The 122,484-nt window shown below is 40.5% G+C and overlaps 1 protein-coding gene across 1 annotated transcript; it reads left to right on the forward strand.

The window, feature by feature from the left end:
• The first annotated feature begins 6,690 nt into the window (after window positions 1-6,690).
• Window positions 6,691-105,523, forward strand: LOC139460612 (aromatic-L-amino-acid decarboxylase-like). The gene is made up of 14 exons (XM_071242078.1): window positions 6,691-6,756; window positions 77,596-77,768; window positions 81,967-82,080; window positions 86,047-86,169; window positions 87,489-87,617; window positions 89,248-89,391; window positions 91,523-91,589; window positions 95,129-95,291; window positions 96,182-96,252; window positions 98,716-98,735; window positions 99,430-99,528; window positions 100,010-100,111; window positions 103,446-103,643; window positions 104,432-105,523. The coding sequence occupies exons 1-14, from the start codon at window positions 6,729-6,731 to the stop codon at window positions 104,990-104,992; spliced, it is 1,992 nt and encodes a 663-aa protein (XP_071098179.1). The 5' UTR covers window positions 6,691-6,728; the 3' UTR covers window positions 104,993-105,523.
• The last annotated feature ends 16,961 nt before the right edge of the window (window positions 105,524-122,484 follow it).

Genomic DNA, 122,484 nt, shown 5'->3' on the forward strand with positions numbered 1-122,484 from the left:
CGTTTTTTGGTATGACGCGGCCGGGGATCGAACCCCGGACCTTCCGCTCTCCGGGCGGACGCTCTACCACTAGACCACGGAGGCGGTCGCGCATCGAAGAATTTCCCAACCAAGACGTAGAGGAACAAGAATGAATCTGCCCCATGCTGCAGCAAATGTGGGAAAACAAAATGCAAATATCATAATTACAACCTACCAAGTGTATGTGTATAATTTTAGGCAGCTTCCTTGTTCGAGGAATGTATCCGTGAATATCCACACAAAGGGAAAATATCCCACACGTCTGCAGCTGTACAAAGAAACTTATTCGATGTCACTTGTCTCTGTAACAATCAAATATTCTAAAATATATATCGTTTAGGGATATTATAACCCGTGTTCGTTTCTCAACTGATCGCTGATTTTTTTTCAGGTGTTTCACATAGGTGTCAAGTCTCAAAGGTCGGCTGAGGAAGCCCACGTGACAACTATTTTCGTAACGTCCACGGTTCCTGAAACAATCCACCGAGTTGGATAAAAATAAGCAATCAATCAACGTTTTATCGAATAACCCTTATAACAAGGTATGTTGTTTTTACATCGGCACTTCGCGCCATGATTTGAGTGTATTCCCTTTGTTTAAAAAACCGAGACATGTAAACACTCACTTTTGACATATCCACTGTGCAAGACAAAAGTTATTAATCAATCAATGTATTTTCTGTTAATCCTTGGATGACTAGGAATGATACGTTGATATACAAAGTAAATCAACTGATCATTCAATGATTCATCTCTTGCTGGGCTGCCACGTGCATATTACATAACACACGTCACCTCACTTCAAACCTGGATTTAGATTGAATACTTACCCCAGACACAATAAATGCCAAATGGGAACCTTTGTCAGGTAATCTAAGTGGTGCTACCTCTAATTATACCTGTAATAAATTCATTAACTGAGCATCAAGTGAATGACGACAAATACACAAGTGTAGGTTATACCAGAAAACGTGGATGACAACAAGGGAGTAGTAATCGTATTATCGACGCAATCCGAAATCCGAAAATACTTTCACTGCATTGATACTCTTTTTTATCATTAAACTATAACAATCAAGGGTATTTCCAAATGACATCCGATGATCCCCGCCGTTCTTTTTGTCTGTTTGTTTAGGCTGAAGAAATTATATTAGCATGCGCCCTTTCTAGAAATCTTTATAGATCGCGGTTAACCAATCAGTGTTCAAAAATGATTAAAATAAATATTGCCTCCAAGTTTATTCAGCTGTCCTTGCAGACGGTAGCTGTCTCTTGTCACGCTCAGTTGCGTTGCGTATCATCCGGGTACTCACGGGAAAAAAAACAATAACAAAGGCAACAACCAATCCCGGGTACTTGCTTTAGATCAGCGCCCCTTTAAGTCAACAAACCTACAGACGTGATTGAACATTATACGTTTTGTTTGTTGTTTAACGCCGCACTCAGCAATATTCCAGCTGTATGACGGCGGTCTGTAAAGAATCGAGTCTGGACCAGACAATCCAGTGATTGACACGCAATTGTGATCAATGACCTGCATCAAACAAGTCAGCGAGCCTGACCATCCGGTCCCGTTAGTCGCTGAAGACCTATTCTACCCCGGAACTTCACGGGTCCAAAATATATGAATATTAATACATAAAGCCCTGCGGGTGAAGATAAATTTGTATACATTTGACAAGGGGAAAGATTTCAACACCTTCCTACACGGTAACATTTAGATTCATTCAAACGATAGTAGCATAACACACTTTGAATGAAAGCATTACACTTAAATGTTGCTTCACCACTATATATACCGACATAAATAATTCTTATAACGTCACTCTATTGTTCCAACCCTCTATTATTTTCGACGAACAAATTTTGCCAAACACATGGTGGCCGAAACCCCATATCAACATGACGTAAATGCCGGTACGATCCCACACAAATACTTTATTATTTCATTATGTTGCTGCCTGTTTGTTACTCCGTGAAATGAACTAACGTATCTTTTTATTTCAATGCCTTTATCATTCATAGTGTATCATGGAGTCGAACACTTCCCCACACAGACATGTTCCCACAATCAACAGAGGGACAATTACCCACATCCATTAATATTTTAACGAATGGAGGTTAACACTTATTGTATGGATGGATTACATACCCGTGAAGATTCCGGGGTAGAATAGGTCTTCAGCGACCCATGCTTGCCAACTATGTTTGTCGTAAGAGGCGACCAACGGGATCGGGTGGTCATGCTTGCTGACTTGGTTGATACATGTCATCGATCCGAATTGCGTGGATCGATGCTCATGATATCAATCACTGGATTATTTACAGACCGCCGTCATATAGCTGAGTGCGCCGTTAAACAACAAACCAACCAATGTATGGATTACATGCAGATCTAACAAAGTATATGTACATTTTGCATGCAGGAAGGATGGGATTGAAGGAAAATGTAAATGTATTTCTGTTTCGAATAACTTGGGGAGGGTATTTGATAAGACTGAACATGGAGAAAGGATCGAACTAGTGATAGATATGACAGATCTCACAGGGTAGCATTCAACAGACTCATTATTTTGTAATCACGTTTACGTTTGTCTAAACAGTTTCGAAGAACTGTAAAAATGAATTAAATTGGAAAATAAGAGAAGAAATTAGTAGTCAATGTTTTTCAAAATAACACTCTCAGTTGTCATGATAGTACTTGTCTAGAGGAATCCCATTTCCAAAACCTTCTATTACTCTATATAATGTAACAATGGAAACAAAACAATGAACGTGCAACAAAGCATTATCCATGGGCGTATTAATTATAAATCTGTTGAAATTAATTACAACATTGTGTATTATTATATGTCAGGAGGGCATTGTTTTGTAACTTACACTACACTTCGATTCCCGACATGGGTACAATGTGTGAAGCCCATTTCTGGTGTCCCCCGCAGTGATATCGCTGGAATATTGCTAACAGTCGCATAAAACCATACTCACTCACTCACTAATTACTTTCAGCATTAAGTTTCCTATTTCTGAGTGCGGCGTAAAACAACAGACAAACCGTGTGTGAATGCAAGTAACACTTGGCTTCTCTGTTCTCAGCTTTGTAATGCTTTAGGCAGGTAGTATATATAAACTTGTACGTATACATGGAAGGATGTGCATAGGATGAAGAGCACTTCTTATTCGTCAGTCAACAACTGAAATAGTCAAACAACTTTGTGTCCATGCAATATCGTATTCTTGTACGCAGCATTTGCACACGAAAGCTGTTGAGTACAAACAGTCCCGAATGTTTCATCTTCACCTTCTATACACTTATTTATGCATTATTATGTCACTTAATTAACCTAATTTCTCATGTCAGTGACTGATTTCATACGGCATGTTTTGGTGCAACCAAGTCAGTGTCCCAACTCTCGTGTATCATAAAACACTTTAACGTTTTGCCCTCGTGATGTAAAGTGTTGCCCTCGTGATGTAACATTTTAACATTCCAGGGCCCAACCATCAAGTACAACACGACATGTTTACATAAGACATTTCACATGTGAAGATCCCGGGTAGAATAGATCTTGTCGTAAAAGGCAACTTTGCTTGTCGTAAGCGGCGACTAACGGGATCTGGCGACTGTTTTTTTTTTTTTTTACCTTTTTGAGGTAAAAAACCTCCAAATATCTAACTTCATCCCCTTGTTCGCAACTTTCTTGAACTCGTCTGCCTTTTTGTTTCCAATGAGACGGCGCAAAGGGAAGTAATCATGCACTGCTCTAACGCTTCCGGAGCATGGCCCGACGTTTTTTTTTTTTTTGTTGTTGTATATTACGATATCGTCTTGATCGTTCATTTTATAATTCGATGTCTATTGAAAGTTTTATTTCACTAACCAAACAATATGCACAAAATACCGATACATGAAAACCATATCGCGATACGTATCATTTGTAGACCCGTGAAGATCCGGGGAAGCATAGGTCTTCAGCAACCCATGCTTACTGTAAAAGGCGACTATGCTTGTCGTAAAAAACGGGATCGGTTGGTCAGGCTCGCCAATGGCGTTGATCGATGCATATGATGGCAATCACTGGATTGTCTGGTCCACATGCACTCGATTATTTACAGACCGCCGTCATATTGCTGGAATATTGCTGAGTGCGGCGTTAAACAACGAACAACAACAACAACATCATATCTTGTTTGTTTGTTGTTTAACGCCGCACTCAGCAATATTCCAGCTATATGACGGCGGTCTGTGTAAATAATCGAGTTTGGACCAGACAATCCAGTGACTGACAGCATGAACATCGACCCACGCAATTGGGATCGATGACATCAACCAAGTCAACCAAGTCAGCGAGCCTGACCACCCGATCCCGTTAGTCGCCTTTTACGGCAAGTATGGGTTGGTGAAGACCTATTCTAACCCGGAATCTTCACGGGTACAACATATCTGACGGAGGCCGACATTGCAGGTGAAATCATCAGAAAGGCCACCTTCATTCGCACACATCGTGATACGTTCGAGTACGTTGATGCTAGTGATCGTAGAAAGTTCACATTTATTAGCACTCGGGTTAAGCTTTTCCAAGTAATTGTTTGGTTTACTCTGGCGAAAGCCTTCGAAAAGTCAATAAAGTTGCAGTAAAATCTACCCTTGGTCCTTGAGATGTTTTTTTTTTCTGTACAGCTGCTTGAAGAGTACAGTTTTGGTCTGTGGTGGAATATCCTGGTCTATAACCTGCTTGTGCTTCACTTAAGATGTTGTTATTGTATGAGTCAATACCTTACATAAAGTATCCGTGAGAGATATTCCCCTGTAATTATCTGGTTCATTCTTATTACCTCCCTTGAATATGAGACAAATAAGCTCTTTCCCCACACCGCTGGAAAAATGTAGTGTGAAGTATTCCGTTGAGTAGTATTTTTTAAACATAGGTGCAATATAATGTTTTTGTTGATTTCATAAACTCATTTACAATACCGTTAGGCCCGGAAGATTTATTATTTGTTTAAATTGTGCAAATTCATAAGGACTTCCTCCTCAGTGAAAGGCATGGTGAGATCATCACATATGTCTGCGTGAGACTAATCTGGATCATCATCATGAGTATCTGTTATCAGAGAGTTATAATCACAATCAACGTGTTTCTCAATACTAAGAGGACTTTGACACTGCTCAAGCTACTGGTCTGGGGTAACAACATTCGATATTCTTGAGGCTCATCAAAATTTCTTTTATAGTTTGCAAAACTAACTTTGGGTTGTTCCCAGCAATAACCAGCTTATTGCTTTGTTACTCATAAAAAAATTCTCCTTTGGTAGTGTGCGGCGTTCTACAACAAACAAACACATCAACACAGTTGTTTTCTTAAATGTGATTTTTTTTTATCCAAGCTTAAAGCCAAATACACGAGAACATAATAATTCAGTCTTTGATTGGCATTTAGAAGTGATACACATAAGGAAGAGAATTCATGGATGTCAACGCCTTTTTTAGGACGAAACACAACGTTTCGCAGTATATGCTTACTCCTTCATAAATTTTCAGGCCAACTGAATCTTGAACGCAACACATAGAATATGTCTTCAGCAACCCATACTTGTCGTAAAAGGTGACTATGCTTTTCGTAAAAGGCGACTAACGGGATCGGATGGTCAGGCTCGCTGACCTGGTTGATGCATGTCAGCGATCCAAATTACGAGGATCGATGCTCATGATATTAATCACTGGATTGTCTGGTCCAGACTAGATTATTTACAGACCGCCGTCATACAGCTGGAATATTGCTGAGTGCAGCGTTAAACAACAAACCAACCAACCAACCAACATAGTTAATTGCTTTGGGCGACGAGATTGGCAACTGTGCTGTAAGATATCTATAGCATGAAAAGCTCTGTATTTAATAATGTAGTAGAATATCTCCACTTTAGTGTCGTCCCATTGGGATTCGTGGTAGAGTAGGTTACCAACAACCCATGCTTTGCGGGAGATTACATTTAACAGGGCATATATACCACATCACTCACTGTCTTGTAGTCATAGACATTGCTCTCCGAATTGTATGCAACACATCGCACATCCATCTCTATCGATCCCCTCCAATTAAAAAAAAGACGTTAAAGAACCTTTTTTATAAATAAACGTCCACATTTCCGGGAGTGGTGAACCGAGTGGCCACAGCCAATGAGTTGGGCTAAATTGACTGTTACTTATTTATATGGCCACCCCCATGACTACTGACCAATGAAAACGCTCGAAATAGCTGACGCTAGGCTCTGAAGGTATAAAACTGTCCGACTTTTGTAACAATTCCTGCCGTTTGTAAATCCACTGCCAGGCATTAGTACTGGCGAATACCTGACAATATCAATCCATATATGTGTGTGTAGAAAGAGAACTATATAGATCACGGACAGCGAAGCTCATCTGCAGTATTTATCGATTAGTCCTCGCTAGCGGTGTTAGCCTCTCCATCTCCTGGCTGTATAAGACCACGAGACGAAGTGCTCCAGGAACTTGGAAACTTAGAACAACGTAAATACAACGCATCATCGCCCTGGTCCATCTCCCATCGCGGTGTAGATTGTCTTGAGTTTGTAAAACAGCGCCATACCAAGATTATAGATATTTTCAAATTGAAAAGTCTAACTGAGAAATCTGAGGAGGTTTACAAGTTTTATCCGACAATCTATTAGGATTTCCTAGGATCGCCATGGACTTCGAGGAGTATAGAAAGAGAGGTAAGTGTATTTTGTAGATAGTTTCAGCCAAGTTTAGTGTCGTTCACAGACACGTGAAAGCGCATGACATTGATCGTGCGTCACATGTTATTTGACGGCGTATACTTATCAAAAGACGTTAAAGAACAACCGATGCATGTTGCTATGATTAATCTATCGTGAAAAATTAACTACTATAGTAGTATGAAATATTACGGTGTTCTATAACTTCTTTTGAGTACTATATCGGGATCGGGTACGGGATCGGGTGGTCAGGCTCGCTGACTTGGTTGATGCATGTCATCGATCCCAATTGTGTGGATCGATGCTCATGATGTCAATAACTGGATTGTCTGGTGCAGACTCGATTATTTACAGACCGCCGTCATATAGCTGTAATATTGCTGAGTGCGGCGTTAAACAACAAACCAACCAACCAACCAACTATATATGAGTTGTGTTGTGTTAAGTTTTTGCACGAGACCTGATAGTGTTTTTCGTTTTCAGATTGGTCATTGACAAATTGTCTTTCTTGCAATGAATGTTGTTTAATGCAAAATAATAACAATCAAAAAGTGGAAATGGTACTGTACGTTATCATACACGGAACCGGGAAAGGGATCTATATTAGAAAAGTCATAATATTCGTTTATATAATATATTCGTCAATATTGCGATTGAACTCCGTTAATCCAGGCATTTTGTTTCAAATTCAAATTCAACTAAGAAAACGTTGATTTGTCGAATATGGCCATTGAGCGAAATTTCGTTGAAAATACATTAAAGTTGATTAGTTGGTGAGCGTTAAGAAAGCGTCGACAACGTGACGTCATTTTTCAGCTTAAAGTCAATGTTTTAGGGGACGCCTTAGCTCCTCCCAAATTCTAGTATTACTGAACATCCAATCACAAAGCGACTGGCCTCCAAATCACGTGATACGCATAATTTCCCTGTTGGTGCGGTGAAGCTGTGGTCGGGGGTGTACAGATTCTAATACCGGCGCCCCTTTGTCTCCACACTGTCCTTGTCATTCAGGGGATGCGGCGTGTAATGGTATACCAACTGATCAGCTTACGTAAACAAACCTTGAAGTCACGAGCACCTGCCATGGTCCTAAATCCCGTGCAGCTGCACTGATCAAAGGTGTCCTTAAAAAAGTTAACCCATGCTGCTTTGATATTTCTTTGATTTCTTGTAAAAACAATGAAGAACTACAAGATAGAAACGGCACTTAGAGCACAGAATTAATCTGAACATAGAGGTCATCACAGATTTTGAGAAATGTTTTTATATCGTCTGTGTCACTTACGCTTATCATTCATACGGCCATATGTTGGAAGATTATGTTAATAATAACAAGAAAACGTATTCAATTGTAATTTCAATTAAACACAATTTACTACCCAAATAAATAAACAGTATCATAATAATATATGATTTAACAAGTGTCGCGTATGTATATAAAAGGCGATTAGGATATTTCGTTACTTTCATATGCAATGAAGATACCATATATTTAAGGTTGATGAAAATACGGACATCTTTTTTCGCGAACATCTGGTGTCATCACTGCCAGTGATAGTGATTTATGTGTGTATGCCTGTCGGTCGGCAACGTACGAGGTGCCAGAGATGTTTCTCTTAATTATTGAAAGGGTTTTGTCGCTTTTATTTCACGACCAGAACCAAATGTAAAGGGAATCTTGGACACGGGGGGTTGATGTCATTGCTCAAGGATGGTGCCGGCAGTGGGTAGCATAAGTCGTTGCTGTAGGTTTTGACGTCATACTATCACAATCGGCACTGGTTACTTTTGGTACTGGTATATAACAGGACATGACAAGGCGTACCCTGCACTCAACATCTAACGGTAGAATAGGTCTTCAGCAACCCATGCTTGCCGTAAAAGGTGACTATGATGGTCGTAAAAGGCGACTAACGGGATCGGGTGGTCAGGCTCGCTGACTTGGTTGATGCATGTCATCGATCCCAATTGTGTGGATCGATGCTCATGATATTAATCACTGGACTATGTGGTCCAGACTCGATTATTTACAGACCGCCGTCATATAGCTGGAATCTTGCTGAGTGCGGCGTTAAACAACAAACAAATTACAAATAAATCAACATTTAACGGCCATTGGTGGTAAAACAGTAATACATATAAGATGAAAATCAAAATATATTAGACATTTTAATTAATATCAATGCATAACTTAATAAGCCGCTGTATAAGATTCAATATTCAAATACATATTTGAACCTTAGTACAGTTCAATTCACTATGTAGAGTTACGTCCCATAGGCGTAACAGGATCCAAGTTTCACCGATGTGACTTGCCTCATTTCTTTCTCTATACCCCACGGTAGCTGACACCCCTTGATATATCAGAAGTGCTGTTCCATGAGGCGTTAAACCCATGTCACTCTGTCACTGATTTAGCGTGGGGCGAACTTTGTGGCTTTTATTTAGTTTTGAAGGGTGGTGAAAACGCTGGCCAAAAGGAGGAGGTAAATGAATTAGGGACCGCATAGCCAGAACGCAAACAATACTGTAGTATTAGAGCCATAACCCATGACGTCATTACCGTACGTGTGCGAGTGAGTGAGTATTGTACACTTTGAAATTTGCTTTGAACACCTTCTCAGTTTATATCATGGCAATTAACGGAGATATGAGTGATGCCCAAGGAGACGCATCTTTAATACACACGGGTTTGTAAGCTCCACGTCTCTCCATCATGTCTGAATGCACACGGGCGCTTTTCTGTACGTTCGCTATTTATAACGTGATTGTCTAAAAGTAGGGCTGGGACGGGCCAATGTTATTTTTGGCTAATTACTTCATTATCGACGACCATACCTACATATTATTGATGCAACATACACACATAACATCAATGAACATTCACAAACCAAAAACGTGCAGCACAATTAAGTTGTTGCGATTAAATCGTTTGAAAATCATGAAGTCGAGCTGTCTGTGAGCGTGGCTGGGTTAGGTTACATGTTAAGCTGGAATCGTTAAACGAAATAGGATTTGAAACGTATCGAATACTTCCAACTATCGTGATACAAATTTCCATCTGTCGGCATAGCATTTCCATCTATAGAATAGTACTATATCTAAATTAATACCACTTTGTTATGTCACTGTCCATGTATTTAAAGCAGACACGTTGGTTAGAGTGAAGCTCTTCTCCCCACAGACTCAACAGTCTCACTGTCCATGTATTTAAAGCAGACACGTTGGTTAGAGTGAAGCTCTTCTCCCTATAGACTCAACAGTCTCACTGTCCATGTATTTAAAGCAGACACGTTGGTTAGAGTGAAGCTCTTCTCCTTAAACTCTCAATAGTCTCACGCGTGTTCGGTCCGACTTGGCACGAGTTGTCAAAATCAACGTAAACCTCACATGTATATCATCAAATGTCTTTACATCTATAGAATAATATTATGTCCATCTATATACCACTTTATAATGTCACAGTACATCGCATTTAAAGAAAACTGGTCCGTTGCAGTGAAGCCCATTTCCCTCTACATACTCAACATAGTCTCTGTCAGAAGTGTCAGGTCTGTATTCGGTCCGACTTGGCCGGGCTGACCAAAAACTTCACTTTAACGGACCAGTTTTCTTTACTCTACACACTGCTTCAATGTCAAGCAATGGTAGGGTTCGCACAAAGTACATGCACGGAGTCGGCGCTCATTTGACTTCCGGGAGTCATGTACGACGCCAGTTCATTGTCTGACTAAAACTAACCTCGATTCACTGATTGCGTGTTATTTCAAAACCCTGGACGACCTTGGTGTCATGTGTTGACTAAGGTAAAAATGAAAAACCAAGTTAGCCTCAGTTGAGCGATTTGCGTCGTACTTCGTTGAAATCAGCTTGTCGTAAGAGGCGACTAACGGGATCGGGTGGTGAGGCTCGCTGGCTTGGTTGATGTATGTCATCATATCCCAGTTGCGTAGATCGATGCTCATGATGTCAGTCACTGGATTGTCTGGCCCAGACTCGATTATTTACAGACCACCGTCATATAGCTGGAATATTGCTGAGTGCAGCGTCAGACAATAAAGTGACGTCATCGTTAAAGCTAACTAGTTTTATTCAATGATTCAATCATGAATAAAAACATTTTGATGAATAATTAATTTAATTAACAAGGTGTTTCTAGTTTACCTGTATTCTGATATGCGGGGCAGGCACATTTTAACTGTCGATTGTTGATATATTTACTTTAGAATCAATAATGCAACTTTGATGATTATCTTACATCTGTTTGATGTTCGCTTTTGTTTTAACTTTCTTGCAGTTTTACATGCATTAAATAGAACAAGATACAATGGCAGCTTTGTCAAGCAATGAAACACTTGACAAATGCAACCTCTCATAGTTGTATTTGTAGCAATACACATGGCTGTTGTGTTTCTCCGCCTCCTGGCCGACATTTTGTATTATAGTCGAGGTTGCATTTTATAGTTATATGTCGATACTTCTCTGAGTTATGCTTGATTAACACTGGGTAACTCAGGCCTAATCTTGTCAACCCTGGTTGCCAGAAAAGTAACCTCTGTTTTAATAACTAGGCTTCCCCCACGTGACAGATGGTTGCATGGGTATCATAATAATGATAATTTCTCTTTATACCATGTTAGTTTCAGTGAATGTGAAATGGATGATTATTGTATGAATAATGGAAGCATAGATTTTATTACTCGCGATGTATAGGAAAGTTGGCCTCCTTTAGTCAATGCATACCATCGTGCTTCTCATAGATTTCAATTGGACAGTACTTGACAGAACAGTACATCAGATAAAACGAGTTCTTGAGTACAATAGTGTTTGGTACTAATGAAAATGTGACATATCTCTATCTCATTGTGCTCAGCTAACCTTACTCATTCGTCAGTGAGTCCATATGTGTATGTACATCTACACTCTTCAAAAAAAGAAACGCACAGGTATATTGTTAGTAAATTTATCGTACGTAATGAAATCGATATATTTAATTCAATATCATAGATACAAATATCAAATTTTGGAACTCGATAGTCCCATGTTGTCGTACAAAGATATTGAAAACTGTTCATCGTCATGTCACATTAGGCCAAAAGGTTGTGCAGAACTCAGTATCTCGTGTGACCGCCCCCGACAGCAATCACGGCTCTGCATCTCCTCGGCACTGACTGGATAAATGTACAAATTCTGTCCTGCGGAATACTGCACCTTTCTTGTAACGCGTTGACCAATTGTTGGAGTGTCTGCGGCGTGCTCTGACGTTGACGTACACGTCGATCGAGTTTATCCCAGAGGTGTTCGATTGGGTTGAGATCTGGAGATCTCGACGGCCAGGGCAAGTCGTTGATGTTGGCATAATGACGGTAGTCTACCGTGACACGAACTGTTTGCGCTGGAGCGTTGTCCTGTTGAAAGAGCTCCCTCTGGCGGTCAATAATTGGAAGATGGTCGGGATGAAGAATTTGATTCATGTAGCGATTTGCTGTCGAAATTTCCTCGAACCACAACCAAGTCAGATCTCGTGGTGCAGGATATGGCCCCCCCACACCATGACACTACCGCCACCGAAATTGTCGAATTCGCGTACACAATGTGGGGCTAAACGCTCATTTTGACGACGATAAACACGTCTTCCATCTCGCCGGTGAAGAAGAAGTCGGGATCATCGCTAAACCACACTGGTCTCCAGTTTCTCAAATTCCAAGCCTGTAAGGTATGGCACCAACGCAAGCGTCGCTGTCGATGTATCTGTTGCAAAACAGGGACGATAAGCTCTTCTGGGTCGGAGTCTAGCCTCGCAAAGATGGTTCCTTAGAGTCTGGTCAGATATCCTCCCCAAACCAGGGATGCGTCCTGCAGTCTCCGAAGCTGTGGCATTGCAATGACGTAGGTGGAACAGTCGAATGTAGCGATCCTGTGCAGGGGTGGTAACTCTTGGTCGGTCGGTTCTCGGACGGTCTGCAGTGGAATTGAACTGTCTGTATCGGTCACAAAGGCGGCAAATGATGCTGTGGTTGACGTTGAAGTGCCGTGCAACAAAAGACTGCGATTCCCCTCTTTGGATACGTCCTGTAGCGCTGAGTCTCGGCATTTACGAACTTGAAAAATGTTGACAATTGAATGACAAATTATTGGCTTATGCTTGCCTTTTTATAGCCACTACCACGAGTTACGAATGCCATAACTTGCACGTACAGTTTACTTTACTGTTTTTACTGTTTGACATTTTTGAACAAGTGTGAAAACAATGCCGTTTAAGACTTTGCAAATCGACAATGGCTGCGTTTTGATGCACCGTTTGTTGAATATCAGGCCACTACCATTTTCCAATTACATATATCCAATTTATATAGCGGATTTTTTGTATAGCGTTTCTAGCTGCAGCTGTGGCCAATGTTTATATGCTATTGTTATATGTGCTGATGTATGTTTGAATATGTGGTGTATTCTTTTATAGGTTGATCAGAATAATAGGTGCAATCAGACTTGACTTGAAGTAAGGTGCTTTCAGTTGAGTGAATTGTTTCAAGCGAGTAGCTTTTGTATGTTTAGTGAAAGTAGTTATCGGCAAAGCATTTAAACCACCTGGGGTTGTTGTAGAAGTTCAGTGGTGTTTGTGACTAATTCCTTGTCTCCTCCGGTTTTATCTGTAATGAGGACTCGGTGTGTAACATTGTACACATGTCGGGGCTGAGAAAACTGACGTCATGACGATGCGCCTTCAACCATGATCCACTGTGCAACAACGACGTCTGATGCAAACTGGGAGAATCCTACCCCAGGTGACTCTGACTTTGTGTACTAATAATGTCATGTTGCTTTGCCGACATTATTGCTAGTTGTTATAATGTCAGCCAGTATTGTGTGTAACGAATTATTCTTAGTGTAGTATTAATACATTCTTCTTGACTGTAGTTAAATTGTTGTGTCGTCCATTTTAATTGTGCGAGTGGTTTTGAGGTATACACCTTTACTTCTCCGTCACTTGTAACTCTATATAGATCTTTTACCTAACCATAACATATACTCTCAAAGTCGGCCGTCGTGTTGTACAAACTTAAAGCGTGGGATCTTTGTTGACACGGCTAACGGTGATACCATACACTAGCTTGATTCCAATGGACACTCGGCAAGTCTTTGTTTGTCCTCTTAATGCCGAGCGCAAGGCAGGGTTACAACAAGTACTATTTTTTAACGTCTTTTGGTGTGACGCGGCCAGGAGATCGATCCACCGACCTCCCGCAGGCAGACGTTCTATCCACTGGGCCATTGAGGCGGTCCATGTTAATTTTAACCATAGGTTATTGCATTTAGGCACACAAATAAGTCTTTAATATATAAGACATTGAAGACCTAGTGTCAACACACCAGTTTCCAGTTTCACCGCCATTTTGTTTTGTCTCTTGTGCCCAGTGGAATCTGTTTGGGCGTTTAATCGAGACTGGTTATCTTCTGTCCTTGACGTTTTAGGTTTACATGGAACGATATCTGAAATGAAAGGAATTTGATTTGGTATCATGTGGGTAGCGCAGTAAGCTCAGATAACCAGAGTATCGAATGGTTAACGCTATTGGATCATCTCGGCTGTTTCCGCTGCCTTCGTAAATACCACGAGTAGCACCCGTCACTCACTCACTCAGCCCCCCAAACTCCATGAAGGTACAGCCCCGAGCAGTGTCTGGTAAAACACTGGCATCCTCGAGCATCACCCAACACTCACTCACTCCGCCCCACACACTCCATGAAGGTACAGCCCCGAGCAGTGTCTAGTGAAACACTGGCATCCTCGAGCATCACCCAACACTCACTCACTCAGCCCGAAACACTCCATGAAGGTACAGCCCCGAGCAGTGTCTAGTGAAACACTGTCATCCCCGAGCATCACCCAACACTCACTCACTCAGCAGCCCCCACACTCCATGAAGGTACAGCCCCGAGTAGTGTCTAGTGAAACACTGGCATCCTCGAGCATCACCCAACACTCACTCACTCGGCCCCATGCACTCCATGAAGGTACAGCCTCGAGCAGTGTCTAGTGAAACTGGGGCATCCTCGAGCATCACCCAACACTCACTCACTCAGCCCCACACACTCCACGAAGGTAAAGCCTCGAGCAGTGTCTGGTTGAACACTAGCCTCCTGGGCTTGTTTCCTTGTAATGGAACACCAACGAGGTCTCTCGGTTTCGATGAGGTTTAAAGAAGTGAATATCAATCTGTACCAAACTCTGAGAGGTCGTCTGTCAGGCAAGCGAGGACAGACAAAACAGCTAGAAGATGCCCTGGCACAAACAGAAGGGGCATTGAGCGTATATAATGATGATGCATCGGTTAATGTGTGGGGATTGACGTCGTGCTGAAATGCAGCATTTTTGCAATTGGCCATCCGACTGAAGAGTTTCGCGATGGAGATACGAAGATTGATACCAAATCCTCCGTGAAGATCTGGGTATAGAATTGGTCTTCAGCAACCCATGCCTGTCGTAAGAGGCTACTAACGGGATCGCATCCCAATTGCCTAGATCGATGCTCATGATGTCAATCACTGGACTGCAGAATTATACATCTTAGATATTATTCTTCCAGGAAACACATCGAAATTAGTTTTTTCAAGGCTGTACTACGTGATATTCTGGTGTGTGTTACTGTGTGTGTTGGGGTGGGGTGGGGTTGGTGGGATTTTACCCACGTTCATAGATCAAGAGGGAAACATGGATCTGTACAATCTGCGACAAGAGGCGACTAACAGATCGGGTGGTCAGGCTAGCGGGCTTGGTTGATGCATGTCATCGTATCCCAACTGCTTGGATTGATGCTCATGATGTCAATCACTGGATTGTCTTGTCCAGACTCGATTATTTACAGACCGGCGTCATATAGCTGGAACATTGCTGAGTGCGGCGTTAAACAAAAAACATAACATCCCACCATTATCTGAACACGTTTACCACAAAGAGCACATAATTGGGCATTAAGTCAAATATCGATAAAATATTCTGATCGAAACGAATAAGGGAACAATGAAAAATATAGGGAAATAAGCATTACTGTCAGTTCATTTGAAATAGTGCACATGCAAATTCAACACGTCAGAATGAAATGTTGAGTTCTGTTTGTGTGCATTGTTTCCAAAGCGTATTTGGTAGACAAGGCTGGCAAGCCATGCTAGCATATCATTTTACTGTCTCCAAAACTAGTTCGCTTGTTCATTTCCATCAGTATTATATTCAAATTAAGTTTTACAATGAATAGACCAAAGTACAGTTCAAACATATTCATAATTACAATTTTCTCTATTACCAATGATTTTATTTTTTTAATGTGTTTCCATAACAACAAATATTCTGATGTTAATGTGGTGTTAATGTCGTATTGGCGTTCAATTGAATATACAAGTATTGAAATAACTTCATATCTTGTATAGTCACACGGGTATTATTCATATGATTAACAAACAAATTCTAATGCATACAAATACAATAACACAATTATAGAGTAGGGACAAACAATGTCCGAGGTTTGCTTCAGAAATTCAATTTAGATATCATTTAGATATTAAAGTTATTTACAAATTATAATGCATTCAATCAATTGAAATACAGCAAAAACACAAGTATGTACTTGAATACCCCTTCCCTTCCCTGATACTATAAGGCATTCATGCAATGTCTTCGATCAATGAAGATCCGGGGTAGAATAGGTGCTTTCCGTAAAAGACGACTATGCTTGTCGTAAGAGGCGACTAACGGGATAGGGGTGTCAGGCTCGCTGACTTGGTTGATGCATGTCATCGTATCTCAATTGCGTGGCACGAAGCTCATGATATCAATCACTGGTATTGTCTGGTCCTGACTCGATTATTTACAGACCGCCGTCGTAGAGCTTGAATAGTGTTTAGTGTGGCGTTAAACAACAAACAAACAAACAAGTAGTCATCATTTTATACCCGTAAAGATTCAGACTAGAATTGGTCTTTAGCATTACTTGCTTGTCGAAAGAGGTCAATGGTCAAATGCTAGATCCCCGGCCTCGTCATACCAAAAGACGTTAAATATGGTACTTGTTGTTTCCCTGCCTGGCGCTCGGCATAAAGGGGTTAAAGCGAGGAGGCGGTATATTGTGTGTGAGTAGGGTATGCGTGTTAAATTGCGGCGTGGTATCTCAGTGGGCTACACTATAAAGTCGGCATTAGTCCGGACTCGTATGCGATGCTCATGATATCAATCACTGGCTTGTCTGGTTCAAACTCGATTATTTACAGACCTCCGCCATATAGCTGGAATATGGCTGAGTGCGGCGTTAAACAACAAACAAACCAAACATTCTTCTTTTTAAAACATATCAGCAATGTGGCAGAAGAGAAAAGGGATTTAGCTTAAACGAACATTCGTTTAGAGAGAGAAACATTTATTTTAGAAATTTTGACAAATACGATTCAATAACGAAACTTTGTGCAGCAAATTGATAAAAGTATATACCGTGTAATTGATGTATCATGTTCAGTATTCAGATGGTGATGGTGACGATGAATATATAACGAACACTCCAGGAGGAATCAATTTCGTACTCTTACTTATTTTGATGGTAGGGTTTGATACTGAAGATTATGTATATGCAGATCCCACTGAAAAAGTAGACACAATTTATGAATAACTTCATTATTATACAGTACTAGCGGACGTCTCGGTATAATTTCTTGTACTGTTGTCAAGCAGGACAGGATCATCAAGATACAAAATTATACTTAGTAGTTGAAGAATAAACAGTAACAACAGTTTGCATACATGAGACAGATGAGTAGGCATTTTTCACATGGAATACATGCGTATTATGATGTGTCTCATAGGCCTAAAAAGGCTTAAAAGCTTATATTTTGAACACTTTTGATGTCAAATGTTTTTGTTTCTCGCCGTTATCTCTGTTGATTGGTGGCTTTGGGCGGCGAATTGGACTGCTTCTGGTAGTTATCATCTAGTGAAGTCATGGAGGTGTTCGGAGAGGTGATGGACGTTTACCAAATTTATGTTGTGATGGGGACAGTTGGGTGGAACTGTCCAAAGCACACAAAAGGTGGCGTTAAAACTAAATCACATGCATAACATTAAGGCCAAACAGTGTATTTCATTTGTGATATATGTTTTATTACGATTATCCCTAATTGTATCAATTCGGCTGTCCCGATGTCCTGGTGTAGCTATTATCGTCGAGGTGACTGTGTCATGTGACATCGCATCAATTAGTCTACATTGATACCAGAAGACACATTGCTGTCCTGATGTTACTATTATCGTCAAGGTGACTGTGTACTGTGACATCGTATCAATTAGTCTACATTGATACCAGAAGACAGATGACTGTCCCGATGTAACTATTATCGTCTAGGTGACTGTGTCATGTGACATCGCATCAATTAGTCTACATTGATACCAGAAGACACATTGCTGTCCTGATGTTACTATTATCGTCAAGGAGACTGTGTCCTGTGACATCGTATCAATTAGTCTACATTGATACCAGAAGACAGGTGCCTGTCCTGGTGTAACTATTATCGTCTAGGTGACTGTGTCCTGTGACATCGTATCAATTAGTCTATATTGATACCAGAAGTCCTGATGTAACTATTATCGTTTAGGTGACTGTGTCCTGTGACAGCGTATCAATTAGTCTATATTGATACCAGAAGTCGGGTGCCTCTCTTGGTGTAACTATTATCGTCTAGGTGACATCGAATCAATTAGTCTACATTTACACCAGAAGAAAGATGGTTGTCCATTTGTTACCATGTTGTTAACCGTGCTCTAGATGACTGTCCCACTGTATCGTGTCCCAAGCTACCCCACGTCACACATACATACATACATACATACATACATACATACATACATACATACATACATACATACAATCCGGAGAGCAGCTCTGTCCACTGGTTTATGTATGGCTCATACTTTGTTGTGTATATAATATGGATACATTTGTAGGTCGTAATGCACTTGTTCTTTATTAATATTTATTACCTACGAGGGCAAACATATCGGGATTACATATGTGCCCTAGGGTCATATCACGTCACGAGACACAAGTGTATTGTTTCCGTCATCCGGGCGGCATTGTTGACGTCATTCGAATCTTATTTTGACATGAGGTCGGAATGACGTCACGCTAGAATATTCGTGTTCATGTCATACGATGTTTACGACACTCGTGTATTGTTATGATTAGTGATATTGTTTTATGGTTATATGGTTTTAAACAAAATTTGTGATCAGTCTAGTTAGTTTACTCTCCTTTGTTGGTAACGTTTTCTTTGTCTCAATGTATACGTTTTTATATTCACGATATGGTTGAAATACTGACGATGTGACTTTAAAGTAGAACTCACTCACTCACCCTGGAAGAAATCTGCCAAAACCACGTATCAGTACTATCAACTTTTGTCTTGACTTTAAAACCCGAAGACAATTCGTCTTTTGTACTGGATTCCAAATCTCAATAAAAATTTATTGCAGATCGCTGCCTCAGATTAAACCATATTCCTTTAATTCCATTCCTTGAGAACTAGATGACATTTATCATTAAACAACGTGGTGACAATCGACACTGTTACATCGTCGAAGTGTTGTGTGTGAGTATGTGTGTTTGTGTATGTGTGTGTTTGTGTGCGTCTATGTGTTTGTGTGTGTGCTTGTGTGTGTTTGTGTGTGTTTGTGTATGGGTGTTTGTGTGTGTGTGTGTGTGTGTGTTTTGTTGTTGTTGTTGTTGTTGTGTGTGTGTGTGTGAGTGTGTTAAGATATTGTGAATAACGCATCAAATTATGTGCCAAAGGCTTGCATTTATTTGTGTATTTGGCATTTACCTCGACAGGGAGCAATATTCTAGTATATGACGGCGGCCTATAAATATCCGAGTAAACAATCCACGGGTTGATATTATGAGCAAAAAGCCATGTCTTGGAGAACGATGACACATGACCAACCGCGCCACCGACTCTGACCACCCAATCCATTAAGTGTATATGTTTATTCATGTATAGGAGGCCATAGGCCCATGTACATTTCAGTTATATATACTAACACACAACTGAGGCATTGAAAACAATACTAAGGGTACAATATTAGGTCTTTGTACGTAATGATTGAGCTTCTTTCACATACCTAGCTACATTTCTGAGTATACAGTCATTTTGGCTATTTACGAGATAGCTAAAAGTATTAATACATGGATTGTTATAGAATCTTATAGGAATATACTTTTGTCTTAATGATGCGTGAAACGGGCAGACAAACACAAGATGGGATTCGTCCTCAATACAACCATTGTTACATAGCCGACAAAAGCGTTGTGAATAAACATTATCCTCTCTTCTGCCCAGATTACACCGTATAGGCAATTCACTTAATCTCAACAGGCGCAGCATACGTCTTTGGTCTCTATTTCTGAGGGGCGGTCGGGTAGCCTAGTGTTTACAGCGTTCGCTCGTCACGCCGAAGACCCGGGTTCGATTACCGACATAGGTACAATGCGTGAAGCCCATTTCTGGTGTCCCCCGCCGTGAAAATTGCTGGAATATTGTTAAAAGCGGCGTAAAACCATACTCACTCACTCACTCTATTTCTGAAAGCTGTAACATAATATTCCATATGCAATAATATCTTGACGTGTGAATAATACCTTAATTTACAAGACTCATATTTTTTCATCGGTACACACTGTTTGTTACAATCCAACAAACGCTGTCTAAACAGCTGCAAGAAACAATGAACATCACCAATATTCTGTTCGTGCCACGCATAACCAAATCCATAAATGTCGAGTAAATATTTAACATGAGTTGCCCAAGTAATTCTACCACAATCGTCCAGCTACTTTATTAACAAATAACACAATCCATTATTCGACCTGTACGACAGGTGTGAGCCGCTGGTGCTGGTATCTTAATCTCTACCCAGTACTCTTCTCTCTGACAGGAAGATGCTGCTCAGCATCACTTTGGACACAGATCGTTCCAGTACAATATTATGGTGCCAAACTATGGAATCAACTGCCGCTCGAACTAAGTCAGCACCCTCTAAAATATCATTCAAGTCAAGGCTAAAGACAAATTTGTTCGCAATATTCTATTCGGTTACATGTTGATAACAGTTGTGGAAGTATAGACATTGTATATGGTTTTAACATATTTATATTTCGACTTGAAATTGGGATTGGTAAACCAGATGACTCTTACTTTAAAACCCTTCCCTATATAACAATCAAGTAAAAAAAAACCAAGGTGTATATCATACACAATATATTCTTTGGTGGCAATTTATCAAGTACAACATTGTCCGTCTTTCATTGTCAGAATGATGGGATTATACGTAATATTAGTAGTACTGTATTAATATCATATCATTTTGTGAATACATTGCTTCTCGTATATACATTGTATATAGCTGCTTTCCTCTTGTAACGCAATAAGCATTCACTGAGTGTATGGACTTTGGCGCTATAGAAATGTACTACTTTATTAAATTAGGAATAATTTTACGTGTTGATTTCCAAATTGAAACGCGAAGGTTAACCCAGAAATTGATAGTACAGAACGAAGTTGTGAAATCAATAAATAACCAGACATGATCAACGAATAGGTAACAAATTATATTGAAACACACATGTTGAGATTCATATAATTCATGCATATTCATGTGGCAGCAGAGATACGAGCTAAACACAGCTGAGACGAAACTGACAATTTACATACTGACACTGAATTTGATTCATGTATCGAGATCCTGTCGAAATTTCCCTGAACCACAACCAAGTCAGATCTCGTGGTGTAGGATATGGCCCCCCGCAACCATGACACTACCGCCACCGAAATTGTCGAATTCACGTACACAATGTGGGACAAAACGTTCATTTCGACGGCGATAAACACGTTGTCTTCCATCTCGCCGGTGAAGAAGAAATCGGGATTGGTCGCTGAACCATACTCGTCTCCAGTTTCTCAAATCCCAAGGCAAGCATTGCTGCCGATGTATCTGTTGCAAAATAGGGACGATAAGGTCTTTTGGGTCGGATTCCAGCCTCGCGAAGATGGTTCCTGACAGTCTAGTCAGATATCCTCCCCAAACCAGGGATGCGTCCTGCAGTCTCCGTAGCTGTGGCATTGCGATGACGTAGGTGGAACAGTTGAATGTAGAACTCGGTCGGTTCTCGGACGGTCTGCAGTGGAACTGAACTGTGTGTGTCGGTCATAAAGACGGCAAATGGTGCTGTGGTGGACGTTGAAGTGGTGTGCAACAGAAGACTGCGATTCCCTTTTTTGGATACGTCCTGTGACGATGTTCCGATCGGCAGCGCTGAGTCTCGGCATTTTCGAACTTGAAAAATGTTGACAATTGAATGACAAATTATTGGCTTATGCTTGCCTTTTTATAGCCACTACCACGAGTTACGAATGCCATAACTTGCACGTACACTTTTCTTCACTGTTTTCCTCCATGACATGTTTTAACAAGTGTGAAAACAACGCCGTTTAAGACATTGCAAATCGACAATGGCTGCGTTTTGACGCACCGTTTGTTGAATATCAGGAAACCAACATTTTCCAGTTACATATATCCAATTTATATAGCGGATTTTGTCTAAGTAGTTTGTTCGGCAAGGACCGGTGGAAACTGGAATTTTATAGACAGTTAACTTTGTTTGAATTTGGTAATGTGTAGCTGTGTAAAAAAATATATTATGCTTGAGAAATAGAGCTGACTTGTTGGGAGATTTGACGTTAGCCACCTGAGACTGTCTGGACTGACGGTTTAACCCTACTGTGCCCTCACCATGGGTGTTGTTGTTCTACGGGATTAAGAGCTACGGCTCATTGCATTTTGGGGTTTTAGTCTGTCTGACTAAAGTGGACATGTGCAGGTGAACTCTGCTCAATTAGTGCCTGAAATGCACACAAATGTGAAGTCCAGACATAAATAACCCCTCGTTAACCTTCGTAATCCTTGATCATGCCAGAGAGTTCTGAAATTCAGTGACAATGTTGCTGAACAGGGGAATCCGATGAACGTATTGTGTAGAACCTGTTTGACACCATGGGTTCCAGGGCTACTAACACTGGGAAGAGTGGCAGTCTAAGCTGAAAAAGTTTGGTCCTGACCGCCCCAACATCTACACGTTTGTAAGCTTGTAAACATCATTAAGAAGAAATTAACAGTCCCATGCTCAGTCAAACAATGAACTTACGACCGGCAGAAAAAAACTCCAGTTGCGTATGCCGATGCTGTATCTCAACCGTGTTGGCCTGTAAACTTGTTTGAAGATGTATATAGACCGTTATCATTGTCATAGCGACTGATTTACGACTACGTATACCATTGTCTGAAGTACATTTGACTCCAAAGGCGAACTATCCTGTAGCCATGTCTCCATAACTTAATTGTCATTACGTTTTAGGCTCTAATCCTCGTTGTTAATCCTCACCACCATTTCATTGAATATTGACTGTCAGACAACGTGGGCTACTATATCACTTCTTACTTACTTACTTACTTACTTACTTACTTACTTACTTACTTACTTACTTACTTACTTACTAACTTACTTACTTACTTACTTACTTACTTACTTACTTTGGAGATTTAACGTGCACTTTCTGACTGATGCGTATTTCGCACACGGGCCCGGCCAGGCCATTTAATGTGTTTCCGAAAGGGGCGAAAGTGGTGTGAGCATCCCAAGAGGGGGCTTTAGGGGTCGCTTATATAGAATTTGGGAATTTTGAGATTTGGAATAGATGCCGATGGAGTTGGGGAGGAGAACTGAGGGAGCTGGGTATGGTGGATGTTTGTTTATTTATGCGATTTTGATTTGGTAGATTATTTTGTTTTTAGATGCGTTTTATTAGTTCCGTTTTGATTAAGAATACGCCTAAGGCCTTGAAGTTTTCTAGTTTATTTTGTGGGTTTAGTATTGCTTCTAGATTGAGAGCCTTGTTAAGATTGAGGTTGTTTTGTAATGCGGTGTTAGGTAGATTGTGCAGTGGATGAGTGCGTGTTCTGGGGTTTCTAGTTGTTTGCAGTGTCGGCAGTTACCTGTAGTGTGTTTTTAAAAAAATAATTAGGTGGTTATTTAGGTTAGTTAGTGTGTCCTGTTTGGAGTTTAGTGATTACTCTGTCGATTTCTTTTGATGGATGGAGAATTTTTGGTTTGGTTAGTGGTTTGGTGAGTACTTTTTTGATTTGGCTATTTGAGCTTAGATATAGGATAGGTTATGCCATTTTTTGTTGATTTTTTGCTTGTTTATACTTTTCATTTCTGATTTTGAGATGGGTAAGTTTAAGCTTTTTTCTTGGATATCACTTCTCGTTAATTACTTTTATTTATAGTATGACATTTATTGCCTTAGTTTTTCATCTCCTGAGCAATGTCGGTTCATCACCCCCAGAAGTTCCATGTCCAGAGCAACGTCATTGTCTGTCTATTGTTGTTCATTACTATATATGTGTTATCATTACACGGTGTTAGTCAAGCTTGGTATTCCGAGTGCTGTTGTAGGGACGACCTCGAGCAGGATGTGCCGCTCGTAGGAAACGTCCTGAGGTGAGCTGGAACTCCGCCCACCTAATGTATGCCTGAGCTGGAAGGTCCGCTTATCGCTGTGTTTGTCTTGTCAGAGCAGGTATTCCGCTCATTGGGCATTTGTTGTTTACATGCTGTGCATAAAGCGTTCCGGGACAGTGATGTAGATTTTGTCCTTTATTCCCCCAAGAGCTAATTTCCCGTCAACATGCGCGCTGACATCATTAAAAATGTTAGAATAAATCCATAATCATATTAACATAATTATTTTTAATTTGTTCGTGCACTGTATCTTATCGTGTATTTCATTTGTATATGTGCCATGTGTATATATATAAATGACTACACTTATACCGCATATTCTGCAACAGATTACACCAATTACATTATTATTGTCTCTCCATTTACCATGGCTGACTGCACTTTTACCCTTTTAACAGTTGACACCGATTACAGTATACATGTAGGCTTTTCATTCAAAAAGGGATATCCGGTACAGTGTCCACATTACATAATCCGTATCAATCAAAGGTGTAAAAAAACTGAAAATCATATCTGTCGGAGACACACAAAATTACCACGTTTGATTAATTACTATATTTATTTCAATGCAAATACTTTAGTGATACATTTTTCAGAGGACAGTGCATACACACAAAAATTATATTGCTTCCGTGTATGAATGCAGGTTATTATACTTGGCATCTCAGTTCGATTTCTCAGCTTCATACCGGTGGTACATCTGAATGTGTATATGGAACCATGCGTATAGCATGACAATTACTAACTAGTCGTCAGTCTAAAACAACCAAATTACGGTCAAACAAGTCTGGGCACCGCTTTTGCAAGTTGTTCAGTACAATAATGTTTCATTAAAATCTATTTCAATTTGTTTTCACCATTTTCCCTATACCATTCCATGCATGTTTATTTTGCTACATCTTATTGCTCATGTTCCCAAGTATTATAAAACACTTTCATGTTTCAGGTCAATGCCATTATCTAATACACAAGAGATGATACCAAGACATATTTAATTCGGTTTTATGGTCTATGCGGTCTTAAAACTGATTTTCCTAGTCTTATGTCTAGTTCATATTTTCACAAACAGGGCCGTTACCTGATATAAGGAATGTAACATCCAGTTGATTTTCCAGTTGACGCACTTACTGTTTTTTTTTTATCAAATAAGAGGACTGAATACGACATACGTTAGTCTGTTAACGAACTTTTCATAATTAATATTTTGAAAAAGCCTTTTCTACGCCAGTTGTGACAGGGATGATGGTATGGTAGTTGTAGCAGACAGATTGACAGCCGTTGTTACGTGCGTCACAAGGTTATAAGTACGGCATATGGCCTTGTTGATTGTTACTATTCTTTGAGGATTTCTGCGGCCAATGACGGACGTAAGTCAAACTCCTTCCACGCTGACACCGCATCAAAAATATGTGTGTACCGATCACATACCTCTTCTTTGACAGGCATTTCCAAGTTGGAGTACTAAGTAAAGATAAGAATTTATGAATAAACAACTTCTGTATTACAAGTGCTTGATAACGGTGTTAGAACCTACACCGAAACGTCGCTCTTAATTGTAATATAAAGAAGTTGTTTATCCATAAATTCTTATCCTTACTTATATAACTCTTACTGACAGGATTGGGTGGTAGTAAACGCGAAACGGACGACACTGTGTATATTGAGCGGCGCCTTTGATATCGCATCCAAGCATGCTTTTATCGAATGACCCATTAAACGATGATACACATCTCATTGAATATATCTAGGCACCAAGTTTTTGTGTCTTTGTGCTTAATATATCCATATGTTAACGAAAATATGCAAAACATGTATCCACAAATATATATATACAGGTTAGGTATTTGCCAACAGCAACACCTGCATAACTGTTTATTCACGCGTGGTGTGGCAGATTGTAATTGATCGAGAGCAGGTATTGTAGACTCACCTGTAAATAAGGCGGACACTGTAATTAGATACAACGTACTAATGAGAATATGAGAATTATCATAAGAAGGCTGTTGTTTTTTCCTGGACTGTTCCAATTTTTCATACCAAAAGTGGCAATGCATTTAAAAGTTGCTTTCGTGTCACAATATTCACTCAAGTTTTCCTCAATCGCCTTTAAACATAATTCCTATTTGGTCAGTTCGACGGCGCATATAATTAAATAACCATTTCGAGATTTCGATAGAACGTGAGATATTCAGCCAAACGTTATATTATATGCAATGAAAGACGATTTTTTTCATTAATATAAGCGCACGTGTACGTGTATATTGCACACATAGTGTCACTTAATTGCCCAGTGTGATTAATGGAACGTAAATGGAACGTAAAATCCACTGAAATGTCTGCTTGACAACGGTATAAGGATCTATACCGAAACGTCGCTTTTCACAGTATTAGAGAAGTTGTTATCCATAAAAAATTGTGTCTATCTTGTCACACCTAATTTGCAACGAATTGCTGAAATCACGCATTAATCAGTCTCGTAAATCCGACACAGTGATCAGCGTACTCCGTGGTCGTCTGCCCGCGATTACGCAGCCCCGTGTTTTGATGCGAGACGAGTCGCTTTACTGCTTACTGCTTTTAATAAACAAAACTGGATTAATCACATGCCTAGATTACCTCAATCTCATAAAAATCGGATACAAGTTCTCGCTACCGCTGAGGACATCTCAATACAGGTCAAGTCAGAAAGACCTTTCGTGAACTTTGACCGACCAATGAAATTACTGACAGGAAGTCGACATTAGCCACTTAGCTTTCTTAAGCATTGCGGCACTAGTTTCAAATTAGCGACTTCCATTCCAGACTATGCTTTAAAAAGTATTTTGATCCAGTCATACAGTCAGTAACAGTAGTTTTGTGTTAAGCTTTAGAGGTTGCATGATTAGAAAACACTTTCCGCTAACAATGTAACACAACAATATGAATATTTCATTTTTCCTTTTTCCTTTTTTATTATGTGTTCGTATCTATCGTGTAGTTGTCCAATTTTCGATCACGAACGTTGATACTTCCTAATTTCGTTTATCCGACGTACTCGTTAATCCGACATAATCAATCATATGCAACCAACAATGTCGGATTAACGGGACTTGACTGAGTTTTCAAAAAATTTTTTTTACATTTTTTCTTCCTTTTTATGTACCCATCAGAACAGCATGTTAAATTTTGTAAATATCTTTGACAGAGACTGGCCACAGTTTCTGGACAAATGAGTTTCCAGAATCAAAATTGGACGTTTTATACGAACTTACGTCAGTATGTTGGTGCGTTTATGGCAATAACCGGTGTGCACACTTTGAATAAATACGCGGATTGGCACAGTATGCACACCGATGTGTTTGGTTGCTGGCGATCTACAGCCCGTTTTTATACTGTGTCGTCTGATATAATTTGATCATTTTATTGCTCTAAAACTAGTTTTTAAAATAATAATCTGTGATATATTGCTAGTTGTTGTACTGTCCTTCGGCGACAGGTTTTTATATATAATATAAATGTATAACTTGTTCAAGTCACGATATGGCTGAAATAGTGCCGATGTGACTTTAAATATTAACTCACTCACTCACTCACTCACACCGATGTTTTATGTTTATACATTTTTGAAACTCCATAAACGCAAAAAAAGATTGACGTCAATTCTTGAGTACATCTCTGGCCTATGTATTGGTACACAAAGCTAAAGTTTAAGCCGTTTATGAAATAGACGCCCGATGGTCACCTTTAAGGAGCTTTTCTTAAGTGGTCCACTGTCAGTGTTTCCCCATCTGTCATGCTTACACGTGATTTAGTGTGGACATCATACTGCTGTGTTACGCTCTCCTGGATTAGGATCATGGTCACACATTCATCAGCTATATAACTGGACAATTTGGTGCGTTTAGTTCAACAAGGAAGGACACCAAAGACTGGGCTCGGTTCTACAAAGCGATCTTAGTTTTAAGTCTCATACTGAGCAAAGTCTTACTTTAGACTAGGGCCGCTTTGATGAACCGGGCCTTGAATGGGATGGAACACGAAATATTTCCATATTTATTTTCGAAACTCGTTGGATGGTTATGTCTCAATGGCTGATTCGTGGAGGTGTGTGGGTTGACGTTACATTACACACGCAACATATCTTTAGAACATAATCAGTGACAGGTGGTTGTAACGACGCTCTGAGCAGTACGTCAGATAAAATACGACGTGTCAGCTTCATGTGTTAGGAAGGCCTGAACTTGCCTATATAAAGCTACAAAAGCCTTTTCATATTCTTAAGAAAATCTCTGCCAAAAGCAGAGTCGATTGTATGATTCCGACTATATCATTAGCAGGTGTTTGTGAATCACTAACAAGTAGTGATGATACCAGGTCTACGCGAAGAGGTGAGCGTATCCTGCCCCACCGGGGGCACCCGCCACAAACACATGCAAAGGCAAGTCAATTGTTTACCTGAAAAAGAAAAACGGGAAAATATGGTACAAGTCACAATAGGGAATTGCATCGAACATCAATCTTGTCGATGATGCTTCAAATATTTAAATGCCCGCCCCCAATGTCTACCACTAGACTTCTTAAAAGCTTTACTATATTTGGGTAAACCCGCGAACATGTGCCAATTGGTACAATTAAGGGACGCAACACTGCACGGGGTATTGCGGCATGTCATGACTGTATCACCTGCGCAGTTTGAATTATGTTAATTTGAACTATTCTGTTGAACATATTTGAACATTAACGCCAGAACACTGTTGGAAAGTATCATAAAGAAGCAATTAATCTACTAAAACCATTCATTTGATTTGATGCTATGATTTGTCGCCCAAAGATATATATCAGGATGTGAATTGTCAAAATCGGTTCTGTGACATTATTTTCGCGAAACCTAGGCGTCATGACTGAATTTGAGTGATCCTTTAATATAGTTTTCATCACAAATTTCCCTGAATGGAATCTCTTCTGACAGATAATCCAGACTTATTATTCCCTGGCGTTGAACCAAACCATCGGTAACATTAAAAGTGTCTCTCTCTTGAGCATAGGCGGATCCAGATGGAGGAGGCCGCCCCACCCCGTTTTGAAAACCAAATGTTGTATGTCGTAGGCAGTAAACTTGACTGAGACGATTTTGATATTTGGAGCCCTTCCTTTTCAAAATGCTGACTCCGCCCTTGTTGAGTACAACAATGTATAGGTGACAATGAGTATTGTCATGGATAACCAATTCTTTATGCTACATATATATACAACGTGTCATCATATGGGGTGAGGGGTTGTGGTATTAATTGTGACGTGTGTGTTTTGTTCTGATGAATCTGTACATGTTTAGTCAGTCAATCGCTGTATTGAGTATTTTCCACTTGCTTGTACAACGAAGACGTATATTGTTAATCGCAGGGAACTGTGAGACTGATGAACGGGTGTCAATCTGGGTCGTAAGGTTTCACTTAAACGTTGTAAAGATCTAAGAGTGGAACGGATTAAATAAAGTGGTTACTACAATCTGAATCAAGGTTCCCCAGGTTTGTCTCTACTGTGAGGATATGGGCGAGGTCATGTTGTTTAACGCTGCAGTCAGAAGTATTTCATCTATATGACGACTGGCTGTAGACGTGAGTGAGTGAGTGAGTGAGTCGTTGTAGCCACGACGTCGTGTGGTTTCGAGAAAGGATGGAGTTTGAATTCCGGCATTTTCGAATTACTGGTCCTGTTATTCCGGGAGATTTTGTATTGAAACCAGGTATTTGTTTCTGCTACTGCTGCAAAACCAGCAAATGATATCAAACTATGAACCAAAATATAAACCAATGCAACAATGAATCATAATTACCTTTTTCAAGAATTCTGGAGGAAATTCATTTTTGTCGATAAAATCCCAAAGCAATATTATTCGTTCGTTCGTTCGTTCGTTCGTTAACAGACGTTAACAGACGTTAACAGATGGTACTTGTTGTCACCCTGCCAAGAGTTCGCCATTAAAGCGACGAAACAAGGACTGGTCGGCTGGGAGTCAGTATACTTTGTCCGAGTGGGGTATCCATGTTAAACTGCGGCATGGTATCTCAGTACTCTAGCACTTTGATACCGGCATTAGTCCGGACGCACGCACCTCGATATATGAGAGAAGTAATCTCTACGTAATTTCACCTGACCTGACCTGACCTCACCAGATAAACTGCAAGAGATCAAGGGGAACACCATCACACATCAATTTTTGTCTCCCCATCGCATGTAATAACAGATGAACTAACACGATAACGTACACACAAACAGTATTCCAATAACGACACTAATTGCATAACAAATGAGACAATATATATTAATGTTTTTTTGCAGGCCCTGTATCACGCTGTAATAGCAACTACAGATTATGCTAATTGTGTATTTTTAAGCTTGGCGACATCTGGAGCTATGTTGATTCGCTCAGCTGCGGGTACAATACCCCCTCGTCCGTTCACCGTTCGATATCAGTTACCAGTTTAAGTTTCACTTCTGGGGCAACTGAGCGTCCCGCAACACAAGTCTGCCAACGTGACTTGTTTGATAGGCATTACTTAGAAGTTGACGGATGATAGAGTAGACACAATATATGAATAACTTCTTCTTTATTCACTGTCCATGTAAAGGCGATGTTGCGGTATATATCCTCATACCGCTGTCGCTCAAGGCTCCACAAATGTGTCTACTTTGTCTGCCAATGTGGCTAGCGTTTACGGTGAACTTCCACATTTCCACCCGACAACAACTCATAAACTATGTTTAAATGCGATAAAATAACGTGTAACTTTATGACCCGATTAGGGAATTTGATTTACAATGCAAGAAAGGATCATTAACAAATGCAGACACAAATACAGGTTGACATTACATGTAATAAGGGTGGTCGGGTAGCCTAGTGGTTAAAGCGTTCGCTCGTCATGCCGAAGACCCGGGTTCGATTCCCGACGTGGGTACGATGTGTGAAGCCCATTTCTGGTGTCCCCCGCCGTGATATTGACATTAGCACTACTCATTAAAAAGGTAAAATTGAGCGATAAAAAATGTAAAGTGACTAATGAATAGAATCTACATAGTATTACCAATTTCTTCCTTAATAATCTATTTTTTAAATAGCTTTCATTTTCTTCGTCGAAAATGAAATTATGGATTCCAGATCGAGACCAAAACAGTACTGGTTTTGGTTTACACCTCGTCACAGTGGCGAGACCATGCGACATCGGCTCATTTCGGACTCAAATGCGTGCGCATGTTTCATGTGAACCTTCCCCGGCTCTATGTAAACACCTACAGATCTCTCATTTTCGCGTGCTTTCTACCCACATACGATCGGCCTTTGTCACTTCTCACTCCCTTACTTGGTAATTGATACCCCGTGGTAGCCGAGTGGTTACAGTGTTCGCTCGTCATGTGAAATTGTCGGCTTCTATTTCAGTGTTAATGCTTCAGTAGTGTTAAAGCGAGGCAGACCTTTTTTTCACTAACATTATCGTACACACAAGTAAGCCCGCCCGCCCGCCCGCCCGCAAACAAGCACGCACGCACACAATCAAGCACGCACGGACCATGCGCACACAATCAAGCACACGCGCACCATACACACTCAATAAATCACGCTCGTAATATGCACGGACACACAAAATCACGCACGCACGCAAACACTGACGCACGAACCATGCGCACACAATAAAGTACGCTCGAAATAAGCACGCACTCACACAATCAGGCACACATCGCACACATTTAATCAAGGACGCACACATGCAAGATCGCAGATACACAATAAATCACGCTCGAAATAAGCACGCGCTCACACAATCACGCACGCAATCAAGCACGCACACATCGCACGCATTTAATCAAGGAAGCACACAAGCAAGAACGCAGGCACACAATCAAGCATGCACATACGCACACAATCACCCACGCACGCCCAGACTGTGAGACCTCACACCAAGCCACCTTGTCAATAGACTGAAAGGTCCGTACTGGTACTTGAGTCCATCGCTATACGTCTATTCCCGCTCTGGACGCGGTCAGTCATTGATTACGTCTATAACGAGCAGCTATTGTTTGTATTATTCTTGTGATGTCAATTATTTCCTTAAACACTCTAACTGATTCAGAGGAATTGATAATTGGTCTCCTCATCGTGCCCGGCCCCAGCTGGAGACTCACGGTAGAACACCCCGATTCATTCAACAACAGGCGAACACTTAGGAGAACCATTCCTACAGTTAATCATCCTCGTGATACAGGGGCCCAGGTCTCTAGGGGAACGTTATACATTGGGGTTTGTGGTGTGATGTTCATTGTATATCGAGCCTATATACCCCGAGCCGTCAGGGTACACACAGGGTACATCACTCCATATGCCCCGAGTGATCAGTTGACAACGAACTTATCTCACCGACACTCTCTCATGCAGACCCGAAACATACGTCCGACGTTTGACTGATAAATCGCTTTGATTCAGCCCTTTGGACATCGCCAGACGACGCAAACGAACAGATTTACTTCCCTTTACCGATGCATTCAGATAAACATCGGCTTATTTCAACTCAACGATACTTATGCGAGATAAGCAAGTTGATGTTCCCTCTATCTTGGTTTATGTTTCCCGAGCTCTTCAAGGAACAAAGTATATCTTATGCATGTATGTTTTGGTCCGAATCGGTTTGGCATTTATTCACTCTGTTCATTTGTCACATTCATCGAAGCAGGAGGCGACAGAAAACAAAAGTAGAGTTATCCCCCCTAGATATATTTCATTCGCAAAATACCGCAAATATCCGGAGAAGGCGTCTTGCATAATTTATTCGAGATTAAAAATTACGGTTGTTATGTTGCAAATGTAATGCCATCAGTTCGGCAATTCGAGCGGGGTGCACTGGAAATTGAAAGGGTCTTAGCCAATCATAGTCCGACATTCCCGTGTAAGATAAGTGGCTATATGTAAGCGCCACAACGAGTCCAAGCTACGATCCTTGGTTTGTCCGCACATTGTGCATGCCTCATGGTTCTACTCCTAAAGTGAGGTTGGTTTTTCGCCGCTTTGAACATTAATTCCGAATTATCACGCCGTGCCAGTTAAGTGTGGGAGGAAAGCCAGAAGTGATGCAGGTCGTATACGTTTACCACTTTGGTGAAACCCACGAGTATGGTGCCATCAGACCAAAGATCATTTGTGTGGGCGAATCTGTGATTCGAACCAATAACATGAGATTATTGGAAGCAGCACTACAAAAAAGCATCTGATTCGTGCTTCATTTCCCTGAACTAAAATATACTGAAAATAGCAATAAACATTTTTATGCACAGACGGTTTTCAACATTTCGCGATTTCCTTATGAACTCTTGACCTGGAACTGCCAATACCTTCTAAACTTGGCTAAAATTGATGTTTGTGATGAAGTATGATAAATCCGAATGGCAATAATAACCCCAAAATAACGTTTTGGTAGTAAAAAACCTCAGAAAGAAACACATTACAAGTTTTAACATGTCCTTCTCAAATATTTTATTCGGTACATCGTCATTTCCGTGATTGATAAAAAAACGTTATGAAACAGGCATATGGATCCTCGTATTTCGGCGTTGGGTTGGTACTTTAATAGCACCGTCTGAAGTCAATATACCACTTTATACGGTAATAAATACGTGTTCAATTGAAAACTAATTACTGCCTATTCCTCTTGCTTTCGTCAAGAAATAAAATATCTGCTTTCAAACAGCTCTGTCATGCACGTCACGAGTACGCCTGATGTCTATAGAAGGCGATTTTATAGAGTGCGTGGCATTGGTCAACGTAAATTTCAATGGAAGGCCTCGGTTTCAATAAATCATCAATCTCCCAGCTCACGACAAATTACCTCTCATAATGACAGCTTTCATATGTCACGTGACGCCAATCATAACAAGATGGCGTCGATCGTTTTATGCATGATAGGGGCCGCGACGGTAACATGATTATTAATAATCTTGTCAAACGTCCCGGCGTGGCCTTCTCTGGACACTGTAAGCCCTTAAGAAGAGGAAATCATATTTTTCTTAAATTAGATGGAGATTTAAGACCATGACAGGCTAGAGCGGCGACCTGTACTGGCCTACGGTGGCCCACAGGGGTCATAATCCTATATGGCATGAGCTCCAGCGTTTTACTATTGTGTTGATGTACTGTCGACGATTGCGGATTGCAGAGGTAATGGAGATTGTTGTATTGACAGGAAGAGGGGGCTGAGATAGCACAACTGCGAAATTACTGAGGTCTGAGGCAATGATTTCCTCACGGGAAATAATTGGGAGGTTGGTCAGGTTTTATTAGCAACATTGCAATTGTATGAAGTCCTTAATTTCAAGGACAGATAATTCTTAACATTTCGTTTTCCTGACGAAGGGAGTTTGAAATCCGGGAGATTGTCTCTGAACTAATATCCGTTAGTCCCGCGAAACTGTTCGATCGAAGAACCCGATTGCGCAGAGACCGTTCTTAAACGCAAACACCAATGTGGTACTAGAATCTACTTCAAATGTAAGGAGACGTATTGACAATGATGTATGGCATATTCTTTTGTATTATTATGTCAATTTGGCTCATCATGAAATGACAGAAATATAACGCTAATTTTAAGGACCTGGTGGGTTTGTTTGAGAAGGAGTTGGTGGTTTTGCGTCCATTCTTATTGATGTTTGAGTGCGTTTTAAACTTAAAATACCATTTATCCTTTTTTATGTTGTAAATATATATTTTTTGTCAAATTGAGTAGGTACGTTTTGTATGTTTGTATTGAAATTACCAAAATTACCAATCGCTAAAATAATGTAATTTGTCTTAAACAAAGCTCTTCACGATTGGGTTCTTCACTTAATACATAACGGTTTTTATCATGTTTCTTTTTTATTTGTAGTTTTCTTTTTTTTGTCTTATCTTGGGGATTCCAGGTTAGGATGTATCCCCACCATTCTATTGGTTGTCGTAAGAGGCTGCTAAATTGAATCAGGTGGTCAGACCCGGCGAGTTGCTTGATTGTGCATCATCGTACACCGACGGCGTGGGTTGTTGCTCATCGTGTCAACCACTGGTTTGTCTTGCCCCGACTTGCATATATGTAGGCCACCATTATACAGTTTGAATAGTGCGGCCAAAAACGATGAACAAACATAATCCAAACTGTTTAATCAAAGCCCTCACCACCAACCTCAAAGACTTCAAAATCAGACAACTGCAAGAAACCATGAACATCAAAAGACGTCAACCATCAATCAATCGTGATCAAGGTTATTATATACCCCTGCGTACCATCAACCCATCAAAGACCCCAATCAGTCCTAATCCTTTCGTTTATACTACTGGCTTCACCTGTTATGATGCTTACCTTATATCAGCTTTGTGTGTACATGACAGGCTTCCCCACTCCGGTGTAACTACATTGCAATCTACTTAACTGTATAAACACTTCTTCATACCTGTATATATGCTTGTCAACCATACTCTGTACATCACTTGATTAGAACCTACACCGAAAAGGTCGCTCCTAATTGTAATAAAGAAGTTTTTCATCCATATATCTTATCTTCACTTACAATCCAAACTGGTACACATCTGAGTAGTGTTTAAAATACCCGCCTGTCCGACAGTCCGAGACGGCCTGTTTTGCTGACGGACTGTTAGTTTTGAAAACCTGCACGCCCGATGGTCGGGAGTTAAAATTTCTAAGATGACAATCCACCAGTTGATTGTTAATTTCTGAAAATTAACATTAAACAGTACTATTCTTTTTACCCTTTTGTTACTTTTGTTCGTTAGTTTAGAAAATTCTGGACTGGCAACATTTTATCTGGTCTGGTAACTTTGCAATGCTGACAAGTCCGGTTGTCTGACTGACATATTAGGGAAGTTTGTACACTGATCTGAGATCTGCATAACGTAGGGCGGTCCTAGTTTCAAGCTGTAATGTGAAACCCATCGTTAAACCATCTTACTCACACACTCAAATCTCGACTCTGAATCTATCATTTCATGGCGAGGGGCACCTTATAAAGTGTTCTTTCGTTCATCATCTTATTTCCAGTACATATAGGCCACAGGCCTTTGTGTACTAAAGTTGAGTACAGACAAGTTTTAAACATTCAGTTTCGCATTTCTACTTCATTTGCATAATACAGATATTCTGCTAGATTTGTAATAATATAAGTATCTGTTGATGACAGAAGCATATTAAATTACTGAACGATAGGATGGCAATAGAACTTTGCTTTGAGATATAGTTGCTGTAACTTGACATACGATGGACAAATAAGCAGGATGTGGTACTCGGTTTCAACACAGTCTAATTTACAAAGTTTGCATTTTCTTAAGTTTTTTGGGATTTTATAATGACGTCCCTTCTCAATTTCCAAAGTATGACAACTCAGCCTGAATCTTGTGAGGGTTGTTTTCATATTTTGCGAATTTAAGAATGACAAATAAGTTTTAAAGCAAGCATAACATGACATTTTTTAATTTGAAAGAAGTTCGTTATGCCAGATCTCCTGCAAACTGTCTTTCAAACGTCGTTTAAACAAATTAAGAAAAACCTTTCGGTTTCCATACACTTGGAACCTCCATACATCTCCGAACCCAAGTTTACAAAGACAATTCACCAATTTAGTTACCCAGTTGACACCACCATGTTCATCATACAGGTACAACATATTGTAGCCCTTTCTTGGTAAACGGAAGTCTGGCATCTTTAGTATGTTCAGCCAATATTTCACACATCTGGTCAAAGCATATACACGAATAGGGTATCTGCCACACTCGCCCAATACAGCATTGTTTGATGCGGATAATTTTAAACCCCAAAACCTTTTACAAGCATATAACTGCACAGTTTCCAATTTTTCAACATTTGTGTTCTTTCGTCACACCAAAGATCCGAGTTCGATTCCCAACCCATTTTGACCCAATCCCACGTCATCACGACTGAAATGTAACATAGTCATGCCTTAAACTTACCAACTCTCAGTGACTGTTATTTTATTGATTACTGTTTCAAGAGATATGAAATCTCCACGAGAACATACCTTTATTAAAAAAATCAAGTTCCATACACCTTTAAACGTGGACCGCACTGCAGCGTTAGATAAACACCGTTTCGAATTTGTTTAACACTGTCTTAAGAGTAGGGGTTGGATCGCCTCACAATCACAGGCAGCAGGGAGCGACATTATTCGTGCGCAAACATCCGAAACATCAGCCCCTCATTATGAGGACTGTCGACACGTTAGCGACCACGCGTTGAGCTAATTTGGCCTGGTGAGAACCGGCGACTGAATACCGCTGTCAGCAGCTTACAGCGCGTTCATTTCGGACAGACTTCTATAAAATCAATGTGCAAATATGCGGGGAAATGTTTTATGCGAACATACTTTGCAGACAGCGTTAAGTAGCCACATCTTTTCTGTTTAATTGCCTTGGCGGCTGTAGTTGGATTCATCTGTATACAGTGTAACCTCGTTATTTCGGACCCCGGTAATCAGGAAACTTGGCTGACAGCGTTAAGTAGCGATGTGTGATCTGTCCAAGTGCATTTTTCACTTGGCTGCGATAATTGGATTTCTGTTTGTATAATGAAATCTCGTTTATACGGACCCTGTTAATGCGGACACTGTGTCTCTCTGACTTCTCCTGCTGGGAACGTCAACATATCTGCGTTAATCCGTACAATTCGTTCGGAATATTGGGAACACCAACGTACGGATTAATTAGGGTCCATTGTACTATTGCATTTAATAAATCAATTTGTCGACAGATGATTCTAAAAAATTGTTCGCTGGGTGTTCTGTTTGTCATTGAAACAGAAGCGACAAAACTCTTTCCATATTCACACGGATTCTCTGCACATGAAGTCTATTGTACGATTCCGACTGTATCATGAGCATATGTTTATGAATCACTATCAAATAGTAACGATACCAGGTGTTCGAAGAAAGGTGAGCGAATCCTGCCCCACCGGTGGTGCACGTAAAAAACAAATGCAAAGGCAAGTCAATTGTTCACCTTACACAACACGGTAGAAGTCAAAATAAGGAATTGCCGGGGACATAATTTTGTCACTGATGCGTCAAATTTGACAATGTCTTCCACATGTTTACCACAAATCATTTTGAAAGATTCACTGAGGCCTTGAATGTTGTAACCTTGATCGCACAACTTTTGAGCAAGAGTGGTATGACGCTCTTTGAAGTTTGGGTACTTAGAGCATGCTCGATTGTACCTCAAAATTTGCGAGATGTAACCACAAAAGACTATATTTGCTGGAATATTGCTCGACATAAACGTTCGTTGTTGGAAAGTTAAAGTCAGAGGAGAGTGTTTGTCACTCTGAATCTTTATGTATAGATCTAAATATGAAACAGATGAGGCGGCCGCACTGGTCTCCGTTATTTCTAGTTCAGGTGGGTAAATAAGTGAAAGGGAATTGTCTATTTGATGGCTAGTGGACCATATCAGATCATCGATAGACCTGAAGCTCAAGGTAAACTTAGTCGAATTACCTGTTTTGACTTTGTCAATCCGAGCGGAAATTTCAATTCATATGCATAAAAAACAGATCAGCAAGAAGAGCACAATTGGTGACCATGGAGATGACTACTTGTTGCCCAAGTGTCTTACCACCAAATTTACATGTCACAAAGGCCCAATAGATCAAGGAATGAAGTTTGTCATTTGGGATAGTGGTGTATAAAGCGATTTCAAAATCACATAATTTGACAGAATTTAACTTTTTTTCTGAGATTGCAAAAAAGTCAAGCAAATCCTTTGTGTTTTTGTGTAGCTTTGGAACCCAGTACAAAAGAGGAATGGTCAGGTATTAGAGTCTAGTTGAAAGTACTGATGCCCGATTTTTTCCTCAGTTAAGATACTGGTCTTATATATGGCATTATTGATTTGTCACTTATACCAATTCTCTTGTTAAACAATTAATGAAGTGATGCTTACCTATAATTGTAATGTTATGTTGTTAAAAAAACCGTTTCATTGCGTGAAATAATTCCTGTCTCCCCTAATCCCATCAGGGATGAAATTGTTCCAAGTATACAAGTCTTGTAAGTGCCGACGAAAATGAGGATTGAGTGGTGAGGTTCGGCGACTTAACTACTTGCGTTTCGTCGTTCGCCAATGGCGTGGTCGTTGTTTGGATCTTGATTTCAGTCAATGGTCTGTTTTGGTCAGACGTTGTGCAGGAAGCCGTGATATGTGCTGCCGGGCAAAAGAAGTAAACTAAAAGTGAAACAAACAAGAGTGTGGTGAGGTGAAATTGGGTTTAACGTCGCATCCAAGATTATTGCACTTATATAGCGACGTGCATGCACGTGTGTGTATGGCTGCTTGTACTAGTCCGGACTGATGCCGATTTATAGGGCTAGCCCATAGAGATACCATGTCGCAATTTAACATGAATACCCCACTCAGACACAGTATACTGACCCCGAGCCGACCAGTCCTTGCTTTAGCTCCTTAATGCCAAGCGCCTGACAGGGTAACAACAAGTACCATCTTTTAACGTCTTTTGGTATGACGCGGCCGGGCCTTCCGCTCTCCGGGCGGACGCTTTACCACTAGACCACGGAGGCGGTCGAAACAAACAAGAAATATAACACATGTTATATCCGGGATTACGCTTTCTTAGACTCATCCCAAAAAATCAATGGCGATGTATTTGATACGTATTCATAGTTGTGTTTTGTAGCTAATGTTTGCAGTGTTTCAGCGACTGTTTTCAGCCTAGTAACGTTTTCAGAACGTTTGTAAATCTGACTTTTCATGTGTATACTTTCTTTTGCCCGACAGTTAAGTTGGAATAGTGCTGAGTGAGAAGTAAAATAACATTCATTTGGTAATCCTATTTTCATCAGGGATGTTGGTAGCGGTGGTAGGTTAAATGGATTACCTCGTCATAGAACGCCAGGAGGTCTTTCTCAGCTCCCAAGGGAGAGTAGTTAAAGTAGGGATATGAAAACCCTCGATGCCTTAACTTTCGAGTCATGCTTCAAGCATAGATTAATTAGCTCCCCTACTCTGGAAGGGAAACACTGAGAGGCAGAAAAAACTGAACTGCAACAAATTCATTATAATGGTTAGAGCAGTTGTCTGAATTCATGTAAATATGTAGCCTCGTGTCCTCATGTTTATTGCTTGGTTATATATTTACTGAGTATATTTTCGTAAAACTATAGGATCGATGATAATAATGATAATAATAATAATAATAATAATAATAATAATAATAATAATAATGATAATGACAATATGGCCCGAATGGTACCTTTGGGTTCCGGGAAAACGTTAAAGCCTACGACAACTACATGCTAGCCGTGTTGTTAACTTAAAGGTAGTCAGACAGACAGACAGACAGAAGTTTATTCAATATTTTAGGCCATATGAGCTATAGTACAGCAGTGTTGTTTTTTTGTATCAACATTGTACAGTCAAGTGTAGGTAATAATAAGTTTACATAAAATATTAACGTCTAATTTCAAAAATCTTCTTCAGGAATATTGACAGAAATGATATTGTATTTGCATTGCAGGAGTTCTCATCAGTTGTTCATCTTTGTACATAGTTAAAAGCATAGGGAGGTATCTATTTCTAAGAAACTGATTATATTTACAAATGAGAAGTTCATGAAACTCATCCTCAACATAGCCTTCATAACAATAACGGCATAAACTACTTTCTTTATCTTTTACATTTTTCTTTCTAAGATTGTTAACATTAAAATTATGTCATGATATACGTAATTTACACAAAGATCTTCTCAAAGTTCTATCCTGAAGTACAGATACATATTTTTCAGGAACAAGTAAAGATTTTATATTCGTATAATGGCATAAAAACCTTGAGGATGATATTTGACAGTGCCAATCTTGTGAAAATATATCAACTAATCTTTCCTTAAGCATGAAGATAAATAGTTTATCATTTCCAACATCTTGAGATATCCATGCAAGAGAAAAACCAGACATACAAAGAATATTTCTGATATCAGACACCCATAAACAATATTTACCCTTTTCATCCAAGGCTTTTAACATATTATAACAATGAAGAGGAAATATATTTGAATTCATACGAAGTAGGTTTATCCAATATTTAACTGCCCGTAGCTGGGATGAAACAAAAAGACTGGTACGACCAGTTTCTCCTAGAATGGCTTTGTTAGAGGCATATTTACCGACACCTAAAAAACGTTTCAAGTACATGGCATGAATTTTTTCTAAGGAATCATTATAATGACATCCCCATATTTCTGAACCATACAGCAGAATTGGTGCTATTTTTCTGTCAAAAATGTCCGAAACAACTCGGAAAGATATAAATTTGTTTTCTTTAAAAACTCTATAGACAGGAATCAAGGCTTTAGATGCTTGCAGAGCCAACTGCTTACAAGCTGTTGACCATGCTAATAGAGAAGATACAGTCAATCCTAAATATTTATAATATGAAACAATATTGACTGTCTTATTACAATACGTCCATTTTTCAAATTTATTTAGAATACCACCTTTTCTGAAAACAATAACATTTGTCTTTTTCAAATTTACTTCAAGGCCCGATTTCTCACAATATAGCTGGAGAACATTTAACTGTTTCTGGAGGCCACTAACTGAAAATGATAATAAAGCAATATCATCAGCAAATAGTAACATCATTATATCAATTATATCTTGTGACACAAAAACTCCGTAATCACATTCATGATACATTTCAGTTACAAGTTCATTTATGAAAAATATAAATAGGACAGGGCTGAGTACACAGCCCTGTCTTACATCAGCTGAAGTTCTGAAACATTCAGTGATTCCTTTATCTGTCTTGATACATGCCTTAACTGATGAGTACATGCTCTGCAGAACGTTTGACAATTTGCCTGTTAATCCTTTAGTAATTAATAAAAACATAATTTTCTTTCTATCCACATAGTCAAAAACCTTTTTGAAATCGATAAAGGCACAATAAAAACGGCCCTTGGGTTTGATAAGATATTTTGTACTCAAAGATTTAAGAATAAATATATTGTCTGATGGAGAATAGATGGGTCTAAATCCAGCTTCTGATAACAGGTCATTCACATCTAACCATGTTCTAATACGTTTTTCAATTACAACAGAAAACAATTTGCCGGTCACATTTAAGAGAGAAATACCTCGGTAGTTGCTTGGATCAGATATGTTTCCAGATTTATGTAGAGAAATAATCATTCCTATATTCCAGGAATCTGGAAAAAACACCAGTATCTAGAATTTTATTAAAAAGCTGCCTAAGATACGGGTTAAAGGTAGTCATAGCGATAGGAGGGCTTTAAAAAAATGAGCCTGATGAACGAAGACAGAGCAAATGGGGTCGTTGGCTTGTGGAGCCATTGAGGCGAGTCAGTGTCAAAGCTTACCAACTTGACCTCATCATCAGTGTATATTACCTAGTTGTATCGGGGTTAGTGTGTTATTCTGTCGGGGGTCAGAGAAGGGTCTCATGTGCGGCGGATCTTGAAATGTTGCTTTGTTGGTATATTTACAACGCAGCAAGCACTGTTCTAGCTACATTACAAAAACCTGTATATAACCCTACTTGCCATAAAAATCATTGGCTAAACAATTGAGCAATGTTCCACATCGTCGACATGTCCTTGCTGAACGCTTTGTCTGGTCCCGCGAGATCTCTCACGTTGTCATCTGCCGAGAATTATAGTCGTAGCCATTGCCTCAGAAACGTATATATTGGACAAATATATTCAACTGGACTGACACTGGGGGTAGTCAGTGAAACAGTGACATGATACTATAATCATTTGTTCGAATCTCATACCTGTGGTAAATTGGTTTATCAGGTCTAATTATTTCATGTATTATGACAAGTATTGCTTCTTTGTTACTAAATCCACCAAGGTGATAAACGTCTACGATCGCACCACTTCCGGTTTCCTCCCTGTAATGACGTACTGTGACTCAATATTATTTTTAGCGTCTCGCACACACTCACTCACTCGACGCAGTACTCATCACGCCGAACTATCATTACACGACGGTGGCGTGTCAAGGCCGGATATGATCCAAAGTTAAGATCAGTCGTAGGTATGCATCACTTGATCTTCCCTTCAACTCCACTCGTCGGGGAAAGAGGCTTAAATCCTATACTTCCGGTTCCCACTGGGACACTTTATTAACTTCCGGTTTGACGATATAAATGCTTTTGTCATGCGAGGAGTCCTTTAATATGACACTGTCGTGTCTCCAGGCTGCATGCTTGAAGGAGTGGGATCCCAGTTGGAATCGATGATTAAATCTACTTCAGATACAAAGTATTGTGTTAGTCATGAAGTGAGGTTCTTTCATCTTGAACTTACGTAGGCACGAGGTGAGGCTGCTTTTATTGTGGAGTATATGAGATACCTAAGATAGAGAATGAACCTTGCTGATATGTTTATAATGGGTCGATTGTTTAAATAATGGGCGGTTGAGTAACCATGTGGCTAAAGTTTTGGCTAATGCAACCAAATCCCTGGGTTTGAATCCCGATATTGGTACAATATCATATTCTGTGATATTACTGAATATCAAGAATAATAATATCCGTTTTCTAGGCCTTTCAGTTAAAAAAATCAATGTGTGACATAGTAGCACACGATAGCACCATGTGTTGCTTTAATTGTTTATCTGAATCTGAGACATACGGGGTTGATGCAGATTGATGCAGTGTCAAGCAGACACACACATATACACACACGCACGCACAGACGTACGCACGCACGCACGCACACACACACACACACACACACACACACACCTTCCCCTGCAGAATTAGGCACCGCCAGTAGGATCAATGTTAAAAGAAATGGCAACAGAGATGGGCATCATCCACAAAAGGACGTCACTCTATGGCATCGAGTCTTTTATTAATACATTACAAATATCTCGAAACAATCGGAGAGAGGAGGTTATCTTAACCAAACTTCGTCTTGGGCATTGTGGTCAACAAAGATCTGAGGACATCCCATTACGGGTCACGTTAGTCCGACCTTGCTCGAACTTTGACCGACCAATGGAATGACCAAACAGAATGAAGCTTTCTCGTGATTTACGGCACTAATTTCAAATTGGCGACTATGCTTCGTAACATATTTTGACAAATTTTCGATTACAAATTTGAAAACTAAAGAAAAGAACATTCTGGAATGGCTAATAGATGGTCTAGATTGTATGGATTCTGTCGTAAAACCCGTAACTATCGTTCGGAATACCCCGTGTTAAAAGTTTTCGAAATTGCATGATTAGAAATCACTTTCCGACCGTCACTTTCATAATGTGGTAAGCGACGCTCTGATTGGTCGGATGAAAGGTCGTTCTGACATGACCGCTAATGGGATGTCTTTAGATCTTTGTCAGCGGTAGCGAAACTAAGGTCTGATTTTAAATATATTGTCTTATCCCCAAATTTCACATATCTATTACGAATAAGGAGTGAATGAGTTTGGTTTAACGCCGCTTTTAACAGTATACCAGTTATATCGCGGCGTGTACGAATGAGGAAGCCCAGCTTTTCACATATTGTTTTCTCAGTAAACTTCTGACGACCATTGTTTTCACTGTTTCACAACCACTCATCGTTTTTGTTTCGCAGCCATTTTTTCATGACGTTAGTTTCATAACAATCTCCATTATGGCACAGGGCTTGCGCATGTTTGCACTTTTCTTTGTAATTACTGAGAGTGGTGACAGAATGTATACATGGAGGGCGGGAGTGTGTTTTCCATTTCCGTGATTAATCTTTGACAGAAAAGAGGAAGATATTCGCTTGGGCCCTGTCACATACAACATGTGACCTCCTACGGCCAAATGTCACAGCTAACTCGGATCTAAGTTGAACAAATATGATGCGTAAACGTCCGACTCCCACTCTTACCACAGGTAAAGCAGTGTCAAGGTGTTGTTTGTCAATACAGAGGTTCGATAACCAATATTTGCTATTCGTTTGATAGCCGCATTTAATACCCTTATTTAGATGGTACCTATCTGCAAGTCGGGTATCGCTTTCCGTATTCGTGCCTCATTTTAGCAAAAACACACAAAAACAACAAAAACAAACAACAAAACAACAAAACCCAAAACTGCGGAAAACAATACAATCGGTGACATCATCCAACGCATTAATACTACTCAATCCTCAATTTCGTTATCAGCCAATCAGGAAACCGTATTCAGTTAGTGGGTGTAGCCTATTGTTTTTCGGTTCAAGGAAACATAAAAGCAAAACAAATTGATTTTTTTGGAAGTCAAATGCCACAGAATCACTTGCAACTTATTTAATCAGTACACGAATAGTCCATTCAACAACGAGCTTGCAGCTTGGCCGTGTCAATCAAATGTCCAAAGATGGCATGGCTCTTTCTTGTGTGCAAGTGGTAGTTTTGCACAGGCGACACGGACGACAGGTAGAGCGAGTAAGTGAGTGAGTGAGATGGGTTTAACGCCGCTTTTAACAGTATACAAGTTACACTGAGGCGTGTCAGCTAAATGTGTGAGGAAAGCCAGAAGTGATCCAAGTTTCAGATAAACAAAATAATTTTCTTCTTCTCCTCAAACCATTGATGCTGTTATTGTACAGGTAGCATGAAGAAAAACGCCGTGACCATGCTACAATGCCAATAACTGCATATGATGTACATTCAAACCTTGTTAATCTGAACCCCATGAATCAGGAAACACCACTTAATGGACGATAACTGCTGGAACGGTTACGCGTATACAATATGACATTATCCGCACCCACGTTAATCCGTTCATTCGGACATCAGTTAATCAGGACAAATCACATAGAACGCTATCGTCCATGTTAACGGAGTTTTTACTGGATGCATATGTGTCTACTGTATGTGGTTGTCGGGAAGCCGGCGTCCGTACTGATACTTAAAACTTAAAATAGCCCCAAAACAAGAAAAACGTTGCACTGCCTCACTAAAACATCACGACACGCGCGCCAAAGAAACAAGGTATCCCCGCGAGAGGTGTATCAATAATTGATTCATGGCTAATTAATACATCCATTAACTCATTCAACCAGATAATGGGGATTTGCTTTCTACGCACACTGCATGGCTGCTCAGTTCATTCGAACTGATACACACTCACATAAAACCCGCTTTAATAATGGGTGCGAATGTGCTGTCTTAGTGTATCCTTTGTCATTTGAGCATTGCTGACCGCATCGGAAACATCCAAGCTTCCAACCACTGGACTCCCGCATCCCAACTTCAACCCTCGCACCTCAACCCCCAACACACAACATTTTCAATCTCAACATCACCACACCATCTCTCCCCACCCCAACACCCAACATCCTTAATCTCAACATCTCCACACAAACCTCTCCCCACCCCAACACTCAACATCCTTAATCTCAACATCTCCACACCATCTCTCCCCACCCCAACACCCCAACACCCAACATCCTTAATCTCAACATCTCCACACCACCTCTCCCCACCCAAACACCCAAACATACAACATCCTTAATCTCAACATCTCCACACCGTCTCTCCCCACCCCAACACCCCAACACCCAACATCCTTAATCTCAACATCTCCACACCACCTCTCCCCACCCCAACACTCAACATCCTTAATCTCAACATCTCCAAACCACCTCTCCCCACCCAAACACCCCATCACCCAACATCCTTAATCTCAACATCTCCACACCGTCTCTCCCCACCCCAACACCCCAACACCCAACATCCTTAATCTCAACATCTCCACACCGTCTCTCCCCACCCCAACACCCAATCACCCAACATCCTTAATCTCAACATCTCCACACCGTCTCTCCCCACCCCAACACCCCAAAACCCAATATCCTTAATCTCAACATCTCCACACCACCTCTCCCCACCTCAACACTCAACATCCTTAATCTCAACATCTCCACACCGTCTCTCCCCACCCCAACACCCAAACATACAACATCCTTAATCTAAACATCACCACACCACCTCTCCCCACCCAAACACCCCATCACCCAACATCCTTAATCTCAACATCTCCACACCACCTCTCCCCACCCCAACACCCAACATCCTTAATCTCAACATCTCCACACCGTCTCTCCCCACCCCAACACCCAACATCCTCAATCTCAACATCGCCACACCACCTCTCCCGCACCCCCACACCCAACATCCTTAATCTCAACATCGCCACACCACCTCTCCCCACCCCAACACCCAACATCCTTAATCTCAACATCACCACACCGCCTCTCCCCACCCCAACACCCAACATCCTTAATCTCAACATCACTACACCGCCTCTCCCCACCCCAACACCCAACATCCAACATCACCACACCACCTCTCCAACACCCCAACACCCAACATCCTTAATCTCAACATCACCACACCACCCCTCCCCACCCTAACACCTTGATCTTACTCGTAGTAACATTATGCACAGGGAGATATGTTACTAAATATGTCACCGTTTGACGTTTAAGCAATATACCAGCTATTTAAATAGTCCATATTCTAGTGGTTGATAATATGAGCCACGCTCCACGCCGTCGGGGTACGATCAGACAATAATTACCAAGGCATAGAGTCTGACCCCTCGATCCTTTACTGTCACCGAGTCTGAACCCTCGATCCTTTACTGTCCTCAACGAAGTTTGCTTTGGACCAAGTCTAACCCGGAATCTCCGCGGGGACTGACTATCTATACTCCAAATGTCATGACGAGTTCAGGAATCTCCTTGGAGCATCAACGGTCCTCTGAAAGTATCACCAATGCCGTTAAAATTCTAAGGGATATTCATTTTAAGACGTCTCCATGAGATGGTTCACTGGATGGAACGTTTGTTCGTCACGACAGGGGTCCGAGATCAAATCTCAATTTGGATACAAAACGGAAATATAATTTAGAATTTCCCCTCCGTGATATTATGTGATGTCCATATGACGTCGCTGAACTGTACTTTAACATTGCACGTATTAAACTCAACTGCAACACGATTTTACCCCCACACATCAATGCACCCTACAGACGATAAAGCCATTTAAATACCAAGGGCGGTCGTTTCAGTATACCAAGCATTTTTGTAAATTGATTTATTTTGAAAACACAATTACTTTACACAATTATGTTAAGGCTGTCACTCGATTAGATAAATCGTCGATTAGACAAACACAGCATGCTTGTGGACGATGCAATATTTCCCTACTCCCATTTTTACAAGAGGCCGTAAATAGCACAGAACAAAATAAAAGGGTTGCTTAAACCAGAAAAGAGTGGCTTCAAGTTACTAAATCCATAGGTTGCTTCCAGAACGAATCTTTCATTATTGTCAAATGAACATCCTTTTTTGTCAAAGCCCATCGCATCACATTGACATCGTAAACTGAAACTCGTATTAGAGTAATATTGCATCGGTATTGACGAACGGATATAACGGGAGCCGTGTCGTGGAGGTATCAGGCCGGCTTACGTGTATTGGGACGTGTAGTTGTTCCTTCTGAAAGAGAAACTTTTAAATAATTAACACGGTCCTAATTGTGGTGTGCATATATAACCGTTGTCAATAGGAATAGCATGGTTTGTCGTGATGTACAGTAATCATGTAGCGTTTAAACTAACCGGCTGGAGTTGATTGAGTAGACCGCACCGCCTGTCTTTTGCATAGGTCATCGCTGTCCTCTGTTGGGATTCCAGGTTAAAATAAGTCCCCATGCTTGTGGTGAGAAGCGGTTTAATGGATCTGGTGGTCACGCTCCATTTGGTTGATTGTGTATCACTGCACCCGTTGGTGTGGATTGTTGCTCATAATGTCAATCACTGGATGATCGGGCCAACACTTAATTATTCAGACGCAGATTGAATATTGCTGAGTGCGGGTTAAACAATGAAACTAAAGTGGCGGGCAAAATAAAGTGCACCACCATTTTTTATGGTAGCTTATAATGAAACGAACAAGAAATGGTTATTCGCTGGTGATGTATTTGATACGGGTATCCTAGTTGTGTTTTAGGGGCGGTGGGGTAGCCTAGTGGTTAAACCGTTCGCTCGTCACGCCGAAGACCCGGGTTTGATTCCTCACATGGGTACAATGTGTGAAGCCCATTTCTGGTGTCCCCCGACGTGATATTGCTAGAATATTGCTAAAAGCGGCACAAAACAATACTCACTCACTCACTAGTTGTGCTTTGGACCTCAGGTTTGCAGTGTTTCAGTGATTGTTTTCAGTCGCGTAACGATTGGATAACGTTTGAAATTGTTTTGTCAAATCTAAGTTTCAAGTGTATGTTTGTCTTTCCCCGGCAGTGCACATAGGTACATGACATGAAAGCCATGAGTTGTTGACGATACCGCCCTGACACTGCCCCCTGTACGTTCTCTGTATGCGTGGCTCGTCACGTCGCTCCTACTGTTTATGCTTTTTTCGGGTGGCTTGGGTCTCTATTGCTTTGTCAGGTGGCTGGGGTATCTATTTTGTGTCAGGTTCCTGGGGGTATCTATTGCTTTGTCGGGTGGCTGGGGGTATCTATTGCTTTGTCGGGTGGCTGGGGTTATCTTTTGCTTTGTCAGGTGGCTGGGGTATCTATTGCTTTTTCAGGTGGCTGGGGTATCTATTGCTTTGTGATCATGAGGTGTCAGGGTTTGCGAGTTGGATTGTGTTTTGAGAGTAAGATGGTAAGATTTCAGAGATTTGTTTTTTGGTATAGTTTCAAGGACACATATCTTAGTGCAGAAATAGACAAGGCTCCGGGAGTCCTGTCTTACACACAAGAAAGTGAAGTGTGTCTGTTCTCAAACTCCGCACTCAGCACTATTCCAGCTCTATGACGGTGGGCTGAAAATAATCGACTCTCGACCAGACAATCTAGGCTCTGATATTATAATAAATGATTTTATACATATATACGCAAATAATACCAAGTTCTAAATGGAATCATCCAGATTATCAAATTTAAGGATCAACGAATCATGGTTTTATCCGTTAAGGTACAAATACACGTTGGCAACATTACTCGCCGGGGAAGCGAGATTTCTGATTAATGGAGCTAACTAAGTCAGCGAGCCTGACCACACGATCCTGTAGTCGTCTCTCACGACAAGCTTTGAGGGACCGGGTTGTAAGTGGCGAGGTTATCCTCATAGATACTTTTCTTCATATATTTCGAAGTATGATTAGTGTGGTTTTATCGCTATAGTATTACCGTTCAGGTAAATTGCTGGGTCATCATAATCATCCCACGCCACAAATAGAATAATTAGCCTTTGTCTGCAGTGGACGATTCCGGAGTAAATGACATATTATCTGGCTAGAAATACATTGTGGTCCGGAATTCGGAAATACAATCGTTTGGCGTTAACTGTTTCGTTTTGCAGACGGATATGTATATACATGTACTATTAACATCCTATGATCCAAATGGTACTTTGCTACTGTTACGCACGGTCAGCGCATGTCCCCTATGTAAATCCTACTAATCTCCATGTAAACAAACATGTGCCATCCTGGTATTTAAAATCATATGGGTTAGTGAGTTGGGTTTAACGCCGCTTTTAACAGTATTCCAGTTATATCACGGCGTGTCAGCTTTATGTGGGGGGAAAGCCCGAAGTGATGCAGGTCTCAGACGTTTACCACTTCGGTGAAACCCACGAGTACGGGTATGGTGCTGACAAACCTAGAAACATAATCGGGGCGAACCTGGATTCGAACCCTCAATCATAGGTTTCTGGCGTGCCCAGGGGACGCAACTCTGCACAACGAATTGCGGCGCCTTAGACGACTGGGCCACCCGTGCCCCCTAAAATCATATGGAGCGAGATGTTTCAGTTAAACAGCTTCCTCTGCTTAGAACTCTTTGCCTCCATTCCGAAAACAGCACCGAATTTATTTATTTATTTATTTATTTATATTTTTTAAAATTATTATTATTATTACTATCATTATCATTATTTATTTCAGCTAGAGTAAAATACTATGAAAAGAGTTTCAAACATTTTGCATTTGAGTCCATAGTTAAAATGTTTAGTTATCACGGTACTGTTGCCTGGGGTCAGTGAAAGCACGATGTACATAAATTATGCTTTTGAAAATCAAAGAAAAGAATCACGATTTTTAAAATAATTAAACGTTAGTTTTCGAAATTGCGTTTTTATGCTGTTTCAATTCACAGCCATATATCACACTATATGGACTACAACAACTTCAACGGCTTCGATTACAGCAACAACTATCTGTTATGGTGATTGCTGCTACTGGTCGCTGTACACTTATTATAGGGGGGCATGTGCAAGGCATATACTGCAAATATTGGTTGTCCTCCATTACTCGTTATCTAACACCGAGGGATATTTCCCAGTCAAATTCAAAATGTCCGCTACGACAGACAACCAGAGACGTAACAATGTAACAGAAAATTGGACATTTCCTTCGCAGCCATAGAAAGTTGCCCTCAATAATCGTAAGCCACCTTTGGTTGTCCGAGCAATTAAGGAAATCTCTCCGCGACCTTTCGCATCCGATTTACGGCCTTTTTACAGCTGTGAAGTGCTTAAGCCGCGACATAAATGAGATCTGAAGTGTTGGAATAATGAGATACGTGAGAAGCCAGGAGAGAGTGGTTGATGGCCTCAATCAAACCGTGTCCTCTTCTTGCAGGCTTTGCTTGATGACGCCATCTTGGAAAACACTTATTGACAGCCGCCGCCATTTTGAATTTGTGAAATTATAGACATGATGAACAAAAATAACTCTACTTCTGGTTTCGGGAATGTCTTAAAAAATTATTGTCCTTTATGTCAGACCCTTACACTGATTTGTTTGGTTGTTGTATAACGCCGCACTCAACTATATTCAAGCTATATGACGGCGGCTTGTAAAAATCGAGTCTGAACAAGACAATCAAGTGATTGATATTACGAGCAATGATTGACGCCGTCTGGGCACACTGACATGCTATTAACCAGGTCCCCGAGTCTGATTACCAGTCGCCTCTTTCCACCAGCAAGGTTGCAAAACCCAAAGTTTGTTATATGCTGAAGTCTTTGATTGAGAAACTATTATATTATTTAGCAATATGTATGATATCAAATATACCTGGTTTGTATTTGATATACCGTTATTGTGTTCGTCATAGAACTGACTTTGTGAATATCGAAAAGACATAAAGAAAATCGTCAGGTATGAATTAACAGAGCCAAAATCGTCAAGAACATCAAGCTTCGTTTTTCCTCAATATGCTTCTTGAAACCGAAGTCAGCATAAGGGGTTGACCAAATCAAATCAAACGCATTATAGCTTTCCGAAGCGACAGAAATTGCAAATTGTCGCCAACGACCTAAATTCAATTTGTCACATCACCAAAAAATTCATTCTTCCTCCATGAAACTCCTTGCAGTTCAACTTAATACTATTTTTAACCACCATTTTCTCTTCCGAAATATCCTATTTAAATAACTCCTGACTATTAAACTATTCTTCATATCAATTTATATTCTCTAGGAATTGGAGTACTGGGTAAGGATGAGATATATGGATGAACAACTTCTTTATTACTATTAGGAGCCACGTTTCGGTGTAGGTTCTAACACCATTATCAAGATAGTGATAACGGTGTTAAAACCTACACTGAAACGTCGCTCCTAATTGTAATAAAGACGTTGTTCATCCATATCTCTTATCCTTACTCAATTTATATTCATATAAATATATAGTGCAATCCACATGAACTACCGGGAAATGAAAGTATACAGTTGAAAATTGGACAAAACCATCATAACGTTACAAGGCTGAGAACCATCGCCGCAACACTGCAAACATCAGGTCGAAAAACATAACTATGATACCAGTTTCCCAAACATGACCATCGAATCCCCAGTTTGTGTCACTCCTCGTGGTTGCTGGAGATTGAAGTGAGATGGAATGAAGTGTGGTGAAACTGGATCCAAGTAGCGTTCAACATTATTTCATTCATATATCAACATAGATACAGTGTGTGTGTAGCTGCTTGCACCTGTCAGGACTTATCAGAGTCTATGGTGCTAGGCAGTCGAAATGCCATGTCGCAGTTTAACATAGATACCCCACTCAGACATCAAATTATTTCTTCTCTTTACAATCGACCAATTATATACTCAAACCTTTTCAGCAGATAGGTCAGCAGAACCATTTTTTCAGCACACCTTGTTGAAAAACATAAAATAAGAATAAACGTATAATGTTCCAGGATTTATCGAGTCCGATTTAGCAACCCTTATTCTTGCCCAAAAAATCCACGATATCTCATTTCCTACTACAAATTGATTGCAAATTCCGTGTCTATAAATTGTGTATTTTCATTGCATGTTGCAATCTTAAACAGGACGCTCTGGTCATTATTGAATTACACTTGTGGATCAATATGTATTGATTTTGTACCAATGTCGGTCTGATTTCTTTTAGCGTTGATAGTTGTTTCGATTTAACACAACTAACTGACATATTCTTAGCTGAACCAAAGACTATTGATCCCTGCGAGGCAAATGGTAGTACCCGATCTTCGTAGAGAACTTGAAGGCAGTCATCGAGCGATAAACAAAAACTGGAAGACCTGAAGTAACAGTGAGTGAGTATGGATTTACGCCGCTTTTAGCAATATTCCAGCAATATCACGGCGGGGGACACCACAAATGGGCTTCACACAGTGTACCCATGTCGGGAATCGAACCCGGGTCTTCGGGGTGACGAGCGAACGCTTTAACCACTAGGCTACCCGACCGCCCCCCTGAAGTAACACGTGACCGAAATACCACATAGTGGAATTACCGTTATGCACACGTCAGCAGTGTCAACCGTCAGTTAAGACATATACGAATCAATATAAACTTTCTACGGATAACTTAATGTTTGAAGATTTCAATTTTGTCTGGTATTTGTTTAGGATTAAAAGCGACAGTACCCTAAAGTATCCATATTCATATGAAATCTCTGCCAAAATTAGAGTCGATTGTACGATTCCGACTATATCATAGATGTGTATGTGATTCACTGTCAAACAGTGATGATGCCAGGTGTTCGCGTAAAGGTGAACATATCCTGCCCCGCCGCTGGTTCACTGGACATGATGGATTCTCTGAAAAATGTAAATTTTTTGTTCGGCTCTTTTATTCAGAGAATAAGATGATGACAATTAACGCGGACCGTAACATTATTCTGTTTCAAACAAACTCAAATATTTTTGCAATATAAAGATTCACTTTGGCAATTTAAACAAATATGATTTTTTGGACAGAAACATGTATTTTCGTTCTTAATGTTTATATAGAAAACCAAAAATCATGAACAATCATGAAATTGTGACAAATGTATTAACAAAAGTACCCATGGAGTCCACATCCGCCCCATAATGACATTTGTACTAAATTAGTACAGTGAATAACATTTTATGTTTTAATCAAACAAAATCTTTGATATATTTCGCTGCAATCTTAGTTTATACCAATTCTGATTATTTTCGCGTATCCCGAGCCAGGGCGACATTTTTGGGCTGTCCTCAAATTAAATATATAAAAAATTGTTCCCACTGATGTCTGTAAAAACCCAAAGAAACAAAAGATGAAGTTTAATGTTTTGGCAAACCATAGTATTAAATAATACATTTTATGTTACATGTTATGTTATACCTTTTTAAAAAAATAAAAACCCATTCATGCTGAGAGCAAAATACATATGCCTCATTAAGGATCTTTCAGAACTTTGAACTGTCAAACATTAAACGACTGTCATTCTTCACAAATCGTTGACAAATCACGTTTCCAAAACCATAACCATTACTGTCCCACAAAGGACATTTCTCTTGCATGAATTCATTATTCATGAAAGAGTTTGGGTTTAGTTGGAAACATTTTATATCTACGAGAGGCCTCAGACAAGGTCGTGCTACAGGTCATTGACTTTTTACGAAACTGTTTAAATCAATACCGAGTGTGGTCATCTAATCCAAATCCCTACAAAATAGAACCCTTAGCTTCTTTATTCCCTATGATTGGGCAATTTACCGTGGTGGCTTTTGCAAGGAAGAGATGAGCTGTTTCCAAAGCTGAAATTAAATACTCAACTCTCTGTTTCAGCAATCAAACGCGAAAGCCGGGGGTGTAATCGGGAATAGCTAGGGAGTGATCATTGTCGACACTTGTAATATCTGTTTACTCGTTGAATGATAAAATCTGATTTGTTTGCGATTTCAATTAACCACTGGAACTCCCCAAGACCATGACGAAGACAGGGAGGAGGTGGATCAGATTCATTTCCAATGCGTTTCCGGGCGAATCAATTGCTTGATTTTAGATTAGGGGCGAATTTGGAAGGACAGTGACAAAGGCGGAAGAGAATCGACCGTGTGATGCATTGTGGGAAGGTTCAGCCTGCCGTCATTTCAAGTTACTTTGAGAGTTCATTTTTGTTCTGCAGTGTGTAATTAGGAGAACAGAGGCATGAATGTTTGAGATTGCTTTGAAATGTTCGTGTGTGCCGTATTGTTATCTGGTAGAAATGCCAGAAGAAATAACTTTACGTGAGAATCTGAATATGACTGAGATTGATGTAAGGCATTGTAAACGGAGTCTGGTACTCGATGGATCATCGTAAACGCGAAATATATGTATACAATGCTTATTTATTGTTTTTAACGCGACGTTAAACAACAAATTCTATGTCACTGAGCCTTTAACTTATCCAGACAAACCAGTGATTGATGTTATGAGCATCGCGCCACGTCAACGGGTACTATGAAAAGTATGCTCGGGTAAAAAGTGAATGTGCTTCAAACATTAATGTCAGGATGTCCAGCTTACCTGAATGTTTGGCTCATGAGTGACAGATGGAACTTGGAATGTCATGTCCTGAGTATTCTGCATAACCTGTGTTGCTCGTTGTCACCTGTGTGTCCAGACCGCCTAGTGGATAGAGCCGCTGCACGAAAGGCGGAATGTCGGTGGTTCCATTCCCGGTCGGTTATGCCATTAGAGGCGCGATGGGATAGCCTAGTAGTTACGGCGTTCGCTAGTCACGTGTTCGCTTCCCCATTTCTTGTGTCCCCCGCCGTGATATGTCTGGAATATTGATAAAAGTGGCGTAACACCCAACTCACTCACTCGTTAAAAGATGGTACTTTTTGATACCGTGTCTGGCGCTCGGCATTAAGGGAATAAAACGCTCTTAACACACATTATACACGCTCAATAATACATAATGTTCGCTCAAATAATGTTCAAAGTCTGAAAGGTAACCCAGGCATTTTGTGGTTTTGTTGCCAGGTGACCACAATAGGATAGTTTAAACATCGATTTCTGTCACATTTCACAAAAAAAAAAACATTATGAAAAATACAGAATCTGAAATTTGTTCTCATCCCGTGTTTCGAAGAAAACGCTTCGTTGCTTTCCTCTTTTCGTTCCAAATCGTCGGGACCATATACGTTGATATGATCCAAGAGCCATGATCAAGCACACACAATTGACGGACAAACAGACAATTCATTCAACAGGAAAACACACATTAATATAGCATGATAAATCACGCATGCTGAAAAAATAAGTATTCAGGTGTTTCTTAATTTGTAGGCTTTTGCTGAGAACACTCCCATAGATCATGATGGACAATATTAATTGAGCTTTATCGAACATGACGTTTGCCCACCCATATTATGAAGGACAAGATTAATTGAGCTTCATTGAACATGACGTTTGCCCAATAAAGCTGACCACGGTGCGTTTGTTCTGAAATATCCCTTAAGGATGTAAAAGCAGGATCTTATAGAGGCAGGCGACACAAGTGCATTTCTATCTCAGTGCTATCCCTTGGGCGCGTTGGTCATCGAGTTTCATTGGTATTTTACTATGACCCTTGTTAACATCGTCAGTCGTGTCGCCTTACGTCTCTTGGACTGAGTGAATCAAAACGAGGCTTGGAGTACCAAAACGAGGACCAATGCCCTGGGGCACAGATCAAGGAGTTGCCGTCTACAGAAACACGTGGAAACAATGCCGTCGACACAAGCGTCATCCCCAGAAACATCACCCTTCGAAGAGTCGCATAGAAATGTCGACAGCGCACCTCAGCATTATGTTAAGATCACTTTCATCGATCTCATTTCTATCTTCTCTCCTGAAGAGTTATTATCCAAGGGACATAATTAAAGCCAAGCGGCTGAAAGGCAGGAAAAGAAATACGCAAAGAAATACTTGAATTCATTGGTGTGATGCAGGGCCATTCTCAGGTCTGGCTTCTTTTGTTGATATAATCGATTTGTCGATTACAAATCGATAACGTCAGATTTAAGTGATCGGGTTAAATCATTAAAACTAGGTACAGATATTTACAAGTGTTTTCTGATGAAGTCGTCCTGTTTAGGTAAATATAATATAAAAGGTCAACGCCAGAGGATATCAAGTCTCGATTATCCGCCGAAACAGACACCATTGAGCGTAAAAGTCAAATTAGGGGTGAATATTATATGAACGGATCACAGAAAATCTGTGAGGTGTTCGCAAAAAAGGGTACTATAAGCATGTTGTGCACTACCAGCAGCACACGCCACTCACACAATTTGCATCAAAAAGTAAGTGTTTGTTTGTTACCTGACGCAGCACAGCGGTACTCCAGCCAGTAAACAAACCGGACAATTGCAATCAAGTGATGGACAAAAAAATCGAATGACACGACAGCGCATTTACTGGTTTTGTTGAAACTATTTCCGATATGGTAATTTTGAATTACGTCTCCTGTATACAAGACTTAGTGCAGAGTTTCTGCTGCCAACAAGTAAGGAAACATGTTTAAGAAATAGAGTCGTTTTGCAACACAATCGAGCGCAGGTTCAATGTCTCGATCCAAATATTTCTTTTGTAGTGTACCCATTGTAGTAAGCGCGTCTCGAAGAGACATGGGCTCCCAGTGATGATGGGGATTGGATGTCACTTAAACATTTTCTGGTCTCGGAGAACATATGGAACATTCAGTGATGATAGTGGGATAGGATGTTCCCTTGAGACATCTTTCTTTTGTTTTACGACCTACGATGTCACATAATCATTTGCTTGTTTCGGAGACCATATGGCACATTCATTGGTATGATTAGACTATAGGATGTTCGCTTCGAGACATCTTTCTTTTGTTTTACGACCTAGGATGTCACTCAATCATTTTCTTGTCTCGGAGAACATATGGCAAATTCAGTTATGATAGTGGGATAGTATGTTCGCTTGAGACATCTTTCTTTTGTTTTACGACCTAGGCTGTCACTTAATCATTTGCTTGTTTCGGAGACCATATGGCACATTCATTGGTATGATTAGACTATAGGATGTTTGCTTGAGACATCTTTCTTTTGTTGTACGACCTAGGATGTCACTTAATCATTTGCTTGTTTCGGAGACCATATGGCACATTCAGTGGTATGATTAGACTATAGGATGTTTGCTTGAGACATCTTTCTTTTGTTTTACGACCTAGGATGTCACTTAATCATTTGCTTGTTTCGGAGACCATATGGCACATTCATTGGTATGATTAGACTATAGGATGTTCGCTTCGAGACATCTTTCTTTTGTTTTACGACCTAGGATGTCACTTAATCATTTGCTTGTTTCGGAGACCATATGGCACATTCAGTGGTATAATTAGACTATAGGATGTTCGCTTGAGACATCTTTTTTTTTTTTTACGACCTAGGATGTCAACGTATTGTTTGAGCTATTCTTTTTAAATGCGAGTGCGGGATGGCATTGTGCGCCTGTCTTCCTATAAGGTCAAAACTTGTAAAACAAAGGTCATTAACCAGTCAAATGAACGAAAGCCAATAACTGGCAATGCGGTTTATATTGTTTCTTCATTTTTAAAAACAAATTCTAGTTGTCAAAGATAAGACAAATACCTCGTGCTTTCAGTTCACCTATCACAGATTTATCCCATTGCATTATGCGACGAGTGAACACGGTGTAAAACTATAGACAACCGTAACTGCACGGAATGATAATTTTCGTATTAACGAGTTCCGTTCTGTCGAGGGTCCGTTGTATGGGGATTTACAGGTGCGGTGATGTCAGTAGGGTTCAGTGTCGCGTTCAGGATTATTGCACTTATACAGCGATGTCCGTGTTATGTGTGGCTGCTAGTACCAGCCCTGACTAATGCTGATATTATAGTGCTAGCTCACTGATATACCATGCCGCAGTCTAACATGGATGCCCCACTCAGACACAGTATACTGACTCCGAGCCGGCCAGTCCTTGTTTAGCCCCTTAATGGCGAGCGCCAGACACGGTAATAACAACTACCATATTTCAACGTATTTTGGTATGACACGGCCGGTGATCGAACCACCGCCCTTCTGCTCTACGGGCCGACACTCTATCCTCTAGACCACGGGATTGGTCGTATCTTACAGCATTGGTGGCAACAGCTTTGAGTTATAAAAGATAAATCTCTTGCAAACTAAATCTAACCTGATAGCTTAAACTGACGTATTTCTAAATGTACAGACCTTCAGTTGCCACGGCAACTGAGAAAATTTAACAAAGGCCTAAAGACAAAACGTAACCGCCCATCCTAATTCTTCCATGTCATTACACAACCAATGTGTTCATGAATATTAAATTTAGATCTCTTCCTGGAAAGTAGGAAAGACAGCAGTCACTTCATATGGAGATTTACCACCATCGGCGATTTACAATACCAATTTAGGAGCAAAATTGCAATGTTAAATTACCCCGTTTCTATCGCAGACACGAACACGAACTTTCAAACAAAATACTAGTTGTATCAATTTTTTCCATTTTCTAAAAGAAAATTTTAAAGATTGTTGGAACGGAGCTGCGAGACATCCGCATCTTTTTGATTAGAGTCCCCTTTATAAAATGCACACAATTCCTAATATGTATTAACGTAATGTTTTTTCTCAAAAAGTAGCAAACGCTTCACATTTCGGCCTAAATGCATCGATTTGGCATCAATCTAAGCTATGAAATTCTGAATAATCTCATACAAGATACCTCTGGGTATGAATGATAATCGAGGCTATCTGATCGTTCCCTACGCGGCCATCAATTAGTAAAATATGGCTTTAGTGACCCACGAAACGGTGTGCTTCTTCTCCAAGTGATTATGAGAAATTGAATCCAATTCCCGCGAGATTTACAAGAGCTTTCATCAGATGTAAACAAGTCTTGTGGAAAAACGTTCGTTTTTTCATATTTTTATTTTCATTCATGTACTTTATAACGAATTTGTGTCGAGGCGATTTGTCTCTTCCCGGTTCAGAATTCATACGTGTTAGTTCTCCGGCGTTACCGACGGCATTCGTAATGTCGTTGCCATGAAGGAAGCGGTAACGCGTTAAACAACGTTTGTTGCCTTGAAGGTTGTCACAGCATTTGACTTTGATTTATTTAAAAGTCGCAATGGTTATGACTGTTGGAACCATAGATAGGATTATTGGTGCATTGCAGGCATGAATGGTCCTCTATCCTCATGGTTAGAACAGGTCATAAGAGACGAATGAATGGATCGGGTGGTCAGGCTCCTTGTTTACTATGTCAATCATTGAACTGGCTGGCCCACAACTGATTACCTACAGACTGGCGTCGCCTCACTAGAATATTGTTGAATGCGCGTTAAACAAAAAATAGAAAACAGTTGTTTTCGCGGATGCACTGGTAAAGCGAGACATACATGTAAACCACCAAAGGTCAGCATTAAGTAAATCCATTTTTTAGTTCAGTAATCCTTTACGATATCCACAGCTTACGACAAAGCTCCACATATCCCTGTGTGATTACTCCAGGAATTGAGGAGTTCAAGTAAAATAAAAGTAATTTACAAGCTTATGTTAAAAGAAATGCCACCGTGTGACCGAGCGCCGCCATTCGCTGTGCAGCGTTCCGTCCCTTGGGCACGCCAGAAACCTATGATTGTGGGTTCGAAACCCGGTTCGCCTCGATTATGTTTCTAGGTTTGTCAGCACATTACCCATGGTTTTCACCAAAGTGGTAAACGTCTGACACCTGCATCACTTTTCTGCCGCATTAAGCTGACACGCCGTGGTATAACATCAATAATGTTCAAAGCGGCGTAAAAATCTAACTCACTCCCTTCGTGACCGAATAGACCCTAAGTCATGTAATTACGGTGGATTGGATGTCACACCCATGTGGAGGATCGTGCTATCAACCGCTGGTTTGACTGGCTGAGCACACTCACTCACTCACAACCCGTGCTGATTCCAGGCATGAATATACAGGTTCCTAGCAGCCTATGCTTGTAAGAGATGTCAGCCACTGGTTTGACTGGCCGAACACACTCACTCACTCACTCACAACCCGTGGTGATTCCGGGCATGAATACACAGGTTCCTAGCAGCCTATGCTTGCAAGAGGTGTCTAAACGGATCGTATGGCCATGTTCACTGACCTTATCATGGGTCGATGATCATGAGTGATTTGTATCATTTAATGTCTGAATGCCTGACACTTTCTATGGATAGCAACTTCATTTGTACTTTGTCAAGACGTTTCAGAGCTACCTCTTGCTTCTACTTCATCACCTGTTTTCCTGATGAAGGAGCAGGAAGTAGCTCTGACACATCGTGACAAAGACTAAAAGAAGTTGCTATCCATAAAAAGTGTCATGTATTCATGTTCTTCCAACTTCTAAATGCATATCAAAGACTTCATTTAATGTCTGGAACAAACAAACTAGTGATTGACATTTTTACCAGCGGGTATGATGACATGCAATCAACTACTGCACCGTTCACTGTTCACCTGTTCACTGTGTCCAACCAGAAGTGGTTGCTGGTGACCTATCCCAACTCGGAATCTCCGAGAGGTGAGGTGAAATGGGGTTTAACGTCGCGTCCAAGATTATCGCACTTATATAGCGTGTGGTGTGTGTGGCTGCTTGTACTAGTCCGGACTAATGCCGATTTATAGTGCTAGCCCACTGATATACCACGCCGCAGTTTAACATGAATACCCCACTCAGACACAGTACAGACTCCGAGGCGACCAGTCCTTGTTTTAGCCCAGCGCCAGACAGGGTAACAACAAGTACCATCTTTTAATGTATTTTAGTATGACGCGGCCGGGGATCGAACCCCTGACATTCCGCTCTCCGGGCGGACGCTCTACCACTAGACCACGGAGGCGGTCCTTAACGAGGTGACATTGGTATGACTGAAACGATAGATGTACGTTTTCAACGCCTTTCTTAAAAAATATATGGCAAGTTAGCGGGCCTTGCGATTAAATATTAAAACACGTACACCGACAAACCTTCTGTACCATATATAAATGAAACAAGCCGTTTGTTTCAAGGCGTGCTCGATGTCACTGGAGTTAATTCATACATATTCACGACAGACGATAAGTTCATTTCCTTCCTAATTGCCAAGTGGAGACAAGACCTCATTTCCTGCGGTAGAGAGTAAACATTTGTCAGATATTTTTAGTTGCAAACATTTATGGTGACTAATCATTAAATTATTGATATTGGCTGCCAATTTAAGTGACAAGGTATCGGCGGGTTTAGTTTAGTCCATAAGGTATTCGATCAAATTATTTGATTACCAACGCATGCGGTACGATCTTGTGTGTGAATTTACGCCGCTTTTAGCAATGGTCCAGCCATGGTTTGGATGTATGTTTGTTGTTTCACACCGCAATCTGCATTGTTCAAACTATTGGTAAACGTGTCTGGACCAGACAATCCAGTGACCGAACATCGATCCACGCAATTGGGATACGATGATATGCATCAACCAAGTCACCGAGCCTGACCACCCGATCCCGTTAGTCATCTCTTATGACAAGCATGGCTAGCTAACCCGGGTCTACAGTCATGGTAGGGACACATTACGGGAACGCTAGCGCGTTAACCACGAGGCTACGGTACATCCCTCATATAAGACTGTTTGGTTCACGGATCTTTTCAGAATTCTGTTTGCGGACGCATTTTTTAGATTAAAACATCAGGAACCACAGGAAATTGCTTGAAAGACGCTTGACATTGTTGTCATGCAATTAGCATTATCAATTATGCTGTCATTTTAAATTTTCAGTCGGCCGAGTTGGATTTCATGCCATATGTTTATCAGTTTATAAAGGATTATGAGGGTTAATACAGACAATGATGGGTCGAGTATTAAAAATTCATTTTAAAATGTCATTTTTATTTTCCGTCGGATGTTTTACTGTTGTCGTAAACATGGGAAAAAGTAAACATCCGGGCAAAAGAAAATATACACTTGAAAACTGGATTTGCCACTGAAGACTGTTTTATTCTGATTGGTCAAAAAAAGATTAAAATAAGGTTTCTTATACCATTCGATACCTCAAAAGTAGCATGACTTCTTAAACACAAAAACCTCGCGTAGGAAAACATCAATCAAATCAATAGCCTACACATCACAGCACACAACAGCGGTCGCCGATAACATTTAGAGTTTACACGTTCAATATCTGAACAACAGCTTATCGAACATGATGAAATCTATTTAAGAACACACAGAGTAAGCAAAGCACTAATCACTTTGTCAGGCCCACACGACCATCGGTCACAAACATGAGCAGTCTCTCAACCTCTCTCGTGTCGTACGTCTACAGATAAAAACGATGGTATTCAGGCATTTCGGTGTTTCCGTCGTCATCGGTGGTGTGCCACCAGGGTCATTTCCACCAGTAAATCATCACGTTAATGGTGAACAAAAGTAATAATAGGGGATGTCCTCTAGGCTCATTCAATTTGTAGAAAGCACTGTCACACCAAAGAACTATTTTGGCAGCCATGGTCAGTGAAGAGTAACGAAAGTAGGTCAACTTCAGCCATGTCGAATAGGTATTACTGTTACTGGGTAGTTATTTCAAACCGATTACTGAATAAGTACAACTTCCAAATAACTAAAACACTGTGATTTAATAGGTTATTTGAGAAATATATTTGTTCAGCGTTTTAAGCCACAACCCCAACAATGGAAGATGTCATGTTGATTTCAAAAAATTACTTAGATTGAGTCTGAGTAGGGCAAATATGCAACAGGTTGCGATCGATGTGTATCAAAGACCCTGCGTGTATTTGAGGCCAACCATGTCTTCGAGACCCAGCGTTTAAGTAGAGAACCCTCCAAATTCGTGTATTTGAGACCCGACCTGTCCCGACGCATCAGTGACACAAATTATGTCCGATGCAATTCCCTATTTTGATTTGTACCGTATGTTCTCATGATTTTTTAGATGAACAATTGACTTGCCTTTGCGTGTGTGTATGACGTGTGCCACCGTTGGGTCAGGATAAGCTCATCTTTTCTCAATCTGGTATCATCACTACCATCGATATTTGACAGTGATTCATAAACACATGCTCATGATATAGTCGGCATCATACAATCGAGTTTTCTTTTGGCAGAGATTTTTGATGAATATGAAAGGGTTTTGTCGCTTTTTTTAGAGACCAGGGCCTATTTGGAACTTATACGGTATATTAGTTTGATGGGAGACAAGTGCTTCATATCGATCGCTTCTATTTGTCAGCAGCATCCCGGCAAGAACTTACACGTTTCTCCATCTCAAGGAACCATCTTTGATTAATGAAAGGCTACGGTCGAGTCTACAGACCACATAAAAAAATAGAAGAACAAAAGGAAAAATAATATGGCTGAACGGTCTACAATGTATACGTCCTCAGCTTCACAAGGTATACGAAGTTCAAATAAATCACCTTGTTCTTTGTTCGTTTGAAATCCTACTCACCTCAGCAAGGGTAATTTCAGTAATGTATTGGTTACCAACTGAAGATAATTCCTGGGTATCGATAGACGACAAGGACAAAAGGTTTCAGTATGTATTACATTTACTCCTTAAAAAATCAATGATAACATTGAAGTACAAACCGTCTTCACTGCTTTTCACTCCCATGACAATGAAGCAGCTGTTGGGACATCAGTCGCAAGATGGGCAGAGGCGGTTTTTGAGACACAGATTGACATTCTATCCCAAATGAAAATATTTGAAAAAAATACAACTTAACAAATTGCTGATTAGACAGTAACCATAGCAACTGGTCTGTATTGTTGTTTTTGGCAACGACCATTACTCGATTGAGTAATGTCATGGTCCGCATGAAGGCGATTTGGACGGATTCGTTGAACCCAATTTCTCAAAATATCCGAAAAAGAATGAAATTTTAGAATAGTTCCCCCACAGCCCTGCCGTCCTATTCCCACATTGCCGCACTGAAAAGGGGGATTGATAATGTAGGGGATGTAACTCTTAAAACTGTCATTAAAAGAAACACACAAAGTAGTATTTTTCTTCCGTTTCATTTTTCTTAAAACCACCCGGACATTCATTTAAAGAATCTATTTAAGTGTATATTGTTTTTAATCCCATTTTTATTTTATTTCGATCACCGATGCTGCTTCTTTAGAACACATCCGTGAACCAAGAATTATAAAAGTCGAGGTTGAATGCAAGGTGGATCAGACATTGATCTAAATTAGCCCACGAGCATTCGCCGAGTGTTCCAGTTCTCAGTTTAAACTTATTTCCGATTCCGAAATTATGACGCACTTGAATCTGTGAATTTAGGTTGGAGGTTTGGGAAAGCAAAATTAAAACTAAAATCAAATTTTGACCTCACTGATTAAAAACAACAACATTTCTATTTTTCATAAATATCATACGTAATGTTCTATGGCACAATTGGCCACTTGACCAACTGACCACTTGACCTTAAGTCCCATCGTATACAACGCAGACTGCATTAACATGATGTGATGACAAGCGGGTAGTCGCAGTTCTCTCTACAAAGTTGGGTCCCTTAAAGTTATAGTTTAAAGATATCGGGACCTTTGGTTAATCTAAATAGCTCACTAAACAAAATTGAATTTTCCTCATAAGTAAATCTGCAATTTGAAATCCTACACGTGTGCCTGTGTTCCATTCCTAGTACAAATAAGGTAATAATTTAAAAGGTTTGGGGAAAATCTGCAAAAGGCGATCGTTCAATTTCAGTTAGGCTATGTTTATCTTATTATTTTCTCAGAAAACTTCAACATAACAGTTATTTAAGTTTCCCATTTTCGAAACAGACACCGTTCTTCATTCCTCTTAACTGTCATCTGGATAGAGACAAAGACGTCAAACGCGACGCCATGGAGTTTAATTGGACCTTTATAATTAACCCCCACAGACTTATTTGCTTTATTATAACAACGTATAGAGTACAACTTAATGAAAAGACGACTTTTGAATACCTTTGAGAGCAGGGTAATTGATTTCTGCTTATTGAGTAGCCATTAAGTTTTTTCTTGGCGAATCTTGTATTCATTGAGGAGAAGTTATTGATTAGCTCATCTGTGCAAAAGTGAAGTTTTAATCACTCTGGCTTTCAAAAGCAGTCACTCTTGGTTTCATTCTCTTGTTGAGAAACATGCGGTTGTTTTTAGAACATGCGTTACAAATATGCTTAGGTAAGAGATTACACAGGGGAAATGGGTTAGCAGTGTATAAATTCAACAATTAACGTGATGATATGTTAAGTATTTGATTTTCATTGTCGCTCGCCTCAGTACTATTATAGCGATTTAATAAAAAACATCTTTCATAATATAATGAAAAACATTACCTCAGGTTTAACCAAAAGAAAGTAAACACTTGAAAACTGGATTTCACCAAAATATTATAAACGTTATTGGGCTGAAAACAGGCGCCGAACTCTGCAAATTTATTTTCAACGTGGAAGGTTCATCATGATATCAACCACATGGACAGAGCTGGAATACCGCTTACTGCGGCGTTAAAAACTCACACAAGCAAAATAAAACGTCAAAGGATCGAGCTCGTGTCTATGCCTAACACATCGAGAAGATAGTCCACGTGCATCAATTACAATCATTTTCAATAATTGAGAAATACTCCTAGTCGCAGAATCGAGTATTAAACTTCTATTGCAAAGTATGTCCACATCACCGATTAGATAAAGTAATAAAACATTATTTTTAATCTGTATGCAAGTCTCTTCCTTGATCTCTTACGTCTGTTTTTATATTGAAAGTGATCTTTCAATGTGTCTTTCCAGATCGAAAGCCATTACTCTTTTCGAGAGGACGCCGTTATATTTTTCAAAACCCGTACCGCTTGTTTGTTTTCGATCTGCAATCCTTATTCAATGTTCACTTTCAATGTCATATCCGTTATATTACAGTGTGTAAAGGTAATGTAAATGTAGACTAAAAAACACAGGCTGTAGACATAAGCCTCTTCAGTGATTCGTACCCACGAGCAGACCATCCTGGCACGAGTAAGGGACGCAACTCTCCACAGCAGAACCTTAGATGAGCAGAACCCGCTTGCTCAAAGCGTCCTTAGCACCACCTGACTTTAACATACAATTGTCGTACCGCTAAAATCGCTTTATAAAATAATATCCCCGGTGGTTGCGATGTCGACACACATATTTGGGTTCAAAAACATTTTGTGTAAATAGCCTATGATCAATTGAAATATGATAAATATGATAAAAAAACTGTTGATGTCTTTACAGATATTTGTACCGAAAGTGTCAGAATTTATGAACTACAATAATTGTATTTCTGAAGTCAATATGATCTTTTTTTCAAGGCCCATCAACGTATGCGACTTGGGTTAAGGGACAGTTTCAAAAACAGAATATGATAATTATGATTCAAGCTTTACGCTCCGGACTACAGTATACAGTATAAAAGTCGTGAAGACAATTTACCCCAACCCCACCCCCCCACCCCCCCCCCCCCCCCCTCCCCCAATTTACGTCCGCTCTGCTCGTAAGATCTGACTGAGTTTTAAATCATGATGTGTAACCCAGCTGATTGTATGTCATCGTAACCTCATGCTATCAACCACTCGATTAATTACTGGACAAAGCGAAAAACATGGAATATTACTGACAAATGTCACTCGTCCAGTGAAGGTCCAGTGCCTCAGAAAGAAGGGCTGGGACGGGAAACTCGGGTACCCGGGTCGGGTGGGTACTGAGTAGGACCCGGGTACCTACAGGACTACCCGGGCACTTGATATATTGTGTGATGGCAAACATTATCTAGAACTCGTTACACCACACTAATGTTCTCATTTCTTTCTGACTATGAACCCATTCCTTCTGACTTTTCATATGGTTGAATACAGATATAACATAATTCAACTTCAGTGTATGAATGACAAGATTGTCTAATACATGTATCTTAATTCGATTTGCCAGGGCTATGAAAAAAATGTTCCCAATCGGACATTTTGACGACATCTCCTGAGACCTACAGTGGGTACCCGGGTAGGGTCGGGTAACAGGGGGGTACCCGGGAATTAGTTTTCGACTCGTCCCAGCCCTATCAGAGAGACAAATTCCCTTGGGACCCCTTGTACAATGAGATATCACTTGCTGTCACTGTTGTAATCCAGATTCGATCATAATACTTGACTGTGGCATTAAACAACATTCACTCACTTACTCAACAAGATAAGAAAATATTCTAGAAGCTTATTGATTGAACAGCGATTCATCAACATGTCATCGCCCCATGGATTCCAATGGTCAGCAACTGCTTCATGCATGTTATTCTGGTCAGTGGATGTGCTTGGTCCTTCGATAGCCAGACTAAAAAGACAAATGGGCATCCTTAAAGACACTGTACAGTCACTTGGTAGTGGTCGTGTACTGGAGATGGAAATATACACAGGAAGGTCACCAACATTGATCTGAGCAGACATTGTTTTGTGAGTGTTATTTTTAACACTGTGTGTTTTTAGTAACTGCTACGATCAATAGTTCCTACTATGTCCGTGTGATCTACCGCCACAACAGCGTTAATTCGCGTCGCTGAAAAGTAAAATTACAGAGGGCGCTGTAAGCATCCTAAGCGTAAAGGACACACAGACACACACCTGCATGCACGTTGCGGCCTAAGTGTAATATTCTTGCACGCGACGTTAAACTCCATTCCACTTTACCTCACCCAAACGTGGGTGAATTCCCTAGATGTGCTGAGAATCCTGTGGGTTTGAATCCACCATTCGCCCACCATACTACTCCATGGCCCCAATATTGTCTCTTCTTTATAACTATGGACACGGGTGGCCCAGTCGTCTTAGGTGCCGCAATTCACTGTAAAGAGTTGCGTTCCTTGGGCACGCCAGAAACGTTTTGAACATGGGTTCGAATCCCGGTTCGTCACGATTATGTTTCTAGGTTTATCAGCACCATAACCGTCATCATAGGTTTCAGCAAAGTGGTAAACGTTTGAGACCTGCATCACTTCGGGCCGTCTTCCCACATTAATCTCAACACGCCCCGTTATAACTGGAATACTGTTAAAGGCAGTGGAAAGCTACACGTAAACATCGCATCATACCGAAAAATTATAAAAGAGGGTACTTGTTGTTTCCCTTCCTGGAGTTGAGCATAACGGGGATAAAACAAGGACTCGTGGGCTCAGAGTCAGTATACTGTGTCTGAGTGGGGTATTCATGTTAAAACTGCAGCATGGTATCTCAGTGGGCGGACACTAGAGAACCGGCATAAGACCGGACTAGTACAAGCAGCTACACACAAACACACGTGCATGCACGTCGCTATGCATTATCGTTGCGACGTCAAATTCTATTTCATCCCTTCCACACTGGCTGTACCCCGTGAAATACAAAACATTTGACACGCGTTTCATAACATCACACACACTGGTCGATCAAAACAGAGGCCACGGGTAAAAAATGTGATAATACCTACCGTTTGAAAAAGAAAATTGTTCCTTTTTGAAGGACGTAATTCGCTATAAATGTCCAAATTAATCAATAATCGCGTTTAGTTCGTTGATGCAATCACTATAAGGAGTTAATACAACTTATACTTATCATTGAGTGATCGTTCAATGCTTTTCTCGCCTCATCGACAATAACTTGTAACATTATCAGTATCAGGTGCTTCATCACGTGCCTGTGACGTCACAAATGTCACGTTCAGAGGACATCGACGCCATTATTCGACGGTAACACATAAAACTTGAACTCACCGCAGATGTGAAATTCCCATGGCCAATACTGTATTATTCTGCGAATATCCTATCATTGACCAAAGCGTCCTAACTTTGAGATGAGTAATAGTCCAGTCTTAATGGCAGCATATTATTATATGAAATTCACATTTCACAATTGCATTGGACTACAGACTCGTTCAGTTGGAACATCATTTCCGTGTTCCATACTCCGTATATCTTGACATCCAAAGAAAGGTGTATATCCTTTGTTTGTTTGTTTTTTAACGCCGCACCGAGCAATATTCCAGCATTATGACGGCGGTCTGTAAATAATCGGGTCTGGACCAGTAAATCTAGTTATTGACATCATGAACATCGAACTAGGCAATTGGGATACGATGACATGTGTCAACGAAGTCAGCGGACTTGACCACCTGATCCCGTTAGTCGCCTCTTACAACAGACCTGCGTGGTCTAGTGGTAGAGCGTCCGCCCGGAGAGCGAAAGTTCCGGGGTTTGATGCCCGGCCGCGTCATACCAAAATACCTTAAAAGATGGTACTTGTTCTTACCCTGTCTGTAAGTGGCTAAAACTGCGGCATGGTATTTCGGTCGGCTCAGAGTCAGTATACTGTGTCTGAGTAGGGTATTCATGTTAAACTGTGGCATGGTATCTCAGTGAGCTAGCACTATAAACCGTCATCAGTCCGGACTAGTACAAGCAGCAACACACACACACACACACACACACACACACACACACACACACACACACACACACACACACACACACACACACACACACGTGCATGCGTTGCTATATAAGTGCAATAATCTTTGACGCGAAGTTAAACCCCATTTCACCTCACCTCACCTCACTTCGCCTTCTACGACAAGCATGTGTTACTGAAGATCTATTCTAACTTCACAGGGGGGTGAATCCTACTTTCGTACTTTCCTTAAAAGACAGTGGTCTAGTGGTGCAAGGGCTCTTTCCGCCGTCTTTTGGGGTCGAATCCCAGATTCTCAAATCTCACATTACGGTACAAATGGTTCCTTTAAATATTAAACTTTTCGTTGAAACAAACTTAATTGTATCACACGACACGATCTCGTAGGTTCAGAAGAACTTGTAACAGAGTTAAATAATTACCTTTGTTTTATCGCTTGATGTGAATTAATAACCATAATCTGAATGGATACTTACTGACAACAAGAGGAGTATTGTTCATGAATACACTTAGACGCCAGGGATGAACAACCCCGCGTGTATTCCGGGAGAGGCATACCTCTGTCTAAACTTTACACCAGTAAGCAATATTCACATTCCAGCTGAAATACGTCAGCCTGGGCAACCATTTGATTTTCAAGGATTGGGGATGAATTTTGAGTTAAGATCACCTTTATATTAATGTATAGGAGCTCAAATATTTATTGCTCAATTATATTTAAAAACATAATAAAATAACGAACTGTATTATGTGGACACAACCATAGTCTTAGTGCTAAGGTCCCTTTGTGTCAGGGGCCCTGCAGCTGGTCCCTAGGGTTTCCTCTTAATGGAAACCTTCAGCTTAACATTTGTAGTCGGAGATCAGAATAGGAGCATACGAAAATACGCGTGTAGAGCGTTTTTATCATTTTCATATTTTCAGATGCAAAATGTGTTTTACTGTGATATTCTTGTCTGCGGAAAAAATACAGCATTCAGACTGATATCTGCCATACAAGTACACCCACAAGGCGATGGAAACACGAAAAATGAAATAACATTTATACAATGTAAAACTAGAAATAACATTTACAAAGCGTGATAAAACATAAATACAACTAAAACGATTGCACTGTAACTGATGTAGAATTTTGAGATAATACATGAAAAAAATAACCATGCCGATATCAAACCATACCGCACGGAGAAATGAGTTATAAATCCGGATTGTGGTTGGGAACTAGGGATGGATAGCACAACAAGAAACTTGAGTCTCGAAGACAATTGTCTCCTCAAGGTATTATGGCAAAACAGGAGGCCAGTGCAGTTATTTGCGTTGAAAGGTTACGAGCGTTGGGACACCACCGCGCGGATCAGAGAGAACTGGAAAGAGGCTTAGAGGCTCCAAAGAGGCTCAGGGACGGTCAGTTGGTATCAAACGATTCGGTTGTGTTTTTGGAAGGCTATGAAGGTAATCTGCAACTGACACGTACCATGCACGCAATCCTTCCAAACGAAATGGGCTTACTTTACAATTTGTTAGCCGTGTCCATTTTGGGGCAGTGGAGGTGATACTTCGTATTTATTTAAAAGGTATTTTTCAGACTGAAGATTGATTAACTGTCCACCATATACAGCTTTATTCGCTCTGTGTTCTTGCAACCATGCTTACCTAGTACATACCCTCCTCCCTCACTCACGCACCCCTCATCACCCCCCCCACCCCCACACCCCACACTCCCGCGCCTTTCCGACGGAAGTTTCAAATGTTAACATTTCTGTCATCGAATACTCAGTCAATGTTTATCGACATGAAAAGGTTAAGAGTAATGTCCCGAAGGACTCCATCTGTACACGGACACTCACCGTCGTGACACAGACATGACTCGCTCTACAACAAGATGACGTCACGCTACAGTGAATGACCTCATACACTTCGGTGAACCCCTAACCCGTCAGCTTAGGTGAAACAGTTTTTTATAATGTTGAAAGGAAACAAGATAAAAAAACAGTATTCATTCTCAGTCAAAGGTAAGACGATTTCTAGGATCCAATCCCAATTTTACATAGTTTTTCAACTAATCGGAACGGAAAATAACTAATATCGAATTGCGCATGCAAATAAATAGAAGAAAATATAGAATATAAAAACTATAATTTTAAAATATAAAAAAAAAGATAGGGCCCGATTTTGTTTCGGTCGGCGACGGGGAAATACGTCATGCTGTGACAGGTTTAATACAGACGGTGGTCTTACCACTGAGACCCTTCACTGAGCATACCCCGTATATATTCTTAAGTGTCAGCCCGGCTGACTCAAACACGTCCCTAAAAATAAGATGTCTCAGATCTTAGACCTAGGTAATTCGAAGACTATGTGAGAATTGAAGGGATAAAATTTCGTCCATGACAACGAGGGCATAAATTTAGGTTCACGCCATCGTGACTTGTTCAATGATACGTTTTATCCTCCAATGTGTGTGATGAGAATAAAAGTCGACTAAGCGGTCAAATGTCTTGCTCTCTTCTACCCCCACACCCCCACACGTGGGTCTACCTTTCATAACGCACCTCATATTTTATATTTAATCAGCAAAGGCCAGAAATCCAGTCTTAAGGACTCCTCAGAGTTGAGTGGAATAAAACGAGGAACGAGCCCAATATTATGTGATAGGATTTGGAAAGACCATTCAATTGTCAGCGGGATTCCGTGTCCGTATTCTCCCGTCTAAGACGCGCAATCAATCAGGGAGAAGATCACTGCCCGAGACAAATATCATTTGAAGACTTCTTATCATTTTGCCGCAGGTTTAAACCCTTTCGAGGAGAAATCGGGCCGGCCGGCGTCCGTATTCCAATTAAGAAGCCAGGATTATTTCGGTTCGTTTCAGTAAGAGCCGATCCAATATTTCAAAGTGACATACGGGAACTTGATGACAAGGTTGCAAGATGGCGGATAAAGCCAAAATGGCGAAGGTCATACTAGCGTTACGCCCTGTACGTTCTTCTACGCTTGATGTATTGAAAATAAAGACACGATTTGGGATAACGATCGTTCCCAGACTGGCCATACGAGCTGGGTGGTTCTAGATAGGGCAATTTATTCCAGTGCGTTTCTTGACGTTTGAAGGACATATCTTAAAGAGCTAGACGTATCGCCTAACACCCATGATGAAGATATTCGGCGCCTTAATAGAATCGTTCAGCTTAATTAATCACAAATGTTACCACTTGGGGTTGTCACAGTTGTGAATAGACGGCAGACAGTACGTGCATAATACACGTCGTGTAGCGGAAACAAAAACACATGTCGATCTCCGTCTTACGTATCGTTCACCTGTACTTTGATCAATGAAAGGGAACGATTTTGACGCTATATTTAATACATGACATGTGACATGTTACTGCAATGCTTGAGTAACCGTTCTTGTTTCTGCTGCTATTATTGTTGGATGTTGTCCCGCTACAGTTACGACTGTTACTACTGCTGCCACTACTACTATTTCTACTACTGCAACTCGTACTACTGGTACTGCTACAGCTGCTACTGCGGCTATTGCAACGAAGACTGCTATTGCTACTATTTTTATTGCTACTGTTGCTACTATTGCTACTACTACTGCTACTATTGCTACAGCTACTATTGCTACTGGTACTGCTTCTGCTTCTTATGATACTACGGTAGCTACTACTACAATAATAAAAGCAACCACCACCACTACTACTACTACTACAATAATAAAAGCAACCACCACCACTACTACTACTACAACAATAATAAAAGCAACCACCACCACTACTACTACTACTACTACTACTACTACTACTACTACTACTACTACTACAACACTAATAAAAGCAACCACCACCACTACTACTACTACACTAATAAAAGCAACCACCACTACTACTACTACTACTACTACTACTACTACTACTTCCACTGCTAACTTTATCGCCATTACTTGCCATGGATTTGTTATTTATATCGCTTAGGTAACTAATTACTATCAAATTGTCATGGGCCTTAAAAATAGTAAAGGTCCTGTATTGAGCCATTTATGGTAAAAATGACCGTTCCAAAATTGACCAGAATCAATAGCGTGTAGCTGCGGAATCCTTGCGAAATCCCCCCGGAAATTCACAATTCCTATGAGCGGAATTTAAGAATTGAGATATCTGTCGTTCACCCAATCAGCGATCACTAATTCAATCATGACCGTACCAGCTGCTCTTAGATGTTCCCTGTGACAATTATTACACAGCGCCCTCACACGAACACAGATCAGTGTAAACATTCATTGAGACAGATGGGCACCAGGCTGACATGTAACAATGTCATGAATCCAGTAAACTGATAGTAGGTATTGCCATTCCAACATATAAATTAAGGCTGTTTATATTTTACTTTCTGTTTACAGAAGTATATCGATCACATACCGGATTTTTGTTTTTATAATAGGCGACATACTTATAAATATCATGAAAAGCATATCAAATTGTGACAGGCGATATCTCCATTTTGACCTTCCGATTCCTAGATTAGTATCTTCCACAGCATGTCGGCTTTCTGTCCAAAATCTAGCAGGCCGTCTGTTTTATTCAGCGTATTTACCAACCCCCGTCGGTCCTAAACTAGCGTCCCGCTTTTTGAAAATATAACAAATCGTATCCAACATTTCGACGCTTGAATATGTTATAGTCGCACTCTTTAACGAAATAGCAATTTTTCCCCTTCGTTACATAATAATCGGGATTCTTTATATTTCAAAGAAGTATGTTCGAAGGTATGTAAGCTCTCAACAGCGATACAGCAACCCGCACACACCGATCATAGCACAATAACGATGTCCGGAGTTTTTGATGTCCGGAATATTGCTGCGTGCGGCGTTAAACAACAAACAAACCTAAACCTTCCTTTATCCCGGTTTATGTTTATGTCTCTTCAAACTATCGGTGTTTAAAACATTTGTGCACAGCGGTAATTGTCAATCTGAGCACGTCTCCCTGTGTCTGTCCTGTTAATTATAAGATCCCGCGTTCCCCAACCAGTCTCAGCTGTGTGTTATCGGTTTCACAAGGAAAACACCGCGCAATTTGTCGAGGAGAGTTTCCTGAATACTTTTTCCTGAGAAACACTAATGTTTTCCTGAAGATTTCTTTCCCGTGTTTCAAAGATCAGCTGTTTAGTTTTGGCAATTCTACCGCGGAAGTGATAGGTTTTTTTTTGTTTCTCGGAGTTTTTCCGTCTCGCCGACTGTTGACAGAGAAGAGAAACAAAGAAGTAACGTACGAGAAATGAGGGCAGTTTGACACTGTACACTGCGACCCCCGCGACCCTGAGACCAGGGAGACCCCGGTTAAAACAATCAGCCCTTTACACCTTGTTTAGGCGACGGGTTCGGTGACTAGGGTGATTGCTTGTGTCGCACTCCAAGGGCATTGGGTGATGATGCTGTTAAACCCTGGTCTGCTTGGACCAGATTCGATTAGTTACAGGCGCCCGTGATATAGCTGGAACATTGCTACCTGCGGTGTAAAGCAACAAACAATCAATTCTAACTCTGTAAATTCCACGTCATCAGGATTTTCATCTTTTAGGAATTTCAGTGTTTGTTTGTGGCCAGAGCTTTCTATGAGGTAATGGGAAACACTATCGGACATTCTGTGAGGTAATGGGAAACACTATCAGACATTCTGTGAGGTAATGGGAAACACTATCGGACATTCTGTGAGGTAATGGGAAACACTATCGGACATTCTGTGAGGTAATAGGGAGCTGTTTCGAGCTTTCTGTAAGTGAGTGAGTGAGTGAGAGTGAGTGAGTATGGTTTTACGCCGCTCTCAGTAATATTCCAGATATATCACGCACGACAGCCTTTAAATAATCGCATTCTATGAGGTCATGAGAAACAGTTTCGGGCATTTTATGAGATCATGGGAAACTATTTCTGGCATTCTATAAGGTCATGGGGAAACAGTAGGAATTTCGGTTTCTAATAACCCTACCACAAAAAGGTTAACACGGAGTATTCAAAACAACAGTAACGGCCTGCACGGCTGATTCCGTCAAACTTATCGTGCATCTCTCGATTAAATGGGATTCCAAACGGAAGAGACTTTCCATAGCCCGTGGGAATTCTGTCATACAATCTCGGCCATATATTAGACTTTGTCCAATTATTTTTCAAAGCGTAGTCTGGAATGGAAGTCGACATTTTGAAACCAGTGCCATGTAAAACTCGACAAAACAGCTTTCTAGTTGTTTATTGTCGACCGCTAGTAGGTCTTTTCATTGGTTGGTCAAAGTACGAAAGGTCAATCTGACGTGACCTGTCTTGGGATATGAGGGCTTTGTGAACACTAATAGAACACTAAAATCTGATTTAGATGAGATTGTTACGGGCATATCGTATCAGGAGTATATTAATTATTAACAATTATCCCCTGTGTTTCAGGTAAAGAGATGGTGGACTATATCGCAGACTACCTGCAGGATATACGCAGTCGTCGTGTGTTCCCCGACGTCTCCCCTGGGTATATGACGACGTTGGTGCCGTCCTCTGCCCCAGAACATGGCGAGAAGTGGGAGGACGTCTTCAAGGACATCGAGAGGGTCATCATGCCCGGGGTTCGTATTGTTTGTTTGTTTGTTTGTTTGTTTAACGCCGCACTCAGCAATATCCCAGCTATATGATGGCGGTCTGTAAATAATCGAGTCTGGACCAGACAATCCAGTGATTGACATCACGAGCATCGATCCATGCAATTGGGATCGATGGCATGCATCAACCAAGTCAGCGAGCCTGACCACCCGATCCCGTTAGTCGCCTTTTACGACAAGCACAGTCGCCTTTTATGGCAAGCATGGGTTGCTGAAGACCTATTCTACCCCGGATCTTCGTGGCCTGTATAATACAATCGAGTCTCGAATACACAAAGATCCACGCATTCAACCAAATTACCTTGTCTGGCCAGCAGTTTGTAATTAATGCATGAGCAAGTTGGGCACAACGCCGTGTTAGCAGTGCCATATGAACATGAATGTTTTTGTCCGCTGCAGCAATATCCGAGCTTATCACGGCGACCTGTAAATAATCTTGACCATACATAAAAGTGATTGATATCATTAATTCATAAATTGTGACTACACATTCCTGATTAGTCAGCAAGCAATACCATCCGGACCGTCTCCGTGGTCTAGTGGACAGAACGTCTGACCGGAGAGGAGAAGGTCAGTTATACCAAAATATCCAAAGATGGTACTTGTTGTTACCCCGCCTGGCGCGTGACATTTAAGGGAGAAAACAAGAACTGGTCGGCTCGGGGTGAGTGTACTGTGTCTGAGTAAGGCATCAATATTAAACTGCGGCAGAGAATATCTCATGGGCTAGCGCTAGCACTGAAACATTATATCAATTACTTGACTGTCTAGTCCAAACTCGATTTTTTACAGACCCGTCAAATAGCTGGAGTGAGTGAGTGAGTTTGGTTGAGCGCCGCTTTTAACAGTATTCCAGTCATATCACGGCGTGTCAGCTTAATGTGGTAGGAAAGCCCGAAGTGATGCAGGTCTCAGACGTTTACCACTTCGGTGAAACCCACGAGCACGGGTATGGTGCTGACAAACCTAGAAACATAATCGGGGCGAACCGGGATTCGAACCCACAATCATAGGTTTCTGGCGCGCCTAAGGGACGCAACTCTGCACAACGAATCGCGGCGCCTTAGACGACTGGGCCACCCGCGCCCTCCATATAACTGGAACATTGCTGAGTGCGGCGTTAAACAACAAACCAACTTTTCGCTTTACCTCAACCCGCCATACCATATATCGGTATTAGTCGGCTCGACCGATGGGATAATAGTGCGCTAGGCATCCGTCCAGGAATTCCCACAGGGTAAACTACAGGGTAAGCCGCTTTGAGCCATATTTCATTCATGAATCACTGCTTCTCATCTTACTGTTTGTGAAATACTGAAGTAATAAAGACGAGATTTGTAGATGCGCACTACTATTGTAAATGGTAAGTGCTGCTATCATAAAAGGTTGCTAATCAGAGCAAGCAGCTCCTTACGCAGCCAGGGTACGCAACTCTGCACAGCCAATGAGGCCACTGGGTCATCCTCGCCTCCCAGAACATGCCGCAAGGAAAAATATGATATGTCTCAAACATTTATCGATGCCAAATATATTTGAAGCCACATTTATTTTTGTCCGAGTGATTTATTTGTCGAGGTCCCCCCAAGAGGATAGCTAATGAAATAGGCCCCCGTATCGAGACAGTATCATTGCCATGGTAAACATATTGTCGTCTGCTTGACTTGACAGAGAAGGCCTCAATGAAATCTTCATCAATATATTGTTTGGAAACAAGCTTACAAAGAAAACAGCGCTGATATGAAGGAGATTTGTATAATGCTTAGATGACAAGGAAATCTAGATTTATGTCGCGTAGCGATGCACGCTAGACTCGGCGAGACTTGCCAGCTCACAATCCCATCACACATGTATTAGGGAAGCTTCCGCAATGGCACTCGCTCGTATTCCTACGCTCAATCATGTTACCTTGTCAGACTCTGACTAATAAGATGTAGTCCCTTTTTTCTCGATATGATATGCTATTTTAGCTTAAGTCTTTGTCGGAAAATCAGCGTTTGATAAATCAATAAGCGGTTTAATGTTTTTTTGGTAACCTTGTTTATGGATCATGCGTGGCTACTTTACAAACGAGAAAAATCTGAGATTATGGTTTTTTTGTAAAATTGTTTATGAACACTAAGGAGACGGGTGTGGTGTGTTATAAAGTTACGCGAATTGTGATGTCATTGGTAGTTTCAGATCTCAAATAAATGTAGGAACAACCGTCACATACAAACACCTCCCCCTCCAAACACAAACACACTCCCAATACCAAACCCAGCTCACAGCTTCATCAGGTATTGATCAACATTGCAATGAGGATGTTTGAAATGGATTTTCTGTACACTTAACTGAGGAAATCATTTAAAAATAAACAGAATCAAATCTAATCGATTGGACGAATATACTTTTTTAAAGGAACTATATATTCACCCCTTAACTCAATTTTTGTGCACTTGGGTAAATCGGGTTTTTCACACGCGTATTAATACTGATCATCTGACTGTCACTCTAAAGATAAGAAGGATTTCTTTAGCTTCGTCATGATATATTATACAAAAATGATTTTATGGGTTATTATTTAAAAAAGACACCAGGTACTTGTGGTTGCGGAAAATATGTGTTTTTGTCATCTGTCATGTTACAATATACAGCGGAATCACATGATCACTGAACAATCAGGACTAAATAACTATTTCTGAATGTAACATATCAATAATACGAAAGGAATAGCAGCTGTAAAACCAGACTCTCCAAATCGGCCTTCCCAACCAAATGACACAGCATGTAATCATCACCACTACAATAACCATGGAAGAAAAATAAAATCAGATCAAAAGAAATCTGTGGAAAGAATCTGTGGAAGTTAATGATTCATCTGTTGGTACTTTCCTCAATACACGGTTGGACTTAGAAGCCACAATCACCGTGTCAGGGCGTGCTGAGTATCTCCGATTGTTATCGATGACATCTAGAAATGTTGAATTTGGATATGCGGAAGCTGGACCAGGAACTTGCTTGTTCCTGGATTTTCTTGGGTGCTTGGTCTAAGGGGAATCTGAGTCAGTATCCTGTGATTGCTGGTTCCAATACCCATACTGGTTTGCCTGACTCGACACGTTATATACTGTTCGCCATGTGGATGTCACATTGCTGGCTGTGGCGTAAAACACCATTCATTCACATATGGTAAACGTGTGCATGTTCTCCAACCTATCAAAGCCATGCATTTGTGGGGTACGGATAACCTAGTCTAAAGTACCGTAATTCGCAGTACACAGTTACGTCCCTTAGTCGTGCCAGAATCCAATGACCACGGGTTCGAATCTCAAATTACGAAACTTTGTATGTCAGCATCATAACGTGAAACATGTTTTCGTCAAATGCTAAACGCATTAAACTTCACTTTCGCTCTCATACCAAGCTGACACGCCCTACTTTGACGGAATAACTACTCACAACTCCATTTAACCAAACTCCCACGCGTCCACAGTCCAAAGCACCATGAGCTGGAGCAACCCCGACGGAACCCAATCAACGCCAAACAGGAGCAGAGTCGAAATACACCATAAACGTGTCTATTATTTTTGTTAAATCACTTTCTTAAAAGACACAGCGAATGACATTCATATAATGAGATATTTTATTGCACAATCCCTTGATTAATCTAATAACTTAAACGTGATCCTAATGATGATGGTGGTTCTAAGATGCAACACAAATAACGCAACTCACTGCAAGGCATACGCAATGATATATTAATGCAAATCAGTGTCTTAATATCCATTTATGTTCTTTGTGGAAGTCAACTTTGAGTGAATTATGAATTATAAATTTAGGTCTGATAAATGCGCCATAAAATTAAAAGACAAATTTATGATGAAAAGAAAGATTACGAATGTCCTGCACACTTCATTGAAACCAATTATGTTTTTAAAACATATTTTTTTCAACTGAGTCACGATTTGTCATACTTTCAGTATAATCTGTCAAATTTGTTTTGGAAGAACTATCCAATTCCTTCATGGAGACATTTCGGCCAGAAAGATGAAAAAAAATGGTGAGCTGTGGAAAGCTGATAACAGGTTTGGGATTGGGCAAGTGCTGTTTTACTGTAATAGCTTGTTGCAAAATAGAACACTTAAATGTCAGAAAGAGAAATGTAATAAAAATATTTTTATTTCAGATAACTCATTGGCAAAGTCCGCACATGCACGCATACTTTCCCGCCCTGAATTCCTTCCCGTCGTTGCTAGGCGACATGCTGGCTGACGCTATAGGTTGCCTCGGTTTCACATGGGTACGTATGTATTGCCTTGAGTTGGCTATCGAGGCCATTGTAACTATTGCACCTTTTTTGTAGGACTTTTTCGACGAAAAGCATTGTTCCAGAAATTACTGGGAAAACATAATTTTGCCTCATCTTTTACACCCCCAAGTGAAATTGTTCCAAGGACATGCTGTAAAAAAAAAGTATGTTTCCCTCCTTGGAGTAGTGATAGAAAGTATGTTCCGACTCAGAGCAGGGTCAATGATGGCGTCACAATCCCCATAGCCATTCAGCCATATTTCCGCGGATATTTGGTTAATTTGTCAGATAAACTTTGTTGAGGAAAGGGTAGTCTTTAGAATATACATGTATTATAGGACATGGGGAGCTCCATACGTGTATTTTAGGACATGGGGAGCTCCATACGTGTATTATAGGACATGGGGAGCTCCATACGTGTATTATAGGACATGGGGAGCTCCATACGTGTATTATAGGACATGGGGAGCTCCATACGTGTATTATAGGACATGGGGAGCTCCATACGTGTATTATAGGACATGGGGAGCTCCATACGTGTATTTTAGGACATGGGGAGCTCCATACGTGTATTATAGGACATGGGGAGCTCCATACGTGTATTATAGGACACGGGGAGCTCCATAAGTGTATTATAGGACATGGGGGTGGGGGGGTACATACGTGTATTATAGGACATGGGGAGCTCCTTGCGTGTATTATATGACACGGGGAGCTCCATGCGTGTATTATATGACACGGGGAGCTCCATACGTATATTATAGGACATGGGGAGCTCCATGTGTGTATTATATGACACAGGGAGCTCTATGTGTGTATTGTATGTCACGGCGAGCTCCATACGTGTATTATATGACACGGGGAGCTCCATACGTGTATTATAGGTCATGGGGAGCTCCATATGTGTATTATATGACACGGGGAGCTCTATGTGTGTATTATAGGACACGGGGATCTCCATGTGTGTATTATAGGACACGGGGAGCTCCATACGTGTATTATATGACACGGGGGGCTCCATATGTGTATTATAGGTCATGGGGAGCTCCATATGTGTATAATAGGACACGGGGAGCTCCATACGTATATTATGTGACACGGGGAGCTCCATATGTATATTATAGGTCATGGGGAGCTCCATACGTGTATTATATGACACGGGGAGCTCCATACGTATATTATGTGACACGGGGAGCTCCATGTGTGTATTATAGGACATGGGGGTGGGGGGTACATACGTGTATTATAGGACATGGGGAGCTCCTTGCGTGTATTATATGACACAGGGAGCTCCATGCGTGTATTATATGACACGGGGAGCTCCATACGTATATTATAGGACATGGGGAGCTCCATGTGTGTATTATATGACACAGGGAGCTCTATGTGTGTATTATATGTCACGGGGAGCTCCATACGTGTATTATATGACACGGGGAGCTCCATACGTGTATTATAGGTCATGGGGAGCTCCATATGTGTATTATATGACACGGGGAGCTCTATGTGTGTATTATAGGACACGGGGATATCTATGTGTGTATTATAGGACACGGGGAGCTCCATACGTGTATTATATGACACGGGAGGCTCCATATGTGTATTATAGGTCATGGGGAGCTCCATATGTGTATTATAGGACACGGGGAGCTCCATACGTATATTATGTGACACGGGGAGCTCCATATGTATATTATAGGTCATGGGGAGCTCCATACGTGTATTATATGACACGGGGAGCTCCATACGTATATTATGTGACACGGGGAGCTCCATACGTATATTATGTGACACGGGGAGCTCCATGTGTGTATTATAGGTCATAGGGAGCTCCATATGTATATTATAGGACACGGGGAGCTCCATACGTGTATTATATGACACGGGGAGCTCCATACGTATATTATGTGACACGGGGAGCTCCATGTGTGTATTATAGGTCATGGGGAGCTCCATATGTGTATTATAGGACACGGGGAGCTCCATACGTATATCATGTGACACGGGGAGCTCCATATGTGTATTATAGGACACGGGGGGGGGGGGGGTGCTCCATACATGCATTATAGGACATGGGGGGCTCCATGTGTGTATTATAGGACACGGGGAGCTCCATACGTGTATTATATGACACGTGGAGCTCCATACGTGTATTATATGACACGGGGAGCTCCAAACGTGTATTATATGACACATGGAGCTCCATACGTGTATTATATGACACGGGGAGCTCCATGTGTGTATTATAGGACACAGGGGAGGGGGGGGGCTCCATATATGCATTATAGGACATGGGGAGCTCCATGTGTGTATAATAGGACACGGGGAGCTCCATACGTGTATTATATGACACGGGGAGCTCCATACGTGTATTATAGGACACAGGGAGCTCCATACGTGTATTATAGGTCGTGGGTCCATATGTGCATCATAGGACACGGGGAGCTCCATGTGTGTATCATATGACACGGGGGGCTCCATACATGCATTATAGGATATGGGAAGCTCCATACGTTTATTATAGGACATGGGGGGCTCCATGCGTGTATTATAGGACACGGGGAGCTCTATGTGTGTATTATATGTCACGGGGAGCTCCATACGTGTATTATATGACACGGGGAGCTCCATACGTGTATTATAGGTCATGGGGAGCTCCATATGTGTATTATATGACACGGGGAGCTCTATGTGTGTATTATAGGACACGGGGATCTCCATGTGTGTATTATAGGACACGGGGAGCTCCATACGTGTATTATAGGACAGGGGGGCCTCCATACGTGTATTAAAGGACACGGGTAGCTCCATGCGTGTTTTATAGGACATGGAGAGCTCCATGTGTTCCTATGCACAGCGCACAGATCACAAATCAGGTGACGTTAAGCAACCTCGGTCTCTGACCGTGGGGGGTACATACGTGTATTATAGGACATGGGGAGCTCCTTGCGTGTATTATATGACACGGGGAGCTCCATGCGTGTATTATATGACACGGGGAGCTCCATACGTATATTATAGGACATGGGGAGCTCCATGTGTGTATTATATGACACAGGGAGCTCTATGTGTGTATTATATGTCACGGGGAGCTCCATACGTGTATTATATGACACGGGGAGCTCCATACGTGTATTATAGGTCATGGGGAGCTCCATATGTGTATTATATGACACGGGGAGCTCTATGTGTGTATTATAGGACACGGGGATCTCCATGTGTGTATTATAGGACACGGGGAGCTCCATACGTGTATTATAGGACAGGGGGGCCTCCATACGTGTATTATAGGACAGGGGGGCCTCCATACGTGTATTAAAGGACACGGGTAGCTCCATGCGTGTTTTATAGGACATGGAGAGCTCCATGTGTTCCTATGCACAGCGCACAGATCACAAATCAGGTGACGTTAAGCAACCTCGGTCTCTGACTGCATTCGGCAGCTTGACTTTTGAGAGTTTCTAGGGCTTCGGTCCTGCCCCACACTGAAGCACATGTAGCTCACGTGGTGCCTCCCTAGGAAAGGGACTTTGTTGAAATATGCCTCTGTGTTCACCAAGCAGGAAAATGGGTACCCTGTAGGATGAGATGGAAATGTGACTGTTAACCTTCTAGCGCCTGACAAGGCAGTTAGGATTGTATACTCCGAAGGGAGCTGATAATGAAAATCGAGTGCACACTTATCCAATGGCCAGGGTAATAATGTTAGCGCTTTGATCATGCGACGGGTGTATGGATACAAGCACAATATAAGTACCCACATTATTATTATTGTATACTCCCCAGGGAGCAGAGAATGAAATTCCAAAGCACTCTAATCCATTGATCAGTTAATGATATTGTGTAACGCCACTGAGCATCTATCCAAGTCATAAATGCTTCATAAATGCAAAAACAAAATCATTATGGCTATATCAGGAAAGAAATGGTAAATAAATGAACTACGCCTTTTCTCAGGCATCCAGTCCTGCTTGCACCGAACTCGAAACAATTGTGATGGACTGGCTAGGCAAGATGATAGAACTGCCCACCGACTTCCTCCACAGCAACGAACAGACCATGGGTGGCGGAGTGATACAGGTAAGGAGCCTCACAGCCATATACAGGGATTGTTTACGCCAAGTTTGAACTATATTTCAACGGAAGTCATTGAAACCCGGAAAGTTTGGAGGAATGCTTACATATTGCAACGTTTATTGCGTGGAATACAAATCTGGTCTTCTTGTTCTGAAAAACTAGATTGAAGAAGCGACGGAAGCAAGATTCAATCAATCCTTCATTGTGAAAATTATTCCTTTATTTATTTTCTCTTTTCTTATTTTGATGGAGTCTTGTTGATCCTAATTTGTGTGAAAATTAAATATTTTCTCGTTTCTTTTAATGTTATCTATAGATATAGTTATAATAATTCAAATTCAGATTTTAAAGTATAAAATTAAATTTAATTACTAGCCAAGCCAGATCGAGATTAACGTATTATTCATTGCGTAAAATTTCAGCGTCACATTAATGGTCTGCTACAAAATGTATCCGTAATTTATCTGTAAGTGTCTTTATAAGCAGAGCATGTACGGAATAACTAATCCGAAACAACGGATCAAAATACGGTGACAGAGATGTGTGAGAAGAGCTTGAAGGAGTTCGCTTGCTTTACATATCAAGGATGTAGATAAGGAGTGATGCTTGGGCTAGGCACTTGTATCCTTGACAGGTATTAATTACAGCGCACTTGTCGTCTTAGTGCAGTTAAAAACTTCATTGTCGGAAAGAAAACTTTAATGAGACTTGGGATTTAAAAAAAATACATTGTTCCCGAAAATACTTGAAAAATGATATGCTTCAGACAGTTGAAAAAACAGAAAGTGCCTGCCACAAAAATCCCATTTGTTGTTAGGCCGTTTTTAAAAAAAAAAGAATTCAGGTACACAGATTTGAATAAAAACGGAACGACGCCAACACACCGAGGAATTTGTGCCAAGGGGACACAACTCTGCATAGCGAATTGCACCGCCTTGAACCTCAGGGTCATCCCTTTATAGTAATCTTAATTGTAACGTCTCTGAGATTCGAACTCACGATCAAAAGTTTCAGGCAAAGCCACACAGCCAATGGCAGCACCTTAAACCACTGGACCACCCGTACAATATAATGTGTAATCAAAATCATATCGCCTCTGAGATTCCAACCCGCGACTATAGCTTTTTGACATGCCTAAGGGACGCAACTCTGTATTGCAAATTACAGCGCCGTTGACCATGGCCGTGGCTTAAGATGCAAATATATCACGTTACCGTCAATCAATAGGAGACAGATTATACTTAAAAAAAAAAATTCCAGAGAAGTATTTTCTTCATGTTGTTGCGTATCAGTAAATATTACATGTGATTATTGTACTTCAGACCACAGCGAGTGATGCAACATTTGTGTGTCTCCTGGCCGCGAGATCCGAGGCGATCCGAAAGTTCAACGACGAAGGGTGGGACCCGGCGGAAATCAACGCAAGGCTTGTTGGATATTGTTCGGATCAGGTGAGCAGACCCTTAGCAGTACATTGACACGTCGTTTACCGGATCTGCATTTACTCGATACATTTAAGACGATGTGACTTTTTCTTCTAACATAAAAACCTAAACCTATTGTGTTCTATGAATAATGTATTTTGTCATGATACCATTATGTTGGAACTTCTTTCAGTCTGCGTCTATGACGTTTTGGGTTTCATGATAAGGCGATGAAGATCAGTGAGAGTGAGTGAGTGAGTGAGTCGACTTTAGCAATATTTCAACAATATCACAGCGGGGGACACCAGAAATGGGCATTAAACATTGTACCCATGTGAGGAATCGACGTGGGTTTTCGGCGTCACGAATGAACGCTTTGACCACTAGGCTACCCCATCCCCAGGTCAGTAACAGCATACGCTCATGGCATAACATTCTCGTCAGGTCTCTCGATAAGAGAAACATGTTTTTGACAAGAAAGCCACATATCCGCTATATATCTGCACTCTGCCTAACCTGAATTATGGATAATTCGATGTGTTTTAGATGTCCATTAAACTTCGTACAAAATCCTAACATTCAATGAGGACGTTACCTTCTCCAGTCGCGGATGGCGATAAAAAACGCCTAGTGATTGAACATGAAATTGATGCACCTAAACAGTCAGAAGTGAGGGTTTTCATGCGAAAGCTTTGCTTGAAATTGAATCCCTCAAATCAGCATCACGACTTCATTCATGACATCCGTTGGAGACAAGATGGATGTTCACTGGTTCAGAGAGGGAGCAAAAACACTCATCTGTCAACTTATTCAGGACAAACATTTGGTCGCGTTAAAATCGTATAAAAACGTAGGGATATGCAAGATGGATACAAAAAGTTCAAATTAAATGAAAATACTTTGTTTTTTTTGTTTTAAAAGAAACATAGAATATGTATGAATAATATTGAATGAATTAAATGGGAGATGTGTTGGAATGGGACATCACTAATAGACGTTAGGGTAACAGAAGATGCTTAGAGGCGATATAGAATTATTATACGATAATCGTTGACACCAAATGGAATGTCTGTTCGGCACGAAGTGGCAATATTAGATCACCACCTGTTTACTGTTGTATCCCTGTAAAATATATATATATATATATATATATATATATATATATATATATATATATATATATATATATATATACACACACACACACACACACACCAATGATAACAATAATAACAAAAAATACAATAATAATAACATTCCACTAAAAAGGGCATCCAATTGCATTCTCCGCTTCCTTGGAAGTATACAGGAACGTACATATTATACCAGACCACTAGACCAGAATATGTGTCAAGTCCCCACATTGCTTCGGCCTCGACGTAATCTGAAGCACAGGTTACAATCCTTACTTAGTTTAGCTTATGATTTTGAGATTTTCTGTTCACAATGCAGCGGATGGGTACCAAGTAGGATCCAACAAGTACATGTACACAAACAAACAAACAAACAAATATGCTAGCATACTAACAAGCATAATCCCCAGGGAGATGAGGTTGAACGTGGGTTGAATAAGGTTGAATGTAATACACATTTAAGCTCATCAACCACGGTGTGGAGTCTTGACTATTATCACCAAGGGAGGTAATTCTATTTCCAGGCACATTCCTCAGTGGAGAAGGCAGGTTTGATCGGCCTGGTGAAGATGAGGCTGCTGCCAAGTGATGACAACCTCAGCCTCCGGGGTGACATTCTACAGGAGGCCATCGACAGGGACAGAGACGAGGGACTAATCCCCTTCTTTGTAAGTACACGTGAGACATCGACAGGGAAGAGCCTATCCCCTTTCTTGTGAGTACATATGAGACATCGACAGGGAAGAGCCTGTCCCCTTCTTTGAAAGTACACATGAGACATCGACAGGGAATGGCCTATCCCCTTCTTTGTAAGTAAACATGAGACATCGACAGGGAAGAGCCTATCCCCTTCTTTGTAAGTACACATGAGACATCGACAGGGAAGAGCCTATCCCCTTCTATGCAAGTACACATGAGACATCGACAAGGAAGAGCCTATCCCCTTCTTTGAAAGTACACATGAGACATCGACAGGGAATGGCCTATCCCCTTCTTTGTAAGTACACATGAGACATCGACAGGGAAGAGCCTATCTCCTTCTTTGTAAGTACACATGAGACATCGACAAGGAAGAGCCTATCCCCTTGTATGCAAGTACACATGAGACATCGACAGGGAATGGCCTATCCCCTTCTTTGTAAGTAAACATGAGACATCGACAGGGAAGAGCCTATCCCCTTCCTTGTGAGTACACATGAGACATCGACAGGGAATGGCCTATCCCCTTCTTTGTAAGTACACATGAGACATCGACAGGGAAGAGCCTATCCCCTTCTTTGTAAGTACACATGAGACATCGACAAGGAAGAGCCTATCCCCTTGTATGCAAGTACACATGAGACATCGACAGGGAATGGCCTATCCCCTTCTTTGTAAGTAAACATGAGACATCGACAGGGAAGAGCCTAACCTCTTCTTTGTAAGTACACATGAGACATCGACAGGGAAGAGCCTAACCTCTTCTTTGTAAGTACACATGAGACATCGACAGGGAAGAGCCTAACCCCCTCTTTGTGAGTACACATGAGACATCGACAGGGAAGAGCCTATCCCCTTCTTTGTAAGTACACATGAGACATCGACAGGGAAGGGCCTATCCCCTTCTTTGTAAGTACACATGAGACATCGACAGGGAAGAGCCTATCCCCTTCTTTGTAAGTACACATGAGACATCGACAGGGAAGGGCCTATCCCCTTCTTTGTAAGTACACATGAGACATCGACAGGGAAGAGCCTATCCCCTTCTTTGTAAGTACACATGAGACATCGACAGGGAAGGGCCTATCCCCTTCTTTGTAAGTACACATGAGACATCGACAGGGAAGAGCCTAACCCATTCTTTGTAAGTACACATGAGACATCGACAGGGAAGAGCCTATCCCCTTCTTTGTAAGTACACATGAGACATCGACAGAGAAGAGCCTAACCCCTTCTTTGTAAGTACACATGAGACATCGACAGGGTAGAGCCTTTCCCCTTCTTTGTAAGTACACATGAGACATCGACAGGGAAGAGCCTATCCCCTTCTTTGTAAGTACACATCAGACATCGGCAGGGAAGAGCCTGTCCCCTTCTTTGTAAGTACACACTGAAGTGAGATTTCCCATGGATGATCTCATTATTTGTAAGAACCCATGCTGTAGCTACAAGTTTCACTTAATACCACCGTAGCCTATGCACTGTATATGAACGTTGTTGGAGAGCAACCCTTGCATAACAGGATGTTGTACTATGTAGATATATGTATGCTGTAACATATTAATTGAACAGTCACTGTTTTGTAACACTGTTTATTCAAATGAGTTATTTCAGAGAATTACATTGAAGCGTTCCTTTCAGTATCCTTCTATTTATCTATCGATATTAGAACCTTTTCAGTTTACCGTGGTATTTTTATTTAACCGATCAACGATGCAGCATTTATATTAATGAAAATGGGCTTTATATGAAAGTTGTGTGTTTTTCATAAAATGTTGCCTCGTGTGGGGATACGAGTTTACGAATAGGTTACCTCTGCTTGTCTTACGAGGCGACTCAATGGATCGGACGGTCAGGTTCAGTGACTTGGCTGCTTACGTGTCATCGTACACCGACTGCGAGGGTCGTTGCCCTTAATATCAACCTCTGGATTGTCTTGTCCAGACGCGACTATTTAGCGAAAGCTGTCACATAGATTAATTATTGAGTGCGGCGTCAAATATCAAACGATTACATTAAATGATGTTCTGCAGCAGTTGTCAATTTGATTTATTTGATTCCAGGTCAATATCCGTCATGCAGCCTACTTTTATGTTTCAGTTGTGTGCAACATTGGGTACAACTGGTGCATGCGCTTTTGACAACCTGAAAGAAGTTGGACCTATATGTAAGTTCAAGTGACTAAGTCATTATGTTACGAATGTAACTGAATATTTTACACCTTAAAAACAACCTTATTTTACAATTTCATTAGCATAGAAGCATCACAGATGTGTTGTTTCATGTATGTAACATCATAGAGTGTGACAGCTCTGAATCATCTGAGAGAACCGTTGGGGGGAATCCACATCCCGAGCTTTCCCTGGTCGAAGCAGCCCCATTAGAGTCAGATGTTTTATTCTGATACGATACTTTCCACGCGAAGAGCTGACACCCCATCACATAGCAGACTTTATTATCAGCCAGTACGGGTGAGCGAAGCATGCAGACCAGCATTTCCGATTTGTGTACCACGAAAACGATCTTAAAATGCCAGTTCCGAATGTAAATAATAAAGCCCGGACGTTACCTTCTATGGAGGGGTTGCAGGATCTTCACAGAGAGGACACTGGACCTTCCTATAACATTAAGCTGACATGCCATAATTAAAAAAATAATGACGAGAATGTTTGGATTAATTTAAATCATTTATCACATTCGTAAGAACATTTCACGAATCGTCATCAAATAAGTAATGAATATATGCTGCACTATAGTGTTGCAACGAATATCTGCGTTCGCACTATTTTCTATTACTCATAGATAAATGCCACCGGTAGGGGTTGGGGGGATGGGGGGGAGCCTGAAGTGATGCACTTCAATGAAGTGAAGCGAAGTGATGGCCACCTGGATCAAAGAGTGGCCCAGTGGTCTTGCATTAACCATATGATTTTGAATTTTGAAATTGAAAAGAGCTTTTTATAGAGAATGGCTTCTGATTCGTGCAAAGCTGTAACTGAAAATATTCTTGTTAGGAAAAAGTATTTACGGTAATAAATTTTGATCAGGTAGACGTGACATTCGCGGGGGCGTATGTTTCTACGCGAAATTTCCTCAGAGATTACACTAATTCCATAACTCAGTCATCCCGTGATGTAGAAATAACGTACAAAGTTCAACGTTCAAATGATATCGCATGCCACTTGATCCCAAGTTGAACAATATAGGCGGGCATGTCGCAGAGACTACGCTACCAATCAATAACTACAAGTTTTAATCAGCATTCCTCATGCGTTCCGTAAACGACCTTTATCAACAAGGGGAGACCTTGAATTCTCACATTTGGTAAAATGTTTCAATTACAGACAATTACTCTGTCACGTCCTGTCTCCTGTCTTCGTCACAATGGTGGCGAATCTCGCGAGAATACACGTGACCTGCACGCAAAGTAGTCTCGCGAGATTTCTATGCATTATTCAAAAAGCACATACTAATACACTTGGGTAAAGTTAATTGAACGTATTTGTTAGCATCCGCAAGGGAATACGATTATGTCTTTATGTAAACTAATTAATATAATTTATATATGTCTCGTTAGCACTGGTACACGGTACATCTTAAATTAAATTTATCATCGAAGCGCCAAATTTTGAACTTTTCATAAAGCTACGCTAAACTTGCTTGACAAAGCTACCATTGTACCGTTTCTGTTGAATGCATCTGAAACGATAAGAAAATAACGCGTCTAACCTCAGAGATGTAAATCACCAACAACGTTCAGTTATTGACTCTGAAGTAATTATATCAATAATCGAAAGGAAATATGCCCTACGCATACCAGAATACATAAACACTATCCATACCTCGTTATTTACATTCATTAAAATGTTTTTATTCTTGATTAAATCAAGAACTGAAAGTAATTAGTTTTAACTATGACGTCACTTGGAGACTGCTAAACAGAATGCCGCACGCCATGAATCCAGTTGGCTTGGGTAACTCTGGTCAACCGAAGCATGACCTAAGTCAGTTACCATGTGCTAACAATGGCCAACCATAGGTAACTTGGGTTATACCTTGATCAAGGCGGGTTTGGCCACAAATTTGGTAACCTCGGTTGACGTAGGTCACTCAAATTTTAATTCTTGAATACACGTTGTAATTCCCCCTGGAAAGTGGTTAAAGCGGCTGATCGTTACGAAGAACAGCGTGTTCGATTCCCAAAATTGGTTCGATGAAACCAATTATTTATGTCCACTGCCATGATGTTGCTAGAAGATTATCGGATGCGGGTCAGAACTATTACAGCTAACAAGTCCGTAAGCCTGATATCTCGAACTGCCCTTCGATATAGCCGAGGTATACTTAGTTTTGCTCCTGTCCTGGTTCCAAAATCCAAGATATGCAAGGTTTAATAATGCTTTTAAATCTTTAGTGCTGTTCGCGAAGCGGTTTAAGGTTTTCATTAATATGTTTTATGTGTGCAGATATTTCTTTTTTAATAGGCAGATTGTAAAACGCGTGTTATCATAGTGAGTGAGTGAGTGAGCGAGCGAGTGTGGTTTTACGTCGTTGTAGCAATATTCCAGCAATATCACGGCGGGGGACACCAGAAATGGGCTTCACACATTGTACGCATGTCGGGAATCGAACCCGGGTCTTCGGCGTGACGAGCGAACGCTTTAACCACAAGCTGACCCGACCGCCTCTCGTAATATCATAACTATCTATGCACTAATTTCTGGTTTTCAAATACAAATTATATTTCTAATTATTTTCTTCCTCAACCAACGACTAAAACATGCGATTGGAGTGGAGTGGAGTGGAGTGGAGTTTATTTTCTGCAAGTAAAATCAAAGCAAAATTAGGGAGAAAAGCGAGTCGTCAATTTCTGACAAGCGTGTTTGTTTTAAGACAATAAAATTGATACCTGTGATTCTCCACAAGCCATACAGCAATGCCACATTCTCAAGATATCTTCCCCATCCACTAGAAATACTTGTGCAACTATCTTACCGATTAACTGCCTTTATAACATTGTTATCCCAGAATCTGTGAGGCGGTGTATCTGTGATTGACGTTTACACAGCTATCAAATTCTGTTTAAATTTCGATTTTTCCACCACTTTGGCTATTTTCATGGTGAAACTTTCAACGTCGAAATTGGTAATGAAATTCGAAATTGGGTTCCAGATCAAATTACTCACAGATCGTGGTTTATCTAGGTAGGCTGTTTTCTAAGGGAATCACAACGTCAGATCATGGCCTTAAGCATTTAAAGTTGACGGAGCTGTTTATAGTGGTTACCGGAAAAAAAGATTTTCTTGATTTCCTTGGTGTTAGATTCATCTGTAACTGATGATGTTGCTCGTGTAATAGACACTGTTTTGATAGTGGTAGGATAACGTTGCACTTCGATGCAACTACGCCGAGCTACTTTTGTTTGACCAGAATACCAGAAGTAACGGACTATGTTTTAGTAGTTGAGGCGGAAGGACCAAAGGTGCACATCGATGCAGCGTACACAGGAACTGTAGAATTTTAAATGTAACGGACTATGATTTTAAGCGCAAGGATTAAAGGTGCCGGGTACTCCGGTATTGGTATTGGTTTTGTTATCAAACATTCCAGACGTAACGGACTTTATGCGGAAGGATAAAACATGCACATAAAACATGCACGTCAAGACTATATTTATACTTTAGTAACGGACTATATTTTTTGCAGGTGAGGCGGAAGGATTATGGATGCATATCGATGCGGCTTACGCCGGAACTGCCTTTGTTTGTCCAGAGTACCGGAAGTACATGGAAGGCGTGGATTATGCACAGTCGTTCGCTTTTAACCCGTCGAAGTGGATGATGGTACATTTTGACTGCACAGCCATGTGGTGAGGTTTGAAACACTTGCGATGCTCGATTCGTGTAATAATAATAATAATAATAATAATAATAATGTAGAATATGCAAGGAATTTAATTTTACTGCCCAACACATTGTCAGTGGATGCCCAGCTTTGGCACAAAGACAGTATCTTAAGCGACATGATGGAGTGGCTCGATCATTTTATTACCGTCTTTCCCATGCTTGTGGTTTTGACACAGAGGTCCATCCATGGTACGTCCCAGAATATGTTGAGGGCGTCATCGAAAATGACAAATACAAAATTCTTTGGAATAGCCCGTATACAGCCTCAGACTTGGCCAGGCCAACAAACCTGATCGTGTCTTTTTTTATAAAGGCACTCGAAGCTTTCGCATTCCCATTGCCAAAATGCTCACATCTCCAGCTCCTTCATTTATAGCCTTGCTAATAATATATCTTCGGTGAAGCATTTAATCACGTTGGGACGTCTGCAAAAAACGATTTTCAGTGTAACTACATGTAGCCTGCGTTATTGACGACTACTGCTACCTTATCTATTTATAGGGGCAGCGGCGTAGATGAGGGGTCGCTCGTCACGCTAAAGGCCCGTGTTCGAATCCAACATGGGTAGAATATTATGGAGCTTGGTGAACTTCGCCGTGATATTGCTAGGATATTGCTAAAAGCGGCGTAAAATCCAACTCACTTACTGACGTATAAAGCTAAAATGGAACATTGGTTGATAGACACAGCCGAATCAAGGGAGAAGGTTTCTTTCAAAGGTTCGGTTTGTGTGGGGATATCAGATTTCAAAATACACGGCACGACGATAAAATATTCATATCTGAGTGCAATATTTTAAGGATATTTTAAGCTCTCATAAGGAGTTCCCAATATATGATTATTTTTTCTTTAGGGTGAAGAATAGTGGAGCACTACATCGAACATTCAACGTAGAGCCACTGTACTTAAAACACGAAAACTCGGGTACGTATGACGTATGATGTGTGACATATGACGTATAACATATGATGTCACACTTTGTATACAATGGAATCCGTGCGGATTCTTGGTGTAAATTGTTTGTTTGTTTGTTGTTTGACGCCGCACTCAGCAATATTCAAGCTATATGACGGCGGTCTGTAAAGATCAAGTATTGTCCAGACAATCCAGTGATTGACATAATTATTGGAAATATATTTGTTTGTTTATATGTTACTATTGTTATCTCGTATATTGGTTGTTTAACAAGCGATATATAATATTTCATCCTGGGTTTGAATAGCCCTGTGGGTAACGCGTTTACTATTCACGCTGAAGACACGGTTTTGACTCGCCACACCAGACTTACCAGTGATTGATATTGTGAGCAACGACCCATTCTGTCCATAAAATCGCTTCTTCCAACTGGCATAGTTGCTAGGAACCTGTTCTAACCCGGCGCGCGCGCGTGCGTGCGTGTGTGTGTGTGTGTGTGTGTGTGTGTGTGCGTGTGTGTGTGGCTGTTTGTACTAGTCCGGACTGATGCCTGTCGTATAGTGCTAGCCCACTGAGATACCATGCCACAGTTTAACATGGATACCCCGATCAGACACATTCTACTGACTTTAACCCCTTAAAGATGAGCACCAGGAAGGGAAACAACAAGTGCCATCTTTAAACTTCTGTTCGTATCAGAAGGCCGGGGATCGAACTACAAACCTTCCACTCTCCAGACAGACTCTCTACCCACGGAGGCGGTGACACATTAAATAACATGTGTTTCTGTCTGGGCAGGACACAAACAATAGTGTAACCTTTATTTTATTTTAAAAGAAAACGATACACGGCTAATACATGTATTTCGTTTCCAGACCATACAGCCAGAATCATTCCGTTATATTTCAAACAGCCAATCAGTGACAAATCACCGCAGCGTGAGACGTGTTTTCCAATGCTGTCGTCACGAGGACGCATCAGTGAACTTCTGACACGAAATCGGAATTTTATCACACGCTTGAGATGATAAAATCGCCAGGAAACTTCACGGATTAGCACAGTGTAAATACGACAGAAAGAGATTTAAAAATGGGACAGTTTTTGTTTAATCTTTAACATTAGCTATTTAAACCATGACAGGGAGAGCTCAAAAACCATTGTTGACCTGGCTCTCGTAAATTGTATTTAATAATATAAGGATGACAATGAGCGATTTTTGGAGCAAATCTGGTTAAATGTGTCTCACCGTTTGCTTTAATGTTTAATTTATTGTGACTTCTTGGAATATAAAGCATGATTAAAGATAAAAGGCCCGTGTTGTCCCAAGAGTGTGTTTGGGTGGCATGCAATTATCACCAGCTCATAGCATATTGCTAGGTGAGCCAGTCGATAGCTCGCTGACAAGTAGGTGGCATGGTTCATTGTAAAATGCGAATGTATCCTGTATTTTGATTGGTTGATTAACGTTGCTAAATGGGGTTCGAAATTCGAGGATTTTTTTATATTTCACGATGTATGCATCTTTTATTGGATAAATGCCCTATATTTCTCATCCCAAATGTTAAATCAATTTAGCTGTTCAAAAGCGGACATGGATATCTGTTGACTTTCAGTTTTATAGATATTTGACACAAAAATAGCTTTAGTTGATTGTTTCTGCTTTCTGCAAACCAGGCGGTTCTGTCGTGGCGGAAGCAGGTGACGTCATCCTTTATTTGCTGACGTCATTGAATTCAAGAGTGATGTCATGTCAGTGACATCGTGGTATAATAGCCTGCAACAGGCACGTTGGATGTGTCATAACAGTACTACTGCTCAAATCAACCCTAATCCATGTCAATCACTCATACCGTTATGGAAATGATTGAATTTCTAGCAGTTCAACCCGTGGTCTAGTGGTAGAGCATCCGCCCGGAGAGCGGCAGTTCGGTGGTTCGATCCCCGGCCGCGTCATGCCAAAATAAGTTAAAAGATGGTATTTGTTGTTAATCTGGCGCTCGACATTAAGCGGAATAACAAGAACATGTGGGCATGCGCACGCACATCGTGCTGTAAGGGCAATAATCTTGAACGCGACATTAAATCCCCTCTCACCTCACCTCACCTCACCTCACCTCACCTCACCTCACCACACCACGGTTACCTGGATGATTGAGTGTCATCCTACCCTGCCGGCGTGGACATTGCTCGTAATATCAATCACTAGTTTGTCTGTTCCAGATTCGATTATTTACATGCCATCTTCATGTGGCCATAAACAACAAACAAACAAACAAAGTAATATCCGATAAAACACACATATGCAGGTATCGCAGATGCATCTGATTAATTGAATTGAATTGGAATTGAAATTATTTAAGTCTATGATGATTGTCACTACGCGTATCATTAAGCGCACACTTACAAGAGGATGTTGTTGTCCTTATACGTTTGACATGCCCATAATTATGAATGTTGTTTTCTTGTTTTCAGGAGCCGCAATCGACTATATGGTAAAGACAGTCTAAAATAAAATGTCGGGCAAAAGAAAGTATACACCTATGTTTAATGGTTATTCGAGGCGGATGTAGTTGATACGGTATCACAGTTGTGTTTGGTACCTTACGTTTGCAGTGTTTGGGGGACTGTTTTCATACTACTAGTAGTAACGTTTGTCATTTTTTTTTTATGAAATCGAATTTTCAAGTGTATATTTTCTTTTCCCCGGTAATTTAATATCCAAACTCAAGTGACACAGAATAATAAATGTCTGAAGAAAAAAACATAAAAAGAAATAATACTGAACACAAAAAAATGACATCGTAAAAATATTAATATCTCTTGTGAACACTATTTTCCTGAATATTTTCTGCTTTTTCTGCGGAGTATACGCTCACCAATACCATTCGCCCTTTGATAAATGTGCCTTTATTTCTTTCCCTCAGTATACATGTACAATGCCTACTTTCAAACTCCTTAACGTTCAATGATTTTCAATGATAGTAATTTCATTGTACTTTTGATCAAAATTCATCTTCTTATTGAAGGAAATCACAAAAAATCGTTATAATTCAAATATGAACTGTTTTGTCGAAAACATAGTTGCAATTTACATACAGTAACCGCTCTGCTGCCCTTGAAACTTAACCAGAAGAAAATGATTTTTTTAAATGCAATAAAAATAATTATTACTTTTCCATATTTCAGCATTGGCAAGTGCCCCTCAGTAAGCGGTTCCGTGCACTCAAGCTGTGGTTTGTTCTCAGGATGTTTGGCGTCGAGGGCATTCGTAAACATGTTCGTCATGTAAGTCACGTGACTGTCTAGCATATGCAGCTGGTCCACAGAATCTATAGACTTGGAATATACTCGCGGAAGATTTTTTAATAAAGCAGAAATGGATTGATCTTGTCATAGGATGGGCCATGTTTCAATAGTGGCTAGGTGGTATTCCTCAGTCTATGGATTCCGTTTCTTGACATCGACAAGAATATGCTCATAGCTTAAAATGACAGATCTTCGACAGTCTGTGTATTGCCGATATTCAAGTGGATTTTATTTCATGGATAATTGTTTATTTGTATTCACTTCTTCAACAAGCACTGCTATAACTGACACAACTACTGTATGTATATTACTGCTACTTCTACAATTACGACAACAACGTCCACTAATGAGTAAGTGAGTATGGTTTTACGCAGCTTTAAGCAGTATTCTCGCAACAGAATGACGAGGGGCCCAAATGATCCTTGTGTATTCACTTTAAAGAAAGTATATTATTTTTCAGGGTGTCAGATTGGCAAAGAAGTTTGAAATGATGGTGAGAAGCGACGAAAGGTTTGAAGTGCCAGCAGAGAGAGTTCTCGGCATGGTAGTCTTCTGTTTGAGGGTGAGTTGACTCGCAGTACATTGTAGGAGAAACCCTCCTTCCCAGTGACACTGAACCCAAGTATCTACAACGGGCTGATCCAGAGAGAGAAAAGCCAGCGCCTGCTCGAACCAATGCACATTCAACCCACAAACTATAACGCGTGCAATATACAGTGTATGACACAACAACTATATGTATTTCTACTACTTCTGCCATTACGACTACAACGTCTAATAACGAGTGAGTTAGTGAGTATGAATTTCGGCCTCTTTTAGCAGTATTCCCGCAATATCATGGCGAGGGGCCCCAGCGATGGGCTTCACACGTTGTACCAATGTGGGGAATCGAACGCCTTGACGAGCGAACGCCTTAACTACTGCTACTACTACTACTACTACTACTACTACTACTACTACTACTACTACTACCACTACTGTCTCCCGAAGATTTTGGGTTAGAATTGGTCTTCAGCAACCTATGCTTGTCGCAAGATCGATGCTCATGATATCAGTCACCGGGTTGTCTTGTCCAGGTCGACTATTTACAGACCGCCGTCATGTAGCCGGAATATTGCTGAGTGCGGCGTTAAACAACAACCTCCCCCCCCCCCGTAAAAAACAACAACAAACAAAACAAACAAACTGTAGATGATGGTTCTTACGTGGACACTGGCAACCATTCGTGCAGTCTGGTCAGCATGGAGTCGTCCTAAAACCTGATTTCTCTGATTCTTTGTAAGTCTTGGCATGGCGCTAGTATCGTATCCCAATTGCGTACATCGATGCTCATGATGTCAACTACTGGGTTGTCTGGTCCATATTCTATTATTTACAGTCCGCCCTTACATAACTGGAATATTGCTGTCTATGAGTTATAAAAGGCCTCATTTCATCAGGTTACTGTTTGTTTGTTTGTTTGTTTGTTGTTTAACGCCGCACTCAACAATTTTCCAGCTCATTAGCTCACTAAAAATAGACACGCGTTACCATTCCACTGCAAAGGGGCCCTATGTATTCACGCTTAGCAGAGGATCGTAGCATTTACCAGACCGTGAAATCGAATCTTGCATCTATTCACGGCGAGACCGTGAAATATTTACAATGGCAAACGTGCAGAAACTATGAACAAGGGATAGGAAAAATAATTTCATAAAACAAAACCATTGAAGTGGAATAATTTACAAAATTACTTCTCGGTTTAACGTGGCGTGAAGTTAAAAAAAATCCGTTCTTTGAAAGAATGATTGACGATATAGGAAAACACTTTATGAATAATTAATAATGATAACAGCGTCGTCAAGTTGCTTGCAAATGCTCCTCTCCAACAGCCAATGGGCTTAAAGCTACTTATATTGGGAGCTTTGTCCAGGGTAACCTTTGAAACCGACTCCTTGGTCAATGTCGGAGACACTTGGATGACATGTCGTAATGAACCAAAGAAGCTGCAACTTTTGATGTGTGATTAACTGTTAACTCCCTCGTTTGTATATACATGTCATTAGAGATGAAGCAGAGTCTGATAGGATTATGACGCTCTTGGTCTTTCTTTGAGCTCTATCCTCACGCAATCTTACCAATAAACCTTCATTCTTGTCAATGACGCATTATCAATACTGGCTCGCTGCAACAGATTTCGCTAATGTGTGTGAAATATGTTGAGAACAGTTTATCTGCATCTTCACATGATCCAAGCAGGCAGAATAAACCTTCATTTAAACTGATGAAGTTTATTTTCCTCTTCACCCTGACGTGAAGACCCACTTGGTGAATGTTTAGACATGGAACCTTCTTAGTTTAATTATATATAAAAAACAACATTTTTAAACATCGTATCCTAGATTAATTAAGTGAATGACGAAACACATTTGCCTTTGTGTGTGACGTGTGCCACCGGCGGGGCAGGTGACGCTTAGTTTCATCACTATTTGATAATTATTCATAAACACATGCGTATGATCTCATAGGAATCGTTCAATGGACTCGATTATGGCTTATGGCAGATGGTTTTGGATGATAATGGAAATGATTTTGTCGATTTTCTAACTGTTTCACAGCAATAGCAATAGTCGTCTTAGGCGCTGCGATTCGCTGTGCAGAGTTGCGTCCCTTGGCCGCGCCAGAAACCTATGATTGTGGGTTCGAATTCCGGTTAGCACCGATTATGTTTCTAGGTTTGTCAGCACCATACCCGTGCTCGTGGGTTTCACCGAAGCCGTAAACGTCTGAGACCTTAATCACTTCGGGCTTTCCTCCAACATTAAGCTGACACGCCGTGATATAACTGGAATACTGTTAAAAGCGGCGTTAAACCCAACTCACTCACACTCAATAGTTATTTGACTACCTACCCACTGCCTCCGTCCGCAACCTATGATTTGACCCGGTACATGCTACCATCTAGAGAACATATCCGTACAATGTTCTTATGCCAACTTGAAAATTGGATTTGACCAACAAATTATTTACGTTTTTCAACACGTTACTAGGCTGAAAACAACTGCAACACTGTAAACTTAAGGTCCAAGACACAACTATGATACCCGTATCAATCTCATCACCTCCGAATAATTATTTATTGTTTGTTTCATTTTAGCCACCACAAACATGGTTGTGCACTTCGGCTAGGTTTCTTTTTCTCAAATGCCTTTAAGGGATGCACGGGTGTCCTTCAATCCTCTGTGTAGAGCTGCGTCCCTGGGGATTGCCAGAAACCGATAATTGCAATCTCATTAAAATCAGATCTGAGTTCTTGCCATCGCTAAACACTACGGATCACGTCAGAACGACCTTTCATCCAACCAATCAGAGCGTCGGTTACCAAATCATGAAAGCGACAGTCGGAATGTGTTTTCGAATCATGCAACCTCGAAATATTTAACAGAGGGTATTCTGAATGACAGTTACGGGTTTTATGATTACATCCATAAAATCAAGGCCATCTATAAGCCTTTCCAGAATGTTCTTTATCAGTTTTAATTTTTTAATCGAGAACAAGTCAAAACATGATTCGGAGCGTAGTCGCCAGTTTGAAACTATTGATGTAAAGCTTGAGAAAGCTGCCTTTTGAATGGCAAAAGTCGATTTCTTGTCAGTCATTTCATTGGTTGGTCAAAGTTTGCGAGAGGTCGTTCTGACGAGACCCGTAATGGGATGTCCGAGATTGGCGATAATTGTGGGTTCAAATTCAAGATTTTATGTTACTAGATTTGTGGCACCATACCCGTGATCGTGAGGTTCACCCAAAGTGGTTAACACATCAATTTGAGATCTTCTACCACAATAATTAGACAGTTAGATAACTGTTCAAAGCGGCGTTGAGCCCAAATCCTCACTCATTCACCCTTCCCTTCCAGGACGACAACGACAACACAGAGGCCCTGTTGAAGCGGCTGAACAAATCTGGCAAACTCCACATGGTGCCAGCAGCTTTGAAGGAGAAGTACGTCATAAGATTCACTGTGACGTCACAGTACACAACTGACGATGATTTAGAACGGGATTGGGTCGTCATAAGGGACACGGCCACCAGAGTATTAGCTGACGAGGATGAGGTATTTATAATGAGTTACTTCCCCTTGAAAAGTACATGTAAACTAGACCAGCAAGTGGCGCTGATAGAGATGACAGGTAGGTGATGTTTTCAAAGAATACATGTAAACTAGACCACCAAGTCGCGCTGATCGATGAAGGGTAGGTGATGTTTTCAAAGAATACATATAAACTAAACCACCAAGTCGCGCTGATATTGATGACGGGTAGGTGATGTTTTCAAGGAATACATATAAACTAAACCACCAAGTCGCGTTGATCGATGACAGGTAGGTGAAGTTTTCAAATGATACATATAAACTAGACCACCAAGTCGCGCTGATAGAGATGACGGATAGGTGATGTTTTCAAAGAATACATATAAACTAGACCACCAAGTCGCGCTGATAGAGATGACGGATAGGTGATGTTTTCAAAGAATACATATAAACTAGACCATCAAGTCGCGCTGATAGTGATGAAGGGTAGGTGATGTTTTCATAGAACGTGAAAACTGTACCCCATTTAAAACCTTTTCGTGAACACCTTGTGTCATCACTATTTCATAGTGATTCACAAACACATACTTATGATATAGTCGGAATCATACAATTGACGCAATGGAGCAGAGATTTCTAACGATGATTCAAATGGTTTTGACGCTTAATATTATTTATTTGCTTAAAAAGATGCTAGCAAATGTGTTTTCATTGTTACTACAGTTTCTAAAATGCCACTTAAACATATCTTCTAATGATTAAACATGTCATATGCTAAGAATATGAATTCCTAAACATGTCTTTATCGAAAGGTTCCGGAGGTGAAGAAAGAGATCCTACAAACCGCTGCCCCCGAGAAACAACGCCAGGTAATTATGCGGGTGCCTAGCATCAAGCGAAAGGACTTCGGTATGAGTCTTATCTTAAGCAATGTTCCCATGTCGCCCAAGTTTATCAATGGAAGTTTCGCAGCCATCTTTGACAACAACAACATCATTGTAGAGTTTGCCAAGGAGCTGAGTCGTGGAGATTTTAACGGCAAGACCATCATGCTATCTCCACGCCGCCGCATGAGACTCCGAGACCAGACGAAACAGCAAAGTTTAGATTGCAACCTCTTCGCAATCCGGCGGTCCCCTGGCCGCTTCAAACAAGGATCACTTGATTCCAAGATTGATGAAATTCTGGAAACATCTTCCTACGACAGTGATACTCAGTCGGGGCTGTTTAGATCCGACAGTGTGGAGGAGAATGGATTTGATGCCGAGTTAAAGCTTGGGAGTGCTGAGAAAGGGCCTGCTGAAGGCGACTCTGAAAGCCTAAATGGCGTCCATATGATTTGCAAGCACTGTGGAAAGCCAGTTGAAGACTGAGATGTTCAATCAAAGTTACAACCTGGTTGTGCAAATAAATATTATCTTATGATGAACTAGACATTTGAATATCGTGTTGACCAATCAAATGCAATGTAATAATCGTCATGGAAAAATGATTTTCAAAACGGATACTCACATAAACTTGTCAGAAGAGTTGTAGAAATGATATTTTTACGATTTGAGGAAAGCATTGTTATGTATCTATTTGAGTTCGGATACAATCCTTTCATGGCAATGATTCAATGGTTGTGATAGTCCAGTGTATGATATTTCAAATTAACATCGTAATGTGTAGATAGAAGAATATTCAGAGTGTACCATAGAATTTTGTTCGGACAATATTTAGAATTTCATATGCATAATTCATACTGCTGTAAGTGTTTATAAAATACCATAAATTGTAGATGTGTGTCGTTATTAATGTATGTGTCATAGTATATATATTCTTTCATCTTTCAGGATGAGAATACAGGTAAACGTTTCATCAAGGCGTTGGGTTATAATGTATGAATGTGTTAATATTGGTGTGACTATATTTTATGTTAATTTGGGAGCGGTGTACTTACCTATTATAGTTTATTTTGTGATATGTTCCTAACAACTAACATAACCAACTTCTATGGTTATAATATCTGCTTCTTCTGTGTTTTTTTCTCTTATTCAGTATGAGGTTATATTTTTCTTTCGATACATAATACGTGTTATCATTATCGCATAAGCATTACAAAAGTATGCATGATTCCAGTTCCATGGCCACTGAGCTACTAAAACCTGATGTATACAATATAAAACACGCATATCTTGGCTGTTATAATACCCAACCTATCGCTATTTTCATGTTTACTCGTCATAATATATATCACTGAAAAGAAGTTAAAGAATAACAGATCCTTTCATATTGCTTTCATATTAGTGTAGTAAACCAGGGTAATATGAAAGAATCATTCCATGACAGATTAACTATAGTAATATGAAATAATCGGATCTTCTTTAACTTCTATTGAGAAATATAGATGCTTCTCAGGGGATAAAGCCATTACTTCAAAATATACACGTGCAATTCCCTGAACCCACAACACATATCTTCAGGGAATATTTTGTTTGAAACACATGTTGCAACATTATCTTAGGGGTGATCCATTTTACTCTGAGGCAGAATATTCTTGAAAAAACATTATGCTTGAGATTGTTGATCAAAAATGAAAATACCTGGCCAAAAATACATTGTAGCAAGGTGTTTTTTTGTGAATGAAAAGGATTATTTAAACTAATGGTATTAATTATAAAAATATCTGGTTATGCAGCAGTAAACATATCGCCTTTTACGAATATGTTTCGAAGTGGGTTGATCAAGGTTGCAATCATTTAAGGCCTATATAAAGCTTTGAAACTACAGTAGACATGAGGAGGCAATTTCATAAATTGGCGGATTAGTGAAAATAAATTGATGAGAAGAAATACCTAGTTTGGCTTGTACAGTTTGTGTCAGCTTTGTCTGTGGTTGTGACAGACTCACGTGTACGCGTACATCCGGTACCACGACTGTTTGGCGGTGATTTATAAACACATGCTTATGATATAGTCGTAACGTACAATGGACTCTGCGTTTTAGCATTGGAACCGTATGATTATGGATTTTTTTTGTCGCTTTTATTTATATCACAGCGTGTCAGATTAACGTGAGTGGAAAGCCCTAAGTGATGCAATGCTTCAAGGGAACCTCATATATCTTTTAGGATATCTTTCTGTATTCTGTTTGTGTTTTGCATGGTTTGGTTATGGGCAATTTTCATTTTGTTTCAGTATTAATCCTCGATTCATGTATATGTACAGCTAACGGGGTATAACGAAATGGGATACACAACCGAATGCAACACCATCTAAATTTTACCCACAATCATCAGCAAACATGTTGTCAGAGTTCGTATCACAACCCGAAACTTTTACAAGATCAAAATCCGTGTCAATATAAAACGTTTAAAGGAGCAAATATAGACAAGCACAGCTTCACACCGGCGGATAACATATTCGTTACGTCCTGCTACGGAACTCTGACGTCATGCTTTGTGGCGCGCGTAAATGAATGAGGGTAGAGTTTTCAGCTTCAGATTAGAATTACTTGCCGTTCTCAAAAATCGGATACGAATGCCAGATGAAAGTATAATAACAAATCTGATCTTGAAACTGTTCTGATATTTATATGTGAAGCGAATTCGATTTATCGCGAGTTTACGTTCGTAATATCCGGACTTGACAATATGCTTCAAATTCGTTGTTCTAAAATAATAGAGACGGGGGTGTAGTTTGATGGTTAAAGCGTTCGTTCGTTTGTTACGTCGAAGCTCCGGTTTCGATTCCCCCATATGGGTGAAATGTGTGAATCCCATTTCTGGTGTAATTTGCCGTGATATTGCAGGAATATTGCTCAAAGCGGCGTAAACCATACCCACTCATTCTTAAATAACATAGGGAACCAACAAATGTAAAGATTTAACCCTTCTTCAGTTGTATGTTGATATAACCATTTCATAAATGTCCTTACTTTATGCAGTTCCGTAAATGCTTGATTTTATTTACTTCTTCAATTGTTTTCCTCCATAAAGGATTACCGGATACGATGCAACAAACCAGCTTGAGCGGAGATCAAACCCAGAAATCCCACACGAAAAAGTCTAGGGTGCCATTTGCGGAATCACTTCTAGATCTAAATCAGGATACAATATCGTTTTAGGAAATACAAGAAATGTTAGCCCACCCCAAGAGTATCATGCTTCAGGTCTTGTGGTTTGGTTTACGAAGGCGCGAGTGCGACATGTGCAGTTTGAACTTTATTTTTTAACCAATACAGGTTAACGTTAGCTGCCCTTTAAAAATCCGAAAAACGACGCACGAATTTGAAAACGACGCACGGGGTCAGAAACGTAATTCTTTTTTTGCCTAATAGAGACAATGTTGGTAAGTTATCTGAGGGAGGAGAACTACATTCCTTTACTGGTTGTGTTGAACATGCCTGTGATCGATAGTGTAAGAACAGACAAACGGTTGTGGTACTGTGCTTTTGTAATCTGTATCCATGTCAACCTTAATTTATCATTTGGATATCTTCAGTTTAAAAAGATGAAACCTTTATTATCAGATTTTAATATATACATGTATTTTAAAACATTTGTTTTGTATTTTCATAGTTATTATAATAGTATATAATAATTTATGTTATTTTTTTTTTTTTATTAATATTTTGTAAAAGATGGTCTGTTGTTGGTGATATCGAGTTTTTTTCGATCCCAGATACTAGTATATGAAATTCTTATAAGGCGAATTGTATTTTCTACCTATTCCAATTCGAATCCCTTTAAACAGGACTATTACAATAATGTTTATATGGTTGGGATTTTCGGAATTCGGAATCCGTAACAATCCGTGTTCATGGGTGGTTATTCAAATGACGTAGTGTTATCTTTCAGATATTGAAGTTAATAATAACGACATACGAACCTTGTTCCTCTATCAACGTAACTCTCACTCAATGATTCATGTATGTATGCAGTATTTCTGACTTTCAACTGTTTATCGTGAAACAATAGACACAAGCAAACCGATTGGTATTTCTTAAACATCCCTGTTCTTTGTTAAATGTTCATAAAAAATGAAATACATTTGCCGTGTCTAGCAAAAACGTTTCCAATATATAACGTGAACAGAACGCCCTACTTCCGGCTGGTTCTTCTCTCGCATTGACGTTTTTCTTATTTAAGAAGAAAGTTGATATGCTTTCAAGTAAGGGGTCGATCACGACTATTTGTTTTTCTGGGAGAGTATTGTTGGTGATAGAGTATAGTGCATCGGTCACTTCTCCAAAATATATAACATCAACGTGAGAGAAAAGCCAGTCTCGATTATCTGTCGAAGCAGATTTCATTGGGCGTAAAAGACTACCGTGTTTTCTCTCTGAAACATGCAGCCGTACAATATGATTTTTCCGGACATCCATTATGTCGGGCGTTTTTAGTAAGCCCGGGGTAACCATCAAGTTTATTATCATAACAAATCAATCCCTTACTTACCGTAGTGTTTTTAGCCGGGGCTTTTCAGCAAGTTTTGATTTAAATGGTGTCTATGATTTTTTGTTTGTTTGTTGTTTAACGCCGCACTCAGCAATATTCCAGCTATATGACGGCTGGTGTTATGAAGGTGGTCTTTTGTACAATTGTTTTTGAAGAGATGTTCAATGTTGCCCCTTTGTGATGTTTGGGGACAGTACTCCATAAGATTCGTTACCCGAAAACCTGCCACTAGGACGAGTAGTGTCCACTTAAAGAGAGAACAGAACTTTCTCGTTAAACCGGACATTTGTTGATCAGGACGATTTGATTGGGAACCTACTGTCCGGATGAACGGCGTTTCGTTGAAACTTGTAGTGTTATGATGTATGCTGTTGAAGAAGTTATTTTTAAGTCTTTCATTACTTTCTACACACAGATGAGAACCTATAAGGAACTGTGCAATATAGGTATAGTAACCAAACTGATGCAACTGTATTTTGATACTGGTAAGACAGCATATCATTGGTGGCGACTGAATGGGAAGCCGTTGGGGTTCTGTGATGGGATTGGTCCCCTGCAACCTGTGCAGGTCGTAAGACACTGGATTGTCTGTTCCTGGTTCGATTATTAACAGGTCACTGTCATAAACTACAATATTTCTGAGGGTGGCTTTAGGAAACTAACACTCACGCAATAGTGGCGAGGAATTTATACAACTTGACCATTTATCCTCCAGTAAGCCAAAGAATTGATTCTTTGTAATTATTTCTGACAAATCCTTATGTCTCTTCTGACAGTAAAAATAAGCATATATTTAATTATTAACCAGTAAAGTCTTACCATCTGACCCAAGCATGGGGATGTACTTAGTGGCTTGTGTTATATATACGTGTATGAGGGAACATCTACGGTCTATCCTCGATTATCCAGTGAATAACATCTCTATTCTATTAACATATACACTCCTGACTCTTTCGCCGCCATACAACCGCTAAAAAAGACGCCCAATCATATCATACTGTTCTTTCTTGATTAGAACAAGCGGCGACATCACTAGTCCTCGGCGCGACTCCACAGGACTTCACTCAGTAATCAGAGCTTACCTTTCAAGCTTAAATTTCAGTTGTAACATTGTAACAGTCTCCCGATTCTATGGGACGAGGCTTAGCGTTCAGAAGAAGCATTTTGATTGGTTGACGAGTCCAGGGTCATGAGTAAGGGACCTCTGGTGATAAGAGAGATAGAGATGGTGACGTGAATAGCTCCAGGGTACACCTAAATAGAATGAAGTTAAATACCATGGATAATCGAGCATGCTAAAAAAATAAATTACTAAGAAAAAATATTTCAATGTTCCTGGTTATGTTGATAGCGGCTGACATTCAAACTATCTATTTCATTATTAAAAAAGGTAAAACAAAAAGGCGCCTGAAGTAACTAGTTTGAGTTGTCTCGCTTAACCGTGACGGGATCCGCTGCTCATGGGTTCGAACCCCAGTTTCGACCTGATATGATCATTGGTCTACCGCACATTGAAAGGGTCCCCCTGTGTCACGTTCGGCTACCCTCCCACATTGAGTTGGTAAGTGAGTGAGGTAAAATCTAACGTTGCATCAGCATTGTTTCAGCCCTATAGCGACTCCACATTAAGCTGACCTTCTGTGGTGATACTTAAATACTGTTGAAACTGGCGTTGATCCAAACTCATTCAGTGAATAGCGAAAAACAAATTTATCCCAGCCACTGAAGACACTATTTGTGTGAAGTTGGTGTACGAAAGCGATTAGTACATTTGTTTTGTTCTGGAAGCCATTTTATGACGTAACCATCCCTTCCTCCTGATTTCAGTCTCCACAAATTATGTGTGTGATCAATTAACGTCAAGTTGACGTTATGGCGTTCGGATTTGACGTTTCTTGAAGAAGGAGGCACATATGAATGTTATCTCACATCCTTATATTTAGATAACGTCAAGTGGACGTCATGGGGTACGAATTTACGTACCTTGATGAAGTCACCGATTAATGTTACCTCACATGCTTTATTTTCAGATAACGTCAAGTTGACGTTATGACGTACGGAGTGGCGTACCTTGATGACGTCACCGATTAATGTTACATCACATCCTTTATTTTTAGATAACGTCAAGTTGACGTTATGACGTACGGAGTGGCGTACCTTGATGACGTCACCGATTAATGTTACATCACATCCTTTATTTTTAGATAACGTCAGTTTGACGTTATGACGTATGGAGTACCTTGATGGAGAAATCACCGATGTATGCTATCTCACTTACTTTATTTTTATGCCATGAAAAGTTGACAGATTGTATTAGGGTTTCTCTGTACTTGCCATCCTTGTATAATTGTCCAGATGTTATTAATCATTACTATACAAATGGTTAGTTTGGTGTGATATGCATTGCAAATATGTAATAGTTGATATTCTAGTAAAATTATGTTGGTGTATTGCTGTGTTTGTTATTCATTTGCATATTCACGTTTTAATGTAATGTTTTTCATGAAATGAACTCTGTTGGGATTCCGTGTAAGAAAGGTCCGTTGGAACCGATGCTGATCTTAAGAGGCGACGTGATGTATCATCAGCTAGCCTGTCTGCAAAGATACGCTTGCAATATTTCAGCTATGTGACGGCGGTCTGCAAATAATCGAGTCTGGACCAGATTTCTAGTGATTGATGTCATGAGCATCGATCCACTCAATTGGGATACGATGACAGGCATCAACCAAGTCAGCGAGCCTGTCCACCTGATCCCGTTAGTCACCTCTTACGACAAGAATGGTCGCCTTTTACGGCAAGCATGGGTTGCTGAACACCTCCACTATCCCGGATCTTTACGGGTCTACCAAGTCAGCGCGCCTGACCACCTGATCCCGTTAGTCGCCTTTTACGACAAGCATGGGTTGCTGAAGGCCTGTTTTACTCGAGATCTTCACGGGTCGCAAGCAGAGATAATTACATGACATTTGTGACACATTAATGGTAAAGTCACATTTCAGTTTTGGAAATGATACAACAACGTACTTACATGTATGTTCATAACCTCACAGAATATTTTTCTATCATCGAATTACTAATATTACCGTACAAATATTTCCGATGTACATTAGTGTCATGTACATGGTAAACCAAAGGCCGATAGCATGAACACGGATCCATGCCTCCGCGGAACGACGACATACGGGTTACATAGATCACCACTCTGCTCTGCGCTGAGATCCAGGATCGACATACATGTTTGTTTCTTTGTTGTTTAACGCCACACTCAGCAATATTCCAGCTATATGACGGCGGTCTGTAAATAATCGAGTCTGGACCAGACAATCAATTATTGACATCATGAGCATCGATCCACGCAATTGGGATACGATGACATACATCACCCGATCCCGTTAGTCGCCTCTCACGACAAGAATAGTCGCCTTTTCAGAAGGCATGGGTTGCTGAAGACCTATTCTATCTACCCTGGATCTTCACGGGTCCGGCATACATGTACACACATCTAACCCTAACGCCAACTTCAGTGGGATTCGAGCCGTCACCTGAAACAATTCACCACAGTGGTTGACCCATGAGCAAACTGACAGTGCAAGTACGTACGCTTGGCCTGATTCCATGCCATGCTAATATTATAAATGAGGTGAGGAGAATGGGGTTCGATCCCCGGCCGCGTCATCCCAAAAGACGTTACAAGATGGTAATTGCTGTTACCCTGTCTGGCGCTCGGCATTCAGGGACTAAAACTAGGACTGGTCAGCACGGAGTCAATATGTGTCTGAGGGTGGTTTTCATGTTAAACTGCGGCATGCAACATACACGTCGCTATATAAGTGCAATAATCTTGAACGCGATGTTAAACCCCATTTCACCTGGACTTATATGTTCAACAATATTGTATAAAAATCTAGAACGACTATTTCACTGGACTGGACACGTTTCATTTTTATCTGCTAGGTAAACTAAAGCCACATGTGATTATTATAACGAGAATGGGTTAAAATCCTAACTAGCGAGTCATTTATATTTCTATGATTGCAATACTAACCTTTCACGAGAACTATATTGGGTGAGATTAGCAGTACATGTATTGTCATACAATGTTAAAAAGACCAGAGAACATAACAATGACAAGTATTAAAGCATCCGACCAACGCAAAGTCTCATTTCGATTCCGCGATATTTGCCGTGTCCAACATGGAAGACACGAGAACAATTTACGGCAGCAGCTTTTGACGTTAGACGCCTGAGGATATTCCTAGGTGCCAAACCAACAGCGAACGCTCTAACCACTGGAAGAAAACTCTTGTTCGATTTCCTCTCGTTGGCGAGAAAAGCCGGTGAAGTTTGTTTGCAAAGGGGATTGGGTCGATTAGCGACGCTATAAAAATATGAAACTCGTATTGACAGGATTATCGGAAAGATGGAGACTTTTTTTGACATGTAACAGAAACGCGTTGACTTTTTTGACTCGTCTTTTTATCATTATGCCCTGTGTGTTTGTTCTATGAACGTTAACACTGTGAGATTGTGTTATATCGATTATCGCAGGGATAAGGAAACGTTGGCAGTGAACAGTGAGTTATTTTTCTCAGAATCACTGCGGACTGATTTAGTAGCGCGTTATTGATAGAGGCGATAACATGTGACTACAGTGTCTCCTGCATTGGCTAAGTAGAAAGTTAATGTTTTGGGTATATGTTCATTGTGTGTAAAAAAAACAATTCATAACACTCACACATGCGGTTACTATAATACTTGTAGTAATACTAGATTTTCGGATTTTTCTGGTTGAAATTAAATATGAATTATAATTGTTATACAATTTGAAAACCCCAACATAATTATTCTTTTTTATGACAACAGACGGTGGTACTGGGAATGTTTCTTTGATTAACAAGTCAAATAATTACCTTATTTCCCTAGTTGATTGACTTGGTTTTTAATTTGAAAAATTAGAAATATGTCTGATAATTGGTGAACATCAGCGTAATCGGTTACCTGAGAATTGCTGAATGATTCTTTTCACATAATACTTTTTAGTCAAAGATGTGATTATATATATTACATTAACATTTAGGGGATCAACTTTATGTTTTGTTTTAAAGTCTCAGGGCGTTTTTGAGTATTGTTTATTCAATCGGAAGGAGTGCTGCAATTTGATAGGTTTGAAAACTCTGATAAATTGATAAATGTGATCATGATTGGATCCAAAACATTCCCAGCAGTTTTCACTGCGTGTGAATCAATAGCTTCGCCATAATGTTTGAATTCAGTGTTCATTGTTGTCTATTTTATTATTGTTTATTCACAAAAAGTGTTAGGCCGTAGGCCTATTACACAGAAGTATTTACAGAGAGAGGGAGAAAAAAGAATTACCACTAGTTTACATATACATCCATATCCATACACATTCATACACATGCATATACACAAATAAATATTTAGACTGTATGTAATGAACGAAGTCGAAAAGCTTTGTAAACGTAGACTGCTAGATTTCGTATGATTATAGAGTTAGTGGATGACATAAGAGCATTAAATTTATTTTTAGAAGGGGTTGTAAAATATTTAGGAGGAATGTATTCAGCTCTTAAATTATTATAAGCATTACATACAAGCACAAAATGATATTCGTCCTCAATAAAATTCTGGTTACACATCAAACACAGTCTCTGTTCTCTAATTTCCTTAATATATCGACCGGTCTCAATTCGCAGCCGATGGGAGGAGCATCTCAACTGAGCAAGAGCAGCTCTGAATTTTGAAACATTTACTACCTTGATATAGCTTTCTAAGCCAAATGAAATTTTGTAAAGAGAGTAACTCTTGGATTTAGTGCTAGATGAAACAGCTGCATGCCAATCTTGCTCAGACGAGGCTTTTAAACGGTTTACAAATTCCAAGATAAAGCTTCTACTATTATTACTAAATTGCATCTCCCATATGTAGCCAAAACCAAACGAACAGAGAATGTGTTTGATTTTAGAGACCCAGTTGATCTTACCATTATTAACATCAAGTAATAATAATCTATAACATTTCTTAACTAATCTATTTTCAGGCAAATGTAAAATTCTGTACCAATAAGTAACTACACGCTTATAAGCACATATGTACATAGGGTACCTTCCGCATTCCCCCCGAACCACATGATTTGATGAAGATTGTTTAACCCCAAGAAGGCGTTTACATGCTAGTATCTGGATTTGCTCTAATTCTTTGTAGGTATCTACACCCCAAATCTCGGCACCATATAAAAGAATTGGAGATATTTTAGAATCAAAAATTTTGAAAAACAAGTCATAAGGAAGAGGTTGAAGCATTTTTAGAGATTTAATGACACCAAATAGGACCTTTTTAGCTTGTAAAGCAGCACTATTAACATGCAAAGACCAGGAGAGAGTTTTTGAAAGAATGGTACCGAGATATTTATAAGAACTTACACACTGAAGTTTTTGACCTTTGAAATACCACATTTCATATATTGTTGTCGTATACGCTATATACCTTGCAACTCCTTTTATCGATGTTATGTATGTATTAAATCTAAATCACATCTGTTATCGACAGATCATGATCACTTCATCCGGTTAAAGTCACGTTTGAAATACAAATGTTCTCCAGATGTATTGTAAATCAATAAATATACAGAAGGTGCGTCCCGTTATAACACAAACGGACAACATATTTCGTTTTCGTTATTTTGTGAATATATTCCTTTGTGAAAGGCTGTATGAGCAAGCATCGGAATAGGTAATATTTACTTCTCTTTGTTGTATCTAAACTATGCCTGAATGCGTGATTGTTCTAATGCGTGTAATTTATTGGGTAAGTGATATATAATTCTAATATTTAGCGACACGTTTTATTTGAAAATCTAGCCGACGGAACGGCTAGTTAGGCGATAGTCTGACTCTTATCTAATGTGCACTAGTTTGGTCCTCCCACATAGAGGTGACTAACGCGTTCGGGTGGCAGATGCATGTCATCCTTTCAGAAATGCCTGTGATGTCAAAAAGCGGATTGTCTGGTCCAGGCTCGATTATTTACAGACCGCCGCCATAAAGCCTGAATACTGCTGCACTGAGTAAAAGTCTAATTATGAATTCTACTAACATAGTTAGTCACAGCGGCCAGAAAGTAAGTAAACAACGAATGTACTATCAGGCCTGGTAGATTGGACGAGTGGGGGAGTGGGGGATTTCGTGAAAGCCATATTCTTTGACAGAGGGGCATGACCATGAGAAACAGTATGCCTTTAACCCTTCTTTATCAATAGTCATTTCTTCACCTTCGATTTTAAGAGGCCATAACAGTTGTTAACTGTGATAGAAAATGTCCATTAAGCATCATATACCCTTACTTAAAAAAAATACAATATAAACATATAAAAATAAAAATAGATTATTGTAATAACCTATATTGAAGAGCTAAAGAAACGTTCACAATCAACATTGTTTGTTCCTAAAAACAGAACAGGAACATATGGTCAAAAGACATGAATTAACAACATCATCACACGTTACCATGGGAAATCAAATTAGCCTAAATTGTACCCTTTTGTAGTCTGAGATGCATCAGTTGTGAGGATGAAGGGTTTGTTTTGTTCGGGATATGCAAGGATTGGGGCTGTTGTAAGGGTTTTCTTCAGCTCTTCGAATGCCCGTTGGCAATTGTTGGACCATTCGAAAGACTTTATAGATAGAGAGGAGGCGATGCCAGAAAGGCTTGCTACAAATATGTGATTTTATGAGGTTAACCTAGGGAAATGGGGATGTCATGGACATTTGTAGATCAGATCATTTGTGGAATCTGTGTGTCTGAATCTATTCTTGCTGAAGATATGTCGCGAATTTACATTTGCTTGGTTTTAGAGAGAGTCCTGCATCTTTGATCTTTAGGAATACTGCCTTGAGGTGATTCAAATGTTCCAAAAATGTTTCAGAAAACATATGTCATCTACATATGTTAGTATGGAACACCAATTGATTTCTTTACTGTCTCTGCAATGGTTTGCAGAAATGCCATAGGAGCATTTTTGAGGCCGAAAGGGGGGCGATTCCATTCAAAAACACCATCGGGTGTAATGAAACCCGAGTTGTGTTTGTATCTGGATGGAGGGGTATTTGCCAAAAGCCACTAACAATTTTGGCATGGCTGTCGCCTACTGCATCAACGACATCTTCAAAACGTGGTAGAGGTAAAAATACAGGCTTGGTAACTGCATTGAGGCATCTATAATCTACGGCAAAGCGGCAAGAAAAATCACGTTTTATAACCATGACAATTGGAGAGTGCCATTCAGAAGAACTGGGCTAAATGACATTGGCTTCTAACCTTTCTTGCATTTGTCTGAACCATTCTTTCCTGATGGGTGCGTTTTGCCCATAAAGTCTGATAGGTCTGGCGTCACCTGTTTCTATTTTGTGACGATGTAAGTGAGTGTGTCCTTATTCTGACCATTCAAGGCAAAAACTGATCTGTAAAGTCTATTAGTGTCCGAGTGGTCAGTGAAATTCACGAAATTACAAACTAATTCTGTGAGTGTTAGTGCGGTGTTAAACAACAAACAAACGAATAATATTGTAAATTCTGTTCAATACGAGGGAGGGGCGATTCCCGACATGGATACAATGTGTGAAGCCCATTTCTGGTGTACCCAGCCGTGATATTGCTGGAATATTGCTAAAAGCGGTGTAAAATCAAACTCACTCACCCCCAATACGAGGGATAGCTGAAAGTTCGGATCTTAACTATGAAGGACTCTGTTGTTATTAATCAACATAATCTCCTTCGCGGTCCACACTCACGACGCTGGGGTGTAGAAGTCTTACTGCTGGTCGTGTAAAATGTCAACCAGGGCAGAACGGTTGACAGACAGTTCATTCTACACATTTTTGGACGATATGGTAATCTGAAAGTTCTAAACCTGGTGAATACGGAGGATGTTCAAAGAGTTCAAAGCCAGTCATTTGCATGTATTGCAGCCATGGCGACAACAGACTTGTGCACAGGTGCATTGTCCTGTAGGAACAAGACACACTGAGTTAAAGTTTCCACAACATTTAGCTTTCATATTATATATATACATTGACATGAATATAATACTGCAAATATTTTGTAATTTTGACTCTGTCAGCATTTAAAATAAGTGGATGGCAAATCTGACAGCATGAACGTGTATTTCTCTACATACAAATGTAGCAAAAAGATATGAACCGTTTCCATGTTATGATCCAGGATCTAAGTTTCCAGAGGCAAGGCTGGACCCCAGGGACAATCCTATTGGCATAAATGTATTATTCTCTTCATAACAATCAAATGTATACAATGTATCTGTTTATTATAGGGTGGGGATAATATCAGTTTGCTTGTTATGGTCAAGGTTCTGACTCCTTTGGGAGTGTAGTCGAAATCGTACAATCGACTCTGTTTTTGGCAGAGATTTCTTTTTCATGTCCAGTTCATTGGTCAAAATGTCCTCAGCCCTTTCATAATAGATGCCTGCCATATTGGTTCTGTGGCGTGAAGTGAGTCGTCGGTCAGCCGTAATCGCATCATGTTTTGGTTGTTTTTGGATTTTTTGGTTTAACGTCGCACTCAGCAATATTCCAGCTATATGACAGCTGTCTGTACATAAGTGTCCATTTTCGTCACCAGAGAATACCTTGCCACTTTGATGCCTGCGGAAATATGTACTTGTGTATTGAATTCAAATGCAGCTTGTAAGATGGAACGTATTGTATTGATGTTTCATACATGCAAATTGATGAGGGAGGACGGCATATTGGACAGCCACACGTTCGTAACATTGGACAGCCACACGTTCGTAACACTGGACAGTATATTGGACAGCCACACGTTCGTAACATTGGACAGCCACACGTTCGTAACACTGGACAGTATATTGGACAGCCACACGTTCGTAACATTGGACAGCCACACGTTCGTAACATTGGAGAGCCACACGTTCGTAACACTGGACAGCATATTAGACAGCAACACTTTCGTAACATTAGACAGCCATACATCCGTAACACTGGACAGTATATTGGACAGCCACACGTTCGTAACATTGGACAGCCATACATCTGTAACACTGGACAGCATATTGGACAGCCATACGTTCGTAACATTGGACAGCCATACATCCGTAACACTGGACAGTATATTGGACAGCCACACGTTCGTAACATTGGACAGCCATACATCTGTAACACTGGACAGCATATTGGACAGCCATACGTTCGTAACATTGGACAGCCATACATCCGTAACACTGGACAGTATATTGGATAGCCACACGTTCGTAACATTGGACAGCCATACATCCGTAACACTGGACAGTATAGTGGATAGCCATACATCCGTAACACTGGACAGTATATTGGACAGCCACACGTTCGTAACATTGGACAGCCATACATCTGTAACACTGGACAGTATTTTGGACAGCCATACGTCCGTAACATTGGACAAACAGAAACAAAAGTAAAATTCTAAGCACTCTGATAAAGGATTGTGTGAAGTCGTTGACAAAAAACCCATACACTTAAAACTTGGATTGTAGGACAGTTTTACAAGATATGAAAACGTTACTGGGTGTTAACACAGTCGCCGAAACGCTGTAAACGTAAGGTCCAAAACACAACTCTGACATCCGTATGAGATACATCGCCATTGAATTATACGACCGTTTCTTGTTTGTTTCTCTCACACACTCACACACTCACACACTCACACAATGATGCTTTTTACCAAATACAGGCCTTCAAACCTGAAGAGTCAATCGCTGTGCAGTGAACGTGAGATAAGTATTTTATGTGTGCTTCCAATAATAATACCTGACGTTATGAATATTAAAACCAAGTTGTAACTGTATGAATCCGCTAATGAATAGCCGTAAACAATTTATTGACTTAATATCCCAAATATGTTTTAAAATTATTTTTTTTTAATAATTTGGTTCCAAACCTTATCTAGTACTATTGGTTCTTGTTGTCAAAAGTATTTGTACAAGTAACACTTGTCCACAAATTGATTCAAATAAAACTGTTTTCTATAAAACAACTAGGGAGGGCAACTGCATTTAAAATTTACGTATATAACGAACTCTCTACAGCGAACTAACCTATAAAGCGAACTGATATCTGATCACCGACAAGGCTCACCTACCACTAATTAGTGACGTGTATACAGAACTGACAAATCTCACTTAGTACCAGTTGGCTGTACACAATCAGCGGCGAATCAACACAATCAGCGGTGACGGATCAACCTTGTTAAACTTGCATTGTGTTAATCTTACTTGTACATGTAATCTTGTCTGTAAAACACACATTAAACATATACATTTTACGAGATTGTGTCCAAGTTTCAGTTCACTTGCATATGCCATCATGGCGGGCAATAGTAAGAGGAATTTCATAACAATGTTCGAAAAATATTATGAATTTAATGTTATTAAATGAATGTTATAAAATGTTATAACGTACCTCAAAAATGCGTGGATATTTTGATAAAGAACTTTCATGAAGTGACGTTTCTTTTGCGGTTCAGTATTAGCATATAGAAACATTCGTCGGAAACTACTTAAAATTCGTCACTTAACAATTCCTTGTGTGTATGCTATATCCTTTCCGTGGATATTCACTGTCACTTGTGGAACTGCCAAACGAACTAACAGCTACCAGATTATAATCATCTCTTAAACCCGGAATCCCCTGTCATATAAACGTTCATATATGCATTTATCTTTAATTGCTCGTGGCAGTGACTACATTCGCTCAGTGACATGAAATGTTTAACTGATCATAACATTTGTAACCCTATGGGATCCCGGGTAAGAGTAAGTGTTGAACTCAGGTGGTGAGTATATGGATCGGGTAGTCAGGTCACGGAAGTGGTTGGTTGTGTTGTGAAACGCAGTGGGAAGGATCCCCCGAACAATGTAATTACAGTTTATGCAATATATGGCATACCTGTAATTCTGGTCTGGTTTCGAGTGGGGTCTCTTCGGTTCCTGTTTCGTCTTCGGTGTCGGTTTTCGGTCTCTCACCAGGGGATGCTTGGGGTCAAGGGACCCTGCGAGGCAACACGAGTGCTACCGAATGCACTCGAGTCCGAGACGGCTCTCACAACGCTTACATGTCATCGGACCCCAACGGTGGGATCTTTGTTCTTAACATCAATCACTGGATTGTCAACCCATGCCTGCCGTAAAAGGTGACTATTCTTGTCGTAAGAGGCGACTAACGGGATCGGGTGATGTATGTCATCGTATCCCAATTGCGTGGATCGATGCTCATGATGTCAATCATTGATTGTCTGGTCCAGACTCCATCATTTACAGGCCACCGTCATATAGCTAGAATATTGCTGAACGTGGCGTTAAACAACAAGCAAGCAGGCGTTAAACAACAAGCAAGCAAACAAATACATTATTGCGTTTTTTGCTGGCCACAATATATGACATTGCAGATTCTGCCTTAAAAGATTCATTTCCCCTTCTCGTTCGCTCAAAGCGTGCACATTAAACGAAGCCCTCATTATATACTCATATCCCGTGTGAAACGCGTTCGAAATGTTTTCCTGTGTGAAACCAGACCAACAAAAATGCAAACAAATCCGGTATGATGACGCGCAGTATACAAAGACATAGGGTTTACCAACCGATCCGCATTTTGTCCGATACAGAAGGCACCACAAGGTACATGAGGTCATCCTGACACGGAATCTCGTCAGGGTTACATGAATTCTGAAGCGCTCGTAGAATATTCACAAGTGTGCCAAAACGCGTTTTTCTGTTTGTTATTTTTCGCCGCAGTCAGTATATATTCCGATATATCACGTCCAGTGGTTTTGGTTGTTGTTTTACGCCGCACTCAGCATTATTCCATCTATATGACGGCGCTCTGTAAATAATCGAGTCTGGACCAGAGATTCCAGTGACTGATATGAGCATCGATGACATGAATCGACCAGGTCAGCGAGCCTGACCACCCGATCCGGTTAGTCGCCTCTTACGACAAGCATAGTCGCCTTTTACGGCAAGCATAGGTTGCTGAAGACCTATTCCACCCCGGATCTTCATGGGTTTCACGTCCAGTGAGTGACGTCATGAACAACGTTCAAGGCCGTGGCTGTTCGATGACATGCCATCAACCCAGGCACCTCGTCTGGCCACCGATCCTTTTAGGCATCTCGTACTACCAGGATAAGTTACTGAGGATAAATTCTTAATTTATTTTACTTAAAACACCGGAATATGTTCCGGTACTTTTGTAATGATAAATCTCCATAGGACATCAGCGGAGGAATAACAGCCTTAAATGAAAGAAAACACCAAATTGTACATTGGACGGTAGATTGGGGTTGAGTGTGGACAGCAGCTGTACGGCTAACCATTTGGTGGTACACACT

This window comes from Haliotis cracherodii, unplaced genomic scaffold (genome assembly GCF_022045235.1).
Source record: "Haliotis cracherodii isolate W230 unplaced genomic scaffold, xgHalCrac1.p SCAF_14, whole genome shotgun sequence".
NCBI classification, from domain to species: Eukaryota; Metazoa; Mollusca; class Gastropoda; order Lepetellida; family Haliotidae; genus Haliotis; species Haliotis cracherodii.

Coding starts and splice junctions, on each gene's coding strand:
- LOC139460612 (XM_071242078.1), top strand. CDS start 6,729: ATGGACTTCGAGGAGTATAGAAAGAGAG. Junction 91,590..95,128: donor GAAAGAAGTTGGACCTATAT/GTAAGTTCAAGT, acceptor TATTTTTTGCAG/GTGAGGCGGAAGGATTATGG. Junction 98,736..99,429: donor GAGCCGCAATCGACTATATG/GTAAAGACAGTC, acceptor TCCATATTTCAG/CATTGGCAAGTGCCCCTCAG.